Raw genomic sequence first — 121896 nt, 5'->3', positions numbered from 1 at the left:
GGAATCAGGCTGTGAGGCCGCAAGGGCCGAAACTGAGCTAAAGCAAACTTTGCCTTCTGGACAATTCTCTGGGAAGCAAGCGAGAAGCACACCTTGCCCCTCACTGCAAGGCTCTCTGCAGGACACACTGACAGGTGTCCGGGTCCCCGGGCCTCCCGCGGATCCGCCGGGCGCGACCCAACCGGGCCAACCCGGGCCGCGGCCCGGTTCTGGGCCCCAGCAGCAGTCCCTCCCCCGGCCCCGCGCCCGCGCCCCCCGGCTGGGGACTGGGCATGCTCAGTCGCCGCCCGCGTCGCGCTCCCAGGGAAGCCTTCGCACGCCCTCCGCGGGCTGCTCTCGGTCGCCTCCCCGCCGCCGGCCGCCCGGGTGCCTCCCGGCTCGCTCCGCTCCCCGCGACCCAGATTCCTGGCCCGCCCCCGCCCCGCCCGCGCCCGCAGCCAGTGCGACAGTCGCGGCCACCCTGTGCAGCCGCGGTGCGGGGGACGGAGGGACCGTGTCCAGCGCCGCCGCCGAACGCGCAGCCCGAGCGCCTGCGGAGGGCGGGCATGGAGACCCGGCCGCCGCGCGCCGGGACCTGCTGAGCTTCCCGCCGCCGCCGGGGTCCGGGTGAGTCGCCGCGCCTGGGAGCGACCCCGGAGGGGCAGAGGCGCGAGGGGCGAATGCCCTTGGAGAGCGGGGAGGTGGTGACGAGGACGCGGCACCGTGCGAGCTGCGTTGCGTCTGGGGCGCAGCGGAGAGGTCAGGGTTGTGGCCAGAGAGGGGCTGGAATGAGAGTGCGCCCTGCCTCGGTGCAGGGGCTTCGGGGGCAACCAGGACCGTCATCCTTTCCTCCTGCGCCCACGCCCCCGCAACTAACACCTACGGGGCCGCGCGGGAGGCCGTTTGCGTCTCGGCCCGGACGCAGGTCACCTAGCGACCGAACCGAACGGGGGCTCTGGAGGAGGCATCCTCGGCAGAGGCCAACATGGGAGGTGGGGACACCACGGGCGGCCTGGCTCTGGCGAGTGGCCCTCCCGGGTCCTGGACCCCCGCCACCTCCCGCGCCGTGGCCTTGGGCCCCAGGGACGCTGCAGGGCTGCGGGGCAAGGGGTCCTCCGCGCTGCGGTCCCCGAGGGGCCGTCTGAGGAGCTCCTGCAACTGCTGGGAAACTCCTCACTCCGAAACCATCTCTTTCCCGGGCAGGTAGACTTGAACAGGCGTGTGGGGAGCGACGGGCGGCCGAGTGTGGTGGTGGGGTGTGTTGTTGTGAGTGCCTTTTTCCCCGGGTGTGGGTGCGTGCTCCTGCTCTGCCTCTCTGCCTCTCAGTGGGAGTCTGGTAACACGCCTTATGAATATTTCAGAAACGACCTCACTGGCTTGCTTGCTTCAGATCAAGTTTAATGAGTGTGTTTGTCAGCCCTGCTGCTCTGCACAGCCAGGTAGCAGCCCCGCGCCTTCAGCTTTCCAAATTTCCTCCCTTTCTCGCACCAACTAGGAAAATGCCGCTACTAACCCTCAGTGAGTTTTGGCATGGTCCCATACGTTGAGTGTGTCCTTTGGAGAGACCAGTTTTGGGCAGGCTTCCAGGCATTGTTCTGCATCTCTGCAGTGTGTGCCTGTTGTGCCGGTAGCTTGACAACCGTCCTTAACTGGAGCTGCCAATATGGTGGAAAGCAGGTACCCTGCTTGTGTTGGGCTAAACGTCTTAATTCATTATCCTCTTGTGACACCCAGTAGTTAGGGCGGACTTCGTCCTTCTCTGCTTAGAAGTTGAAACTGAGATTAGTCCAGCTGAAATTCTGAGGAAGGTACATTCCAGTATTCCTCTCCTTAGGGAGGTATTTCTCTCTCCTTAATGATTTCATGGGAATAAGTAATGAGAAATTACTGTCAAGAACACGGAAAGAAGAATGCATTAATGTGAGAAACTTTCAGGATCGGAACAAGCTGTCCCTTTCACTCCCACTGCACCATCACCTTCGGTACACCAGCCCGCAGCGCGCACAGCAGTTGCACTCTCCCGCGCGTAGTCATTTACAGAAACCTGCTTTTCCTTTCCTTACTGAGACAGGTGTCTTTTAAGGATCTGTGAGGAATTCTGTTGACCACGGTTTCAAGCCTCCACGATTTATAGGAAACTCTAAGAGGCAGCTCTTTTCTGCTTTCCAGCCCATTCACACTGAAGCTGAAGCACTTGGGTTTACAGACGTTTCCCCTTTAGGGATGGCTTCACCAACAAAGACCGGCTGCGGTTACATCACAGGCCCCACCTCCGCCTGCCAGGCTGCCTCCCCCTAGCCTGTGAGTGAGGATAGCACGTCTCATGGTGCCTGATTAATGAAGAAAAGAAATCCCCAAATGAAAGACTTACTTATTTTCAATATTGTGTTTTGTGTTTTGCTGGTTTAATTGAAAATATGAAATTTTCAAAAATTATTATTAACACTTGTAGATAGGACTTGACTCAGGCATAGTAATAACGATGAATATCAGCTTTGTAAGAGATTTTGAGCAATGCTACAGTGTTCTTTCTGCTAAAATTATTAACAGATATTAGAAAGGAGTTCTATAAATTAGCAAAATAAATGGAAATTATGTACAGTAAACAGCATTTCCTAAAGCATGCTACTGAGATGTTCAGAAAGAAATGGAGCAGCAGTAAAAGACATAAAACCTGCCCAAGTGAGAAGTTTGTAGAACTGGGACACAAACCTCCAAGGGCTCTAAAGAAACATCTTTAGAATTTTTAAGGAGTCACTTGTAGAACTGTCAGACTTAGCAAGTAAAAATACAGGCTGTCCAGTTAAATTTGAATTTCATATAAACAATGAATAATTGTTTTTAGTATAAGTATGCCCCATGTACTACTTGTGACATATTTATACTTAAAAAAATATTTGTTTATTTGAAAATCAGTTTTGATGGAGCAGCTTGTATTTTTTTTTTTACTTTTTTTTTAAATTTTTTATTTTTGATAAACATATATTATTATCCCCAGGGGTACAAACCATAAGTGACTCTTAATCTCACAAAACAAACTGAGGGTTGCCGGGAGCAGCTTGTATTTTATCTAGCAACTCTAGTCATTGGAACTTTCTCACTCCTCGTTTTTGGGTCACTTACGGGTTGAAAATAAAGTGGAGCAGGAGTCAGATGTTGTTCTGCAGACAATCTGGGACAAGCTCATTTCTGGTTCAAGCTATTGAAAATAACTCATGCTTAAAAGTTAGTAGTTTCAGTTCAACACGTAATTGTTGAGTACCTCTGCTTGCTAGGCTTAGTGAGAGGTGCCAAAGCTGCGAAGATGAGTAGGGATGGCGTGGGTGTATGAGGGGGAATCCACATCTTGAGACCTGAAACCTGCTATGCCAAGTGTGTGGGGGGAGCCTGGTATCGACACTGAATTCTGCTGGGCAGCTCCAGTCGGGGAGTGAGACGACCAGCACTTTTGACAGATCTGGCCTTGAATAAGAGTGAGATCCTATCCTTATTCTGGGAGGAAAACCACCCCAGGTTTATACCTAGTGAATGGGAGCGGGACGTTGAAGGGTTTTACTTGATGGCCTCAGAGGACAGAGAGGCCTGCTGGGCAAGGAAGTGAGGAGGAGATGCAAAAAGAGACTTTACATAGCTACTGATGGGAGCGAGCCGAGATGGGACAAGTGCAGGGCTTGCTAAATGGTACCTGGGTGAACGCATCTCCCTGCATTTAAAAAAGCATTGGCCTGCCCTCTGACTAATACCTCAAGTCCTGTTTCACTATTCCACTTCCATCCTGCTTTCCTCAGATAAAGTCATCAAGTAACACTGGAGAATAGCATTTTACAGTATTTTGTACAAAAGTAGATATTTAAATGTAATATTGGACCTGCTGATCAATATTCAGTTGCTTCTTGCACAAACTTCTGACATAGGATTAGCAGATGTTTCGGTTTTAGCAAATCTACTGCCTCAAGCAGGAAAAGATACTAACTTGCCATCATTTTCTGATGTTGTCCAGCTATCTTTAAGGAAACAGATTCTGATGGTGTTAAGAATGGAGATTTTACATCGGGCTCCTTGCTCAGCAGGGAGCCTGCTTCTCCCTCTGCCTCTGCCTGCCATTCTGTCTGCCTGTGCTCGCTCTCTCCCCCTCTCTCTCTCTGATAAATAAATAAAATCTTAAAAAAAAAAAAAAGGAATGGAGATTTTACAGAAATAGCACTATGTGAAAATGACCATATGCTTGTAGTACCAGAGAGTACCTACTCAGAATATTCCAAATGCAATTAATTCCAAAAAATAGCACACCACTTATATTTGCGTCTTTGAAAACCCAGTGGGTGCCTTCACTATTAATCAGCACAGGACGTTTCCAGAGAAGCTGAAGATCAAACCAGTACAGTCCATGCAGAGAACTCGAAGATTCCAATCTGTCAGTCTCAAGCAAAGGACACAGAGTACCATTCTAGATAGCACTTCTGTCAACAAATCTAGTTACCTGAGGGACCATCTTCAGAAAAGGCTCATATGTTTGAGTATCCAGATGGTTAAATTTCCATTTCATATTTTATAATAAGTCTTAAAAATCATAAAAAATTACTCTGTGCTAAAATGCATCATGAAGTAGTTAATTCGGGTCTTTCTGATCAAAGGATTATCCTTTAAAAATAGAGCAAAAAATAAAAAGTTCTATTTCAGGTATTTGTACTGTTCCTCTTTGTAGTGTCTGCCAAACATGTCTTGCCTTATAATTCTGATAGTAGATGAGGAAAAAAGAGTGATCGAGGACATACTGAACTTACTAAAATTCCTAGGTAATTAGACCATGGGTTTTATTTTGAGCAAGATTCCCCATGGATATGGCTTATTAAAGGAAGGCTTACTGCAGTGGTCTCCAAAGACGGCTTACATGCACTACCACCCAAGAGAGATTTAACGGAAATCGTGTGCTCTGCTGGCATTCTAAGTCCTCAGTAAATACTGTGAATTGAAAGAATCTGAAGACAGTGTGTTCTTACACAGAAGCAAGCGCAATCACGCTGACCACAAGCAAGTCTTATTTTACATCAGTTTCTATGGTGTAAAAATGAAAGATAGGCACATTTAAAAAGAAAACGATGCCAGCTCCAACCCTCTATGTCTATAAAATAAATGTTAGCTGTTACAACTGTTTTAAGGGACAAATAACTTCATTTTCAGGATAATTAGACAATTTGTATATTGTCTGTGTACCCTCTGGTGTTTTAGACACCACTGAAATAATTCACAATTTGCTCTGTTTCATTTTTTGCTTTTTTGGTACAAAGCGAGATGATTGTGGTAAATGCTTAAGAAGAGCTCATTAAACCCCTTTAAAAAATCAGTCTCAAACAAGCTAATAACTACAGAATTCAAAGGTCTTTACATAGTTTTTAAATGTAGTTTCCATTTTAATTATTGGTATTAGGACTTGGTTAATTAGAATGCTTAGTAGAAGAGCTTATTTCAGCTGCTGTAGCTCTCCCTCTATTTCTCTTGTACAACTAGATGGCAAAAAGCTGCCATGTGTTTAGAAGGTCTCATTCATGGTGAAACTAATAATTTATTTATCCCACAGCTGCTTTTTGGCTTAGCAAATATCAATGACATCATAAACTCGGCTTCCCACCCCCCCTTTTTTTTTACATCACCAGTAGGCATTATAAATATTTTAAGTGTAAATCGATCCCTGCAATGTATTTACTATATTTTTCTTCCTTTTTAGAAGAAGAATAAGAATGTTCCAGGCTTCAGAATTTAGAAGCCAAATTTTCTGAAGATTCTACATTCCAGTAGAACACTTTAATTTTAATTAGATTTTCTTTAGTTTCTTTGGTTTCTTAAGTTAGCAAAAAAATTAAAACAATTGTTTTTATTCAAGAATAAATGAATATATGATTATATACGAATATATTATTTATATTATGATTATCATATATATGATTATATATGAATATATGATTCAAAATCATATATTCTCTTAAAATGGTAATAAGCATTTATCAAAGTTATAATTAAAATGCACATTATGGACATCATTATTTTTAAGGCCTATATTAAAATGCCTTATGTAGAATTTTGACTTTCATATTGACTCATGTACAATGCGTATGTAGCCGAACAGTAAACCCAGCATACGAAAATCAAGACTTACAAAAAGGATTGGGTGTCATAATTTTGCTTCACTGAAGAGTTCTGTGTTGTGTCAGGAATGTCTCCTACTGCTCCTTTGAATTGTAGATAACCTAGAGTATTTAAAATAGAGCCAGACCATCAGATTTTTACATCCTCACAATCATTCTGGAGCACATCTGTAAACGAGGCTCTTGAGTAATGTTTGTGGGTGAGACACAGAAATGAGGTCTAGGATGTGGTCTAATAGCTGGGTTGATCAGCTGTACCCACAGAATGTTCACAGGTGTGGAAGCCAACATAGAAGGTGGCTTGTGTTGGCCTGCCTTGACCCTGACATTTCAAAGTTTTATCAACAACTCAGGCATACTTAGACTATAAGTATGTTAGGTTTGCTAATGATACAAAGCTCAAAGCACTAATGAATTTGAATGACAATCACTACTAAACTTAATATCCCTGAGCCCAGAGCAAGGGCTGAAACTAAGACTATGTTTCAAAAGAATAGATGTTGGTTTCATTTAGGTTCTAAAATCAGCTGCTCAAGGACATGGAATGGAACTCCTAGTTTAACAGTTTGGGTTGTAAAAAAGTTTTAGGTCACTTGAGTATTAAGCAACAAGACAAAAGAAATTAATGGTATCTTTGGTGAGATTCCTAGACGAATAGAGTCCATATCAGAAACAAACACCACAATACACTATACTCAAAACGATGCACTGCGGACCACCTGTCAGGGATATAACAAGGGGGACTGCCTTTGTTGGGTTGGACGCTGGCTCACATGACCTTAAAAGCACCTCCTAAATCTGATTATGCAGTTTAAATTGAGCTTTCACACACCTATATGTCGTGAGTCTGCCAATGTCTCATTTAGCCTAATTCGGTAATATTTATGTAATGTGTAACCATTACATATCCTTTTGTGGACTTAGGAGTATCTATCCTTATCCTTTTTTCTTAATGATTATTCCCTAGATAATTAATCAGTCATCACTTTAAAGAAGTGCATGTATTCTGTGACCACACTGGGTTAAATTTAAAAGGCCATTTCCAAGTATTCTTTCATTATCTAAGATCATAAGTAAAATTCCTAATGCAAAATGATATGTATTTTGAATAGCCATAAAATAGGCATGGGTCCAGGTTTTAATATAAAATTGCACAGTGCACCTAATCAACTTAGACAAAGATGGAAGGCAAACATGCTCACTCCGTGTACTTGGTGTGTACTCCTCTGCATTGTGTTTTGGCTTTTGAAAGTATTTCTTTAGAGTCTAGTGGACACTTGTTTCTTTTGAACACTGTCATCTGAACCCCTTTCCCATGTTGCAGGCTCTCCCATGTTCTGAGGCAGAGCCCACTCCCCACCATAGGAGCTACAATGCTAGCTACATAATGTTTGCATCCAGGGCCCATGACCCAGACTCTGCCCCAGTGGCAGGTGCTCCAGACAACAACATCCCTTGCCCCGTGCTGGGAGATCAGCAGGGCCTGCTCTGGAGTCTGGACCTGGTGGCAGCAGAAGAGGTGTCTTTACTGGACCAGCTCCATGCCATCATTTTAAGGGTTATTTTTGGCTACATAACCTCTAAACCTAGTTCTCTGGCCCTCGCAGAGAGTCTGTGGATTACCTTCAGAACAAATTCCTTTTTGGCTAAAATAGGCAGAGCTAGTTTCTGGTCCTTGTGATAAGAAACCCTTACTGTTAGAGGGTACACGTCTGTGCTCATGCTGGCATATTAGTCACTAGGGCCTACTGAAAAGCACAAAAGGAAATGTTTATTCATTTTCTGGGTATTTCTGGAATAAGGCACCTTGAAGAGGCACACGAAGCTGGTGTTTTCAAATTAGTGCTATGGGGACAAGTAGGAGGAGGTTGTCAAACAAGATGGAGACAGATATCATTTTGTGGGTTTACTGATTCTGAAGATTGATTTAGCATGGGGATAAAGAGTCGGAATAAGAAAGAATGCTCTTTGGGAAAATACTATATTTCATCAATTCCAAGACACCTTTTTTTTTTCATTGTAACGTTCATGAAATTAGGAAACATTGCTAGAGTGTGTCATATTTTAATTGCCACTTTTTTCTCCTAAACCCATCTACCATATTTCACCAAATATAAGACATCACTGATATAAACCATTAAATATTTTAACCACTAAGAAACAAACTCCATAAATATTTTAATTTTTTTTTTTTTTTGAGAGAGAGAGAGAGAATGTGGAAGGAGAAGGGGCAGAGCGAGAGGGAGAGAATCTCAAGCAGGCACCATGCTTAGGGCAGAGCCCAATGTGGGGCTCCATCTCATGACCCCGAGATCATGACCTGAGCTGAAATCAAGAGTCAGATGCTTAAGCAACTGAGCCACCCAGTATCAGTAAATATTTTAATGGCGACACCTAACACCATATGGAGGCTCTAGAAGATTTAAAGTTCCTAAGAGAACCAAGTCAGTCATGGAAGTAGTGTGGGTTAGATACCAAATTCCTGTTCATTTTTGCTGTAGTCTCCCAAAGCTGTTAAAGAGCAATAAATTTACCTCTAACTTCTGTTCTGAACAAAGTCAGGTGCTAAACATCATTGCTTGGCTATAAAACATGCCTCTATGGTTACAGTGATTCTCAATTTTGTTAAAGTCTTCTTTTTTTGTAAGTTTTTTTTAATTTAAAGGATTTTATTTTATTTTATTTATTTGACAGAGAGAGAGAGAGATCACAAGTAGGCAGAGAGGCAGGCAGAGAGATCGGGGAAAGCAGGCTCCCCACCAAGCAGAGAGCCTGATGTGGGGCTCAATCCCAGGACCCCTGAGATCCTGACCTGAGCCGAAGGCAGAGGCTTCACCCACTGAGCCACCCAGGCGCCCTATCTTTGGAGTTTTTAAAAAAGAAAACCAAATTAGGTTCACTTCCATGTCCACGGATTTCTTTTGAAGAAATTAATATGATGCTGGTAGTATATTACAGCTTTGGAGTAGTACTGATCTTTATTTTCCATTCTATAGGTTTCTCATGAATGTGTTTTCCAGATGAGAATTATTACAAATATACTGCTATTCTTGCCATTTCCAAAGCAGTCTTCAGAAAATTCATATCTATCCTCTTATTATTTTCATTCCCAAAAGGAGGATTCATAGTTACTATATCAAATGACTTGGGCATTCTATTAGATAATGGGCACAGCCACACTGAACCATGTCATCATGTGTTGACCCAAACTCTATGACCATCCTGTTGATGATTTCCAGTGGCTCTTCATCTATGTCCCCTCTAGCCCTCAACCTGCAGCTTATGGCCTAGTCGGATACTGTTCTAGAAGTAAGGTGAGCTTTTTGAATCCACCCACTTGTTGCAGGCAGTGCTCTGGTTCCTTAAGCCTTAGTTTATCTTTCACTTTTTCTCTCTTTTCTGTCTTTCTGTAAGGGTTCACAGAGTTTAGGACACTGGACCTCCAGAGGCTGGAAGCACCATCCTCTGTGTGTCATCTTTAAAGTGTTTGTTGTTATCAGAGTAATACCTGTCACTTAAAACGGTACATAATTATCTGTCAAGTAAAGTATCAGTTCATTTTTTTCATGAAGATATCCTTTGTTAAGCCCCTGCTCACTAACATCCTGATAATTTAACCTTTCTCAAATATGGGATCTTCTGATTCCTGGGTCCAAGGTCTTCTCATTCTCTACCTTCATTTTGGTGGAATGCTTCTTTGGGAAACTCCTAAAAAAAAGACATGCTTGGAAGGTACATGAAAGGCTTGTCTGTCCAAAATGGTCTTCATGCTCACCTCATACTTAATATTTTGGCTGGGTATAAAACTCTAAATGGGAAAGAATTCTTTTTTTAGGATTTTATTTATTTATTTGACAGTCAGAGATCACAAGTAGGCAGAGAGGCAGGCAGAGAGACAGGAAGAAGCAGGCTCCCCGCTGAGCAGAGAGCCCAACACAGGGCTTGATCCCAGGACCCTGGGATCATGACCTGAGTTGAAGGCAGAGGCCCTAACCCACTGAGCCATCCAGGCGCACCTAAGTGGGAAAGAATTTTTTCTCATAATTTTTATTCTTCTGTGTTCCTACTGAAAAACTGGATGCTCTGATTCTTAGTCCTTTGTATATGAACTGTTTTTATTCCCCCACCAGAAACATTTATGTTGTGAAATTTCATCAGGATGTGCTTTGGTGAGGGTTTTTGTTGTTTAAGGAGCTGGGTATCCTGTGGGCCCTTTTGATCTTGGAGGCTTGAGTTCCTCAGTTCTTGGAATTTCTTGTTTTATTTCTTCAATAATTTTTTCACATACTTTTTCACTTTTCTTTTTCTCGGGAATATCTGTTGTTTGAATGCTGAATCTTTTCCTCCCATTTTTCATCTTTTTCTCAATTTCTTCTCAGCAGGTTTCCTCAAATCTGGGTCATTTTTTCCACTTCCATTTCTATCATTAAAAAAATTTTCTAAGAATATTTTCTTATACTGTGGATTTTTATTGTTTCTTACAAATCTCTTTCATGAGCATAATATTTTTTATAATATCTGTGAAAACTAATTATGATGTATTATTTTCTTCTCTTTGCATTGCTTCTGATTCTTCCACATTCCCCCTTTCCTCAACTTTGAGTGTCTGTAATTCAGTCAAGTTAGAAACTTTTCTCAATTCTCTGATAATCCCTGGCTGTCTATTCATATTTAAGACTGAGGCACTAAAACACTGACTGGAAGCTTTGTGTGCATCAGTGGAGCTCATGACCAGTAAGGGGCTGGTGCTTCACTGGGGGAAATCCACATTCATGTCAGGTAATTTCCTAAGGGATAAATCCCCCACTGGCCTGAGGAGCACATTATGGCTGCCTCTGTTCTGGGAGCTGAGTAGAAGCAGCAGCCTGGACAAATCTCACATTTACCATGTAGACTTCCACTTAAGCTTCTTATATGCAGTATAAACAAAAGTTTGCAAAAGTTCAGAGCCTCTCTAGATTAACTTCTGCAAGAGTAATCTCACCTCTTCTGAAAGGACAGAGAGCGGTTATATTTGCTTCCAAAGAATGGGGAAAGAGATCTAACTATTCCTTATGGGAAATGTCAACCAAACCTCCTGTGTTGACTTTATCCTACACTACCCTTTTGGAGGAATGGGGCATTGCTAAGTCCTGAATATAACCAAGATTCTGTATTCTAAATTGTATTGCCTTTGGGTCACTTCCCTCACTGCAGGCTTCATCAGTTAGGCTAAGTAAATTACCACATGTCTATCCTTTTCAAACTCTAGAAATCTGCTGATATCTCATATCAGAGTAATACCTGCTGCCCTCAGCCTTATGGATTTATGCCTTTTTTTATTTCTTTACTCTGTCAGTGGGATTTCATGCATTTTATTTGCCATGTTTAAATGGAAGTGACATGACACAAGTTTTAAAGGCACATTCAAAAGGAATTAAAAGTGTAAAATACTATTAAATACACCAGCAATAACTATAGTGAGAGAATCACTACATAGTAAGGATCTCATATTGCTTATGTAGACCCACACAATTGCCATGCTTGTTTTGCTTACTTATCTCCTAACCCACAGTAACAATTAATACTCTCTTAACCTACTCATACAATCTTCTTAGCAAAATAGTCTACATAATACATACTATTGTAAATAATATGTACTCCCCCCTAAAAAGAGAGAGAGAGAATTTCACATAATCACTGATCAGAATCTTGTCACACATCCTTGAAGAGTCCCTAATACTGACAGACTAGTTAGTAAGCCTTGCCTAAGAGGATAGTCTGGTTTAGTCTGACATGGCTGAAATATATTTTCATTTGAAGCAGCTCAGAACTTCTGTACTGACTTCAGAAAGGCCCTAGACTCCATGTGTGAGATCTACTAGATTTCCCACTCCTGGAGGGCAAAGTCTGTATCCTGTTTGTTTTGTGTCTCTACTGCCTTGAAAGAACTGAGCATAATAAGTGAGCATGTTTACTGACTAGAAATAAGAGCTGAGGTCTTTTCCTACCAGCTGGTTGTCTGGCCTTGGACAAGTCATTTGTTGGATCTGATTGAGACCCCAAAAGAGAAGGTCACTTAGAAGAGGTGAAGGGGAAGAAAAGGGTCAAGAGTGGAACATTTGGGAACACTTAGGTTTAAAAGGAAGGAAGAAGAAGAATGTGAAAGAGATGGAACCAGGAGAACAGGGATCACAGAGACCAAAAACAGGCCCTTCAAGAAGCAGCACCACATGAAATCATATCAGCTACAGTAAGGACAGGAAAATGGAGCTTGGACTAGAAAATGCTCTATCTTCAACCAAGCATTTCCATACTCATTCATTCTTTGTGTAGATAAGGCATGTTCATCACTCCTGAGATGTTTATGATGAGAGCATAAGATGATAGCATAAGAAAGTTGTGCTGAACCTGATGTATGTGTGAGAACATTTATGTGTGATTTGTGCATGCTGTGCGTATACTGGAGAAACTATGTTCGGGAAGGGAACCAGAACCCAGAGACTATGCAGTAAGGGGTTGGGAGGATCTCCAGTGAGTTAAGGACATGTGTTGCTCATATGTAATCAACCTATAACATATCATGGAAGTACTCAGCCTGGTGTAACCTGAATAGAAATGTTTGAGTTGCGGAATAAGAATCCCCTAGTATGATTTTCTGCAGGCCCTTAGTCCTCTTTATCATTAACCAATGGATTCTTCAGCAGAAACACCATAGCCTGGAATTTGGAAATAAGTGGTAGGCTTCAATGTCTTACTCTATTTCACTGATAATAAGATTTGTTCCCCCACCACTGAAATTAGGTTGTATCACAGTTTAATTAGCAGCATTTTATTCTCCCTTAAGGACACATGACACATGATGCATTTTACCCTTGATGGCCTTAAGGAAATACCACTGGAGAGAATAAAATAATATTCACTCAGCAAACACTTATCAAGTCATGTGTATCAAGTCATAGCTCTAAAGTGAGTTTAAAACTTTTTTAAAATTTGTTTCACAGTATGAATTTTTGCAGAAGCCTAACCTAAAAGATCTACTTGTCCTCAGTGAATGCTATTATCTCATCTGTGTGATGCAGGTCAGCAACTGCCATATAGAGGCAGGGTACCGTTTGCCACCAGGCCCCTGGAAATGCTCCAATTCACTTCCCTGTCCAACGTTTATAGCAGATGCCTTCACTATATTTTCATTATATGCAAGAGAAAATTTTACAAAAAGCATCAATTTGGATTGGCAAAATCATATCCATTTAATTTTTATGTAGACATAAATGTATCATTCTTTTATTATGGTTTTATTTAGGAATTTAACTTTTAAAACTCAAATATATAATTGAGAATGAATAAAATCTACATTGAGTATTTTTGTGTTAAAATGGATTAATACCTCGATTTTGAAATTTCCTTACTCTTTTAAAGATGAAAGACAAATCTGATCAATTCTGCTTTTCTCACCTTTTACTCCCTCCACGAGAACAGTACAGACATGTAGGCAACCACAGTGAAAGCCAGAAAATCACTGTACCTTTAAAGCAGATCATAAATACATTTGCAGGCAGCCCTGAATTTTGTGGCTGGCATGGGCCTCTCTTGCTATAAATCACAAAAATAAACCCTGGAAGAGTGTTTGATTCCCGAAGAAAGAGGGAAAAATCCTTCCTAGTTGTCATTTTAGTGAGTGTCAGCAGAGCATTTTTCAAGCTAATCGCCAGAGGAGGAAAGTTCTGGAATGTGGCCTCAGGGAGAATGTTATACATGAACATTGTATCTCCAACGCAGCGTGCTGGCCAGCATGTGTGAAATGTAAATGCATAATCTGAAAGAGTTTTCATTTCTCCAGGATGGTGAATTTTCACGTTGCCTGCTCTCTCCCTCATCTGCATACCTGTAATAAAGTCAAAAGTGGCATCGTATACAGATTTCAAATGCTCAAAAATAGCCTTAGAAATGTTTCTTTCCCTTCTCTTTCCTTCCCTAGCCTGCCCTCCCCTCCTTTCTTATCTCACATGGTGAGTGACTGTGCTACATCCTTTGAAGACTGAGTCCCTCATCCATCTGGGGTTCCCTGACACAGTGCTTCTCAGGACATGAGAAACTAGGAAGCATGATGCAAGCTTAGCCATTCCCTAAACTTGCTAATTGGGACCTATTTGTTCACCTGATTTGAGTCTGATGCTTGCTTGGCCCACCAGATTTAAAAAGAATGACCTCTGCCTTCTTGTGTTGTTTGTGGGTGGGCTCAGCCAGAGCCCAGCCCCTCACATGGCAGGTGGCTTACCGGCCACTCCTCAGCCACCGCCATCTGTCCTCTTGCTGGTGTTCCCACAGACACATGCTCATTTGGGAGCAATTCTCAAGTAATGATGTCCTAAAATGACCTTAGTGTCAAACATCTGTAAGGTTTGGCCTTTATCAGAATAGCTACCTTCTCTCTGTTTTACCTACCCCTTCCCCCCAGACATAGAGCTGGCGCTGAAGAAAGGGTAGAAAAACACGAGCAAGAATCCCAAGTCTCAGGGCCCCTGGGTGGCTCAGTGGTTTAAGCCTCTGCCTCCAGCTCAGGTCATGATCTCAGTCCTGGGATCGAGGCCCACATCCGGCTTTCTGCTCAGCGGGGAGCCTGCTTCCCCCCCTTCTCTCTCTGCCTGCCTCTGTGCCTACTTGTGATCTCTATCAAAAAAATTTTAAAAATCTAAAAAAAAAAAAAAAAAAAAAAAATCCCAAATCTCTCCTTGACTGATCGAGGGAGAGATGTCATCACTGTGACTTCACTGGATGCTCACGTCCTCACTAGGAACACAGACAGACTCTTCCAGAGGGAAAATGCCTCATTTGCCCCATAGGTGAAGGTAATTTACTTGGGTTTATTATTGTCTCAAATACTTTTAGGAAATGTTTAAAGTGACATTGTAAATAAAGACAGAGTATAAATGCAATTGAACCAAATCAGCCATAGGCTTTCTTTTGATACCAAAAGCAGCTTTTGACTGAATGTGTTTTTAAGGGAGAAAGCTATATAAGTTATTATTTCTGGACCTTATGGTTCAACTTGTCATTGTTTTCTTCTTTTTTTTTTTTTTCAAGATTTTATTTACTTTATTTACTGGGGCACCTGGGTGGCTCAGTGGGTTAAAGATTTTATTTATTTATTTGACAGAGAGAGAGAGAGAGAGATCACAAGTGGGCAGAGAGGCAGCCAGAGAGAGAGGGGGAAAGAGCCTCCTTCCCCCCCGGGCTCGATCCCAGGACCCTGAGATCATGACCTGAGCCAAAGGCAGAAGCTTAACCCACTGAGCCACCCAGGCACCTGTTTTTTTCTTTCAAGTGAAATGAGAAGGAAGGCTCAAACTGAGGAAATTAAGTCACGGCAAATAATTTCACTACTGCTGACCTCAACTTTACTGTATGCAGAGTGAAGTTGTTGGTGTGCACCCCCCAACTGCTAAGCGGACTTTTTCTCACTACTGCTAATAACTGTTGTCCAAACTTTGTCTTTTGAATTCAGGAGGGGGAATGGAGTGTGTTTTTATCTCCAGACTATAATTACACATTTTGACACTAACCTGTTTGATTTTTTTCTCCTTACTTGTGCTGTACCGTGAAAAGAAAACAACAGAAGCAGTTAGGGAAATCTAAAGGAGAATGGAACTTATTTTGCTTTTCAGTGTTTTCAAGAAAACTCATTCAAGTTAATATATATCTTCTAGGTAGATGTGCAATATCTTACCAGCCATTAGGTATATTTTATGTATAGTAAAAAAAAAAAAAAGTAAGTATTTTCATTTGCAAAAAAAGAAGGTGTAAATTATTATGAAAACTAGAACACACAGAGGTGGACTGAAAGCAAACCCAGAGAAGACCCTGCTACACTGATCAATGACTCAAAAAATAATTTGGGGAGAATGAAATCACCACACAAACACCACTGTGTACCTGGAGCTTGGATTTCATTGGATTTTCCCCCAAGGGAAAATTTACACTGAGGGGAAGGGAACTTTTACTATTAGTTATTTCAGAATTATACTACCAAGGACTCATATGTCCTTGGAACTGTGGCCTCAAGAGAGGATATAAAACCCACCCACTGGGGCTCTGTTGTGTAACTTCCCATAAAACGTTCTCTTTGGGAAACTCAGATCTGCAGTGTGTTTGCTTCGGGAAAGGAAAAAGGTTAATTTTTAGTGGAATGGTAACCCTTATTATGTAAGAGTCCCCTAGTTAGCTCCCAGAGGAACCCTTAGTTTTCAAGTGCAGATGTACATCCAGGCTTTGATTATCCCCAGCTCTGCAGTTTGGGTTTGATCGGAGTACACTATTCATTTCTTTTACTCTTACGTCACTCCAGAATTTTACTTCAGTGGCTTCCAGAGGCAGCACAGGGAAGTAATTAATAGCAATGCCTCAGGAGCCAGGCTGCAAGGCTTTGAATCGCAGCTCTGCCAGTAGCAGCTGTGTGACTGTGGAAGGTTGCTTAACCTCTCTGTGTCTCAATTTCCCCAACTGTAAAATGGAGATAATAATTATAATTCACTTCATAGGATGACTGTTAAGTTACTATAAACAAAGCTCATAGAATATTGCCTGGCATATGAGAAAGCACTTCATAAATATTAGGTATTATTCACAAAACTTTAGGCTGAGACTAAATACATAAATTAAATTTTACTTTTTAAATGTGTTCCATAGAACTTAAAAAAAAAAAAAACTAGGATAATCCCAAATTAGGCAAACTATGAGAGCAGAACACTGTTCGCTTTGTAGATTGTCTTTTAATTGCATATAAACATTTTGCGTCCACAAGCATTTTGGTTGTTATAGAGAATTTAGTCAGAATTTGAAAAGCTACATACAACATCGATTTTTTAGTCTCACTGGGGATTATGATTTTATGGAAAGGACTTTCTTTCCCTCTAGTTGAGTGTCTAATTCATTCCCTGGGATGCTCAATAGATAGATTGGTTTTTAAGAGGTAGGGTTACCCTGGGAGACTCTACAAAGAGCCTTAGGGGGCTTCTCACTCAAAGGAGGCAGGGCAGGTTCCCTGATACCAGGTGAGAGGATGAGTTCTCAAACGAAGACACACGCCTGCTTCCCCTTTCCTCCCAGCTGGAAAAAAAAAGTACAAAGGGGACATAACCCCACACACAGCACTGAAGTGTCAACTGATCTCAGAGGTGTCTGATGCATCAAACACAGTCATTTGATCCTTCCCTTTGGAACAGGTCTGGGTAGCAGACTCATAGACGTGGAGAGGAATCACTGCAGATAAACTAGCAGGATCAGGAAACCCACGTTATGATCATATTTTTTATTTTGGTTTAAAAAAATCTGCAGGGTTTTCTTTTTCTTCCAGTGGGGAGATTTTTCATTTGTTTTATTGGTGCTACTATGGAAGAGTGCTATTAAAGAATGGCATTGCTCTAAAAGAGTGCAGAGTTCGTTCCAACAAATCCCTTCTGAGTCCCCAATGTGCCTGGCATTGTATCGGGCCCTGGGACTTCCCCAGTGCCCTAAAGGAGCATGGAGTCCAGAGGGGAAAGAAACAGGAAGCACATCACTTCAGAACAAAAGGAGAGATTTAAAATGGGGAATTTGATGTCCACCTGGTTAAAAGCCCCTCTAGAGAGGAAGTTTGAGGGAAGAGAAGACCCAAGAGCAGTTCCCACATTGTCCCTGTATGCAGCGAAGCAGGTGGCATTAGAGTTCATGTCTGACCAGAAAAGGGTGAACTTTATATAAATAATACCTGAATAAATCTGAATTAAACAAATAGTTAATAATTAAACAAATCTGAATTAAACAAATAGTTGAACTCTCACTTCAAGTAGTGAGACAGATACAAACAAGGCCAAGTGACTTAGCTGAGTTAAGGTCAACAGACTGGTGTGTAAAATACTTGAAAATCTATCCGGCCTACCATTTTGTTAAAATGCTGTGCAGACCAGAAGCAGCTGCAAATTCTCCCTGAACTCTGGCCCTGCCCAGCACTTGAAAAATGTTGCTTTGGCCACAAAGGGATAGATTAACTCAGCGCCACTTAGGGGGAAGGCGACTTTTTTTTTTTTTTAAATCACAGTTGCTCGGAGTGTCATATTTTGCACACTATTTGTTCATGTTCCTACCTTAACTAGATTGTCTAGTTAACAGCAACTAGGACATTGACAAATTTGTGCCTCCTTTAAAACAAAGCCAGATTTTAAAAACTTAGTAAGCAGTAATTTTTTTTTAAGGAAACATTTAAAGAAGCTACTGAATGAATATCCACTAAGCACTGAGTTAAACGGCATTCATACAGGCTTTCCACCCAAAGCCATTTTTGGTGTCTCCTCTTTGGGGGACAGATAATTAGAACTAATTGCTGTCTTTGTTTCCTGTTTGGGGGACAGATAATTGGAACTAATTGTTATTTTCCATTCCTTCACTTTTCCCATCCAACCAGTAAGTCCAGATGATGCTACCTTCTGAACATGTTCCACTTCTGTTCACTTCTCTCCACCACCACTGTCAGTGTCCCGGTTTAGGTCACAACTTATCAGCATTTATCTAAATAGTCTCTTCAGTGATTCTTCCCTTGACAAAATGACCTTTTATTTTAGAAGAGTCTTTAGTAAGAAGGATAAAATACTGATACTAACAACTAGTACCAACTCATTTAGTGCGTATTGTACACCTGTCACTATGCTAAGCACCTTACAAGCTTTGGTTCATTCAATCCTTAGTACAACCCTACAAGGTAGTTATAATTTCTCTCTCCATCCACCAGGGAGAAAACTAAATCCTAGAGAGGTTAAACAACTTGTCTAAAGCCAGTTGGTAAGTGGTAGATCCCAGATATGAACTCTTTGTCTCTAAAACTTATGCTCTTAACTACCATGCACACTCTGCCATATTTGCTGAAATTCCCCTTAAATAGTAAAACTCCCTTGCAGTATTAAACTATGTTATACCACCCAGCACAATGCTAGCATATAAGAATTCAAAAAGGTTCTGTTTTGTTTTGTTTGAATGGATAGATTCAGGAATACTCAGGTAGATAACAGGAATCTGAAGTATTCCTTCACTTATCCCACATCATTATGAAATTTTTTTTAGATAAACCAGTTTTCTAGATAACAAATTAAACCATTTAAGAATATAATTATTTTTATCTTGATAAAACATTTCTTAAATGTATTTCATTCTTTATTGCCTTAGTAGTAAAGTTCTACTTTATTAACCTAATGACAAAGAAAAATTGTTATGAGCAAGAAATATTGTATACACTATTTATTTAGTATTTCCTTCTGGATTGTGGTTTTAATTACCATCTATATGCTGAGGAAGTCCAGATCTTTGTCTCCACCCAGAATTTCTCTCCTGACTTTCAGATCCATGGATATCCACACCACCACTTGACCCTGCAAGTTCAGAATACCTCAAACACCTCCAAATACACCTAGACCCTTAGATCTGCATCTCCAGAATTCCATATCTTAATGGAAGATTCTACTATCTAGCCATAGGGACAGGCATAATGTCTGATGACTCCTTTTCCTTCAATGTTCCCTAACCAGCAAATTAACAAAAATTTTACATTCTAAATGTCTCTCAAATACACCACACTTCTGTGTCCGTCGCCTTCTTTGGGCACTAAGTATCTCCACCTGGATTGTTGTAACAACACTCTAAATGGTGCCCTTACCTACAATTCTAACACAATCTCACTCATTATCCACACTACAATCAGAATAGATTTTTTAAAACTAGAAGTCTGGTCATGTCACATCTCAGTCTGAAAACTTTCAGTAGTTTCCCAGGCTCATGGGATCGAGGTTCAAAAGTTTTTAATATTGCTTACGAAGCCTTCTGAGACTTTCTTGCCTTTCCATATGTTGCCATCCCTTTTTACCGGTCCCGCTCACCGAACACAGCTACGTCATAGAGAACATTTCCCCTCTGCTTCTAGGACCTTGCATGTGCTGTCTGCCCCGACCCTACATGGGAGGCACGCAGCTCCCATGCTCGTGAGCACAGCAGCTCTTCCCACTTGTAATACTGTGGTTAAACACCGATTTGTTTCTTTCATCTTCTCTTTTCTCTCCCTCAAGGAGATGGATGGAACCCATGCCCACTGTATCCTGTTCACCCTATATCCCTAGTACCTAACTCTTGTGTCTAGAGCAGAGTAGGTACTAACATTTCTTTTAAATTTTAGTATAGTTTTAGATTTAGAGAAAAGTTACAACACAAAGAGTTCCCTTGCACTGGCACCCAGTTTTCCCTACTGTCAACATCTTAATTAATGTGATACATTTGTCACAATAGAGCAACGTTAATACCTAATTATTAACTAAAGCCATGCTATTCAGATTTCCATAGTTTTTTTTTTTTAACATTTACTTATTTTTTAGTAATCTCTACACCCAGTGTGGGCTTTGAACTCATCATCTCCAAGATCAAGTGTCACATGCTTCTCCAAATTAGCCAGCCAGGTGCTCCCAGATTTCCTTAGTTTTTAACCAAAATGTCCTTTTTCTGTTTCAGTATCCCATCCAGGAACCACATTCCATTTAGTACCCATTTCTCCCTAGGTACCTCTTGGCCTTGAACAGTTTCTGAGACTTCCCTTCTTTTCGGTGATCTCGAGAATTATGAGGGATACTGACTGGATATTTTGCGGAATATCCCTCAGTAAGAACTTATCTGATGTTTTCCTCATGATTAGACCAGGTTATGAGTTTGGAGGAGGAAGACCACAGAGGTAAAGTGCCATTTCTATCACCTCATATCAAGGGTACAGAGCGTCAGTATGACTTGCCGCTGTGATGTTAACCTTGATCTCCTCCTAGCTGAGGTAGTATCTGCCAGGTTTCTTTAGTACAGGGTTACTCATTTCCCCCCTTTCCATTTTGTAGTCAGGAGGTCACTACACTATGTCCAGCCTACATTCAAGGGGTTAGGAGTTAGGCTCCACCTCCTTGAAGCCAGAGTGTCCACATAAATTATTTGGAATTCATTTGTATTAGAGACATATATATTCCTTATTTATTTCAGTATGCAATCGTAGATATTTATTTTCTACTTTGGGCAATCATCCAATACTACTTTATTTTTTTGTACTTAAATAGTTCCAGCTTTGTCCATCAAGAACTTTTTCAGTTAGCTCCTGGGTTTATTTGACACATCGCTGATTGTCTTTCAAGCACTCCCTCTTTCTGGCACAAGACACTTCAGGCCCACCTTGTGTATTCCCAGGCCGAGACCTAGAATCAGCCATTTCTTCAAGGGGTCCGATTCCCTTCATTGTAAACTATTTCAAAACCACAGTCTGGGCTCTGGGTAGGTACCAACACTTTTTTAATACAAAACATGATTCATTTTTAAAAACCACAAAAGCACAAAGACTAATATATCTTCCCACCACCCAAAATAAGCAGATGTTTTTTCCCTTTGTTTTGCTTCAGATATATGTAAAAAGTAAAACATGAAGTCGAAGGCCAATTTTCCCCAAAGGCCTTTTCCCCAGTCCTGACCCCTTCCTTGCCTCCCAGAAGCAACCACAATCTTGAGGTATAGATACTCTTTTTCAAGCATTCGTGGAACAGTTACAGAAGCATATTTATTAAAGGAAAAACCTGGCCTTTATGTGGGCTGAGCTGCCCCCCTCGTGGGCTGTGCTGGTTGGTAGTGGTGTCTGTACCCCGAGCCATGTGTGCACCCTCAGCTCCTCGCATCACTCCTACATACTGGGGTTCCATCTCTCAGTCACCTCCAGTCACTCTCTTTTCTCTAGTTTGTAGCTTTCCATCTTGTCCCAACCTGCTGATTGTAGGCAGCTTCTGGCAACCTCCGTGTCAGGAGGAAGAAGACCAATAGCCCATAGACTTTGCAAAAGCCAACTATAAACTGGAAAGTGCTAGGCAAATAGAAAATGTTACTGTTTTGTTCAAAGTGCCAAAAGGGGAGGAGGGTGGGGACATATCATTCATACATTTGGAGTACTTGGCTCTTTCACATCTAATTTTTTTTTTTAAGATTTTATTTATTTATTTGTCAGAGAGAGAGAGAGAGAGCAAGCGAGCACAGGCAGACAGAGTGGCAGAGGGAGAAACAGGGTCCCTACAGAACAAGGAGCCCGATGTGGGACTCGATCCCAGGACGCTGGGATCATGACCTGAGCCGAAGGCAGCCGCTCAATGAACTGAGCCACCCAGGCGTCCCTCACATCTAATTTTTAGCTTAAAGACATTACCAGTTGCTTTTAGTTATTTTTGAGTTGTACTTCTGGAAAGTTGAGGCTGCCAGATTTAAGACCACCAGATATCTAGAAATTAGGATAGTTAATTTCATGATTCTTCATTACTATTTTTCTTAAAAATACTATTCTTCAAAATATAGGAATAATAAGCAAAACAGAGAAAACCCTTACTACTAAAGAGATTGCTTATGAAATGAATTCTTTCTCCAGCAAGGGACTGACAATGAGAGACTAATTATGCAATGATAAAGTGAAAGCCTTTGGCTGTAATCTCCATCCACTGGACTGCAGTGCTATGTGAGCAGTCCAGCTGATCATGTTCTGGGTGCAGAGCATGTTATCTGCTTACTAAGGTAAGCAGTCATCTTGGGTTTGGGATGCCTAGCCCTATTAATAGTAAATATATTAAATTTCTTTCCACAGCTTACACTTACTCTGACAAAGGCAAATTTGGAAGCAATTACTTGAGGATAGTTTGGACAACACCTAGATAATCAAAACAGGCACAATGAAGCACTTCCTGAGGTAAGTACTTATGGTTCCCTGGTTGAGCCCTCTAAAATGGAGAAACTTCCTTCTGAGTTAGAAAAATAGTTCTGTTCACTATTTGTAATCCTATAACCAGATCTCTTAGAATTGCATAAAATAGCACTGTATTTTGGCTAGGAATAATTTGGTCATAAGTTTCCTCTGCTGCCCTATCTGAATACTGATGTTAAGAGAGCACTTACAGTAGGAGATTACCAGAGATCATAAAGAGCACAGGCACGAAAGCATGGGGTAGGTGTACTTTGGACAACCTGGATGCCATGTGTCTTCTAAAGCCTTAAGGTCAAGGTTTAAGGAATCAGTGAAGTAGTCAAGGAATCAGTATAATTTGTGTGGAATCATTTTCCTGGAAAAAGTAATTTTAAATATTCTTTAATTTAGATTTTGGTTGGCTGGCCATTCATTTGGGCATTTTCAAACATTCCTTTTTGGTAAAAAAAAATGTATATATTTTATGCATTTATGGTAAAAATGTATATATTTCACACACACACACATATTCATATTCTAAGCTTTTGCTCTTCCTGCCTCCTTGATGCCTCTGAAGTCTGCATAAATTGTTGGTTCCCTCAAGATTGTGCTGTGTAGGGCACCTGGGTGGCTCAGTAGGTTAAAGCCTCTGCCTTCAGCTCAGGTCATGATTCCAGGGTCCTGGGATAGAGGCCCGCATTGGGCTCTCTGCTCAGCAGGGAGCCTGCTTCCTCCTCTCTCTCTGCCTGCCTCTCTGCCTACTTGTGATCTCTGTCTGTCAAATAAATAAATAAATAAATAGATAGATAAAAGATTGTGCTGTGTAGAGTAACATATATGCTGGTGTATTCTATGGTGATATTGTATTATTCTGAAAGCCATCTGACTGGAATTATAATTATAATTATTTTTAAGGGTATTTGATGGCCATCCACAATCTATTAATGAAATTCCCAGAGAAATTTTACATATTAAAATATTATAAAAGAGAGTTATTCTGGTCCCAAAAGTTAGAAAATAATAACATACTTTCCAGAATATTGAGTTTCTTTTTCTCAGGATAGCCTACCTTTATTACATATTCTTGCCCCTTGCTGTGGCTGTTTTCTCTAAGCAAATAATTAGTCAGCTCACTTCTTTTAGGAAGTGATTTCATTCTTTTAGTGGCGGCCATTTAAGATTTTCTATTCCTCACTGATGTTGGTTGCATCACTGTGTGTGGAACACCTAGATCAGTTTGTGGGGGAATCACTGTGTTTTGGTGGGGCTACTGGTTTTAGAATTACAGAAAGTTCTTAGGAGGTCACTGTTAAACCATTTTCAGGAATTAGCTTTTTTTATTGTACAGAATATTTCTCAGCCTGTTTGTCTTAGCTGTGTAAAAGGACAATATTTGAAAAATCACTAGGACATCTGCCAGCAAAATACTGATCTGACACGATTGTGGTTGCCATGGTAATTAACCCATCGATTTACTCACACGTTCATGAAAAATTGGTATTTTTTAATCCCTCCTGAATGTAAACATGGTGTCTTTTAGTTGCAGAAGGTTTTAGTGTTAGGTGAAACTTAGAGGTCAGGGTCTCCTTTCGAAAAGGGGGAGATGCTAGTGGTAAAGTCTGGGGCAAGATTCTTATTACTGGGTTTCCTCTTCAAAGTCTTCATTTAGAAAAACTTGAGCAGCCTCACAACCAGCCATTTTAGGAGAAATAGTAGCATTTGTTTCTGTTAGTCTTCTACTAAGCCAAATAGCTACAACACTATGTCTAGTAGGGATGAGAAGATTTTTGTAATTAATTTGTACTTGAGACTAAGAGCCAATCTGGTAAAAACCTGCTGTGACTTCCCAAATGCCAGCACCAAGAACAGAACTAGCACATCCCAGTCAGTTCCATGTTCTGATACAAATCCTTCTCTTCCAATTCAAGACATATATTTTATAAATATTATTTGACATCAATCATTTAAATATGAAACAGAAGATAGGGTAACAGATTACATATCAAGAAAGAAAATGAGGATTTTCATTGACCACTGGTTTTGAAATAATAAAAGGAAACCCAATCACTGTCCCAAGTTGACTATTGCTTTGGCCCTAGTTTGTGTTTTTAATGCTTTTTTATTAAATTATAATGTATGTATAGTCATTATATGTTGGTGTTTTTAATGCTTTTTATTATATATACATTATGTGCTTTTTATATATACATTATGAGTATATATTCAGTATACGTTGGTGTTTATGGAATCGGAAGGATAAGAGGGCAAGGAGAATTACCCTGAATTACAAGCTCTATCGGGTCATTTAAATTGCCTTTTTTTCCCCCTGTAGTCCCTTTGAACAGATGTGGGACAATTTCAGCAATCTTTTCATTTGAACCAAAGAGGAGGTTATGTAAACACAGCCTGAAAAAATTAGGTATTTATTCCTGAGCTCAGCAAATACATTATGCAGAATAAGGAGTTGATTCTGAGAAGAATTCAGTATTATTTAAAAGCCCACAGAGTCATTAATCTATCAGCCTCTGAGTTGCTCTAGAATGAAATGCTTCATTTACAGCTCCAGAAGAAATGAGGTTAATCTTAAACCAGGTTGGGGGAAAGAATGGATTTTAATCCCTAGTTAAGTGACAGGATACCCACACTCTGCTCTTTCTAGCTCACTTCTGCCATCAGTGTAACTGACATGAGTGTATTAATGGCATAGCTGTTCAGAGCATAGCAGAGTGGAGAAAATATTTGATTAAAAAATTACATGAAATATTAGAAATAAATGTCACAGGATTAATACACCAAGCTGAAGGGTATTTTTGCAATTAAGAGTAGATACAGGATACTGTATAAGTAGCCTGTAGTCATCTAGTGACTTTAGCCATGGTCTGCATGAAGGGAATACAAAGATAAAATGCAGAAGAAAGTGTATTTATATACATGACCAGAAAAGGAGAGAGCACTTCTTGAGCCCCACATAGAACTGAGGCTTAGGGTTTAGTTTATATATCTCATTAATTTTAATTAAGTTGATGTATATAATAGGGATGGCTTAAAACTTGTACCAAGATCTTTTCCCATGCTAGGATTTTTTTTTTATTGAAATTATATTTTTTACAGTTATCAGAATATTATGAAATTTTCTAACAAAAGGAATCTTCTAAGTCACTCCCATGTAAACAATTGCTTCCAACTATGCCAGCCTCAGGATCTCACTTTCTTGGCCATAGACTTCACTGCGTACCTTCCTCCTCAGGCAGAAGAAAGTGAAGGAAAGCATCTGTCAGTCACACTCACACCTCCATGGGAGCAATTTTGAGAAATAGAACAAAGTTATAACCAGTTCCTGGCTATAAGGCAATGAAAGGGGGGAGAGTATTTTACTGTTATCATTAGGTAAATAAAGGCTTCCAATTAGCAAAAATATCTGTAAAGTGTTTTTTTAAGTCATTCAACTCAATATCTCAGTCCACCGTTTTCATTTAGTAGGCACTTATCGCTAATAATTCCAGAAGTATCCACATTTTAAATTTTTATTTTCTCTTTATAACAATTGTAACAAAGTAGGGGTTACTATCCCTTTGTGCAGAGCAAGGCAAGAGGACTTAGCAAAGTTACATAACTCATCAGGGGCGCAGATATTTGAAGGCAGGCCTGTCTGACCTCCAGAGCTTTCTCTCATCGTTTCTGCACCAGGTTACGTCCTCACTCTGTGCCTGCTGTGAGGTGCTGGGTGACACAAAAGCGAATATGAGGGGACCTCTGCTGCAAACCTACTACTTGCTCCAGAGGTGAGGCCCACACATAGAAAACTCTGGCGTAAGCGGCAATGTGCTCACGACATGCCATTGGTATTTTGTGGCAGGAGTTTTCAGGGAAGGCTTCGCTGAGGTGGGACTGAGGCGAGGGAGGACTCAAGTCAGAGGCTGGGGGAGTGGAGAAGCCGCTGGGAAGGAACACAGCCTGGGAAAGCATGACCAGCTGCCATAAGCAGCAGCTGGTCCAGGTTTATTGGCTGTAGACCTTTTTTAGGGTGAGTGAAAGAGAAGTGGCAAAGATAAACTCGGGGCAGTTCTCAGAGATCTTTGCAGGACCAGCCTAACACAGCCCAGGAGCATGGTAACCTTTTCAGCCAGACCTACAGTGGGACCTGAAGAGAAGGGAGAGTCTGATGAAAACTCATTTTGCCTTCCTTGTGTCTAGTTTTCTCTTAGAGCCAGAAAGCTAGTCCATTCCCTTCACCTGACGGATGAGAGGGCAAAGACCCAGAGAAGCAAAGTAGCTTGTCCAAAGTCACACAGCTCATGGTGGCAAATGGCCAGAATGGAAGTCAGGCTTCCAGACACTTCCCTATTTAATCAGGCAGTATTTCTACTCAGCACCAACCAACGTCCACTGCTTTTAAAGATTTTTTTTTTTTTTAATTTATTTGAGAGAGAGAGCATGAGAGGAGAGAGGTCAGCGAAAGAAGCAGACTCCCTGCTGAGCAGGGAGCCCAATGCAGGACTCAATCCCGGGACTCCAGGATTACGACCCAAGCCGAAGGCAGTTGCCCAACCTACTGAGCCACCCAGGCGCCCCATTCACTGCTTTAAAAGGGCAGATGATGTGTAGAGTCATGCATGTAGTTGTTCCAGAATTTGCTTAACATTGCTTGAGAGATGATGACTGAGCTTAGGAGATAGAGAAGCAGAATCCTGAAAGGAGAAAGGTTTAGGGCCTGAGCATCCAAATACCTCTCTCCCCAGAGACCGGTACTTTTACCAGAGTTTTCTCTTTCTTAGGATACACACACACATGCATGCATGTAGATCACATGTGTACTTATATACATGCACGTGCACCCATGAACACCTGTGTATATCTACACATACATATATTTTAAATTATTTTGTTCCCTGCGTTAAAAGAAAACAACAACAACAAACTGTTTCCGTATCCTTGTTGAAATATGTTAACCTGAGAAGTTTCCTGGACACTTTCCTGTGGTTGGCCTCACCATCTAGCTCTGTTAGAGCTCCACTGTCGGCAGCTGGCCTCCCGCCCCTTTGCTTTCCCTCAGCTTTTCAAGGCCGACTTTCCAGCCACTTCACTGTTCAGGAAGCTCTTCCTCCAGAGCATCAGCAGGATAAATGAAAGCCAGGGACCCTCAATAAGTATTGGTTTGAATTTCATTCACTGAACTATTGTATGAAGGGAGGAAGGCATGCTGATTTTCCATGTTGTTTCTGTCTCCTTGTTAAGAGAATCAGGTGGCAGAGGCTGGCTTTCCTGTCCAATCTCAGAGGAAGGTACTTTCTCTCCTCTGTCTCTCTAACACTCTGGGCCATTTCTTTTATAGAATTACCACACTGTTTTTGTTTTTACCGTCATTTTTTTTTTTTACTAGACTGTAAGTTCTTTGTGGACAAGGGTGGCATGGGATTTGCAGTGACACTAAGTTTTTGGCTCTGATCTACCTCTTCCCTCTGTCATAACCCCCCACCCCATTCTGTACTACACAACTTCTCATTTTGTACTCATTCAGTTTAGTGAAGGAATAAGTAAATTACATGTCAATGATCACTTTTCATTTTTCTCCCCAATTCATTTCAAATCTCCTTCCTTCAGCTACTCCAGGTCTTTTACTCAACAGAAATTAAAATATTCATAATACTGAGAACATTCTCCATGAAATGAATCTCTAACAGTAACAGGCCCACTCCTTATATGCCTTCTAGAAGATTTTGAGGCCCACTCTGGATTATGACTTTATTTATAGATTTGGTTAATTTGGGTTCTTTTAAAAATATTTTTATTTACAATAAAACTTTATATTTGAGATTATGTTTAAATACTTTTTTGTTTCTTTTTAAAAAATACTTTTCAAATGTCAAAGTAAAATGTGCTTGCTGATTCCCTTATAAATAAGTCAATGAAAGTATTCTCCAACTAGTAAAACAAAAAATCTGAATTTTAAAAATAAATCTTATAAAATGTATGTATTTAAGCATCATCTTTTAGTAGAGTAGGGAATCATCAATAAATCAAAATAAGCCTGTGCCTCCTTTCTTTGAAATGAAAAGGATAAACCATAAATTTATTTATTGTTTTAGTTATCCCTCTGTCAGCTACTGCTCTCTAAGTCCTCAGATAAAATTTCCCTAGAATGTAAAAACAGTGCCTTTTGTTCCAGCAATAGAATGTGGAATGGTGTCAATCCATGATAAATTTATATCACTACTTTTCAAAGGCAGTGCGATCTTCATGCCCAGGGCACAGGGCAGGGCCTCACCGTGGCTCGGTGGGGGAAACACTCTTGTCCTTCCAGAGGCCCACAAATGGTTCTTTGTGATATCATAGTATCAGTTCATGCATCAGGTCCTGTCCAGTCTATCTTAGTAGTAGCTAGCTCATTCTACACAGGGGCCCATTTACAAGGCCAAACCCCTAATGAAGTTAATTCCCAACCGATTTCCAGTGCCCCTAATTAGGAACTCCCAATAGAACAACTAAATTTTTTTAAATATCATTTCAGAAAATGCATGAAATGCTGGAAACCACAAATATTAAAATATTTGTTCTTTATGGCCACTTAGATGGAAAATGATTCATTTAGGAAACTGTAGTTTGAACCAAGAACTGTGATTATTTTGTATGTATCCTTCCTCACCAGTAGTGTACTTCTTATTTATTACAGGCTTTCTTCAAGCAAGAATTAAGTTTCATTAGCAAACTCACTGAAACTGTTCAAAATAAGCCACTTTTCTCTTATTATTCCAAACGAAGACATCAGTAACAAATTTAAGATGCTGGAGTAGTGTTGCACTACAGGTACCCCACCCCCACCCCGCAGGCAGGGGGCTGCATGGTTCTGGGTGATTCTCCCATTTCAGAGGCCCCATCCCTGCTGTGTGGATTCTTCTAACAAAGCACCACAAGACAGGAGCTCGCTTTTATTTGGTGTTAGAGATATGATCCATTTTGAATAATTAACACTGGATGGCTATTCTGGTTCAAGCCAGAGAATGAATGTTAAATAATAGAAGTGATCATAACTGCCTTGTGGAAAAACACTGCTATGAACTCTACCATAAACCTTACTCGGCAGCATATTAATAAACAGTTGTAACAGAAAATGCTGGAAATAAAACATGCATAAGTAGTTCTAATTATTAAATCAGTTTCTCTCAGTGCTTGTGCAAGGCATTGTGTTAGGAAGCCACAATAAGTCCTTCTGGAACACTACCAAAATACTGTGATTACAAAAAAGAAAGAGAAACAAACAAAAATTGCTGTCTATGCATGGGATTATTAAACATGGGATACTGATCAGTATTTTCTCCTAGTACTCTTGAGAATGTTACTGTTGTTCCTACCAAATGTAGATCTTTTCAGTAATGAGTTGAGAATCTTCCATCAGAACTAAGAAAATAAGTCTAATGTTATAAAGGAAAAAAGCAAAAGATTCCCCTAATTAAAAGTAAGCCTCTTGTTTTGGTAATTTATACCAGGAAGACAGACCAAGCAGAATTATAAAACCCCTTAATAGAATTCAGGGGGTAAAGAGGGTGTGGCTATAATTCTTACTCTAAGAAGAGGACCTTCCTTCCTTCCTCCCAAACCAACCACTAATCAACTTAAGAACATTTCATGGTCCATTTTCTTCATTTCTTCCTTTTCAGGGTAAACATGACAAAATATTCTCCCAAATTTCTCCCAAGACATTTAATCATGTTTATTCTCCTCTGGACCTTCAACTTTTTTCATAAACTTTACAACTTAGGGACTTAAACACACTCAAAAACTTAAAAAGTTAGCCTCTGGCAACACTTTATGGTAAAGAACAGCCATCCTGAGCCGCTCATAGGGAGGCTTTGCTGATCTGGCCCTTTCATGAGAAAGCAAGTTGGATATTGTCACGGTCATCAAAACAAGGTTTCCAAAGTAAAGGGCAACACTGGTGTTTCCACCTCTGACCATGCCTTAGTTTTATGATCTAAATGCAAAAATAAATTATATCTGTCAAAACATTTTTTTCAAGCTCTGGCTTGAAAAAAACACACAAAGTACCCAGCAAAGCAAGAAAACATAGTGCCTAGCATAGCGAGCTGGCATTTTAGTGAAAGATTTGTGGGTATTTTGGCCCATTAGGAAAAATAATAAAATAACATTCTTAATAATTAATATTATCAGGACAACTGACCCAGAAATTACAGAATAAAGAAGCAGTATATAAATGTCACTCTGCAAGTGAATGGGCATTTCCTGGGCACAGTTTGTGGCAGTGTTTCTGTGACAGTGTGAGAGGGATGCCGTACACTTCAGAGATGAGCCCAGAGGGATGATGCAGCATCTCGAACCCCTCACTGTACATTTCCACTAGGTCTCTCTATCTTTGACAACAGGAACATCCTCAGGGAAGTGGAAAAAAAGAAAAGAGAAAAGCAAACAGAACTTGATGTCTTTTCTCTCCTTTTATGTAAGGCTGTCTTAATGTAAAACAGCTCCCCAGGCATTTTCTTCTCATGTGCAAAGAGGCCAGTGGGAGAAATTATAGATGGGCTAGAAGCCACGGTACACCTGGACATCTCCTGGCCCTAGGAGGACACTTCTAGGCCTTAAGCCACATCTTTGTATGGATCTATCTGATGGAGAAGCTGCATGAGGGGAAAGTTTCTAGTTTAATTTAAGCTGTAAAATGGTCTGATGGTTTGTACTTAAGTAGAGTAAATACAAAGATACTCCTTAAACAATAATCAGAACCCTTCAGTCTAGGAAGATTTGGTACTACAAGAACCTGATTGTCCTGAGAGTCCTGAAACATGAACTGAAGAGGCTTCATCTGCAGAGGTGGCCCCTGTGCTAAGCAAACGACACAGGCACCATAAGGACAGATCATGGAAAGCTTTTACCCTCAACTTAGTAACAGGCATAAAGCTAACCTGTAATATCATTCCCACTTGGCTGGTGACCAGTTAACAAAGATATTGCTCAATCTTTTCTTCTGGCACAGTTATCTACTAGATGGAAAAACAAAATTTTTTCCAAGAGAGAAAGTTGAAGTTTAGTAAAATTTCTCACTCATCTAATTAAAATGTTCTTCTGGGGCCCCTGGGTGGCTCAGCTGCTTAAGAGTCTGCCCTCAACTGAGGTCATGAACCCAGGGTTCTGGGATCAAGTCCTCCTGGGATCAAGTCCCACATTGGACTCCTTGCTCAGCGGGTGACTGCTTCTCCCTCTGCCCCTCTCCCTACCTGTGCACACATTCTCTCTCTCAAATAAATAAATAAAATCTTTTTTTTTTTAAAGTGTTCCTCCAAATTTATTTTTAGGTTACCTTTTTTTGGGGGGGAAGGAACCTGATAACCACCTAATACATTTTAGGATGTATTTGACTAAAATAGTTGAATATCAGACTTTATGAGATAGTAAATCCATTTTTTGTCTTTCAGCAGAATCTGACTTCACATAGATATTTTATATGCACTTTTGTAATGGCTTTTGGTGATCATTTTATACATTTTAATTGTTATAACCTTTTTTCTTAAATAAAATAAAATGTACTTATTATACAAAAAGGAAAATACACTTAGCCAAAAATGAAAATTAAAATTGCTCATAATTCTTCTACCTAGAAATACCACTATTAACATTTTTGTTGCATATCCTGCATCTTTTTCTCCTTGTTCATACCTCACAATTTTTTTTTCTTTCGAGAGAGAGGTGGGGAGGGACAGAGGGAGAGGGAGAGAGAATCTTAAGCAGACCCCATGTCCAGCACGGAGCCTGGCACAGGGCTCATTCTCAAGACCCTGAGATTATGACCGGAGCTGAATTCAAGAGTCAGATATTAAACCAACTGAGCCACCCAGGTGCCCTGCCATTAGATTTTTTTTTTTTTTTAAGAAAAAAGAGATCATTTCATATGTGTTTCTTTCTAATTTTTTTATATTTGTTAAGCATATTATGACATTTTCTCATATTATTAGATCTTCTAGAACATAATTTTGTTGCCTACAAAGGATTCCATTCTGTTATCTTAGTGTAGCAGTTTGGTTACTGACTGTTTCCTCCATTCCCTTTGCATTTATATGATATAGATCCCATGCCCTTGTACAAATAAGCCTATTAGAATTTTTATTTTTAACACAGGCTGTCCAAGATATTAGGGCCAGAGCAATTAAGCAAAGGAACACAATCCAAGTGTTGGTTCATATTCATAGATGGATCACATGATTAAGGCTATTAGTTAACTACTCTCATTAATCTGAGTGACCCTGGATCACCTTATGTTAGAGTTGGAGGGAATTAGTGAATATTGGTGAAAAAGAAACCTCTTTTAGAAATGACACCAATAAGAAGTTATATAAAGAATTCTGCCTCTTAGGAATCCATAGTAGGAATAGAAGATGGGTTGAATATAAGTTCCTAGATGAGAAGTCCTCTTTACTGGTGTAGCCTGAGTCATTCTGAGACTCTAAGCAGTACTGTGAAGTAGAAGACACTCACATATTAAAAATAAAAGTCAGTGCCAAAGATGTTGTAAGTACATGACTGGCGACTATGCATTTCATAGTTTGTTGAATTACTGGAGTGAGATAGAGGGTGCTACAAAAAAAACTTTGTTAGCAGGAGCCAAGAACAAACTTGTCAAGAGGTGCAGTTTGGGGAAGGTTAAATCAGGGAATGTTGGAAAACTAAAGGTCAATCCATTTGTTCAATGAACTGATGAGGAGGTCTTCTGGCAAGTCCAAGAAGTGGAGGGACTGGGCATCAGAGAAGACTGCTACACAAGCAAGTCCTCTAGGGGGACAACAGTGCCTAAAGGAAGGCAGAGAGAAGGAGGGAAAGAATGAGAGCAAGGGAAGAATAAAAATAGTGCCCCCACTCCCCTGCAAAGCACTAAGGAGGGCCTGGAAATGGACCAAGGCTAGCTGAGAGGCTGTCTACAGAGGCAGAAGACGAGAGCGGCCACAGCACGTTCTTCCCCAAGACTAAGGGGAAGGCAACTTCTAAAATACAAGGATACTGTCTTCAAGGTACTAATTTATTTTTAAAATGTTTTTAGGCAAAAGTACGAAAAGAAAGGATTCTTGGCTGAGCCTCACATGACCTCAGTTTTTGGAATATCAAATATACCAGAACAGAGCATTCCGGAGTTGCTGGCAGCGGTGGTGCACCTTCACAGACCTTGGGCTTCCCTCCCAATAATGGGTTTTATAGATTCACCAAATAAAATAACATGGGATTAGAAAAATGAAATATGCTTGTAAATCCAGAAGTCTAATGGTTGATTTTCTTTTGGGCTTTTCCTGCTGGTGGTGGCTGCTTTCTGTTCTCTTCCAGACTTCTAGTGGAAGGGTGCTGTCTTTTGTCTTTGACAGAATGTTGTTCCAGGTGTGCCTGTATTTTTACTGTAAATTTTTGTGGCGCTGCCTAAAATTTGTAATGAGGAAGCTGACTGGAAGATGTGAATTGCAACGGATCTGTTACAATACCAAGCCTGGGGCTTCCAGAACCATGAAAATCGGTAAGCATGAAAACAAAGAAGTAAGCAAAATTTAAGTTTGGTGGGATTGTTGGCATAGTGTGTTCTATCTGTATATAATAATTTTAAACCACTTGTAGAGGAAAATTTTTGAATGACTTTTTTAAATTGTTCTTAATTTTACAGAAACATCACTGAGGGATTCAAAAAGTAAAGTAAGTAAAATTATTTCTGTATTTTACAGCAACTTTTCACTTGGAGGCTTATCTCCAATGTCAAAAAATGAACATTTTAAGGAAGAAAAATATACCAATGGCTGTGCAAGCTGAGAAGAAAGAGTGGTTTGCCCATCGCAATTCACTCTACTTTTGACATGAGAGCAGCTACTGTATGTGAATTTCTAGGCAGATTTATGATGCACTTATGACTTTGTTGTTGAATTAATCCTTTTTAATATACTTTCCAAATCACAGAATGAATAGTCCTTGAAACTAAGAGCAATGTTAACTCTCTGGCATTTCTTTAATATCCAAATCATTGAACTTTATACTCAAGATCTCCCAAGAAAATCAGAGAAGCTACTGCACTAGCTCGTTTAACAGTTAAGCATCCATATGAGAGAGAGAAAATCTGGGGTCTTTTTTCAAGATTCTTGAATATTATAATTTTGGCAACCTTAAGACTATATCCTCCATGTACTTCACTTAGTCATAGGCATACTGCCCATTAACAAAGAAACCATGTATATCGGATAAGAAAAATAAAATAATATTTCAATATAAATAGCTTGAAAAAGATGAAAACAGTTAAAAAAAAACAAACTCATGTATTTCTGTTTTACGTTAATTACCTTAATCAGGAAAACTGCACTACCTCCCCTATTGTGAAAATGTCTAATTTACTAGAATTCAAATATGAAACCAATTTTTGTTTTTAGTTTAGTTCTAATTTAGTCTCATTTAGAAGCTCTAAGCGAATACTCGAAGCCCCATCTAAGACCCCACTCAAGCCACTGATGCTCTTGACAAGGGAACTGACTGAAACGTGTCTTCCAGCTGCTGCAGACTTCAGTGAGTGTTCACCCTGACGCCATTGAGAAAACTATAGAGGACATCATGGAGCTGAAAAAAATTAACCCCGACATAAATCCACAGTAAGAATGCATTTATGCTGTTGTAAACATAGAACACACGGCATGCACTTAGTGTGTCTATAATGCCGAGCTCACTAGCGTGCTCTCCCTCTCTCCCTGTCACAGTCATCTGCAATGTATTTGGTTTTCAGGTAAAGATTAAAAAAAAAAAGGTGCCTTTTTCATATTTGTAAAGAGCAGCAACTCTCTAGTTGTTATCATTTATGTTTATGCTTCTGAGCTGCTGTAAGAAATCTGATGGATGCCCTGATATCAGAAGATGAAGTCGAGGGAGCCCATTTATCCACAGTTGCTCCATGTGATGTCTGTTTTACACGAACAGTAAATGTTCACGTTGTAAATGTGCCTAAGCTGATTCTGCTCCTTCCAAAATATCCCTTCAGTTTATGACAGGCAGATAATCTTGGAGACTGTTCCTACTTGCTTGTCAAGAAGACTGGCATGTGTGGGAGGGAGAGATGGTTTTTATTTGAAGACTTCAGAACTTTGTTATTTAGTCATCTCATCTTGGAAATATTAAAATTCATTTGGCAATGTACATGACGTTTAAAATTAGCTTTATATTTTCCATTGGGTGCAGGAGTTTTTCAGTAAAATTTTGGGCTAAGGATTTTGGGTAGAATAAATCCCGTAGGCAGATATATTTAGAGACAGTTTAGGTAGGTAACAATCAAACTGTCTTTTAAATGTGCATAGGCGAGAACTTCAAGTTATCTCTGAAAAAGGCTTTTAATTGCCAAAGACAGGGAGCTGTAGTTGAAGGGCCCTTCAGAGTTCACTTTGTATAGGTCTGTCTCTTGGAGGAATTCTGGGTACTAGCTAATTGGGGCTCATCACAAAACTCCATTTCTGCATGGTCTCTATAGCATTCTTCTGCAGACACTTCAGCTAATTAGCTGTCTTTTCCTTATTCAGTCATTAAGGGTGATTTAATTATACAGTAAATGTCTTTTTGAAACCTCTGACATATACTTTATTTCTTTGGGAAGATATAAGGCAATTCATTTTAAATTAAGTTGAGCCAAAGATTTAAGACTGCAGTTGGGCATGAGGGATATATTAGACTCACAATTTTATTTGGAGATTGGATTAGATTTAATAGTAAATCTTTTTTGTCTCTTCTATGAAAGTTTTATGTTTCATTCAGAAGCATTTCCTTGCCATCTATTCTTTTGATTTCCTTTAGGGCAGAAAAAACCCTTATAGGGAGTAGACTGTGTTTTTACATCTCAATATGGATGTCAGTGTTTTCTAGACTGACATGACAAAATGTAATTTTTTAAAATTAAATAATTTTCTGGAAAAAAATCAGGAAAATAATTTTCTGGGAAAAAAATCAGGAAAAAGAGAAGGCTAGGGGAAATATTTTATAATTGATCAACCCATTACTACCGTTAACCAGCATAGTTACCATACAATGTTATACTAGTTTCGGATGCACCATATACTGACTCAACACTTCCTCACATTCCCTGGTGCCCATCACAGCACGGGCCCTCCTTCATCCCCATAACCTGTGTCCCCCATCCCCCTACTCACTTCCCTTCTGGTGACCAGTAGTGTTTTCTCTGTAGTTGAAAGTCTGTGTCTTGGTTTGTTTCTTTTTTTTCCCCCTTTGTTTTTGTTTGTTTTGTTTCTTAGAGTCCACATGTGAGTGAAATCATATGGTATCTGTCTTTCTCTGACTGACTTACTTCACTTAGCATAATACTCTCTAGATTCGTCCACATTGTTATAAAAAACAAGATTTCATTCTTTTTTTATGACTAAAATTCCATTGTATGTGTGTGTATATATGTGTATATATCTATATACATCTATACAGACATACATAGATATCACATCTTTATCCATTCACCAATAGGTGACACTTGGGCTGCTGCCATAATTTTAACCACATTTTGTTTTAATTACATTTTTTAAGTGCTGCTTATGCACTTGAAAAATTACTACAGTAAAAATGGGGGGGAAATGGAATTGGTCCCTCTTGTTGCGTCTTGTTTTATTTCTCTTGCTCTCTTCCTCAATATCAACTCTCTTCTCAGTCATACAGTGATTCCCTGGGTAACCAGAGCCACTCTATTCTTTTCCTAAATTTAAGTATCTCATTTGGTTTTTTGGTGCTATGGTAACAGATAATTATCACTGCCATTTAATTGAATATTCAGTTTAAGTTTAGCATTTGGGCTATCTGACCCTGTGCTCAATATGTGGAGTAGGTATACAGTCCTAAAATGTGTAATTCTCTATTACTCCCAGCATTAGACTTAACCTCTAAACATCTTATTTTCTCCTCAAAAAAAAAAAAAAAAAAAAAAAGATGGTCATGATTATAATAACCACCACAACAAAAATCTTCAAATTTAGTGTGAATTGGGAGTAGGACCATATTGGACAGTAACTCTGGGTGGAATCATATGAAATTGCCAACATTTAAGTATCTTTAAGCCACAAAAGTGAATGGCTGTAGAGAAACAACAGGAACACATAAATGTGAAATAGTACCTTCAGATGCCATCATACAAGTACAGGAGAATATTTACATGACAGAAGCTTGTATGAAAAAAGGATTTTGGTGATTATTTAGTCACCTGCTTGATAAAGTTGTTATGTGAGTGATTGAAAAGACCCTATTTTATCTGCTATGTTGTAGGGGAGAAAAACAAACTGAGGTCACAGGAAGTAGTGATCCTCTGTGTATCACACTTGCCAGACTGTTTCTGTTCTGATTACCCGTTTTAAGGGGACTGTTATCCAAACAGAACACATTCAGAGAAGACTGAGCGAGAGAGTAAAACATGAGAAACCCATGTCCTATGAGAGGGAACTGAAAGAATCCAGGATTTTTTTTTTTTAAGCCTGAAGATCAGACTAGAAGAAAGAATCACTATCTTAAAATAAGTAGTCATGGCAGAGGAAGTTGGAAATAAATTTGCTCAGAGAACAAAATTTGAACTATTTGGTAATAGGGAAAGCAAATTTTGTTTCAACATAGGAAAAAGTATTCAGACAAATAGAGCATTCAGAATGTGATGAGAAATTTTATGAAGTAGTGAGTTCTTTCTCTTGGCATTGCCTCATGTGTCAGGGATGCTCCCAAGCATAGGTTTTCTTGTATTTGTTTCGATATTGTTGTTCTGAAATTTTCCTTCCACTGTGCCCCTGAGAGCGGTCTCTCTTTCACACACACATTATCACCTATATTTTCTACATCTTACTTAAGTTACTGGCATTAAAGAGAGCCCTTGTTTTTTAAGCCATATTGTTACAACTTGGTTTAAGAAAAGGCCAGAACAAAAGGCAAATTTTAGCCAAGTTCTACAACTGCCCATTTGAAGCTTCAGTAAGAAACTATGCCTCCTCCACTCAAGTAAGAAGTAGTTGTGAGACCAATGCAGGAAAAGTAGCATTCTTTATTTTTCTGAGTAAACTAAATATGGATCTATGTCCACAAAAAGAAAAGAGAAACTGGGCTTTGATTAAATACATCACGTATGAGCAATTTCCTCAATATTATATAAATATGGAAAAGTCCTATTGTGCACCCATCAAGTGAACTAATGCCAAAATGTATGTTTTGTTTTTCCTCATGTGTGTTTCTTCTGTTTTTAAACACCTTAGGTTGGGAATCTCTCTTCAGGCTTGCCTTCTGCAAATAGTTGGCTACAGAAATCTTATCGCAGACGTGGAAAAACTGCGCAGAGAACCCTATGATTCTGATAACCCCCAACACGAAGAAATGCTTTTGAAGGTTAGACCTTGAACACATTTCTGTGCTTTTCTTAGGTCAGCTAAGCATTGCCAAGCACCAGCTAAGTGCTAGACACTGTTATAAGAGGGAGAGTACAAAGATGAATAAGATATGGGTGTGGAACTGGTTGGCAAAGCCTACTTTGCTTGCTGGTTCAGATGTAGGAGGTAAATTCTTCATTAGAAAATTCATGTGGGAAGCTAAATGTAAAGCCTTTTTTTTTTTTTTTTAAATCTGAGAGAATATCAGAGGTGATTTCTGTGAATGCTCATATTCTGGCTTAGGTTTAGGCTATTTAACTGTATTGAAAGCCAGTAGGAGGAAGAGCATTTGTCAAAGAGTGACCTGGGATTTCCATTTATGACTTTTAATAGACATCAAAGAAGATGAAGTTGGTTTCTGCTTCAGCAATAGCCCTCTAGGGAAATTACCTAAGATCTTATTGCTGATTATTTATTCATGTAACTTGGAGAGTATCAGAAGAGGAGGTTAAGGTTTATATCTGGTTTATTAAAACTGTTAGAAGAACAATATGCACTTGTAAATACTTCTGGCTGTCAAAGCAAAAACTTAAATATCTTTTTTTTAAATTTTTTTATTTTTTATATCTTAATCTCACAAAAACTTAAATATCTTATATGATCTGATGTGCATCATTAAACACCAATAAAACTTGACCCCAAAACACTGAATTTGGAGTTTAAGAAATTAGGACCCAACCTTTAGAACTATTCATCTGAAATATTTTCTAAATTCACTCCTGAAAATAGATGCTTCTTAGGATGGAATGCTTCCTTGTCCTTTGCTAGAATACAAAAAGACACTAACAAAATTGCAAGAAAACATTTGTTTAGCTGCCTTAACTTTATTTCATTGAAAAAATGTCAATAGGAGCTGTAATTTTGTGTGAAAGAGTGCTGTATTTTTGTGTGAAGGAGTCCGTGCTTTTGTGTATGTAAATACTTACACAAATGACTTGTCTCTGCTAATTAGTGCTATATCTGATATGAATCCCTGAAATTTAAAGAAGTCTCATTCTTAGAAGTAGTTTTTCTTCTTCCCTTTCTGCTCTGCTTAAATTTAGCTAACCTACTGGCTGAGCTTCATTTCCCGTTATTGCCTTTTTTATCGTGTTTTCTGATAGAAGTAGTCAAGTTCAATTAAAATGACCTCAAGGTGAGAAATAAGAGGTGAATGAAAGAGAAAAGTGGTAGAAAACTTAACAGAGTGGCCACAGGCAACTGAAGAATGCCTCAGAATGGCCATGATGCCTTCAGAATCAGTGACATCCTGGTGCCTGCTGTGCACCGTCTTGAGTTGATCTGTTGTACGAATGCCGCACATTGTGGGTTTTCAACAAATATGAGTGAATGCATGAATTACTGTGGTTCATTAGATACTAAAAGTCAAGAACTTTTATGACATACCTTTTATCTGTGGTCATGATTTGAGTTTGTATGTGTTATTTTTTACTGGCACAACCATAAGAGTTAAGCAAAGTGATGGTTGGTATCTACAGCTGAGCAAACTACAAGCATTTCAGTCCAGGTTCTGATCCACACAGCTAGTAAGTTATAAAGCCAGGGCTCTCCATTGCTGCCTTAAGCACTCTGAGGAAAGGTATCTTTTCTACCCTCAAGTATCTTGCAATCTAATTGGGGAGATACTATGCATCTACAAAATCACTAAACCTTAACCACAGAGCTCCCTCAAAATAGCTTTTGAATGTTTCCTATGTCCACCAACTTATTCTAACATTATCTCCAACTTGGGCTATTATAATAGCCTTATAATTCTGCCACTAAGTATTAGCTTCCTACATTCCATCTTCTAAAACACTGCTGGAGGGATTATCTAGTCACATTATCCCTTAGGTTAAAAACTTAAGAGGCGCCTGGGTGACTTAGTGGGGTAAGCCTCTGCCTTCAGCTCAGGTCATTATCTCAGGGTCCTGGGATCGAGCCCCACATCAGTCCTTCTGCCCAGCAGGGAGCCTATTTCCCCCTCTCTCTCTTCCGGCTGCTCTGCCTACTTATGATCTCTCTCTCTCTCTGACAAATAAATAAATAAATAAATAAATCTTAAAAAAAAAAAAAAACAACTTCAGATTCCCTCTATCTGACAGAAGAAATCCCATGGATCTTAACATGGCATTTAGGACCCCTTCTATCACTGCAAGCTGTATCTCCTGTATCCACCATGCTCTGTCATTCACCTTGACCACAACAGGCTGTGTATCCCATATGTCCAGATATTTGCCCATGTTATTCCCTCTATTACCTATTATTCTCACAGCAAAAGTCAGCTCTTTTTAAAATCCTTACTCGTTCGATTTTGAAATCTTCTCTAGTCTCCCCAAGAATGCTTAGGAATGGGATCTTTATTCTCTTCTTTAGTCAATTCAAATCCCAATTCTGATAATAAAATCAATAATAATAAAACATTGAGAATTTAGCACACATTAATCATCACAGTAAATGTTTTGCAGCATTATTTCACTTAATGGTCACAATAACCTTGTGGTGAGATACTGATATTATCCCCATCTTCAGGTGAGGAAAATGAGGCCGGGCAGTGAAGTGTTAGAAAGAGCTCCTCGCTGCTGTACTACACTACCTCCCAGGGGAGAAACCATGTCTTGTTCCCGTTTGTATTTCAAAAGGCTAGCCTGTGGTTTATGTTTATTTTTTTTAAAGATTTTATTTATTTATTTGACAGACAGAGATCACAAGTAGGCAGAGAGGCAGGCAGAGAAAAAGGAAGGGAAGCAGGCTCCCTGCTTCACAGAGAGCCCAATGCGGGACTTGATCCCAGGACCCTGGGATCATGACGTGAGCTGAAGACCCTGGGTGGCTCAGTGGGTGAGCCACCCAGGTGCCCCCATGGTTTGTGTTTAAGGCCTGATCTTAGGCTGCTTCATTTTTAGAATGGGTAATAATACCCTTGTTACCTAGTTCATAAACTGTTTAGAGCAAGAGTCAGCAAACTAAAGCCTGTGGGCCAAATCTTGCCTCCCACCCATTTTTGTAAGCGAAGTTTTATTGGAATATGTCCATTCATTGATGTGTGTACTACCTGTGGCTGCTTTTGTACTACAATGTCAAATTTAAGTAACTGCAACAGTGACCATTTGGCAACCAAAGCCTAAAATATTTACTATCTGGCCCTTTACAGACAAAATTTGCCAACCCTTGATTTAGAGACTTTGGTAATATATTGCCATATTGTTTAAGTGCTTTGATTTATAAACACAGGAGACCATTATCAGTGCTTTTAGTCTTAAAGTATAAAAAGATTTTATGGATTTTATAATCATTCAAATATAGGGTGAGATGAAACTGAATAACATTACTTTATGTTCATATAGCACTGTTCATGTAAGTTATTCACATGGACATTTTTATTAAACATTTTCTAACCACATTAATAATAAAGTGAAAATTTAAGATGGAGTCACATACTTAATAGAAAATAATAGGGGTTCCTGGCTGTCGGTCACTTGAGCAGCTAACTCTTGATTTCAGCTCAGGTCATGATCTCAGGGTCATTGGATTGAGCCGCACATTAGACTCTGCACCGAGCGTGGAACCTGCTTAAGATTCTCTCTCTCGAGTGTCTGGGGTGCTCGGGGGGTTAAGCCTCTGCCTTCAGCTCAAGTCATGACCTCAGGGTCCTGGGATTGAGCCCCACATGGGGCTCTCTGCTCAGCGGGGAGCCTGCTTCATCCTCTCTCTCTGCCTGCCTCTCTGCCTACTTGTGATCTCTCTGTCAAATAAATAAATAAAATCTTAAAAAAAAAAAAGAACAATTTTTAGCTATTGGTCTAGTCTGTCATGATACATGAAATTATTAAAATGGAATTTCTTTTTTAAGCATTATTCAAACTTTTTATTCCCCTAAAGTATTCATCTAATGAATGAGATTGATAACCTACCAATAGAAATCAAATGTTTGCTTTTGCCATTTCATTCCACTATGTTGGGCCCTGAGGTTACTTCAAATTATTGGCTAAATGTGTGTGATGAGCTTTACCAACTGTTTCCTTTGATTCTGGTTTTTTTCATTGTGGCAATAATCAAATCAGTTTCTAAATAATTTTTAAAAAGAGGACTTTTCGCTCATATTTTTAGTGCTCCTCTGTTGAACCCAAAAATTTTCTGTCCTGATGAATGCAGAACACTGGCAAATTCTCATATGCATAATATAAAAAGAAATTTCTTATATGCACGTTTGCTATTTTGCTTTTAAGCATGATAGATTTACTTTCTTCCCTGATCTTTTTCTCTCACCCTTTAGACTGCATTTACCTGTTAAGCCATTAGTATATTATATCCTTTGAATTGTATTTTTTTGGTTAGTGTTTCCTATCACTGAATATTATGTTCTATATTGTGTCAGATGTGAGAATTCACTATAAAGCATGCTGTTTCTATATTACTCATATCTGTAAGATTTAAAATTCATACATCATAGAATAAATAATATAGAAGTTGAATTATGTCCAAATAGTAATAAGAAAATTTTTACATTTGCATTTGTCTCTGTTTATAATAAAGACAAATAATTAATAGTCTAAAAGGTAAATCTGCTTATGTGCCCATCTCTATTTATTAGAAAGAAGAGTTTGAACATTATATTTATGCAGCTGTGGGTCTCACTCTTTCCAAGTAATAGTATATGTTGAATCTATCTTTCCATAGAAAACTCAGGAAAACAGAACCAGCTCCTTAGACAGTAAATAGCATAGTGTTTGCAATTTGTATTTGCCATTTAATATATGCTAATTGGAATTAAAATTCTTTTGGGTAACTCTTAAAAATGATAACATACTTTGAGGTCTATTTATTCATTAACACTAGTGACCCTCCTATATCGAGTTATATGATGGTTATTTATTCTCACCTCTGCTACAGGTGAGAAATGAAACTCAAGTCAGTCCACTTTTCTTTTTGTTAATAATGCTGTAAAAATAATACATGGCCTCAAATTTTTCCCTATTTGCCCCTTACCTTCACTCTCTTACATATTTTGAGGACCTTTTGTGGGAGATTATGCAGTTATATATATATATGTATATATATACATATATAAGTATACATATATAAGTAAATATATATATACATATATAAGTAAATAAAATCTTTAAAAAAATATATATATATAGGCGCCCCAATGCAGATATATTTTTTATCAGAAATTAAAACAAGGGTGCCTGAGTGGCTCAGTGGGTTGAGCCTCTGCCTTTGGCTCGGGTCATGATCTCAGGGTCCTGGGATTGGGCCCCTCGTCGGGCTTTCTGCTCAGTGGAGAGCCTGCTTCCCCCTGTCTCTCTGCCTAATTATGATCTCTCTCTGTCAAATAAATAAATAAAATCTTTTAAAATAAAAATAAAAAAGAAATTAAAACAGAAAGAGGTAAAACACTAAAATATACAAGTACACATTTCATAGCCTCCAGAGTAATGACACTGTCACATGTAATGCAGCCTCTGGAAAATTCCACTATATACTCATGAGAAGATGAGACAGAAACGGCGAATAAACTTCCTAGTTTCATTATGAAATTGTCTTTACCTCCCAGACCCTCTGAAAAGGTCTTGGAGTCCCTTCAGGGAGTCTTCAGAACATGATGAGAGAACTGCTATCAAAGATCGTTGAAATATGATCAAATCTATATTCAGCTTTGTACAGCTCCTCTTAATAACACAGTTTACAAAATCTGCCATAGGAAAGAGTGATTGTGTTTACATCAACAGGCTAACTTTCTGTCTTATCTGCCAGTTATGGAAATTCCTGAAGCCCAATACTCCATTGGAATCTCGGATTTCTAAGCAGTGGTGTGAAATTGGTTTCCAAGGTGATGATCCTAAAACAGATTTTCGAGGAATGGGACTTCTGGGCCTATACAATTTGCAGTAAGTAAAATGGAGAAAGTTCGACTATTAAAAAGTGATGTCCTGGTCATGTGGAAATGACAAAGCTGAGTGAGTTATCAGTTCCAAAAGCCACTTTATAGACAACTCCAAGAAAATACTGAAGTCTTCTGATAACTCAGGTTCCTAAAACTTAAAAAGGTACACCTCTTCCTTTTCTTTGGCAAACTTCATTGTATTTTAGAAGTGGATCTCAAATGTTTTTATTTTTAATTTTGTATTATGAAAAAATTTAAGTAGATACAAAAACAAATGGACAACTGTAAAGAACCCCCTTATACTGCCCAGGTTCAGTGATTATCAAAATTTTTAAACACCTGCAATGCTTATTTTTTTTTTGGCAGAAGTGTTAATGAAATCCTATACTGTCATTTTGCCTTCACATTTCAATTTGGAGCACTAATAAAATCATTATTACCTTATACGAACCACAGTGCCATTATCACATCTAACAAAATTAACAGTGATTCCTTGCTGTCATCTATATCCAGTTCATACAAAAATTTCCCAGCTCTCTCAAAAATGTCTTCTTAGGCTGATTTCTTCCAATCCAGTTCTATATGACTGTCTACACATTGCATTTAGTTATTATGTCTCTCCCTGTCTACCTTCTCCTTTTGACCCCTCCCCAATGTCATAAACTTGTGCAAGACCCCAAATCAGCTGTCCTCAAAATGTCCCACGGTCTGGATTTTTCTGAAAATTGGAGGTATTCGGAAAGGCCTGAGGAAATTCAGACTGACATACGAGGGCAGCCCCCATTGTCCCCTGCTCAGTCCTACACTGAGAGGGATGAGAGGCATCAGGCTTGATGGCTGCTTTGTAAAGTCCCCCACCAGCCCTTTATCTAACCATTTCATCCTTCAGTGATCTTCGCTGGATCAGTTAATTGCACAAAAAGTGCTTTTCTAATTCCGTGATGCCTCCCACAATTGTTGGCTGGAATTCTGTAAAAACTTGGTTTCCCTCATCAACTATGTTATTTACTTTCTCTAACATATAGGCAGGACAGATGCTCAATTTTTCTGTTTAGTTGCCAGTTATCAGAGAGAGGAGTTGGTGCCCTCGTTCTCTCATAGTGACCAAAAAATTTTTTTCTTATTCTTTAAATACCATTCTTTTGTTTTTAATCTTTGTTTATTTGTTATTTGACACAGAGAGAGTGATCACAAGTAGGCAGAAAGGCAGGCGGGGTTGGGGGGGGCACCTCTCTGCTGAGCAGAGAGCCCCATGTGGAGCTCAATTCCAGGACCCTGAGACCATGACCCAAGCCAAAGGCAGAGGCTTAACCCACTGAGCCACCCAGGCGCCCCTTTAAATACCATTCTTAAATCATGGTTCTTATATGTTCATCATGATTCAAATAATTGTGCTCATCCTTTTTTTTTCATGTTTGAATTAATTCATATGGAGCCACTATTTTTCAAGCCAAAGAGAGTCTTTTCAGTGGTTCTTTGTGTTTATTAGTTAGGATTCTATTAGTTAGGATACCTATGTATTTTTGTATTATTAATTATTTTTATTAACATATAATGTATTATTTGCCCCAGACACATGGGGTTTGTGATATGGTGAGTGCTGTGAAGTGGAAACCTATGTATTTTTAAAAGAAACAAAGCCTGGGACACCTGGGTGCCTCAGTCAGTTAAACGTCTGCTTTCAGCTCAGGTCATGATCCCGGGGTCCTGGAATCAAGCCCTGCACTGGGCTCCCTGCTCAGTGGGGAGCCTGCTTCTTCCTCTGGCTGCAGCTCTCCTTGCTTGTGCTCTCTGACAAATAAATAAAATTTTAAAAAAACCAAAAACAAAAACAGAAGAAACTAAGCCTTAGTCATTTTTCATGCTCCCTATTTTCTCTCTAGATCTTTGCTTTTATTTAAAAATTGGGATGTTTGATAATCACCTATTCTTTTATGAAATGTTGTAAATACCACATTATTATATAAAATGAAATACTTTGGTTAAATTCTGAGAGAAAATTCTAAAGCTTGTTTTATGCTTCAGATTGTTGTGGGAAATATATACAAGTCAAATTAAATAACAGATGCTAATATTTTATTTTGCTACTGTCTTTATGAAATACTTTTTATGATGTATTTTATAAGGTATGTAACTGTATTTTTAAGAAATTTCATTGCCCTTTTTCCCCGGGGTAGAATTTTGCTTTTAGCACCATATTTTCCATCCATCCATAATTCTTTTTTTTTTTATTTTTTATAAACACATATTTTTATCCCCAGGGGTACAGGTCTGTGAATCGCCAGGTTTACACACTTCAGAGCACTCACCAAAGCACATACCCTCCCCAATGTCCATAATCCCACCTCCTTCTCCCAACCCCCTCCCCCCAGCAACCCTCAGTTTGTTTTGTGAGATTAAGAGTCACTTATGGTTTGTCTCCCTCCCAATCCCATCTTGTTTCATTGATTCTTCTCCTACCCACTTAAGCCCCCATGTTGCATCACCACTTCCTCATATCAGGAAGATCTTATGATAGTTGTCTTTCTCTGCTTGACATCCAGAATTCTTATACCCGTGAATATTCTCTAAGACAAATGTACTTGAAGTGCATCGTCTCTCACCTCCTCTACTCTCTTCCTCTCTCTCCCTTGGCTGCTGCCACAGCCCCTCAGCATGTCCCTTTGTCCACGCTGCTTCTGCCTTCTGACGGACCTCATCCTGCCCCTTCATCTAAACCCCTGTAACTACAAATATCTTAGCCCCCTGGGGAATGGCAAAGTTCATAATTAAAATTTCAAACCTGTGGTGCCTGGCTGGCTCAGTTAAGAATCTGCCTTTGGCTCAAGTCATGATCCTGGGGCCCTGGGATTGAGTCCTGGATTAGGCTCTTTGCTCTGCGGGGAGCCTGCCTCTCCCTCTCCCTCTGCTCCTCCTCCTATTTGTGCTGTCTTGCTCACGCGCTCTCTCTCTCTGCCAAATAAATAAATAAATATCTTTAAAAATAAAAAGATAAAATAAAATTTCAGATGCAGTCAATACATTCCTAAATCTGTGTGGGTTTTACAACTACCCTATTATACTGTCATTACATCTGGAAAATTCTATTATGAAAAGCCGTCTGTTCCTTGGAAGAGCTGAAACAAGTAGAAATCTTCTGCTGGTGTCTACCTCTGAAAGCAAAATGGCCTGAAACTGGATTAAAATGAATGCATCCAACAGGTATGGTTTTCTTTCCCCCCAACCACAGGTATTTTGCAGAAAGAGACGCTGCAGCAGCTCAGCAGGTCCTCTCTGACTCTCTTCATCCAAAATGCAGGTAATTGCTGAAAATAAAAGATGGATTAGGCTTATGGCTTCAGTAGGAAGAACTTCTCCTCTACAGATATGTCAGTGAGATTCTCAGGAGCACCAAGCCACCAGAAGTGGGGCTTAAAGCTCTTTCAAATGAGCCCTTTGGACAAATACTGAATAGGAGGGTTGAAACTTCAGGTACTTATTACAAGATTCAGGATGTTAAGTGGCACCGTTCAAGTGAGATGAGTATTTAAAGGGACTGATAACATCGCTGGTGTCCAGAGGATTAAGGAGGTAGGCATGGAAGGAGAAAGCAGAGTCTAAAAGAAAGATTTCAGAGACAAAGGAGCACAATGGGGGAACAGAGGGGAGAATGGTGGCCATGAAGTCAAGGGCCAATTGAGAAAATCCAGAATGCTGAGGCTTTTTTATTTTCCTTGGTAAAAAATCCAGATTCTAAATACTCTGCATTTCATTCACTTTTCTATATTCTTTTTTCCTTAACTGATTACATGAAGGGATATCACTAAAGAGGAAATAAGGTATTTTTTGTTTGCTTTTGTGTTTTGTTGCTTTTATTTAATTTTAGAATGAGTATGGGTAAGAATTTACAGAAATATAAATTCATGAAAATTTTTCAAAAAATAAACATTTTGCAACTTTTTAACTATTATACTTCATTATATTTAGGTTGTGTTTTAGTGAAGGAAAACCAGCTTAGACCAACCTAACAGAAAATATCAAAGGGCCTTTCTACATTCATGGCTGTACCTGATCGGAGACCCATGTTCAGCAGTTCACCTAATAGCTGAACATTTCACCACACATGCTCTGACCTCATCTACTGCCCAGAGAGGGACATTTTATTTGGAAGTTTTGTTGCATAGAGCAATTTTGTTCTTCTACTGATATTTCTGATTTCATTATTCAAAATAGTAGTTATTGCATATGAGGAGTTCTACCATTTTGCAGTCACACTTTTGTATCACTTTTGTCTCCTCAGCATACAAAGATCCTTGTTAGTGTTCATATTCAATAAATTAACACAAAATTTTATCATACCATTCTCAAAATCCAGAAACAGGCTAACTTTGCTCCCACCACCTTATTAGTATACTTATTCAAGCTTCATTTGGCTAGGTTCATTAAATTACACTAGGCTTTGTAAATTTGTATTTATAATCTTTTATTTATAAGATTACATTTTCATTTTCTTTACCTTTATTTGATTAAAACAGTAAAATCACTTAGCTCTTTCTTGATATAGATATTACCTGGTTAAAATCAAGCTATTTTAATTTTTTTAACTGCATTTTCTGAATTGCATATTTCTGTAATATAGAGATTCTGAACGTCCTCCAGTTAAAACTCTCTGGGGAGTCTGTGTCTAGACTCAGGTATTCCTGGAAGAGCATCAGAAAAACACATGAACCCTCAATGGCCATTGGGAAATGACAATAAGCTTAAAATATTTTTTTTGATTAATCATTATAGGATGATAAATTTTAGCTGCGAGTCATTCTCAAAGCTACGCTTTGTAGTTTTATTTCTTATGTCAACCATCAGAGAGGATATATTTGAGAGTTTATGTGTGAATACTCTTACTTAAGAAGAGACTACCCTGTGTGTGTGTGTGTGTGTGCAGGCATATAGGTAAAGCCACCATGCTTTTCTCCTCAACCCACCATAAAATTGAGTAGATGAACTTCAAATATTAATCACTTCATATTGATGGCAACTGTCAGTAAACAAAAAATCCAAATGTTTTTAAATGCTACTATCCTTCGTCAAGGTCTAAAATAAGTATATATTGACCACTTGTGATAGCAACATAGGTTCTGTCAGGCTCTGAATACTTCAGATGTTGAGCAGCAACATATATACTAAGGAAACTCCTGTCTACCAAACAGCAAGCATTATACACATCACTGTTATTGCCCTTGTAAACCTCCATCTGTTAAGTCCTGAAGAAGCTTGAGGGATATAAGTACATTCAATTTTAAGAGGAGAATTCTGCCTGCTGGATTGTTTGTTGTTGTTGCTGTTGTGTGTTTCTTAAAGAAAGGGATTCATTCCATTTAGTCCAGAATATCCTATAAGTGCTTGTGTGGAGGTCATTTGGCCTTTTATTTCCAATGCAGAAAGAGACTTTGTTTAACAAATACAGAGACACTATGTATTTATAAAGCTTTGTTAAGAGAAAATAGGTGCTTATAAATTTGTTTATTTAAAGTTTCTTAAATTTCACCCCTAACTCAGTTTAGTTCAGATATGAATCTTTTAAGTAAAAATCTAATTCCTTTTTGGCTGGTTGGTTGTCTGGTTTGTAGGCAGTTACACTTTCAAAAGACACGGCATATTTTAACATGAATGAAAGGCAGTTACTTTGAATTACCACCAGTCATTTACAGAGTAGAAAGTATATATAGTTAAATATCAATTTTGCATCATGCTTTTGTGGTCTTGTGCTGTGTGTATCACATGGGTGTGTAGTGGTTGCAGCTTACTATAGAGAAACCTACTTAGATGGAAGCTTAATGTTCATAACTCTAGTTCTGAAATGTTATTTAGTTCAAATGCTAACCACATTTTTTTCTGTAAAATGAGGATTACATTACCCATAAAGAGGAGTGGAACATTGTTCCTCTTTACAAAGCATTGATGGTATGGAGTGGGGGAGAATGGGAAGGACTTGTGAGTCCACAAAGTAAAGAATGCAAAGCAGTATTTTCAGAATACTTCTGTGATAGACCCCTTTCTACAATGACTATCCAGAATCTCAAATTACAAAATGGACTAAAATGGAACTGCTATGGTTTAGACAGAGGAAATGCCATAACACTTGTCAAAACAGAGTTTTTAAAACGTATATATCTTTCCTTCCTCTCTCCCTGCCTTCCTTCCTTTCACTAGTTCACTACTTTATTCATCAATGAACATTTCTTTGGCATCTAAAGTGAGCCAGACATCACAAATAAGAATGAATAGGATAAATGTCATGAAATAAAACCAGAAGAAATGCAAGCGGGAATTATGAAAGAGCAAGGGAGCAGCGTCTGGTTAGGAGAGACATACCAGGCAAAGGTTCATAGAGAAAGTATTGTTTGATAATCAATGACCTCATAAAAAAGTACTTTAGTGTTTCACCTTAAGGACTGTCTCCCATCGCTGCACTAAAGGAAATAGGGGATAAGTAGCAGGGCTTTAAATAATCCCATTTCTGAGCGCCACATAAATTTTACTGTAGATTTTTAATTGCTAAAATTTAAATTGGTTAGTGTTTGAGAACTGAGTTATAGACATCTCTGCATCTAGTCAACAGTTTTAATATAAACCTTAAAAGAGAAATTACCAATTAGAGATTAAATCCTTTTTTTTTTATTCATTCATTTAGCAAATTCAGCAAAGCAGAGTGGGAGAAGAAAAGGATGGATAAAGCAATTGGGTGAGTGTGGGATTTCATATATAAAGATTGTCAGTCAGAACCTGAACCAGAAAAATAAATGCCCTAAGAATACTGTAAAATATGACAAAATGTCCTGATAAAAATCCAGTTGGACTTTTAAAAGACACTGTTCATATGTTTTTGGATTTATTTGTGGGATTCTATGGTACTACTTTCCCTTTGACCAGCTAACAATCTTTACAGAGCTCTAACTACATGGAAATGATTTTCAGAAATCCTCATTTAGAATTACAATTGGTAGGGGAGGGCTGCTCAGTTGGTTAAGCATCCGACTTTGTTCTCAGCTCTGGTCTTGATCTCAGGGTTATGAGTTCAGGCCCGGCATTGTGCTCCATGCTGGGTGTGGAGCCAACTTAAAAAAAAAAAAGTGTATCTGATAGGGTTTTTTTTAAGGATTTTTATTAAGTATCAAGTTATTAGATTATAAATTTACTTTATTAGTTTTTTTAATGCCCCATTTTATTAAAAAATATTTCTAAATAGAGAACTCCTTTTTTTTTTTTTAAGTGTGCTGGACTTACATTACCCAGAGACTGAAGACATCAATTCCATTTAACTTTTGGTAGCCATGCAGAAGAGGTACTAGGAAATATACTCTGAATGTCAAGATACTTACTTAAATTCGGTCTCATTTTGAAAGTAAAATATGATTATGGAAAATGTAGAAAATATAGGAAAGCAAACCCAAAAAATCACCCCTATATTATTCCTCTAACTTAGCATAGTAACATTTGGTGGCACTTCATTTTCACCCTCTTTTTGTGCACATTTGTAAGCATATAATAAAACATAGCTTGTTTCATACATAATGTTTCCAATTTAAATAGTCTTTAGGAATACAGTACTTATTGGCTGTAATATACGAGATTACCGTAATTTATTTAACCAGTCATCTTTTTTTTTAAAGAATATCTGAATAGTTTCTATGTCTTTGCCATTATAAATACTGCTATAATGACTATCCTTGAGTATAAAGCTCTTCGTTTTAGATTTTGTTCTCTCATATATTTGGAAATGGAATTACCAAATCAAAGCATATGGACTCTTAATTCCCTTGGTTACATTACTGGCATTCTCAAGTTACAAGATTCAGGGTAAAGATTGGGTAGAAAGGGAATGGCACCCTACCACTCTGATAATTCTGCAGTAATTTAAAAATTAGGTGATTTTTAAATGCTTATGTGACACACAGTTGGTTTTGTGGTTTGTGCTTTGCAGGTATTCGTTTGCAATTGTGGGCATCAATATAACTGATCTGGCATATAATCTACTGGTGAGTGGAGCTCTAAAAACTCACTTCTACAACATTGCCCCAGAAGCTCCAACACTGTCTCATTTCCAGCAAACATTTTGTAAGTGTCCTATTGCTGAATTATCAATATAGTTTCTTTTTTTTTTTTTTTTTTTTTTTAAGAGACAGGGTCTCGCTATGTTGCCCGGGAGGTCACCATATCAATATAGTTTCTATGGAACGTTCTCTGCATGGGGCAAAGCTGAGAGATCTTTGTGATTTGGCTGCATGGGGATCTTTAAACTTCCCCTTTGGTTTTGATTTTGTTGTTTTCTCATTCTAATACCTAAAGTAATATTTTCAGGCACTGTGGATTTTTCTCTTTCCCAGCTCTTGCATGATATCCACTGTATCAGCTTCTGGCTTAGGTAGCTCTCTCCCTCTAATGCCGCATAGCATCGCACTTAAAAGAGTTCAGGTTCGGAAGACAGCCCGAGGTGACTCCCAGATCTATGTTTACCAGCCTCTCTAAGCCTCGCTTAAGTCAGGTATAAAGTGAGTCCTCTTCTCATAGAGTTGCTATGAAGATAAAGTGAGATAATGGATAAAAAGTTCTTATTAGCTCACTCCATAGTTAGTGTTCAGTGAACATTAGAAAGAGGAGATGCTGGTTTAGTGGGTGATACTGATGGCAGTGGGGCTGTCAATGGGATTACTTACCCTGCCACCGTGAGTACTGCTACAGAAGGAAGTATTAAGGAGGGGCATCCTTCAGGGTTACAGTTATACTGAGCTTTCAGAAGATAAAAACCGAGACTATATGACAGAGCCCTGGGATGGTATTTTCTATTCTTAGAATCCTAAAACCTGAATGTCACACCCTTATGGGCCACATACAGACTGGTTTGGAGGAACATCTAAAGATGTTCCAAGTCACCAGGCAACCCAGGCAATTTAAAGGAGAAATGTCATTTAAACCATGCTTCTTGCTCTGAGGGCCTTGTACCCAGGCTTTCTTAGAAATTTTCTAAAAAAATTTTAGTTTTTCTTCTCTTTTAAATTTTTCCAGCTCTTCTCTTCTGTTAATTTGCTGAGCAGGTCTGCAGTCTATGGTTAAGACACAGCTGTTCATCCCAAATCCACTGCAGGGGAATACTGGTCCCCACTTCATTTTTACAATGTGACAGAGTAAACGGCAATTTCTTTTCTCTAAACTCCTAACTAATAGTGATTATGTTACCTAGGATTTTGTCTTTTTTAGTGTCTGCTTCATCAGGACTTCTAGCTAGAAAGGGCACAGTCAATGCGTGCGTTATGCTCCTTTAGAAACTTCACTGAAGTTAACATAAAGGCTTTTTCCAAGAAATGATAAACCCACAAGGACAGGAAAAATCAGGAATGAGGCAGGAAAAACCTCATTTTGAAAGGTGGAAAACAGATGAAGTGATAACTGATTTAGCAGTCCAGAGAAAGCAAATCCCAAATAGGTAGTGTGGAAATGTGACCTGATTTATTCCACGGGAGCTCCCAAAAGTTTCAGGAATTGGCAGCATTGGGTGTCTCTGGAAATAGGGGTGAAGGCAGGATCAAAAACAGCAAGACTGCTTGAAAGTGTCTTAAGAAACTCTTAGAGGCCCAAATCCCCTTCCCTAGGACACAGCTTTTGTCCTTCCCTGCCCCACAGGAGAGGCTGGTGGATTATTCTTTAGAGCTAAAGGGTCTCCTCTGATCTAAGGACAATCAGGTACAGGTACTGGTGAACCACACTGGAAGTGATGAAGGGGACTGAGTTGTGCAAGCGGCTTCTCCTTCCCCATTCCTCTAACTTCAGCAGCCAGTCATGAGAATGACAGGGCCTTCTCTGGGTTGCCTGAGCAGCCCAACAGAAAAGAGCTTAAGATGCTGACCTCTGGGTCTCCCCAGTGGAACAGCCCAGCCATATCACTCTACAGTCATGCTCACACCCAAAAAGCCCTCCCACATGCACAGAACTTTTAGTCCCTGACTTTTTATTTAGTAAAAAATATTAAGACAGCCAAGGATTATCAGATGTCTCAGTGTTAAAAACATGTCCTCAAATTCTTTGACAATCCTCCCATTAAGAGGTAGGGTTTGTTCCTCTTATCCCCTGTATCTGGGCTGACCTGTCGGTTGGCCAGTAGAATATAGCAGAAATGACACTATGTGACTTGCAAAACTACATTAGAAAAGGGTTTTGCCTTGTTCTCAGAGACTGAGCTGCTTTTGAAGGCATGAGCCACCATGTAACGAACGAACTGATCTCTACATGTTATAAGGAAGTCTAGGATATATGGAGAAACCATACATAAGTGATCTCACTGACAGCTCCAGATGAGGCCATAGCCAACAGCTAGTGTCCCCACAGACATGTGAGTGAAGATACCTTCAAGTGATTTGTGCCACCAGATATCACCACCACACACTTCAGGCCTTCCCAGTTAGACTTCAGACATTGTGGAACCATCCCTCCTATTCCCTTTCTGAATTCCCAGTCCACTGAATTCATGAGTGTATTAAATGGTTGTTTTAAGCCACTGGATTTTGGAATAATTTCATAAGCAATACTAGATAACAAGAACAGTAATGAAAGCCTCAAGCATGAAAGAGAGTCCAAAACAGCAGAAATAAAGCCACTAGAAGAAAATAGAAACTATGCAGGGAGAGGAAAACTTCAAAACTATGTATCATTAGTACCTGCAAGGAATTAAGAAAAGAAATTGTAATTAGGAAACAAGAACAAGGTGCCAGAGAAAGAACATTCAGAAGATAAAAGAGTGTTCTTAGAAATTAAAAATCAGAGAGCAAAAATGAAAGTGCCAACAGGGATTAGAAGATAAAGCTGAAAACACTCCCAGAAAGTGGAACAAAAAGTATAGATGAAAAATAGAAAATAAAAGTCAAGATATTAAAGGACCATTTTAGAAGTCTTATATATGAATAATGGAATTTCCAGAGAAAGGAACAATGACACTAAAGGGAATCAAAGAAATAAATCAAGAAAAATTTCCAGAACTAAAGGATGAGTTTTCATAATAAAAAAAACCCCAGCATAATAGAGATTAAAATATATTCATACTAAGGTCCCTGTCACTGTGAAATTTTATGACACCAGAGAGAGATGATTCTAAAAATTTCCAAAGCTGCCACATGATGGGTTGGGAATCAAGGTGACACTGGAATTCTCAACAGCAACCTCTTCTGGAATACTCTAGAAGAGAGTGGAATAATGTCTTCAAAAATTTTAGAGAATTTTTTTTAAATCTAAGGGCATATGATTTCAATTTAGATTTCTATACCCAGGCGAACTTCCCAATTAAGTGTGAGAAAACAATAAAGACATATTTTAAATGCAAGGTTTTAAACATTTTATCTCCTTGTACCATTATTAGGAAGATCCTGAAGGATATGTTTTCACAAAGAGAGTAATCCTGAAAGAATAAATGGGGTCCAGAGAGCAGGAAATCTATTACAGGAACGAAGTGTAGAGAATCGTCAAGGATGAAGGTGAAGGGAAAGCCCAAGGTGCTCTCTGTGCAGCAGGATAAGAATAATAAATCTAGATTATAACAGGTCAGAAGGCTCTGGGAGAGACTCTTTGAAGAATATGAAACTGATGGAACATCTACTGTGTGGGAATACACTGCAAAGATGCTAGCATAGGTTAGAGTTCAGTGGGTGGAAACTAAGCAAATATAAACAGAGGGCAGCTGATAATACTACACAAAGAAAATTGTTAGAAAACATGTGATAATGTGGTTGGAATGGGTGAAAGGGAGCTACGTCTTCATCTTACAAAGCTAGTCCAGAATATCAAGCAATGGCAATTGTGTTATATAAAGCTATATATAATCAAATCTAATCAAAAGAATCAGTACAAGAATTGATATGTTCCTTCAGGGAAGCAGTAATTAAGGTAGGAGGTGCTGCTGGTTTTGTGGGTTTTTTTATAAGAAGCCTTGTTAAACTATGAGACTAAACTATGTGCATGAATAACGTAGATAAAAACAAAGCAAATTTAACAATACATATACTTTATAACTTGTTAATAATGGAAAATTAAAGTCCCTGAATTGATAGGCCTTCAAGACAACCGTAGCCCAAATGAGTAGCATGCAATAGGGTTACTATTTCCCACGGCCCTCACCAGGTTTTAGAAAGAGCAGCAATCCCCCTGTGAACTGGGGTATAAGCAGAGGGACTCGTGCCTCTCCAGAGGAAGCAAACTGTGCCCTGAATTTACTGTTCCTCTATCAGACATGATCAGTTCTGCACATTTCCTCTGTAATATTCTTGCAATTACCTGTGTCCTTGCTTATGTCTCTGCTGTCTACTAACTGAATGCAGTGAAGCAAAACCAAGATACATTCAAGCAACAAATACACTGCAGGCTTGGGCTGGAAAGCCAAATTAGTATTCTAAACAGGTATTTCATCTAGGTGAAGAAATAGAAGAAAATAATAGCTCTATCATTCTGACTTTATAGTATTATTCAGTGAAAACTGCACTGCCAAGGCGGTATGCTACAAAAACTGCATTCAATATAAAGCCCCACTGAACATACAGTTCCATTCAGTTCCACTGAAATGAAGTAAGGCTGGGTGTAGTGAGCACAAGGAAAATATAATGATCAGAGGAAGAAGAAAAAGAATCATCTTTCCTTTGACCTTCAGAAGAAGGGGCTATTCAGTAAGAATAAGATCCAGAGAAAGAGAATACACTAGGAAAGGCAGTAGGTAAAGTGGTGAGAAGGAGCTGATTTCTAGTTCTCCCTTCCAGCTTCCGGCTATATTGTGTAACTGTATACACTATTCAGATATTTTTTTCTAAGCCCAATGTTCTCGTCTGTTAAATGAAGATATATGTGCACTACCCACTCTACAAAGCTGTTGTAAGAATTAAGCGACTGTAAGCAACAGCCTGGCCTCACATTTCTCTCTCTACTTTCCATGCCATTTTGTTAGCTTTCTTAGGCTACTACATCATTAGCTGAAATTGTCTCCCTGGGTGTCCCTCCTCAGAGACAGAGAACTGGGGAGCACAGGAACTGTACCTTTTTTCTTGTATCTGCACTTTTGTTAACTGGCAGGTAAGCCAGCTGATCAATCAACCAAGTGGATAAGTGAACACTCTGTAATGTTATAAAAATGAGTGGAGATTTATAATTATAATATGTACCCTGGAAACCAAGCCACCATTTCTGCATTTTGATTAAAATCACATTATACAATCTCTATTTTCCCAGTGTGATAGCGAGAATCAGCAAGCTTGTACTTCACTTTTGTACCCTGAGATCCTGAGAAAGGATCCTGAGAATAGTGTCAAATTTTTAACCACCCCATTTCTAGTCTTATCCTTGCCTGCCTTTTGTTTTTTTCTTGCTTTTTAAGCCTTTCTAAATGTTTTTCTGTAATTGCATGTAAGGTAGAAAAATGGAGACACCAAATGGATCTGCATTCTTCTAACACTGTACCACAGTAGATCACCTTTAGAATGAGTTGCCAATGCACAAGCATACTGTGGAAGAGTGACCATTTATATATAAGATGCAAAATTAAATTCCTCATTAAAAGATAATTTTCACAGTGCCTGTTCATTATGGGTAAAGACCTTAATCACTCATGAGATAATAATGGGATTCTAATTCACCATGTGTGATTTTAATTCATAGTATTAGAAGCCCGACTCTATATACAAAACATTTCAAGTGTGTTTATTTGAGCTTAGAGGCCAAGTCAGGAAAATTATGTATTTTATGTAGCTCTGGAAGGAGAAATTGTAAGTGGTCATAGATTTTACTTAAAACCATAAAAAATGTAATATTTAGGAAAAAGCCAAGGGAACTTAAAAAGAGGGCATCTTTTAGAACAATGGATCTTAAATTTTAGTGGCCTGAGATTCATTTTACTGCACTGCAGCTGAATCTGGGTTGGGAGGTCTGGACACTCAGAAAGTACGCCACAGGATTTGTGGGATACTTTAGAAGTTTGCACAGTCACTGAAATGGACAGATGACTGAATTGTTTTGGTTGAATAAGGTGCTGAGATTAGAGGAAACTACTTCCTCTTGGTGTGCACTAAACCCCAAATAACAGTAAGTAGACTCCCAGTCACGGCACATGAGAAATGGTGAGGAGAAACAGGGATGCTTAAACTGGAAAAGGTAGAAGCTCAGGGCATAAGAGATATTTCAGTTACCTGAGTTGGAAAAGGACTGAATTTGTTCCAAGAAATACAGGATAAAAGATTTTGGCCCAGTGTGAGGAAAAACCCTTGAAGAATCAGGTTCTTCACATCCATGGCACAGGCTAATGTCAGTATTATCACCAGAAGAGCTCAAGGCTGGATGCTGCCTCCGGGACTCCCAACACCAGACAGAGCAGAGATGGACTGGACAGCCCCTGGGATTGCTGATACCTGTGGGGCTTCCTTGAAGTTCCCTGACGTTTCCCTGATGGTACCCATAACAGTAGCAATGGGCCCTGGGGTGTGGCCCAGAGGCATGTGAGTGAGGGTTGCTGTAAGTCCCCATCAAGAGATATTAAAAACAGACACATCAGTTAATATGCTTAGAGGGCCCAAAGATAATCCAATCCTTAAAAAAATGCAATGGTCACATACTGCATGGAGCACTGGGTATGGTGCATAAACAATGAATTCTGTTATGCTGAAATAAAATTAATTTTAAAAAATGCAATGGTCAAACCCCCATAAAAGTAAAATAAGTTTTCTCTCTCCTTACTACCTTTCTTTCTATAGTTATAGAGACCATATACTTAAACATGTAAAGCATATTTAACAGTGTATTTAACCAGGTATGTTTGTGGAAGTAGATCAGTATCTGGAAGTGTGTTGGGGGTGGGAAGGAATTTCACTTCTAATTCTGTATTACAGTGAGACATGGTAAGGATTTTTTTAAACATGTTTATGGACCTATGTTAAAAGCTTTCTCATGAGTAGCTAATTAATAGAAAAACAAATGGGGTTTTTCTGTTTTTTTGGTGTTTTTACTATTAGAATTGAGAATGTTTGCTCCCAAATTCTCTCCCCATACCCCTTATCATTTCTGCTGCTCACTCCTTCCTGTGGAGGTGGAAGAGCTAGGATTCAAACCAGGTTTCCAGCTTCAGAATCCATCTCCTATATTCTGCTCCTTCTAACGCTAAAACCAAGAAAAGCTTCTGTAATGTTCGGTTTTTTAAACTAAGATTATTTCCTTAAATGTTTTGTTCTAACATATAATGAGACACCTGAACTTGTAATAGGTTTAGTACATACAAATATCTATTACTGTGTTTTTTAAAACCTAGTCACATTTCAATTCTGAATGTGTGGGGGGGAGGGTATAGAGTGGGGAAACAGAACACAGTGAAAAAATTCAAATACTTAACATTTATTCCAAAAATGTTTCCAATCCAGATCATTCATTGATAACACTTTTGAGACACAGAAGTATTTGAATATGACATTATGCTTCAGAGCAAGAAGGTCTTATTAACAATTTCATGTAGTTTATTGACCAGTCTGTGTTGTTCAGAGTTGATTTACAATTTGTATTGTCTCATAATAAACTGTCAGAATGCATTTGTTTGATTTGTCAGAGTAACTTAAAACTTTACTTAAATCAAATATCAAGAAGGAAAAAAAGCTGAGTGGAGTAATTTTGAAAAATCAGACCATTATGTTAATTTAATCAGGAGGGGAAGGATGAAGTAGTCACTGTTGGCCTTTCAGATTATGTTCCAGATGTGATCCATATTCAAAAGATGGCGGGACTGATTTGTCTTCCTGGGAAGAGTGACAATAATTCCAAGACCAGTTGCAAAAATCTACACATTGGTAGCGTCTACTGCACTAGTTTTAAAGAATAAACTTTAACAGTAGTATTTGATGCATTTTGATCTCTTCTTTGAGCTCCGTGGTTGCTGTCATTTGGTCTGACATCTCTTTCAGCATTCAGTGATTTTGAATGTGATTAAGGACTTCTTTTTCCTCCTGCATTCTTCCTGCATTCTTACCACTGTCTTATCTCTACCAGGCTATTTGATGCATGAGTTTCATAAGTTTTGGATTGAAGAGGACCCCATGGACATAATGGAATTCAATCGTGTGCGGGAGAAATTCCGCAAGAGGATCATAAGACAGCTGCAGAACCCAGACATGGCACTGTGCCCACACTTTGCTGCCTCAGAAGGTTTAATCAACATGTAGTCACCCACGCTGGTTTTAACAGATACCCCGGAACACTGCCTCATTGTCGTGTTAGATCCCTGCTTAGGTCCCAGCTCACACACTGAATGCACAGTGATTGTATGCATGCCTTTTGGTACAGTATTTTCATCTCTTGGTCATAATTACCAGATCCACAGATACCACTATTTGGAGGATCTGTCATCCAGTGACTGTTCATATTGTGGCATTATGCAGTGTTACATTTGCCTTGACACCCAGGTATGGAGAGAGTTTTCTATTTTTTTAGATCGTTTTCCTCCCCCTCATAATTCAGCATTGAAGAACTGTATTTCTCTAGCTGTATTTTGTATGTAAGAGATTTAGATGAATCTTGTTCTGTGAAAGCCTTTTAATTTATTGTTCTGTTACATGACTACTGCTGCTAGCTCTTCAGGCCAGGTTTACGCTTGGATCTCATTCCACTAAAGTATATGACTTTCAAATAATGAAGACAGACAGACACACGATAAGCCAAACCATTCCTGCAAACACAGCCCCGCTTCATGAAAATGTAACGAGGCTTACACGAAGCAGATTTAGGTAGGTGCTGTTTTTGTTTGAAGAACCACAGAATTACATTGTATCCTTCCCCAGCTGCAACTGTGTCATAGTCATATGGACACCAAATTATTGTATTCCCATATTTTTACTGGCTTGGATGCCTAAATAAGTTTATGATGCTTGGAGCCTCAGAAAAGAAGTATGCATACTTCAAGCTGCAAAAGGTTTTTCACTGCCTGCCTCTTGCTGAACTCAGAGTTATACCCTGGCACTGTTCTGATCCAAGCATCTTTGCTTGGGGAACCCAGTGCTGACTGGCTTGTTTTCAATGTCAAGAGGTTACATCAAAAAACAATTTGCAAGAAAATGTGTTGCAAGAGAGGGACCTAAACTGTGTCCTTCTGTAATATTTCTTGAAAATAATGACCTTGTCTTGTGTCAGTGAAAAAAGTAAATTGCTTGGAAGGGGAAAAACATCAAATCATTCCAGAACTGCTAAAAATCATTTTAAAAACCATGATTTAGTTTGGAATTATGACTGTAGTCTGTTGAATAGTATTTACCATGGCATTTCATACCCATGGTATTTTATACCTTCTGACTATCAATTTTAGTATTATTAGACATTTGTGTAATCAGTTGCTTACTAAAATGAAGTCTGAGTACTGCCTAACTGTCATTATATGAATAAATTACATGTCATCCTACTGTAACGTATAGGGGATTTCATTTTAATATTTTTGTGCTTGTACAGCTTCTGAAAATGCAAATATGTGAGTGGATAGAATGTCAAAGACAGACAACCTAGAGCTGAATATAAATCACGCCATCATTCAGAGTAACCAGGTGTAAATTAGAGTGTGTCATGTCTGAGAGACTTCTTCTATTTAATCTTGAGGCCTGATGGTGCTTTAATGAAAGAATAAGATTCAGCTTCCTCTTTGTAACTTCCTATAAAGCCTGGTTTGTCTGAGAGACAACTGATAAAGGCAAGTCCCTTCTAGCTCCTCCGGGACTGTGCTATACTTTCTCTCTTAGCTGCATACCAGGTAGCAGCGTTTTGCACTGTGTCTAGTACAGCCCTGTGCCCTTCGATAGAATGGAGAAGGGAAGGAGTTGATGAACACGTCATGTGTATCGTGAGGAGTGACAAGAATATAGATTCCTCTCCAGGGTGAGAACGTGTGGACCTGCCAAACGGCCAGTCCTGGGAGCTGTGAGTGTGCCCTGCGCAGTCAGTACAGCCTCTGTCAGCCGTATGCGCACCCTGTCTCCTTCTATCCGCCACGGCCCCGTGTCACTGACGTGGCTTGATAGTATGTGACGTTTACACCAGCTCACGTCTCTTCTGCTCAGGTAGAGACAGTTGATGGTAACAAAGCTGAGAGTTTTCCCTCCCAGCTCCTTGCATCTCTCCCTGTTGTATCCTAACATGGCTGCACAATTTTAGGACGAACAAACTGCCAGCTCCATCTAGTTCTGAGTATTATTAGACTTCGTGTTCACACCTCTTTGTGAAAGATGTGTTCTACCCAGTAACATGAAGTGAGGTGAGAAAAAGAAGAGGAGAAGGTTTCAAAAGCAAAAAAAATGTGTAATGTGTATGTGTTTTCCCCTTGAGCATTCTTAGCTTGCTTATCTTTATTCCACGGAACAAGTGTTGACCACTTAAAATGTAAATTATGTGGTAGGGCTCTTACAAGTTTTCCAAAATACTGCTTGCTATGATAAAAACACAATCCTATATATGCTACGGAAAGAAAACTCTTTGAAGCATCATTTTTGAAAATTATGACTTGCATTTGACTTTCCTTATCACAGTTCTTATTATTGTAACAGAAAAAGGTTTTGTCTGATAACTGACCATCTTTTCCATTTAAAACTTAAATATATACCTATTTCAAAAGGTAGGATGACCTTACAATATATCTTCCGAGGCTCAAGACTTTTAAGAGAAAAAGAGGATACTGTTACTAATTTCTTTAGAACAACAGTGTGAACTGGGACAGTATAAGTAAACTGAAATGTTAGGTGCCTGAGAGAGACCAAGGAACAGACATAAGTAGGCACCGTCTACACACAGCTCGGACTCATGCGACCTGATTTATTCAAATTGAAGCCTCTGGCAGAAGTACATCACAGGGATACAGACACTTTGATATCTAAGATACTACCCAACATCTTAAAGACCCATAAGAGGCACAAGCTTTATCTGAGAAGCTCACATGAATAGACTAGGCTTATTTATAGAAAGTCAGCATCAAGAAACAAAACCCAGCAATCAAACTCCATGGCCCTAAATTATCTTCATCTGTGAACAGATGGGGCCAGAACCAAACTGAAGAAATATCAGGGGCAGACCAGAGTTGGGGAAATGTGGGGATCAGGCATGAGAAACAGAAGGAAAAGGGGACAGGAAAAAAAAGTGTCAGCTAGGCCCATAACCATACCTAGGAAACTTTGAGCCTCAGTGACATACTGTATCAAAGTAATGCCTCTAACTCTTCAGGGAGCTTAAAGTAACTGCTATAATCTGGAAATAAAATGGCAGAAAAGCAGAATCAAGTACAACATCAAGTCCTAGAATGACGCAGGTCCTAGTATGGAGTCCATTTCAAGACTGAACTGTAGTGAGTGCTGATGCTATGTGCCAGGACCATGCTAGCCTTTATTTGCATTAGTTCATCTCCCCAAAAGCATACAAAGTAAAATTGCTTCCTTTGTTTTTCAGACAAACAGGTTTATAGAGTCAAATATATTTTCACACGTCTCAAGAGAGAGAGATATCACCTCACACAGCAAAATCTTGGTGAGGACGTGAAGAAAAGGGAACCTGGGTACACAATGGGTGGGAATGCAAACTCGTGTAGCTACTCTGGAAAACAGTGTGGAGGATCCTCAAAAAATTAAAAATAGAGCTATTCTATGATCCAGCAATTCCATTTCTGGGTATTTATTCAAAGGAAATGAAAGCACTAACTCAAAAAGGTATCTGCAACCCCAACTTTACTACAGCATTACTTAAAATACTTAAAATAGCCAAGACATGAAAACAACTCAACTGTTCATCAAATGATGAAATATATATATATATGCCATGTTTTCTTATTCATATATTTTACATACACAAACATGCATGCATGTGTGTGTGTGCGCGCACACACACACACACACACACAGGAATATTATTCGGCCATAAAAAAGAAGGAAATTCTGGGATGCCTGGGTGGCTCAGTTGGTTAAGCAGCTGCCTTCGGCTCAGGTCATGATCTCAGCGTCCTGGGATCGAGTCCCACATCGGGCTCCTTGCTCAGCAGGGAGCCTGCTTCTCCCTCTGCCTCTGCCTGCCATTCTGTCTGCCTGTGCTTGCTCTCTCCCCCTCTCTCTCTCTGATAAATAAATAAAAAATCTTAAAAAAAAAAAAAAAGAAGAAGGAAATTCTGATATTTGTGACAACATGGATGGAACCTGAGGACATTATGCTAAGTGAAATAAGTCAAAGAAAGGCAAATACCTTATGATCTCACTTACATGCAGAATCTAAAAAAACAAAACAAAACAAAACAACCCTGAACTCACAGATACAGATACAGATACATATTGTGGTTGCCAGAGCAGGTGGTAGAGGCTGGGTGAAATGGGTAAAGGTGGTCAAGAAGTACAAAAAAGAAGTAGTAAATGGCACAGCTAGATCTTGAATCCCTTAAGCCCTGACTTTTAATCATCATGTTGCTCCCTAACTGGAATTGTTCTCTACTGCTCAGGGTGGATTATAAACTTAAGTACATAACCTCTCCTGCAAGTGATGATATATATACAAATAACAGTTCTTGCTCAGGTGTCTTTAGGATGAATTCATACATTGCAGATCACAAATGCTGTCATACTGTCCCTCAGGAATTTCCCCATTTTTGGTTAGAATTTCTTCCTTGATACACAAAGAACAATTTTGATAGGATTGTGAGCTCTCTCTCCTAATCTGTCTCTCCCCCGAGAGTCCTGGAAGTCACCTCCAGTCTCCGCTGTGGGAAGCTTCAGTGAGGTTCCTCCGTGGTCCTGTTGAGCCTGGGCTGCAATATGCTCACATAGATGCTTAGGACAGAGGGCAGGGCAAAGTTACAAAAAATAAAATCCTGACTCAGTGCCTTCCTATTATTTTATGTTACATACCTGGCACTGTGGTTGGATTTGCAAAGGGGCTATAGATGAAAAGTTTATGGTGGGGCGCCTGGCTGGTTCAGCTGGGTAAGCGTCCAGCTCTTGGTTTTGGCTCAGGTCATGATCTCAGGATCATGAGATCAAAACCCACGTCTGGCTCTGCACTCAGCAAGGAGTCTGCCTGAGATTCTCTCTCTTCCTCTGCCACTCCCCCTACTCGTGTAGGCGTGCTCTCTCTATCTCTGTCTCAAATAAATGTTTATAGCAATGAGAAAAGTGTGGCACAGAGAAGAGAAAGCTGAGATATAGCTTGTAAAGCAACAGCTGAACCCTCTCCATCATGCAAGGTGGGTTAAGGGAGGTCCCTTAAGACTGCCACCTACCATAACAATAGTTCAGATGCATTACACAGCATCGCAAGACTTTATTAGGGACATTTCTAAAGAGGAAAGAATATATGAGTATGTTCCATGTCCCAAGGCATACCAAGGCCTGTGTGCTATGCCAGACACACTGTAGGTCTGAGTTCGGGTGAAGAACCCCAGGTTCCTGTTGCCCTTGCTTGCTTTAGGGCAAGCCTGAAAGCAACCATGGGGAGGTGGTGATCTGACAGCATCACTTAGTACCCAGGCAGTCTGGATCTGGCTGCCAGCCGTCCACCCCTGCAGACCATGGGGTGTGTGGGATGTTGCCCCTGGGAAGGAAATCTCTGGTCCTAATGGAAGGAGAGCATAGATACAACCCCTTCCGAAGGGAGAGAAAAGAGCCTTCAGGCACAGATAGTTGGGTCAAGGAGCCCAAAGAGAGCTTTTGAGTTCTTTTTTGACAAATCTCATCACATCACACCCATACACTTACATTTTAAATATATTAGCTCTTCTGCGCCAAGTGTGTAGCAATTAACATGGAAGAGGGACATCAGCAGCCTCTAGGTGTATGATACTAACAGTTACATAATCTGCTTTTGGTTGAGTTTTTACTATTTCTGCAAAGTACAGCAGGAAAAAACTGGCAGTCAGAAGACCCATATTGCAGCATACCTGCTGCTAGCCTTCATTAGGTCAATGACTTGTCCTCTGTGACTTTGCTTTTATCATCCATAACAGAAAAATAATAATGACAGCTCCACTTCAGAGGATTATTGTCAAGAGTAAAAATCAAATAAGCTCTTATTAATTAAAGTGCTAGGGAAACTCCAAAGTACTGGTTAAAGACATGTTTAATTATGGTTAGTATTTATCCATTAGGTTTTTGGCTGTGAGATTACTCTAAAAGAAAATTAAGCTATAAAATATGTCCTTGTAGCCAGTGTCCCCCATTAATTCAATTCAGTAAATATTTATTGAGAACTCACTTTGTGCCAGGCATCTCGCCAAGACTGGGGATAAAATGGGACACAAGACAGTATCCTTGGTCTCACAGACCTCATTGTCTAAATAGCGCCTTGCTTGTCAAATGTGGTCTTTGGGCCAGCAGCATGAGCACTGATAGAAATGAATCATTGCAGCCTCTCTCCAGACCTACTGAACAGGAATCATGTAACACTCTCCTCAGCTGGTTCATGTACACGTTTAAGTTTGACAAGCACTGCTCTAGAGGGTATCGATCCAGTCAGTCTCCACTGAAACCTGACAAAGCCTGAGCCTCAGCTGTTAATGGTTTAGAAATAAATCAAACATTCCCTTTGTTTTCCCACAACTTACTCTGGAAAACAAAGAAGGACTACATGTTCTGTTGTCATCTGCACACAAGTGCAGACAGGAGTCAACATGGAAAAGGAGGAGGACCGTGACGGACAGGATGCCCGTGTCCCCTCAGCACACTGTGTTCCCTTCATACAATGAAAACTTAATCTCCACTGTGATGGTCTTAGGAGGTGAGGCCTTTGGGGGTGATCAGGTCATAAGGATCCCTGGATAGGAGTAATATCCAGGGATATTCTCTTATAAGATTCTCTTATAAGAAGAGACATGAGAATCTCTTTTCTCTTTCTCTCTCTCTCATCCTCTCTCTCCCTGAGCACACGAGAGGATGGCCATCAGCAGACCAAGATGAGTGCCCTCACCAGACAATGGATCTGCTGACAGGTCATGATCTCAGGGTCCTGGGATCGAGCCCCCCATCGGGCTCTCTACTTAGTGGGGAGCCTGCTTCCTCCTCTCTCTCTGCCTGCCTCTCTGCCTGCTTGTCATCTCTCTGTGTCAAATAAATAAATAAAATCTTAAAAAAGAAAAAAATGGTTACCTTTGGATGGGAGAAGCTGTTTTTATTTTATACACATCTATATTTTCCAGATTTTCTTCCAGTATTTGTATGGTATTTATAATCCAAAGGAAGCAATAAATGTTTCCATGTAAATAACAATATAACACTGACAAAGAATAGCTCTGGAAATCTAAACATATGCACATATTCCTTGGCAGGAAAGAGGGGACAGTCTTAAATCACAGGCCCAGGTTGCCGAAGTAGTGAGAGCTAAGCCTAATAAATACTCCCAGTAAAAGCCTTGTCAGATGGCAGACCCCTGGGCTAGTCCTAGCCAGGAAGGACCCCTCCTTTCACAAAGCCATTACCTTGAGAGATTCTTATTATCTCACCGGCTCTGAGACCATTAGTATGTTGGTTTTTCCTCTTTAAAAAAAAATTTTGTCAGTAATAATTTCAGGCACTGAAGCAAAAATTCCAGACAGCACACCCTTTGCCAACACTTCATAAGTCTCTGAATAATGGCACCATGAATATTTATGTCTTGTTATTAGCACAGCTACAAGGAATGACAGTTTCAGCACCAAGTGACCATATTCGTTTTCATCTCACTGTTTGACCCTGAATATGCTTTATTTCTCCCACTCAGCAGCATCATACACCTTGCTACAGACTTGCATATGGCCCTGTTACGTAGGTGGAATGCTCCTAAAAGAAAGACTCAGCTTTCTTTTCCTGTGCAACCAAAGAGCTAGTGAACCATGCACTCATCCATGTATCCATCAGCAGATACTCACTGAGGACCCTGTGCTGGGCTCCGGGACACAAAGCTGACATGCTCCATGCTTGCAGGTCAGGTCAGGAGACAGACAGGTCAACAGCCCATTACACCACAGTGAGGTGAGTGCAATGAATGGTTGGCACTGGATCGTAGGTACAGTGGCAGATAACACTACCGGGGACAACACGAACAAAGGCACCAAACTCAAAAGACCACAGTCTGGGCAGAGCATGACAAGCAGTTCAATGTTGTCAGAGAGCAGGGAGACGGGATAAGAATGGCCTCAAAGGCTGCAAGAAAAAGCTGGGTCTTGAGGGTGAATTTAAGGATCAAAAGTAAAGGGGCAAGACTGATGGGACATTGGGAGTAGTCTAGGAAACAAAATTATGGAACCCCAAACTGGAACTGAGGGGGTGGGTATATGGAAGAGGAAACAGATTCAGAAACTACTAGAAAGATTAAATCAGAAAATATTGGTCCCTGATTAAAGGAGGAATACAGTACGCATTTGGATGAGTTGGAGGAGGAATATCAGGGTACAGGAGAAGGAGAAGGAGCCAAAACATAGAAAAATTTGCAGATTATTTTATGGAAATTTCATCTGTTTAAAACATGGTATCTTCCAATCCAGGTTCTTATTGTCTTTCTTTTCTTTTTTTTTTTTTTTAAAGATTTTATTTATTTATTTGACAGAGAGAAATCACAAGTAGATGGAGAGGGAGGCAGAGAGAGAGAGAGGGAAGCAGGCTCCCTGCTGAGCAGAGAGCCCGATGCGGGACCCAATCCCAGGACCCTGAGATCACGACCCGAGCCAAAGGCATCGGCCCAAACCACTGAGCCACCCAGGCGCCCCTTATTGTCTCTTTTCAATATTCAAATCTTCTTCTAGTCCCTCAATAACATTTCATCATTTTCTTCACTTAGGTCACTTATTTCTTCCTAGATGAATACATATCGATTTTTTATTTCCTTGTTGTTATTGTAAATGGGCTCTCTTTTTCATCATATTTTCTCATTAGTTGCATCAGTTAAGATTCACTTGGTTACAAATGACAGAAAATCCAACTCAAATTGATATAAACAAATAACAGTACACACATTGCGCACTTTTTATTGCTAGATACTGATCCAAGCACTTTGTATGTATGTATTAACCTTCTAACTCAGTTAAATAAAGGGAGAAAATTTAAACGAAAAAAATGAGTCCTGTCTTCAAATACATTTGGACCTAGCAGCTCAAAAACTCTCACGAGGACTCAGTATGTCTCCATCTCTTGGCTCCACAGAGGCAATGAATGAAACAGCTTCCACACTGTCTAATTTGAGGGACAGGCCTGGCAAGGATTTAGGTGGAGGAGCCTGCTCCAGATAAAGACCTCACATTGAGTCTCGTCACTAGCCCAACTTGAGATGTGTGTGCATCACAGCTACTAGAGGGAAGTGGTGCTTTGACTGACTAGATGTGGTCATGTGCCACTCTCCCAAAACTGTACACACTAAGAGTAGGGGAGGAGCCACTCAGTCTTAAACAAATCCTTTGCAAAAAGTAGGGACATGGAAGAAGATGGCAAAAAAATAATAATAATAATAACCAATGGCATTTGTACTCCATTGGTCACTACTCCGATTACTATTATTCCTTTGGATTAAAACTATACACACACATATGCATGCGCCTAAATAGTACATGTGTAATATACACATAACAAGCAACCAGCCTGGATAATTTCAAGGTTACTTTAACTTGGTGTTGTATTAGAATGAATGTCCTAGTAGCCCCAATCTTTATGCTTCCCGGACTCTGATTTCTCTGCTCTCTCCACTGACTCTGGACTCAGCCTGATGCCTCGCTTTTATCAATGGGACAATCTCAAACCTGATACAAACAGTCCTGAAAAAGAAACTTTAGGTTTCTTCCTCCACTCTTTGAACTTGGCCACCACCAGGAAGACAAGCTTGGGCTACCCTGCTAGAAGATCAAAACCCATGTGGAAGAAAGTCAAGATATCCTAGCTAAAGCTATCCTAGACCCAACCAAACCCAGCCGACCTGCCCTCTAAGTGCAGATGCATGAGCAAACCCAGCCAAGATTAGCCAAGTTCAGCCCAGATCAGCAGAACCACCCCACCACAGACTCATGAGAAATAAAAAATGCTTTTTGTTTTAAGCCATAAAGTTGTATAGTGATTTATAATGCAGCAATAGGTATCTGAAACAGATCTTCTCCATTTATGCCTAATAATATGAAAAACCCGACATATTAATGGGCTAGCTCTGCTCAGGAAGATAGCAGGAAAGAGACGGATACATGGCTGCTGCCTCAGTAGGTTGCTACACTGAGCACACTAGCAGCCTGAGATCCCAGACAGCAGGGCCAAGAGTACTGAAAGGCAGAAGTAAGTTGTTAACAAAGGTGGTTTGCAAATCAGACCAAGTAAGTTTCAATTCACGCATTTTTTGATATACTATTAAATGATGTAGATAGAGGTCTAGGCCTTGAGGCAAAGGTAAAGGAGCTGGAACAAGGAGACACCGCTCATGAAATGAGAGCATAATGACCCTTGTGATATGACCAAATGCACGCAGGCGAGGTGTAGCCGACTGATATATAAATTGGAGAAGGAAAACAGCTGGCCCTAAGGTATAGGAAACTTGAAGGAAAGAAACTGCGCCAGATTTTCCCATGAAATGGGAAGAATATAATCCCTGGAAGTTTGGAAGCTTGCATAGTTTACTGATCTAAATCATGCTGCAAACCACAAAAAAAATCTGGAAGAATTTATTTCATTGTTTTTGTGCTAGAATAGAAAAAGCAGAGTTGACATCAGGAGTGAGTTTTGTTTCTGCTTGACCTTGAGCAAGTCACATAATGTCTTTGGGGTTTTTTGGTTTGGGGTTTTTTTTAGGTTTGTTTATTTATTTTTAAGTATCTCTACATCCAACCCGGAGCTCAAGCACAGCCCAAGATCAAGAGTTGCACCCTCCACCAACTGAGCCAGCCAGGCACCCCAGAACATCTTTGGATCTTAGTTTTCTCATACATAAAATAAAGAAATTTAATGATCTCTAACCTTTCCTCTGTGTCTAAAAATTCTCCCCTCCTCACGCTCTCTCTCTTTCTCCTCCCACACTGTTATTCCCTCTCTTCTCTTCTTTCTCTCTACCTCCCGATATATAGCAAAAAATATAATTTCTGTCGTATTTCATCCACCTTACCTTTGGTCCAAGAAGCAGCTCTTCTCCAGAGAGCTGGAAGAGGAGCAAAAAACCAAGCCAACTGTCAGGTCAGAGCTAAGGATGAGGGAGATATACATATCTGTTTCCAAACATATGATGAAAACAATAATTTCTTGGCTACCACCATTTTCCAGAAAATTCTCAAATCTTCCAACAGTAATAAGGACTCTTTTTTGACACCAGGAAAATAATCAAATGTCTTTTTCTCCTTGGAGCACTAACCTGTTTGATGACACAGGAAGTGGCAGCCAAGTATCAACTTTAATTGCTCTCTTAATACATGTAGTAGATAAGGTCATTGTTTAGCTTCCAATATGCATCTCCCTTCTAATAATACCCCAATTTTCTTGTGGAACTAATTTTCCTCCAGTGTGTGTTTTCTTAGAAGAAAATTTTTGGAAACCACTTTCCGTAACAGAAGATGAAGGGCTCAGATCCTCCTCCTGGCCCTGGGAGTAGGGGCCAGGAGTGATGCAAGTAACTAAGACTGACCAATAAGACACATCCTGAGGACTTAGAATTTGAGCCAGCTTCAGCTGAGTTAGGGTTGGGGATTATTTTTTTCAAATGTTGCTCACCACACAGTCCCTTCCCCAAAATACCTACTGAGATTTCCATGGGTTTTTATGGGTTCTACATTTCCAAGCTGTTTGTTCAGCCTCCTGTTGTGTGAGTCCCCTAACAACCTGCCAAAATTTCCCTTTAGCTGAAGTTACTCTGAGTCAGTTTCTAGTATAGGAGACAAGAGAAGCTTGATTAATGATGCAATAACATCCCGCCAAAACCAGTCTTAGGCATAAGTCAATGTTAGGCTCTCTTACTTCCTGTCCTTTTACACACTGTTTCCTGTGCTTCAGGCATTTTTCTTCCTTCAATAATAATAATAATAATTATTATTATTATTTATTTATTTATTTAAAATTCCAGATTAGGTCCTAAATATGAGACCTGAAACCATAAAAATCCTAAAAGAGAGCACAAGCAGGAATTTTTCTGTCACTGCCCATAGCAGTATTTTTCTAGATATGTCTCAGGGAAGGGAAACAAAAAAGAAAAAAGAAAAAAAAAAAAAAACACCTATTAGGACTACATCAAAATAAAAAGCTTTTTCACAGTGAAGGAACCAACAAGAAAACAAAAAGCAACCTACTGGATAGGAGAATATATTCACAAAATATATACCCAATAAGGGGTTAATATCCAAACTATATAAAGAACCTATACAACTCAACACCAAAAAAACAATTTTAAAATGGACGGAGGACCTGAATAGACATTTTTCCAAAGAGGACATATAGATAGCCAACAAACACATAAAAAGATGTTCACTCATCATCAGGGAAATGCAAATCAAAACCACAATGAGTTATCACCTCACACTTGTCAGAATGGCCAAAATAAAAAAGATAAGAAATAACTAGTGTTGGCAAGGAGGTAGAGAAAAAAGAACCCTTGTATACTGCTGATGGGAGTATCAATTTGTACAGCCACCATGGCAAACATTATGGAGGATCCCCCAAAAATTAAAAATATAAATACTGTCTGATACAACAATTCCTCTCCTGAGTATTTATTCAAAGGAAACAAAAATGCTAACTCAAAAAGATATATGCAACTACACCCAAATAAAAAAAATTTCAAGGGCGCCTGGGTGGCTCAGTGGGTTAAGCCGCTGCCTTCGGCTCAGGTCATGATCTCAGGGTCCTGGGATCGAGTCCCACATCGGGCTCTCTGCTCAGCAGGGAGCCTGTTTCCTCCTCTCTCTCTCTCTGCCTGCCTCTCTGCCTACTTGTGATCTCTCTCTGTCAAATAAATAAATAAAATCTTAAAAAAAAAAAAAATTTTCAAGATTTAATTTAAAAAAAAATTCTTTTTTTTTCTTTCTTTTCTCATTTAGCCACATATACTATATAACAAGCTAGCTGTTTAACATCTATGGTCTAGATTTCTTCATATGCAAAATGAGTATAATAGAAACATCTACATCACAGAATTGTTATGAGGATTCAATGAGTTATATTACCTGAGAAATTAAGTAATAATTTAAATGAGAATAATGTCCAGCACCTGGTAAATGCTATATAATTATTTGCTATTGTCATTATGTACTGACTACTATACAAACAATTCTCTATGCCCTTCACAATGTATCAAGTAGGCACAATCATCTTTTTATATATAAGGAAACTGAGACTCAGAGAAGGTAAAAACTTGCCCTGGGTCCCACACTTAGTACCAACGGCAGAGTCAGTTTCATGTCTATATCTAACTTCTACTGTCGGCCTCAACTCAAGTTTACCTCCTCCAGAAAGCCTTGAAAATCCCATGCATTTTCCATGATGACTAGCTATTACTCTCTAAGCAATAAAATTTTATAAAATGGTGACCTTGGAGATAGAGTGGGAACTGAAGACTGACATTAATCAATGAACTTACCTCCATCTTTTCCTCTCCCTGGTCAAATTCCTATAACAAGGCAGTCTCCAAGTTCCCTCTAATCTTTTTGTGACTGTATAAAAAACGAACTTAATCATTTTCTAAGCTTAACAGTACAATTGTCTAACACAAGAGTAACCTCTGTTTAGGCCATTTAGTATTTAGTAATTCCACTGTGGAAAATTTGCCATAATATTTCCAAAACAAGGTGGTGCTTTTGTCATTATGCATCTGGCCTCTGGGATGATTTACACTTTTTTCTGGTATAAGTTTTAATTGAAGTATAATATAGTAATGTATAAAACATGGATTTTTACATATGTATAGCCAATGAAATCATTCATATCAAGAAAGGAATTATCACCAGCTCTCCAGAGAGCTCCTTCATGTTCTATCCAGTCAATAACCCCCATAAACAGAACTACTATTCTGCAGACTTCTATCAACCCAGATTATTAGTTTGCCTGTTTTCAAACTTAATATAAATGGAAATATAGGAAATGGACTCCACTGTATTTGGCCTCTTTAATTAAAGTTTATGTTTGTCAGATTTATACCTGTTGTTTCATACTCCAATACTTTGTTCTGCTTCGGTGCCACATAATAATCCATTGTTTGAATTTTATAATTTACCTATGCTACAATTCATGAACATTTTGATTGTTTTCTATCTTGGTCTATTAGGAAGAGTACTGTAATAAATATTCTTGTGCAAGTCTTTTATTGTACATATACATTCACTGATATAGTGTAGTTATCTAGGAGTGAAACTGCTGGCACATAAAACCAACATATAGCTTTCTGAATTTTCCAAAGTGATCCTATTAATTTCAAAGTAATTACATTAATTTTAAATCATAACAGCAGTATATGAGAATTGTTGTTTTTCTATATCTCACTAACACTAGATATTATTACATTCATTTATTTTCAACTATTTTGGCAGATGCACATATTATTTTTGCTTTAATTTAGATTTCTCTAATAACAAATGATATTAACTATTTTTATATTTGTTTATTGGCCATCTAAATATTTTTGTGAAATTCCTGTTCCATACTTCAACTCACTTAAAAAAAAATACCCTGCCCAATTTCTCCTATTGATTGGCATATCTTTATATATTCTGTGAATCTTATATCAGATGTACATATTGAAAACACCTTTCACTCAGTGGTTTATCTTTTCACTCTCCTAATGGTAACTTTGGAGAAAACATGTTTTACATTGTAATGAGGTCTAATTTATCAACCATTTTTATTTTCACTTGATATTATTTTTTAATTGAGGCATAGTTTATCAAATAATGCTGCATTAGTTTCAGGTGTATAACAGTGATTCAGCATCTCTATACCTTATGCTATGCTCACTACAGTGTAGCTACCATCTGTCACTGTACAATGCTATTACGCTACTATTGACTAGGGGCACCTGGGTGGCTCATTCAGTTAAGTGTCTGCCTTTAGCTCATGTCATGATCCCAGGGTCCTGGGATCAAGTCCTAGGTCAGGCTCCCTGCTCAGCGGGGAGCCTGCTTCTCCCTCTGCCAGCTGCTCCTCTGCTTGTGCTCACTCACTCTCTGTCAAATAAATAAATAAAAATCTTTGAAAAAGAAACAGTACTACTGACTATATCCCCTATGCTGTGCCTTTCATCCCCATGACTTACTATTCATTCCATAACTGGAAGCCTGTATCTCCCACTGCCCTCCACCCATTTTGTCCATCCCCCCCACCCCCCCAACCCCCCGCTCCTTTCCCACTGCAACCATCAGTTTGTTCTCTATTTGCAGACATTCTCCCCAGCTGAGTAGAAGTACCCTCCAGATCATCCCTCGCTTCCCACTCCCAATTCCCATCCCCCACCTCCATCCCCTGTCTAAACTGGGCCTTATGAATTCCTACATGAACTATCTCCACGGGTTCCAAATTGGTTACCTTACTACAATATTCCTCCATCAATCTATTCTACTATTCCTTGTGAAACTCACCTTCCAAGTGGTATCTATGATCACATTACTTCTGGCTTAAAAATCTTCCTTGATCCCTCACAACCTGTATTTCTGTTTTTGTTTTTGTTTTTTTTTTAAATATTTATTTATTTATTTGTTTGACAGAGAGAGAGAGAGAGAGAGAGAGATCACAAGTAGGCAGAGAGGCAGGCAGAGAGAAAGGGAAGCAGGCTCCCCGCTGAGCAGAGACTGATGTGGGGCTTGATCCCAGGACCCTGAGATCATGACCTGGGCCTAAGGCAGAGGCTCAACCCACGGAGCCACCCAGGTGCCCAATTTGTATTTCTTTTATGTAAGAAAATAACTTTTAGACAGTATTTCATCCTCAAGGCATTTGGAACAACCACTGAGAAGGAAATGATGGAAATTTCACATAGACAAGAAAGTCAGAGGTGCCCGAAGTTAATTCATAGGCATACAAATTTAAATTTAAATTCAAACCCTAAAATCTCTATGAAAAATGAATTGGTGGGTACAGAAAGAGAAGAGGTGGTCTTGATCACTAGATGGAGTGAACTAAGGTTGTGGGTTCTGTTTAAACCAAAGCCTACCTCAAAGGCATCTTGCCTTCAATCTCTCCCCCTCCAAACTTTGTATCATACCACTACCAGAGATATCTTTCTAAAACCCAAATCTATGTCATGCCTTTGAGAGCTTCCCATTTTTATAAAATAATGTCCACACTTAGTATTCAGATGGAGATAACCTCTGGTATCTGATCTTACCGCAAGAGATTGAGTGCAAACACATCCACAATTCTTCACCCCTCTCTGTATCCCCATCCCTTGCAATTTGACTTTGTAGCTGCTCCCAACAAGAGGTGGAGTCAACTTCCCCACCCTTTGAATATAGGCTGGCCTGTGACTAACTTTGGCCAATAGAAAGCGGCAGAAATGCCAGAGAACCAATTACAAGCTGAGGTCTCAAGAGGCTTTGCCCACTTCTACTCACCTCAGAACCCTCCCACTGCCAAGTGAATAAACCCAGGCTAGCCTACTAAATGATGACAGGCCCAATCACCTTGATTCACCATCCAACATCCAGCCAACCACCACATGTGTGGTTGCCATGATAGGCAAAGCAGCCCCTAGTCTACCCATTTGGTCACCACAGACTTTTAACCAAGCCCACCTGAATTCAGCCAAGCCCACATGAAATCAGCCAAGTCTGACCAGAACAGCAAAACCCTCCAATTGCCCTGTACCCTCATAAACAATAATTAATACTGATTGCTTAAAATACTACATTTATGGTAATCTGTCACAGAACAAAGCTTACGGTGACTTACTACACAGCACAGTTGAGACACCAACCTACTTTCCAGCTTCTCCTCCCACTCCTTACCTTGTACTCTGATATTCCTTCATCCCAAAGTACTAGTACTTGAAATGCCCTATTTTACAGTCATATCTCACTGCCTTTGTTATGCTGTACCCGCTGCCTAGAAGGCCCTTTCCTCTCTCCTATATTGTGAAAAATCTCATCATTCAAGATCAAGCTCAAACATCATTCTTTCAATCATGAGGTATTTATCGAAGGCTAGGCACTAAAGTTTTAAAACTGAATAAAACATAGTCCACCCACTAAAGCAGCTCACAGTTCAGGAAAGGCTAATGTCACTGTCTTATTTCTTTCACCTCCGACTCCCTTCAGTAGACTTAAGTCTTTCTTATTTCTTCCCAAGCACTCTTATTTCTTAGTTACAGCACAGCTCAGTGTGGTGCCAGCCATAACAACAGTACCTGACTTCTAGAAATCTCATGAATAATAGATGAGACTATGAAGGCAAAACCCTTAGCATGGTGTGTGAAGCATAGTAAGTGGAAAATAAATGTTAGCTGTTGTGATTTTTAGTTAACACATACTCTCATCTCCCCTATTCGGCTGCATGTAAGTTTCTTGAGAGCAGGAACTGAGCCAAATTCATCTTCGTGTCTGAAGTGCCTAAAGTGTATATGTGCCTGGCACATAATAAACACTCACCAGATGTTTGTTGAACAGCTATCACCAGAGCTATAAGAACTGAGCACAAACCCAGTTAACTGCAGAGCTGTTCAGTGGCCCTGGGGCTTTAGTGTTATACTGGGGCGCCCTCTGCTGTGTATGGATTTGTTCACACATCTGGGTATGAACCAAAACTCTTGAGGGAATTCAGGAGTAAAGCTAGAAATTTCCAGAAAGACTTGTTCCAGGCAAAGGATTCATCTCCTTAACAAGGGGGTACTGATTTCCCTCCGCAGTGCTACCCCTGGGGTCATTCATTTTATAGCTGCAATCACCAACATCATCTGATTTTTGAAAAAAAAAAATGTTTTGGCTTGGGTTTAACTTTCTTTTTAAGATTTATTTATTGTGGAGAGAGTGAAAGAGAGAAAGAGAGCACGAGTAGAATGGGCAGAGAGAGAGAGAGAGATTCCCAGACTCTGCACTGAGCATGTAGCTGGATGCGGGCCTCAGTCTCACAACCCCAAGTCACCACCTGAGCTGAAACCAAGAGTCAGACACTGAAATGACTGCACCACCCAGGCATCTCTGACTCAGGTTTTATATCTTGTCTAGATCACAAATTAGCCCTTCATAAGTAATAATGGAATAATAAAAGAAAGAGGGGTGGTGGAATAGATGGAAGGACATCTCACAGTACTCCACACCTTACCATGTTGGAAAATCCTCTAAAAAGAAAGCGAGAAAGCAACCATGTAGATGGGACGTGTCCATCTCTTGGGATTTTAACCAAAGACACTTGGATGTAGAAGTACGTCAACCGAGAGAACAGACAAATTCTGAGCAATGCCCATGTAAAGCACATAAATCATATCATGTGCCATGATTAACCATGTAACTGTAAATAAAATGTTCAAACAGAAGGGATAAAAAAATTAAAATTAATCATGCAGCAAATTAATTAAAATACTGCATTTGTCTGAAAAGAGTATATAATTTATAGATCAGCAGATACTGCTTGGACACTGTGGTAAGAAAGGCAATGGGAGTGGGGAGATGCATTTCCAGTTATGTACCTGTTTTTACTTAAGAGAAACCATATTCAAAGAAAGTTGCTCTGAAATTACTCCATGTGCAGTGCTCCACAGACACTGGCCTCTTCTCATTTGCCTCCATTACGAACAAAGCCCCATGACGTGGCAGTGCTATGCTCTTGCAGCCACGCTTCATGCCCTGGAGACCCAAAGATGAGCCAAGCATAGTACCGTGCCTTTTACAAATACAAAACTCCTTTATTCCTGAATTCTGCTACTGCTGGAGTATCAGTTCCTTTGAACTAATTTTGACTGAAATTGACAATTGACACTCACCGGGATATATATGATGGTTCTGTAACTGCAGCAACAAATTTGAGTAAATTTTAAAACCTTTTCCCTTTTCAGTGTTACCTGAGGCAAGTAAGAGGGCCACCTCTAGGGGAATCCTAAGCCTTTCCAAGGGATAGGAGAAGAAAATTCACAAAATTAAGATGAGGCAGGACAGAAGGGAACAAATCCCCAAACAAAGGTAACATTCTCTGAAGAAAATGTTACCTCTCAAAAAAAGAGGGCACTCAAATAACCTGGGGACTATAGTCCAAATGGGTAAGATGAATTTTTTTTTTTTTTTTAATAAAGTCTGGATTTAGCTCCAGGGGCGCCTGACTGGCTCATCCTGTAGGACACGCGACTGTAGTAGATCCGCGGGTTTCGAGTCTGAGCCCCACTTCGGGTGTAGAGATTATTTAAAAATAAAATCTCAAAATATAGAAGTAAATAAAATTTTAGAAATAAAAATATGGGCCAAGTACAAGTGACTCTAACTAGTCTACTAGTTAGACTGACTCTAATTCGTCTACTCTACTCCAGACAGGCCGTAGTACTGTTTATTCTGGAAAGGTCGCTGAATTTGTAACACTTTTTCTTCCTTTTTTTTTTTTTTTTTTTTCCCTTAAAGATGTTGTCAGAGAAGGAATAAACACACGCAGGGAGAGCGGTGGGCAGAGGGAGGAGCAGGCTCCCCGCTGAGCAAGGAGCCAGTTGTGGGGCTGGATCCCAGGACCCGAGCCCAAAGCAGACACTTCACTGACTGAGCCTCCCACGCATCCCACATTCTTTTCTTCTAAAGGGATTCCCCCACACTCCCATACAGCGAACTCAACCCATTTACTAGAAGGGCGGGCGGTGCGCCCGAAAGTGAGGCCCGGCTGCCCCCAGCTTTCTCAGGGTGTGGACGGCACAGACCCCCAGACGCCCCTTGGTCTGGCCTCCGACCACCCTCCACCCTCCTTCCCAGTCGCGACCTCGAGAAGCCCGTCCGCAGCCTCCCCCGCGGCACCGGCCCACGCGCTCGCTCGTGCCCGCCACGTTCGCACACCCGGATACGTCAGGACTAGTCAGGCCAGGCGGAGCCCGAGTGCACCCCACTCGCGACGCCCACCGGCCGGGTGCCAGCCCACCTGTCTCGGGGCTCCGGTGTCCGCTGCCTCCACGTGGCTCTGCACCGCGCGGCCACTTCAGTCAGAATCACCTGAGGAGAAGCGCAAGGACCCCGGCGTCTCTGGAAGGTGCCAACCCAGCACGGGGCTGCGCCCTCTTCCAGGACCTGCACAAGGCCTCCACCGACGAGTGGGGTGGCCCCCAGGCCGCCCTGGAAGCCACCAGGGTGGCTTTTTTTTTTTTTTTAATAAAACTGGAATAAAATGGGAAAGTGCCATCTTTATTTATCCTAATTGAATTTTAAATGTCCTTTTGACACAAAAAGGTATATACATGACACAGCTACACAACCTTTTTTCAACTGGACAAGTGTCAAAACCCTGTGGATGTATAGGGTAAAACAAGATTGGTCAGGAAAAGAGAATTGTTCCTATCACTGGTAATCTGACACAATGTCCTATTGCCATTAAAAAAAAAAAAAGGTCCAATTTCAGTTTATTCAAGTTTGTTTTCATGGTGTTTTATCCCTCTTGATTAAAAAAAAAAAATTCAGACTTTTGTAATTTGTGTATGCTGATCTTCATCAAAAGGTTCATTCTCTGGATCAGAGTCAGTGGTGTCAGAATATCTATAATGATCAGGTTCATTGTCACTAACATCTGGTGTTAAAGAAGTTGAACTGCTAGCCTCGGGATTTGACGGCTCCTCTACTGTTTTCGTGAAGTACAGCTTCACCTTAAAATTTGGAGAAAAGTATTGGTTGGCCTTGTCTTTGTTTGCTTTGTCGAGATCATTTTTTGTTAGAGTGAGTACTAGATATTCCTTGTCATTATCTGCACGTTCTATACTGCAAATACTAATAATTCCTTGATCACAGAGACTTCCATTTTCTACTTCTTCTGAGGTTTTCTCTGGTCCTGGTATGAAGAATGTGTTTACCCAAAAGTGAAACATTTTGTCCTTTTTTAGCATCTTGTTCTGCTTGTGGAAGAACTCTACTTTGATGTCACCACACACAGGCAAAGGCTGAGGGAACTCAAAGTACATGAACTTGTCTTCCCATCGTGTGGGTCCTGAATTGGAGGAGAAGAACGTGAGGGGAGAAGAATGTGAGGGGCGCCCGCCCAGAGCCAGGGCCCTCAGGCGTGCCCTGCCAGCGCAGGCCCCCATGTCTGTGAGCTCTCGGAGAACCACTTCCGGGGTGAGGAGGTGACCCCATCAGGAAGATGGCGGCCCCCTGACTCAGCTCTCAAGCACAACCAGAGCCTCTGGAGCCCAGCAGGCTTTGAGGGGCCCCTGTAGTGTCCCCTTCATGTCCCCCTGGTGTCGGAGCTTCTGCCTGAGCCTCCCAGTGCAGCCACTAGACAGCTTTTCGGCCCTGCACAAGACCTTTCCCACACCTAGACCAAATGGAAAAATAAATGTTTTCGCAGGGAAAAACAAAGCAAAAAGGCAGCCGCAGCTTGCCAGTCTTCTAAAGGAAGACCAAGTTGTAGATACAGAGAATATTAAAAGCTATTAGAGAATATAAGGGACAACTTTATAACTATATATTTTTTCCTTGACCATGTTAGTAGTTATTTCAAAGTCCGTGTCTGTGGGTCTTCTTTATTGTCTGTTGTTTCTCATTTTTTATTATCTTCTTGTGTATCTTCATGGGCCTTTTTTAATTGAGTGTAGATATTCCATATCAGAAATTATAAAAATAAATGGAGCTCTAGGATTATGAGAGAGTCTCTCCCAAGAGGATTTTCATTTGCTGCACCAGACCACTGCCCCACTTAAGAATCTGTATCATCTTAATCTGGTCAGGGGGTTAGATGGTTCAAATCTAGACTTCAGGCACTTCTACTTTTGCCTAAAATGAATAAACCTCACTCTATATCTTTCTCTAAAATCATCTAACAACTATTAAAATAGTGAGTTTTCTGGTTATTTTTCTGCTCCAGTCTTAATTCAGTTTCTAGGACAAGCCCAAATCCTGGAACTATACAGCATGTGTCAACAGACTAGCTCCCAGAGAAACCTCTCTTTTCTAGTCAGAGGACCAGGTAGGGGATTGTGAATTTGAAGAAAATCTCCCACTTTTTTCTTTTATTTATCTCCTGACCCTGCCCTGTGTAGTCATAAAGCCACAACTCTTGCAACAAAGCAGCTGTGATGAGTTGCAGGCACCTAAAATCTGGAGAAAATCCTTCCTTATTACATGAGAACTGAGAAAAGGAGTCCCTGAGATCGGAAGAGTGTTGAAGGAAACTCTATTGTTTTCTCCCTCTTGTTTCTACTCTTTGTAGAGGCAGACCCAGCTATGGAAAGTATGCAACTGCATGGAAAAACAACAACAACAACAACAAAACCAGTACTCCTGCTTTCTAACTCCAGCTTTCTAAGGACCATGAAAAGGTGCTCTTGAGAGCTAGGGAATATTGGAAAAATCACAGAAGAGTGAGAACCAAAGAAATGAAGGCCCTAATTCTGTGTATGAAGCCACTTCTTGAGCTCTTCATGAACTGCTCTGACTCTGACTCTGGTAGCGAAAGGGTTCTATTCAAAGACCCCTCCCCGGCCAAGCTTACTGACAAAACTCGAGGGTGTCTGTACTTGGCCCTGACTCTTTGTTTTTCCAGGTCATGGAGCCCCTCATCCTCAGAAAACAGACAACTACAAAACATATTCCTCTCCAACCAAACCACAACACACATTCCGGAAGGGCCCTGGGCAGAGGCTTCCCCACCTCCACCCCACCCCCACCCTGGCCCCTGACTCTGAAACTTGTTACTCCTGTTCTACCTGGCCAAGAGTTGACCTTTCTTACAAACCCTCCCCTGTGGGCACAACCGCAACCCACACTGTAAAATCCCTTAAAAGGCCCAGCCTAACAAACATAGGTCCAATATCTCCCTCCATGCCTGGCCTCTCTCCACCCTTGGAGAGTAAATAAACTCTGCCTTGCTTATTGCTCTACTTTTTTGTGCAAATCTTTGCCGCCAGCATTACTGGCCACCCTAACTGGTAGTACGGTGAAAGAGTGATACATTCTGATCAGGTAGGATATATCCCAGGAATGTAAGTAGATTAATTCATTACCAGATCAAATGAGAAAAAAAAGGAATAACATTTGGTAAAGCTAAACCCATACCCTGGTTCTTTTAATTAGCTAATTCAAAATAGAAAAGAAATTTTAAAAAGAAAAGAAATTATCCTTATGAGGTAAAAGTTATCTACCAGAAATTTACATCAAATATCATATCTAATGGGGAAACTACAGAGGTATTCTCAGTAAAGTAAGTAACAAGAAAGGTAAGGAGAAAAGAGAATACTAACACCTTAGTTTTTTTTAAAAAAGGTGAAAATTAGATCTTTCTTGTTTTTTTAAAAAAGGTTTATTTATTTGGGGTGCTTGGGTGGCTCAGTGGGTTAAAGCCTCTGCCTTCGGCTCAGGTCATGATCCCAGGGTCCTGGGATTGAGCCCCGCATCGGGCTCTCTGCTCAGCAGGGAGCTGCTTCCTCCTCTCTCTCTGCCTGCCTCTCTGCCTACTTGTGATCTCTGTCTGTCAAATAAATAAATAAGATTTTTTTAAAAGATTTATTTATTTATTTGGGGGGGTTGGCTGAGAGAGAGGGAGTAAAGCAGACCCTCCCCTCCCACTCAGCGCAGAGCCCATGTGCTCAGTCACACCACCCTGAGATCATAACTTGCACCAAATCAAGAGATGGACCCTTAACTGAGTGAGCCACCCAGGCACCGCAGATCTTATTTCTTATTCTTGCCTTCTCTCATATAAACTCCCACCCCCAACACACACATGCTCTGATTCATGTGTAGGATTTAGTGGGGTAGTAAATCTCACAAGCTTACCTTATAGAGAGATGGTGCTCCGTTCTAGTAATCACACTCAACCTATGTGTCATAGTTATAAGTTATAATATCTAGAATCTACTGTATTAGAGTATTTTATATGTACTATTTCTACTTTTTCACTACCTTTGGAGGTACATAACATTATCTCCATTTTTAGATTGGACATTGCAGCTCTGGGAAATTATTTTGCTTATCATAGGTCACACAGCCTGTAAATGGCTGAGTCAGGATGAATACTTCAGCGGTAGCCAAAGCCAGAGCTTTTTCCACTATGCCCTATTGCCTCTCTTCTGAGGAAGAAGCTGTGGAAAGAATTCCTCTGGCATCACTCAGGGAATAGGATACTATGTCACTAGGAAGATTTTCTAGCCAAGGTCTTGGTGCCCGTGATGATTCATATTTAGATCATGTTCCTTGAGAGTAGCAAATATATCTGAAAGCAGCTGGTTTCAGCATCTGAGTTGTAAAGAAAGTTCTCAGGGAAAGCATCCAGTGATATTGTAGGAAATCTCAGAGGTCACAGGAGCTGTTTGTTCCTCCCTGTGGCTAAAATTTTCCTCCTTCCAGCCATAATAATAAAGGCTAAATACTCTAAAGAAAAATTCCAGGAGAGCCTGCAGTTTTCTAATCCAAACACCTGAGCCCACACTTTTTGGGTAACTGCACTATTAGCTGAATTCTGCGCAGAGGGGCCTGGACATCTAGCCAAGATGAAGTCCCAATGTATTTTCTGGCCTATGGCAAGGCAAACTTGGCCTTGGGGAGCCACATAATCACATATTTCCAGTTGTATACAAACACTGAGATCTACTCTTTGGGCCACAGCCTAAAAGAACTGGATTTTGCCCTTTTCCTTCCTATCTGAGAGCTATGAAGAGAGATTCCATCACAGAAATCCAATTATTTGGTGGTGTCAGTTGGAAAATGGTGGCCTAAACATCAGGATATGTGGCTTCTTGCCACCAAATTGCAACTAACAGATCAAGAGTAGTTGCTTAACTTTTTTAAGCTTGGCTGCCCACCCTAAAATTTCACTGTTGAGACAAGTATCTTTGAAATTCTCTCTAGCTGAAACATTCCAGAAATTTTATCGGTCTGGTAGTGAAGAGAAAGTGACTCCCTATGTTTGAGATTAGCCCCAAATTATTGTGGGGGAACTTCTCCTGCCTCTCCATTGAAGTTGTGCCTACATCACTTGGTCTGGTTTAAGTATCATCATCGGATGCTGCCCAACATGAAGACTTCATTTGAAAGGTTTCTGGTTTTTTCTTTCTTTCTTCCTTTTTAAGAAACTTTGTATTTTTTGTCAACACTATTTCCATGTTGTTTGCCATAGTGCAAGAGTAGCTTAAGAACACTCACTTTACCAAAGAGTTCCAAAAGCCTCAGGGAAACTCCAGCTAAACAAAATTTGAGTAAGTTTCTCTTTCCAGAAAATATAAGACATTATAATGAAGCGTTATAACCGGTTTTAATTAAATAGTATAGTAAGATATATAACTCATATTTCAGGTCTGAATTCTTCACTTGTTATAATGAGCATTGGGTGTTGTATATAAGTGACAAATCACTGAATTGTACTCCTGAAGCCAATATTGCACTGACTGTTAACTAACTATAATTTAAATTTTAAAAATTTTTTTGAAAAGGACTGAGTTCCTTCCCCTCTCTTTCTCGGCACTGCCTGCGGAGTTGACAGCCATCTCTTACTGGTTTTCTGGCCTTGGGGTTGCTGCTGCAGCCCGACCACCTAACAACAGACTGACCGCCATGAGCTTTGAGTCAATGGCATCATGGCTGCCTTCAGACTTCTGGTGAAGTACAAAATCATAAAAAAGAGAACCAAGAGGTTCATCCGGAACTCGTCAGACCAATATGTCCAAATTAAGCACAACTGGTGGAAACCCAGAAGCATTGACAATAGGGTGTACAGAAGATTCAGGAGCCAGATCTTGATGCCCAACATTGGTTACGGAAGCAACAAGACAACAAAGCGCATGTTGCCCAGTGGCTTCCGGAAGTTCCTACTCCACAATGTCAAGGAGCTTGGAGTGCGGTTGATGTACAATAAAGCTGACTGTGCAGAGACTGCTCACAATGTCTCCTCCAAGAACCACAAAGATGTGGACAAAACAGCCCAGCTGGCAACCAGAGTCACCAGTCCCCACGCCGGGCTGTGCAATGAAGAAAATGAATAGACAGTTTGTGTGCATATCACATTTGTGTTAATAAAACCATAAAACTACCACCCAGCATTTATTTCACTCCTGAAAAAAAAAAAAAAAGGCTGAGTTCTCTTTTTGATTGGCACCCAGGTAGAAAAAGACTTCTGTTACCTTTTTTTTTTAAGTCATCATATCTAATATTCAGAAGCACATCTTTGAATTGCAAATAAAGAATAGTACTTACCAAAATACATGCCTTATTATTGGGTACTACTGCATCCTTTTCTCCCATAGGAGATATTCCTTCATCCTCATCTCCATAGAAGAGGGCTCATGTGGTTTATGTAGCTAGGACTAAAGATGGGGCTTGCTTTGACTTTTCGCTGTAAATAGAAAAAAATGTGCTTTTATTTGGGGGATTGATTTACAGATTAAGTATAGCCTCAGCCAATAGTCATATTAATCATTATGGTATAAATATAAGCTTCTGAAAATATCAGAAGAAGATAGAAAAGATGGGAACAAGTACAGACATTTTCAAGGAAAATATATTTCATGATACCTATCATGAAATATGCATTCTCAGGAAGAGAACACATTATGGCTTAGAGGCTAATCATCAATAATAATCAATGTCAATGATATGATCTTTCATAAGTGGTATTCAAAATGAACTGGTCCAGAACCATTGTTAAAGTTAGTGGATTTAAGACAGGTTGCATTGTGAAGACAAATCATCTTAGGACTTGGCAGGACTTGGGAAGGGGGGCTGGGTATCACTTTGCATGTCACTATAGCATGTGTTGAAAATAGACTTTTTTTTTCCTCCGTGGCCTTTTTGAGGCTGTGTCAGAGGACTCTAAAGCGGCTAAGTGGTTGGAAGAGAAGCAATTCACAGGTGGATCTAGGTCAGACAGTATTGTCTGGAGCCTGTGAACATTGCTACCAGACCAGTATCACATCAGGCAGACCCTGGATGAAACAGCTGCTGCTGAGAAAAGTCATTTTCACTTTACCCACACAGGGAGAACATAACAAAGTTCTGCATTTTTTAAAATCTGAGGTCTAATGAGAAGACTGCTTTCTGCTGATGTTCTAGCCTTGGGTGCAGTCTCATTGCCAGGAAGAAGATGAGGTCAAATGGGAACATAATTTGGAAGATCTCTTGAAGTTTATGTTTCTAACGCTTCAAAATTTGAGTGACAGTTCCAATATTTTCTTTGAAAATGTATCCAAATAGAACTCTTGTATACAAGCTAATACATTACACAACCTCAGGTTTAGAAATAGTATTAGTATAGTATTAGTATTAGTATTAGTATTAGTATTAGTATTAGTGGAGGTGTAGAGAGCATCTGAATCTGCAGGTACAAAGAAGCAAATGCTTTTGAGAGAGAATCTATAGATCCAGCATGGGAACGACTAAGAATAGGGTATAGAGGGTGCAAGGAGAGCTTTCCCTGTAAAGACAGGGAGGAACAAGAACATAAATTAGCAGTTCAAGGGGATTGAGTGAGAATTCTGTGATCCCTCTGAGAAAGTGAAAGTGGGAGAATTTGTGAGTCCAGCCAGCACCCAAATCCTTAGTAGTATTAGAGATGCAAATCTTGTGGGTTGGCATGTGTGGATGTTGCAGATACGTGGTTCTCAAGCTTTAGGGAAATAAGAATCATCTAGGCAGCAAGCTTAAAAGATAGCAAGCCAGACCCTACTCCTAGAGATTCCATCAGTAGATTTGGGGTTGGCACAGGAATCCAGGTATCATTCAAATGGTCCTCACATTTTGAGAAAATACTGTACTCTTTTGGAGTAAAGGAATCAGCCATTCTCCTATCCCTTTCCTCTGCTTTAAAAAAAAAAAAAATCAAACTTTACAAAGTGTTTCATTTTCCCTCTTAAAAGAAATAGCATTGAAATCTTAGCAGAATCCCTTACCACCAAGGGTTACAATGTTCCAAACATTGTATACGCTTTATTTATGTTACAATACTAACTATTGTTTAATGAGTATTTGCTCATTTCCAGACACTCTACTTAAACGCAGGATATCTAAATAATGTCTAAACTTCCTACAAAGAAAATATTATTCTCTATTGTTCTGGCTAAGAAAACTGTGGCTCACAAAAGTTCGGTAATTTGTCTGGGGTCACAGGTTAATACACAAAATATAGTCTGTGAATCCAAAAACCGTACTTTTTCCAGTGCTTTATTTTAAAATGATCTAATGAATGGGAGATGAAAACATCTCCATGTGACAAACTCCTACAAGTGTGTATAAGAGGCTAGTGCTGTAGACAGAGCTGTCATTTCTACTTAATCCTAACACTGACCCATTGAAAACAGCTTAAATCACCCTGATGGGTGATTTATTCTTGTCCTTTCTTGTCTACTGCTCAGTTGACTAACAAAGAAAAGATGATTCCAGGACTTTGTATCAAACTCTTAGGAAATAGAGTTATGTATATTACACACCCTGTATGTTTGACCTATAGAGAAATTAAATTATTTGCCTGGAGACCTCTGATATATACTATCCTTTGGCACTTACAGCCCAGATTAAGGGATTGTGCCTTCTGTGCTAGAGTCACTCATCTGATAATGCAAAGGGGCAGCCATGTGATTCAAAAGAGCTCTCTGTGGTCAGAGCTGGAAAGAACTGGATTTGCTTCTCAGCTCCACCTCTCCTTAGCTCTGTTTTAGGACTAATCAACTGTCCTTTCTGAGCCTTTCTGTCCAGGCTTCTCACTCTTAAGGTATGAATGAAAATGGATACTTAACAAGATAAAAGAAATAAGTTTCTCTTATTTACACACAGTAGATAGACTGTAGGTTTTATTTAACTATGGTGTTTATAAATGAAGTTTAACCCTAACTTTATACAACTTAAAAAATGGAAATTTCTTCAGTATCACCCTGTTTGTGTAGATGAACTCAAATATGAGCTCAACACATTGGGCTTTGCTGAGTCATTCCTAAATACTGTCAAACTGTTCATGGTGGTGACAGAGATAGATCAAAAGAAGCAAGCCCCATGAATACTTCATAAAGATGCAAACTGCCTTTGGAAAAGCTGTTTCAACTGTCTAAAGTTTAAAGGAAGTTTGCTTTGTTCATTACTGTGAGAGAGTTTTCAGAGCACAGATTTCATGCTCCCTCTTCTTACACTGTGGTGAGCAGAGATCATGTATCTAATCAAAGAAATAGGTACATGTCTATTCCCAGGATTATTACATCCAGCCAAGCATTTCCTGATGGATTCAATGGATACTTACCTAGTGATGATGGTCCACCAGCTAGGAACTAAAATTTAGCTTTGAAACGAGACCCCCCACCCCCACTCACCCATGGACTAAAAAGAAATGAGAGAGACAACAAACTATGCAATGGGATAAAGGCTAAGAACACATGAGGCATGAAACTCATAAAGAGAATCATCTGGGGATAACCTCCAAGAGGTAATAACACTTAATGGCAATCTTAACAAATGCATTAGCCAGGAAAAGAAAGAGAAGAAAGTTCAGGCAAAGGGAAGAGATGTACAAGGTCACACCACTGTAAGAGAGCGTGGCATGCTTGAAAACTACAAATAGTAAGAGATAGTGGGAAATGAGGGATGGAGTGGGGCACGTGGGACAGGTAAACAGAAGAGAAGTTACAGGTAGACATAAGTCAGCTCAAAAAGGTCTTCCATGCCAAAAATTTTTAAAAGACATTCTAAAAGCAAGAAAATGATAAAACACATCTAGGAGAATGCCAGGTAATGTGTGTGGAGGAAAGAGGCACAGAACCAGTTTAGTTTATTTGATCCCTACCTAATGGGGGTACTCTAGGTATTCAGAACAGTATTCTGGGTAGTGAGGTCTCAAGGAGGTAACACACATACCTTCCTGCTAAGGAAGGCTCTGGGATCCCATACAGGAATGACAGATCTCACGCACCCAAATGGCTGGTGCGCATGTGGAATGGCACAAGAATTGTGTCCTAGAGACGCACACCTGGGGTGCTCAGTCAGTTCGGTGGCTGCCTTCAGCTCAGGTCATGATAGCAGGGTCCTGGGAGGGAGCCCTGCATCAGGATCCCTGTTCAGCAGGGAGTCTGCTTCTCCCTCCCTCTCCACCGCTTGTTCTCTCTTTTTCTTTCTCTCTCCGTGGAACAAGAAACACCTTTTTTTCTGCGAATCTTGCTCTTTTGACTCTAAACAAATAAGAATAGGAAGAAGGTGGAAGAAAATAAAACTGCACATCCAACCTTTACCTTTTCATGTGAGACTGCCTTCTAAAGAAGGATTCTGCAGCAGAAAACCATTTACCATGCTAATGGACATCAAAAGAAAGCTAGGTTGGCAATACTTCTATCAGATAAATTAGATTTTAAACCAAAGACTATAATAAGAGATGAAAAAGGACATTATATCATACTTAAAGGGTCTCTCCAACAAGAAAATCTAACATTTGTAAATATTTACGCCCCTAACATGGGAACAGCCAATTATATAAGCCAATTAATTACAAAATCAAAGAAACACATTGACAATAATACAGTAAAAGTAGGAGACTTTAATACCCCCTCACTGAAATGGACAGATCATCTAAGCAAAAGATCAACAAGGAAATAAAAGCTCTAAATGACACACTGGGCCAGACGAACATCACAGACATATTCAGAACATTCCATCCCAAAGCAACAGAATACACATTCTTCTTTAGAGCACATGGAACATTCTCCAAAACAGATCACATCCTGGATCACAAATCAGGTCTCAACTAGTACCAAAAGATTGGGATCATTCCTACACATTTTCAGACCACAGTGCTTTGAAACTCAAACTTAATCACAAGAGGAAAGTTGGAAAGAACTCAAATACATGGAAGCTAAAGAGCACCCTACTAAAGAAGGAATGGGTCAACCAGGAATAAAGAAGAATTTTTAAAAATTCATGGAAACAAATGAAAATGAAAATATAACTGTTCAGAATCTTTTGCATGCAGCAAAGGTGGTCCTGAGAGGAAAGCATATAGCGATACAAGCCTTTCTCAAGAAACAAGAAAGGTCTCAAGTACACAGCCTAACCCTACACCTAAAGGAGTTGTAGAAAGAATAGGAAAGAAAGCCTAAACCCAGCAGGAGAAAAGAAATAATAAAGACCAGAGCAGAAATCACTGAAACAGAAACCAAAAGAACAGTAGACGAGATCAATGAAACTAGGAGCTGGTTCTTTGAAAGAATTAATAAGATTGATAAACTCCTGGCCAGACTTATCAAAAAGAAAAAAGAAAGGACCCAAATAAATAAAATCATGAGTGAAAGAGGAGAGATCACAACCAACACCAAAGAAATACAAACAATAATAAGAACATATTAGGAGCATCTATACACCAGCAAATTTGACAATCTGGAAGAAATGGATGAATTCCTAGAATGTATAAACTACCAAACATGAACCAGGAAGAAATAGAAAACCTGAACAGACCAAAACCAGCAAGGAAATTGAAGTAGTAATCAAAAGTCTCCCAAAAAACAAGAGCCCAGGCCCAGACGGCTTCCCAGGGGAATTCTACCAAACATTTAAAGAAGAACTAATACCTATTCTCCTGAAACTATTCCAAAAAATGGAAATGGGGGGCACCTGGGTGGCTCAGTGGGTTAAGCCGCTGCCTTTGGCTCAGGTCATGATCTCAGGGTCCTGGGATCGAGCCCCGCATAGGGCTTTCTGCTCAGCAGGGAGTCTGCTTCCTCCTCTCTCTCTCTCTGCCTGCCACTCTGCCTACTTGTGATCTCTTTCTGTCAAATATATAAATAAAATCTTTTTTAAAAAATGGAAATGGAAGGAAAACTTCCAAACTCATTTTAAAATTTATATGGTTGGTTGCCACTGTACTATGAGCAGCTCAGCTTTACGAGGTGCTTGAATGGGCAGTCTGGGGTTCGTGAGGAAAAGAGATCATTACCCAACAGAGAGCTATCCCAAGGTTGAGTTGGTAGTGGGGAGAACTCTCCTCACTGCTGGGGGTACATGTGGCCAGGTGTTCCCAGGCCCAGTGTCAGGTTCCTATGTAAGCCCAGGCATGATTCAGATGATTGCTGGGGGCCGGAGATCCCTTCCAGTGAGTGAGGAGGCATGACAGTGAGGAAAACCAGAGACCGTCCAACTTTGAATATCAGAGGCAGTCAGAACCTTGAGACCCGCCCTCATGGGGTATAACTTCTGTCTGGTTGGAGAGGTCCTTGTGCTTTAGCTGTGGTGATACTTTCAATTTCCTGGAATTGCCAAGCTGTCTGACCTTTGAAATTCTATTCTTGCTGTTCCCTCTGCCTGGAAATTCTTCCAACAACACCCACCCTATCCTCCCATTGAAGAACTTATGCTATTATAACCACACAGTCATATATCTGTCTCCCTCAGTAAATGAAATGCTCCTTGAGCAGGGGGCTTGCCCATCTTATTAGCTATTTTATCATCCCCAGTGGTGGTATAATGCCCAACACATTCTAGTTCCATATAGGTGCTTGTCAAATTGAACGAACTAAAGATCGAACTAAACTAAAGCTAGCGATCGTTCAAGCTCCTGAGCTGGAATAACAAGTAGGATCCAGCCTTCTGGTTGCCGAGAACTAGCATCTTGTTTCAGTGGGTGAGGCCAACACTGAGGGAACTGTGATCATTCAGGTACCTGAGGACTCAGGGAAGGTTGTACATAAAAGGAGACTTAGAGGACTCCTGGATGTCTCCATCAATGAAGTGTCTGCCTTCGGCTCAGGTCATGATCCTGGGGTCCTAGGATTGAACCCACGTTGGGCTCCCTGCTCTGTGGGGAGTCTCCTGCTCCCTCTCCCTTTGCCCCCCCACTCATGTTCTCTTGCTCATTCTTCTCAAATAAATACAGTCTTTAAAAAGGGGAGGGGAGACTTATAAGTCAAACAGGAATTTAGGTATAATGACTAGGACTCCTGAACCTGGAGGAAATCAGATACATTTGCTAATGGCTATTCTATGCCCGCAGAGGCGATTCATATTGTGGTCTGCAAATGGGTCCCATCAGGAGATCCAATCACAGCAAATGAGGAAGAGAAAGGCAAGAGAGCAGAGAAATTACATAGAGAATTACAGCTGTTACCTTTATCTCATTAGCGTGACGTTCTAGAATGCTAAAGAACGTGAAGGTGAAAACTTATAATCAGGGACGCCTGGGTGGCTCAGTGGGTTAAGCCTCTGCCTTCGGCTCAGGTCATGATCTCAGAGTTGATGGGATCGAGCCCCACAGTGGGCTCAGCAGGGAGCCTGCTTCCCCCTCTCTCTCTCTGCCTGCCTCTCTGCCTACTTGTGATCTCTGTCTGTCAAATAAATAAATAAAATCTTTAAAAAAAACCCTTATAATCAAATGGTTTGGAGATCTATAATAAAGCATGATTTGTTTGCAGTCCTGACAGAGACGAGCATGGTGCTTTTGTCACCCTGGCGAGTGAGGTCTGTGGTCCTCAGCTCCCACATCTACTAAATGGGGTAAGACGCGGAAAGTGCCCAGTACAGAACTTCGTATACAGCAGACTCGGTACTTGGCGGGTCTGGTAAGTGTCGGCACCAGCACTGACTGAGGTGATGAGACTTGTCACTCATTTTGTCCACTCCTTGCTCCACCTCCATACACACACCTTCTCAAACGCAGACACAAACAGCCGTAGATTGTCTGAGGTCTTCTTAGCATGAGGGAGAGACTAATAACCCTCTGCCAAGGGCCCCTGAGCCCCTTGTCTAGGAGGAGGCGCACTGCGCACTAAATTAACGACTGCACATCCCTGTGTGTAGTCTGACTCTAACATAGGAAGGGGAGGGCCACCTGGCTCAGGACCGACTCTTGATTTTGGCTCAGGTCACGATCTCAGGGTCCTGAGGATGGAGCCCTGCATCGGTCTCGCCAGACTCGGAGCTCAAGGCTGGGTGGGGCGAGGGAGGTGTCCACTGCTTTCCCTCCCCCTTTCCCTCTGCCCCTCCCCTCCAAAATAAATAAATCAATCTTGAAAGAAATGAAATAAAATGAGGAACAGGACATTGAGGACCATACACTGCTATTTCCTAACTTTTGCTGGGAACCCTTCAAAAAAACAATTTTTCCCTTAATTATATCCGGGTTCGTAATTGGTTGCACAGAAGAATCACCTGGAATCCTTCTGAAAAAGAATGATGTTTGGGTTCACCCCAGACCAATTAGATTGCAAACCCCTGGGAAGGGGGCTCAAGTTTGGATGGTTTTCTGAAGATCCCAGGTGATTCTAACGCATTGATTCATGTGCAGACCCTGGACCACAGCACCAGCCTCACCAAGAAGATTATTTAAAGTGGGATCTCCTTTTGGGGTGCCTGGGTGGCTCAGTCGGTGAGGCGTGTGCCTTTGGCTCAGGTCATGATCCAAGTTCTTGGATCAAGTCCTGCATTGGGCTCCTTGCTCAGAGGGGATCCTGCTTCTCCTTCTTCTGCTCCCTCTGCTTGTGCTCGCTCTGTCAAATAAATAAATTAAATAGTTTTAAAAATAATAATTAAAAAAATAAAATGTAGGGGGTGCCTGGGTGGCTCAGTGGGTTAAAGCCTCTGCCTTCGGCTCAGGTCATGATCTCAGAGTTGATGGGATCGAGCCCCACAGTGGGCTAAGCAGGGAGCCTGCTTCCCCCTCTCTCACTCTGCCTGCCTCTCTGCCTACTTGTGATCTCTCTCTGTCAAATAAATAAATAAAATATTTTTTTAAAAAATAAAAATAAATAAAATGTAGGCTCTCAGGCCCCAGTCCAGACTGAATTAGAATTGAAACAAATCAGAATGCTCGCTTCCAATGATCCATAATCACATGAAGGTTTGAGAAGTGCTAGTGCGACTCTGGCTGCACAACAGAATCATCTAGAGGAATCTGGGAAAATGCAGATGCTTGGGCTCTACCCCCTAAGGCTTCTACCTAATTGGTCCAAAAAGGATCACGAATAAATACTTTAAAAAGTCACCCCTAAGCACATAAGCTGGGCGGCCAGGGCTGAGAACCATGATGTTAGGCAGGCACTGCCCCAGAGATGGACTGAATTCTCAGCTGGGAGCACCTTCCTGAGGGGGCTCGGAAAGAAGAGGTGAATCAACGTTTCTTTTCCCAGAAGTGACAGAAAGAACAAGTATGGTCTCTTTAGTATGGGGCTCCCTAGCAACATGTTTAAGAAATGTCTACTTCATACACACATATGTAAATGTGTATTTTCTGTTTTTCTCCTTGTTATAACTATAGTTTATTAGTGACTAGATCTAGTGCATAATCATGTGTAATAAGCTGAAATATTCGTGTCTTACTTTACTCTTTGGCAATGATTTTAAATATTTACATTAAAACAAACAAGCGGATGTTATAGGATACAATATCCATTTCTTGTGAATTTTAAAGATAAAATGCAAGACTTCAAGGAAATTTTTTTGCTTCAAGGGGACACTTCAGGCTATGCCCCAGACCTCCCACTGAAATTTCGTCTCCCTCCATCCTCAGGACTACTCCAGAGGGAAAGTCTGAGGAACCCTGAGTCAACAGAATTATTTGAAATGTGACAAATCTTAATTGATGTAGTTTCAAATCCCCAGCAGTTGAAGCATCTCAGCTTATCTCAAATGCCAGAAATACTGTAACATTTGTCACTTCAATCCCAGCCAAGGGTCAAATGCAGCACCACAAGTAAAAGCCGAAATAAATCCCAGAAGTCATTTTGCAGTTGACTTCACTTTATTCACATGATAGCTACAGGGGTTGACAATGACTTCCTCTAACATTTCTTTCTTCTGATGGGTTGATGGAGAGTTTGGCGGCAGACAGTGTGGGGAGAAGGGATGTATGGGAAGACAGATCAGGGGTTTGTTACAATTCTACGTCATCACGAATCATTTAATTTTAACCTTGTGGTTTGTCTAACCCATTTGCAGGAAGAGTTGAGGAATAGATCTAATGCTCACTGCAGATACTTGACAGCCCTTGTGGGCGGCATCTTTAGAGGACACACAATCAATCCTAACAGGAGAGGACCTCAGACGGTGTGCTTGTGGGTCAGAGGTGAGTTGGGGTTCTGAGAAAGGCATCCCATGACAGCAGTGGGTGCTCAGGACATCCAGCAGGCAGCTCGAGAGTTGCAGTCAATCCCAGGGCGTGACATGGCTTCTCAGTACTGATAGGACCTCACAAGGAGCCACATAAGAATTACGGTGATCAGGACAATAGTGAAGTTGAGAAACAGCTCTCGGGTGGATATCCCCATTCTCCAAGTTGGCTCGATGAGAACGGACGGTGGACTTTGGAGGGCACACCAAAGACCTCCTGCTGGTCCTCACCTAGTGGGAAGTAATGAAGAAAAATGGGGAGACTTGTGAGGGTGCTGTCCTAGCTGTGGAAGAGCAGAGTGTAATGGGCTGAACGGTGGCCCCAACAAAATTTACATGTTGAAGCCCTAACACCCTGCATCTCAATATATGACTGTATTTGGAGAAAGGGTCTTTCAAGAGGTAAGTAAGTTTGCCTGAGGCCATTAAGTTGTGCCCTGTTCCACAATAGCTGGTGTTCTTATAAGAAAAGTAGACAAGGACACAGACATGTAAGAAGGAAGTCTGTGTGAAGGCAGGGAAGGCAGTCATCTACCAGACAAGGAGGGAAGCCACAGAAGGAATCAACCCTGTCAACATCTGTTTAAATGTCTAGCCTCCGAATTATCTTTGGACTAGGGCAGCAACTCTTCCTGGGTCTCCAGTCTGCTGACCTCCCCTCTAGATTCCGGACTTGTCAGCGTCCACAATCACCTAAGCCAATTTTATCCATATATCTGCCTACATCTGACTTGATATTCACATATACATGTGGGTCTCTCTCTCTCTCTCTCTCTCTCTCACACACACACACACACACACACACCCACCCTACTAGCTCTGTTTGCCTGAAGAACCCTAACTAATAAGAACCTGGGTTTTTTGCCCAATGTCACAAAGACCAACAAAGTCCTAATATTTTTCCTGGGATGAATATATAGATCCTCTGGATAAAACACAAAATATTGTATTTTCTCTCTCCCAGGATGTATGTGCTTGCCTTGCTAATGTGGGGTACCAGCAGGCAAAGTCGCAGAAACAAAATAAAGCCTAAAAGTGGTATGATTTAGTATTTGTTCTTGCTTGGATTTGCATGCAGGAGCAGGGCCCTGTCATCTCTTAAGGGCTGGGCTGCCACAGGTCTCCATCCAAGCCCGCGAGTGCATGAAGGTCTTGCAGCAGCTGCTTGGCCTCTTCTAAGCCCTGCGCCGGCCACGGGCCCACCAGGGTCAACCGAAAGTCCCTCGCATAACAGGCACTCAGTCGACAGAGCAAGTGTTAACCTCATGGGTACTTCTATTTCAAAAAGGGTTTCTGCCAGCTATTTTTAGTCAAGTGCAGGATGTGCCTATATTGTAAACACTTCACAGAGCAGGGATGGTATCCTTAGAGTGCGTGCAGATCGTACATGCAGGAAATCGTACTTCGAGAACATATGCAATGCAATCCACGATATTGTTGCCTTCAGTGATGTGGCATAATGAGTAGTCTGTGTTTGCAAACCGAATGAAAGATTAAAGATAAAATTTTAGATTCTATGCAGTAAAAAAGTTTAGGGGGAAGGTGTGTTTTGTTTATCTGATAAGGGTAGGAGTTCAGGGGATAGGAAGTGTTGTTAGTGTGCTTTCGGCCTGAATGGCGTCTTTTAACCATCTAACAGGACTGAATGATTAATTGTAATTACCATGGTTATTATACTAGTAATGGGTGGAATTATTAGTTGTACACACCAACTAATGATCGTTCTTCATATTATGGGATGGTTGGTGTAATTAACTCATAGGTTCTAAGGACATGGTGTCAACTAGGAGCTTGTCAGAATCTGGCTTTAAAAAATGGCCGATAATGATGATCTCTGTATCATTTTCCTTTGAATGGTTACCCATCCTTCGACCCTCCACATCCAGGATGCAGCAAATTCCAATGAAACTCTTCACAAAGGTTTGCTTGAAGGAGAAAGTAAACAGAAGAAAATAAATGGATAAAAGAAGTAGAGAGAATGTGTTAGAAGAGCGGAATAGGGAGAGAAGAGGGAAGGTGACGAATCCAGGCCAGGAGCCTGGACACAAAGGAATGGGAATCAGACTCTTCCCTCATAATAAAATCTAGTGCTGGTCCAAACACTAATTTATTTGGGTGCATTTTGGAGAAATACAGAGATATGCAAAGAGAGAGAGGCTCTATTTATAATGATCAAAACAACCCAGTTCAGGGAGGGCAAAATCACTATTGCACCCAAACTGCTTTTTAGATTAATCTCTTAAATAAAGGGATCCATGGGGAGGGACCCAACAGGAACATACTCAGAAAATGTTATTGAAAGCCGTCCACAGCTCTATTTGACAGTCACAGTTCTGTGACTTTCACAACTCTGGCAAATATTACCACGATTATTCTCTCTTCCACAACTATAGCTAAGAAGCTGCGAGATGAGGTACCTTGTTTGCATGATGGCACGTAGCAATTTAGAGCAGAACCAGAACTGGCAGACTGGAACTAGGTGTTAGAATTGTGGTTATGATACTGGAGTGATTACAAGAATGAGTTATTACTTCAACTAACTGTCCTGACTACACAAAGCATGTGTAAAATTTCAACACTTTGGGAAAACAATTTCACATTTTTTATTAAGATTGTTAATGCTAACTCTCTATTACCTAGCTATTTCACTTCTGCTCTTAGAAACTCAAGCGTGTGTGCACCAGGATCCATATATAAGAATGTTCACAGCCACATTTCATAATATCCACAAACTGGAAACCACTCAGGTCTTCATCAACATCCATGGGATGGATGATGAATTTTGGTACATTCATATACTTGAATGCTATAGAGCAAAGCAAATATATGAACTACAGCAACACACAACAAGATGGCTGTCACAGGTGCAACTATCTGGCCAAAGAAGAATTTACAAAAGACAAACAGACTGTGATTCCATTTATACAAAACCCAGAATGGGGAACTTAATCATGTTGTTTAGGAATCTTGACCTCGGTGGTAAAATTATAAAGAAGAGAATAAACAAATTTATCTCAGCAATCAAGATGGTGGGGCAGAGGGGAGAGATAATCAAGAATGGACTTCTGGGGTGCCATCAACGATCTCTTTCTTGATGTGGGTGATGGTAGACAGGTGCTGCTTTATAATTATTGTCCAAAATATGTTTTATGATTCTTTGCATTTTTATCCAGTAGTCTCTGAATTGGCAGGCTACCTCATATACATCTTTTTTCCTACAGTTTACTTCTTACTATTACTCGCACTTTGATAGTGAACTTGAATATTTGCTGTGTAATATATGATTTAAATAAATAGAACACAAATAGTGAAGGTGAGAATTTAAAATGAATGCAATTGAATCAACGCTCAGGTTAACAGTAGGAAATGGACTTCACTATCACATACATTTATACCAAGGTTAGGCAGATGTTCAGATCAGCAACCTTCCACTTGTCTGTTGTTACCCCACAAAGACGATTGTGGCCTTGTTGTAAATATTCCCCAGAGTCAAGGTCCCACCATGTGATCCAAAGTGACTGCCAGAGCCAGGAAAGCCCTGAACACATAGACATTGACCTTCTTTGAATGGAGGCTGTGAGAATTAGGAGGGTAGAAATGCATGCCACGAGATGGAAGAAAAAAAACAAATAAGAATAAATAATACTCTTTACATCGTAAAAAATACTGGACACAATAGGTATTGCCTATTTCATAAAGGAATGTAAATACACCTCGTGTTTCTCATTTGTAACTTGTACACACACACACACACACATACACACACACTCCCTCTCTCTCTTTCTCTCTCTGCTAAGTGTAAAAATCCTGCTGTCACCTGAAGAGGATCAAGGACACACCTGGCTGCAGTAGGCTTCTTCTCTCTCTCTCCACCTCAGGCTCCCACTCCTGCTCGTCTCCCAGGCTCTCTGGGCTCCTGGACTCTGGGCAGGGCCTAAAGTAGTCTGAGGGCGGTGGCAGTCACTGTGATGTCACTGATGAAACATCTCAAAGGAACCACCTCCAACGATTTGAGGCTATTTGTGTTTCGGGGGAATATAGACGTCTGTTGACTAAGACTCTAGTCCTTTGGCTGCTTATTTGTACTAACACCACACAGAACCTAACATTTTCCCTTCCCATGGACTGTAGGCACGATTAATGTGGATTATACATTTATCTTACACATCTTCATGAATAGCTCTAACATGTGTTTCAAACGACACAAACCCAAAGCGATAGACTAATACTAACAGATAACACTGAAATGGGCCGTTCACCCAACTCATCACACGAGGGTATAAAAAAATACAACTTCGTTTTCCCACCCGTGTCCTTAACTATCCGAAATGTGCAGCATTCTCTGCCTTGCCCACGCACACCCCAAAGTGCGGGGGCACCTATATTCAACAGACATCTCCAGCTCCTCCAGACTGACCTTCATCCAAGCAGTGAAAGCTATCTCCTCGGTCACCTGCTCTGCATAACATTCCAGCTAAGCCATATTTTGGAAGTTTACACATTAATATACAGTTTCATCCAAGACAGCTGTGGAAGGCATGGTTTATGTCTCTCTGTCAGTAAGCTAATCCTGCAGCAAATTCATACAGCAAAAGTCAGTCCTTCGGAGAGACGTCAGGGGGTAAAAGGAGACATGGTGGACACTAGCACAATCGTGAGTTATGGAGCCTCTCTGCAAGAGACAGAAGTGTGTAACCTTCGGTTATAAACGCGAACTAAAACTAGGCTGCTACAATGAGTTTACAAGCAACGTTCCTGAGGTCTGGAGGTAAATGGAGCCCTGAACTACTTAACAGAACTTGAAAGCACATCAGCAAAACACTTTCCCCAGGACCCCAGCAACTGCTTGCTCAGCAAATCCCTTCCTTACAGATAACAGAGAAAATTCCCCTCTGAATTCCCAAATTCAGGGTCAATCAAAATAATGCATTTCAGAAGGCATAAGCAAGCAAAATTCTCCCTCTCGTTGTGTTCATTGTCAGTCCTCTCCCCACTGGGCCTCATACTGCAGAGACGTTACTAAAAGACTTTCCATCCTTTTCTTCATTTTCAACATAAACCCACTGACAGATAATGTTAAGACAACATTCTGTCACCACACGCCTTGTAAAAAGATAGCTTGGTGAAGTGACAGATAGTATATAATAATTATAGCTCAATCGAACATTGGCACTGATGTGTTGCCATCTGGCAAACCCTCTCGAATGTAGTCAGATTTCTGTCTTTTGCCTCCGAGCCCTTGCCAGATCATTTCAAAAGCTAGGAGTGTTTTCCTAGTCGCCAAGCCACGCCCGTACTTCTTTTAACCACTCAAAATTATGTTGGGGGAAATCAAAAGGTTATATATTTATTAAAGAGCATTTGAAAATAATAAATCATAAAGAAAATTTCTATTAGCTATTAATCTCACCACTCAACGGGGGGGTGGGGTGGATAGGGAATCCTTTCTACTACTTTTTATTCATGCTTGGGCTGTACAGACACAATCTCAAATTCCCAAGATATTTTTGGTAAAGGGATCTGATCCCTGGAAAACCATTATCTTTTTGGAGTCAAGAAGAATCAAATTCATACTATGCCCTGGGACTGGTATTGTGTGTAGGAGACAAGCATTTATTTTGTACATGTTCAAAACAGGATGCGCTGTACAATCTCTAAAACATTATATGTAATGGGGGGATTGTTAACATATTCTAAAACAGCTGGCCAGCATGGTCAGTTTGGTGAAAAGGGGTCAGTATCAACGCAACTGAGAGGGAAAACCCTACTGCCTATTCATGAGTCATTTCCGTTGGCCTGCTTGGTTGTCCCACTGAAGTCTATCCACTTTGTACCAGGGACTACTCTGCCCAGGACATTGTCAAATTCCCGGATAGAGGCTCAGAAGCTTCTGCATAGTAGGGGATTATCCTGTGATGTCATGAGAGAGTGAGATTACATTGAGAATTTAGCTTTTTATCAGTTTGACCTGACCCGCTCCAGAAAAATATGCCACCCGAAGTCACTGGACAACTATTCAAGGCCTATGGGGATAGTTTAGCCCTGAGGATTTGCAGGTCTTTTCCCAATAAATAAATAAATAAATAGATCCACATTACTGTCTCTCCTTTAAGAACCTGAGAATAACAAGATTTCAAACCTCAGTGCCAAAGCAAAAGCATCCCTTTCAATTAACCTTCCTTGAAGTCTGCTGCTACTTTCCTTTCTGTGAACAGTTCCCAAGACTTAACAGCACGCATTCCCTCTCAACTTTCTTTCAAGATGCTGTTGTGCCCGTCAACAAGAAGACTTAATAGAAAATCCTTTGAGGTTATTTCTATGCCTTTTAAAGTAGAATTCAGCCACAGGCCAAAAATGTCAAGTAAAGAGACACCTGGGTGCCTCAGTCAGTTAAGTGTCTGCCTTCTGCTCAGGTCGTGATCCCAGGGTCCTGGAATGGAGCCCCGCATTAGGCTCCCGGCTCAGTGGGGAGCCTGCTTCTCCCCCTCCCTCTGCCGCTCCCACTGCTTATTCTCTCTTTCTCTGCCAAATTAGTAAATAAATACAATCTTTTAAAAAATGTTGGGGCACCCGGGTGGCTCAGTAGGTTAAAGCCTCTGCTTTCAGCTCAGGTCATCATCCCAGGGTCCTGGGATCGAGCCCCGAACCGGGCTCTCTGCTCAGCGGAGAGCCTGCTTCCTCCTCTGTCTCTCTCTGCCTGCCTCTCTGCCTACTTGTGATCTCTGTCTGTCAAATAAATAAATAAAATCTTTTTAAAAAGACTTTTAAAAAATGTCAAGTAAATAATGTTCACACTGACGTGGGTACTGATGATCTGCTTGGCCCTTAGGCACCCATTCTTCGGTATAGTACACGCTTTGAGAATCAATGCTGAGCTCTTGTGCCTGGTTATTCCCCATTTTCATCCACCGTTTTACTTTGCAAAAACTGAACACCTCAAGTCAGTCCATGACTCCTGGGTCAAGTCTATGACATGATGGAAGAAATCAGCAAGGCCTGATGAAAGGTGATAAGCTCTTAGCCCATCGAGGGGGCGAATACGATGATTCATTTCCCCTTTCCCACCTTCGCATCTTGACATCCCGCTGCCTGTGGAGCTGCTCAGAAGGAAAGAAACTGCTTTCTGCTATGCTTTCTCATTAACCCAAACACCAATGCAAGCCCAAAGGAAGAGGAAACCCTATGTCTTGAAGCTCTTTCCGTGTCCTTGAAAGAGCCATGGTCATTACCTGTATTCTCAATCGCTTTTGGTGCACGTGTGATTGTATTTGTCTCACTCACCGGATTGCGTTTCAAAGGCAGGGATGGTTTTTTGTATTTCTTTTGTCCTCGAGCCGTGCATAGAACCAATAGAATATCATAATAGATGCTCTAGAACGTACAGCAAGGGGCTCAGTTTGCTCCTCTTCTCCTGAGAGCCAGATGTGTCTGAGTGTGCCCAGCAAACCTGAGTGGGGGAAGCTGAGGTCGACGTCTCTTCTACTCATCCAAGGATCTAGACACCACCTAGGACAGAAAACTCCTTTGAAGGGAAATGATCAAAAAGATACGTGTGGTTCCGCAGCAGGGAAACTACAGATGTCATTCCACTCCACATAACATACCTGGCTAGCCAGGTCCCATGAGATGTGGGTGCAAAGGGAAAATAAATTAGGGGAAATGCCTGAGAGAGAAAACATGGAGAGAGAGAGCGAGAGACTGAGAGAGCCATTGAACGGCAAGAGAAAGAGACGGGGGACAAGGAAGAGAGGCGGGTAGAAGCATCGCAGACCGCAATTCAGTTCTTTTTTTAAAAAATTTTTTAATTTTTTTTAATATTTTTAAAGTTTTTTTTTAATTTTTATTTGTCAGAGAGAGAGAGGGAGAGAGAGCGAGCATAGGCAGACCGAGAGGCAGGCAGAGACAGAGGGAGAAGCAGGCTCCCCGCCAAGCAAGGAGCCCGATGTGGGACTCGACCCCAGGACGCTGGAATCACAACCCGAGCCGAAGGCAGCTGCTCAACCAACTGAGCCACCCAGGTGCCCCCGCAATTCAGTTCTAAGGGAAGTTTGACAAGGCTGCGAGGAAGCCTCAAGTCACAGTACATGTCAGTGACATCCTGTGTGTCCCAGGGAGGGGCTGGCCTTGGTCTTCCTTCCACGTTCAGCCATTGACCCGTTGAGCCCCCAGGGCACACGGCTTCTGTGTGGCCACGATCATGACTTCAGCTGGGATCCACCTCGACGTCGCTGCTGTCAGTGAGAGGCACCATCTCACGGCCCCTTACCCATACGCTACCCATCCTGCTTCCCTACAGCCTGGGGTCTGGGGCCTAGATAAGGATAAAAACTGTCCGTGGCTCGTAGCAATGAGCGGGAGAGAGAGAGAGACGCTCCCTCGACCTGCGCCATCTCGCGGACCACTTCCTTTCTTCCGTGAAGGGTCACGGAGGCTGAGAAGCTGCCATACGGATCAAGACCAACTTGCACTTCGCATCCAGCTGTGCAGGCCTCAGTAGCAAACACTCGCGGAGAGGAGCTGAAGCGGAAGGTAAAGAAAATGGCAAGCACCGTGCGGTCGCCCGAGGCTCTTGTGCCCCGACTGTGTGAACCACCTCTTCAAGCTGCTGGAAATGGTCAGGAGGAACATGAAAGGGGCAGCCGTCTTGCATAACAGGTGGGAGCAAGAGCCAGAAAAAAAATATGTATTAGTTCTTTTTTTTTTTTTTTTTTAAGATTTTATTTTGACAGAGAGAAATCAAGAAGAGGGAGAGGCGGGCGGAGAGAGAGAGAGAGAGAGAAGCAGGCTCCCCGCTGAGCAGAGAGCCCGATGCGGGACTCGATCCCAGGACCCCGAGATCATGACCTGAGCCGAAGGCAGCGGCCTAACCCACTGAGCCACCCAGGTGCCCCTGTATTAGTTCTTTTTATAATAACCCATTTCACGTCCTGGTTTGGGGACATGACACCTGTTACCATCATTTGACTTGGAACCAATTAAATCCCTCTTCTCTGGAACAAGCGTATTTCTGCTCTATAATAAGATTCTGCAAGCAAACAGCTTTCTTTCAGCGCATTAAACAAAGCAGCCAGGGAGAAAAAAGAAGCAGCCAAAAATGTGTTTACTACTAGGCTAATACCATCTGCCCTCAAAACACTCCCAGATTTCAGCCTGGCTTTGTTATTTTTCCTGATGGGAAATAAGAATTCAGCAGTCTTTCGATGTGCTGTTACTGAGTCGTTCAGGGAGACGGGCCAGGCACGCCTACTGGAAACCTGCTGTTTCCTGGTGAATTTGATCGAGGAGTTCACTGAGTCTCTTTGGAGAATCTGTCAGTCAGAATAACACAATTGCAATTTCGACACGAATTGTAAGGCAAAATGGCTTGTTCTCTGTGAACGAGTACATCGGGCTTTAGCTATGGCTTACGGAAGCCGAGAGAAGAACGTCGTGACGAATCCTGAAAATCTAACTCTGCTCTCCGTGAAGGCAACGGTACGACGCAAGCGCCTCGTTGCAGTAATGTGCGAGGTTAGCTGGGTGCACGCTGCAGGCTAGGTTTCCTTTTGGATGAGGGATGTACTCTCTCCGAGAGCAATTGGGCACTTGCTCTAGACCCTGGGGAGTAACCTAACCTTTTACACTTTTACAGTAAGTAACGTGGAATTGCCGGGGCTCGTGTTCTGGGAATTGGGGCAGCTTATCTGGGAGAGGTGGTTCAGGCCTCCTCTTAGTTTACATTTCGCTGGCTCCTGCCCGCAGGTGCCAGTGTCCAGGAGGAAAGGAGGCCCCCACACCTGAGGCCAGTTGTATCTGTGTCCTCATGGGGGTATCCCGTTGGCATTAACACAAACCCAGACAGGAAACTTTTTCTTTGTCTCCTCCCATTCGGTCTCCCCTCTTTTTGCTAGATGCTCGCCAAGCCCTTACCAGCCAGCCAGGCCCACCGGGCACTGACATAAGCAGAGACATTCCTGCCACTTCCACTCTGGCATCTCCCTAGCACCCCTCCCCACCCCGTGGCTTGGCTTGGCTTCTGCCTACAAGACCCCTCTCTTCTGCAGCCTCCTCTCCTGGGTACCACGGATTTTGACCAACATGGTCCTGGAGTTATGCTCACTTCTGGAGCAAGATAAGGGGGCGGTGAGGCAGGGTGCCTTCCGTGTGCTGAGGAATACCGAAGGAAGACCTTGCTCTTGCTCCAGACGTGAGTGCAGGGGGAAGTCCAGCCAGGCCCTACGTAGAAGTCAGGTGCATCTTCTCATCTCAGACTCACTTCTCCCCTCCCGCTAATAGCATCTGGTACTAAACTTTCCTTTTCTTAGGATGAATTGTCTCTCGGCAGGCGGCTAAGTTTCCAGAGCAAACCAACCTCTCCTGGTCTGATGTTGAAATGCAGTCCTACACGCCGCTCCCGCTCCTACTCCCACTCAGGACCCCCCCCACTCCAGCATCCTTGCACAGACCGTGTAGCGCACTGCGCTTGCCACCAAATATCCCTCCATGGAGGACAGAGCACGAATTGGCTTCTCCGCGCTGCAGACAGAAAGCATACTATTTTGTGTGTCAGCGGTTTCCTGTAACTCCTGGGTGAAGTTCCCATTCTTGATGATGAACAATGGGACCAGAATCAAATCCAACATCACATGCCCAGGTCTTTAACGGTGGGATCTATGGAGCCTTACACACTACTAACTCCAGCCTACTCTCAACATGGACCTTCTTGTCCATCTCCCTGACTTAAGAACGAAGATCAGATATCTCCCCCTGTGGATGCAGTGCCGAGTCAGGTACTGTAAAAAATGTAGTGGATGGCCCCATAGAAGTTTGTGGAATAAAAACATGTCTGAATGCAAAAATGATGGGTTGTTCAACTCTGGAGAGTCACGGGCCAATGAATGTTGTAAAAATAAGCCTCTCGTGTGCCTGGGTGGTGCAGTTGGTTAAGCGTGGGACTCTTGGTGCAGTTGGTTAAGCGTGGGTCCTGAGATCAAGTCCCAGCTGGGGCTTCCAGCTCAGTGTGGCTTCTCCTTAAGTAAGACTCTCTCCCTCTCCCTCTGCCCTTCCTCCCGCTCACACACACTCCCTCTCTTCAAAATAAATAAATAAATCTCTTCAAAAAATAATATAATATAATAAATAAATAAATAAAACTCTCTAACCTTTCAACAATTTATGTGATAAAAGATGATGATGTTCACAAGACCTGGAGTAATTTGAACCACTTAGGGTTTCCTGATCTAAAAATAGTACATTCTAGGCTTCTTACCACTGATCAGATCTGACAGCTATTTTTTAGGTTGGTACATAATATGCTGAGCAGCAACGTAATTTGTTATAGATTTTTTAGAAGAAAACTTTTTAATTGAGCAATGTAAAATATAATTCAAATGTGCCTACCACACAAAATTAACAATTCTTAATATCTTTGTCAGATTGTTTCATGTCTTTTTTAAATAAAGGAATTAAAATATGATTGATAAAGCTGAGGTGCCATTGAACCGTCAATGCTATGCTCCTTCCCATCTCCCTCGATAAAACAGCTGCTATGAGTTTGGGGTACAGTCCAAGTTCTATAATTAAACCTTTTAGATTTAGCATCTAGATTATGCTAGTCTGGTAGATAGGTTTCCCTCTTTCTTTCTACTCTGAAACAGTTTGTGTAAAATGGGCCTTACCTTTTTTTTTTTTTCTTTTTTAAGATTTGGAACTACCAGTTCCTAAACTGTATGGGCCTGGTAACCTTTTTGGAGTATAAGAGGAAATTTTTAACTACTGATTTCATGATTTTTCATGGTAATAGGTTTTTTGTTTATTCTTAAGTCAATTCTGGAAATTTACTCTATTACTAGAAAATTATCCATTTAATGTTTTTGTGATTTTTTTTTCCAAGTATCAAATTTTGTTTTCATTTATTTTCTCTCAGTACTTTGAAGCAATAACTGCACTTTTTCCTGGCTTCTGTTGCCAGACAATTTTCTTCTATTTTCTTCTATTTCTCTTCTCTATAATTAACCTCATTTATAATATTCTTACCATCCTAAATTTGTACAGAATCGTAGAAGCTGTGAGTTGAGAGATTATTCTGTCTAATCTCTGTTTTATAGATGAGGAAATCAAGGCCAAGGGAAGCTAAATGATTTGACAAAAAGATTACTCTAATCCCTTTCACCTATGTTACAGGTTAATATTAATTTACTCTGAATAGCTAAAAGGTATGTTCATTCTATTGATCCATTTTGACATTCATCTGGATTCAACATAAGCATTATTCTCAGACATTAAAAGCTTTTCCCAACAGACTGACCCCAAGTAATTCTCCCTGGTTATTCTCCTTCGAAGCATTCTGTTCTTTCCCTTTATAACACTTACCACAAAAAAATTTAAGATTTTATTTATTTATTTGTCAGAGAGAGAGAGAGAGCACGCACAAGCAGGGAGAGTGGCAGGCAGAGGCAGAGAGAGAAGCAGGCTCCCTGCTGAGCAAGGAGCCCAATGTGGGTCTCGATCCAAGAACCCTAGGATCATGACTTGAGCTGAAAGCAGAGGCTTAACCCACTGAGCTACCCAGGCGCCCCAAGGGGCTGCATTATTATCTCTACTATAAAGATTTTAAAAATACTGAGGCTAGGAGAGATTAGGCAAATGTCAAAAGGTCAGAAACCCAGCAAGTGGCAGACATAGGGCTCAATCCCAGGTTTAATCCCAGGGTCTAAGCTTTGAATCCTTGTGCTATCTGGTTGTTAATTTCCTGGCTTCAATAGATGTTCAAGATTCAGTAATAAGAATAGCATTCCTTTACCCTCACTTTAAAAGATTTCCGGGCTTCTGGGTGAAGAAAGCAGATTGAACATATGCATCTGATTTTGCTCCCGCTCCAAACCCCACTAAAATAACAGTAGGAGGATTTTTTTTTAAAGACATAAAGCCATAAGGACAGGAGAATCAAGGAAAACGCAGCAAATAAATTTTAAAAGCTGTAAAGCAAAAGGACGGGTGTAACCAATTTAGCTAAGCTAAGAAAGCTGAATCCTAAACTGGTAGTAGAGAAAGCCAAGAGCCAATCTGATTTAGACTCTACAGATTGGCAGCAGTGGGGATAAAAAATGGGGTGTCTAAAATAAGGAGAATGAGAACCGGTTGAGAGTTTTTCAAGAAATTGTTAGGTGCCAAGATCTCTCCCTTCCCCCAGCTTTGGTACAGCCAACAGTTGCCCTTCCCCCACCCAGACAGAAGGCTGGAGTTTTATTCCCTGGAGAGAGTCTCTGGACTAAGAAACTACAAGCACACTTAAAGAAAGAAGTATCCTATTGACGAGGGGATTTAAATGAATGTACATCTGAATGACGAACCTATCTCCCAACCAACCCCTCTTCTCCTGCTCAGGTTCCAAAAGAGTAGAAGCTAAGCTTCACATGAAGCCCCAGGCAAAGATGAGAAGAAACTTCTCTGAGGAATCTGGGCAACCCCAAAAGAAGGGAAACTGACATTGGAATTCCCCAGTGAAAAGGCCTCAATATCAGTGCAACAGAATAGAAACCCCAGAAATAAACCCATGACTATATGGTCAATTAATTCTTGGCAAAACAAGAAAGAATATCCAATGGCAAAGAGAGAGTATCTTCAACAAATGATGTTGGGAAAGCTGGACAACAACACGCAGAAGAATGAAACTGGACCACTTTCTTACATCATACACAAAAATAAACTCAAAATTATTTAAGTACTTAAATGTGAGATAAAAAAACCACAAAATTCCTAGAATAGGTAGTAACTCCTCTGACTGGTCATAGCAACTTCATACTAGATGTCTTCTGAGGCAAGGGAAACAAAAGCAACAACAAACTATTGGGACTACATGAAGACAAAAAGCTTCTGCACAGCAGAAGAAACAACCAACAAAACTAAAAGGCAACCTACAGAATGGCAGAAGACATTTGCAAGTGATTTATCTGATAAAGAGTTTGTGTCCAAATGTATAAAGAACTTCCAAAACTCAACAACCCAAAACAAATAATCCAGTTAAAAAATGGGCAGAAGACATGGACAGACATTTTTTCAAAGAAGACATACAAACAGCCAACAGACAGATGAGAAGATGTGGGAGGGAAATGCAAATCAAAACTACAGTGGGATATCACCTCACACCTGTCAGAATGGCTAAACTCAAAAACACAAGAAACAACAGGTGTTAGTGAGGATGTGGAGAAAAAGGAACCCTCGTGCACTCTTGGAGGGAATGCAAACTGGTGCAGCCACTGTGGAAAAAAGCATGGAAATTCTTCCAAAATTTAAAAATAGAACTACCCTATGAACTAACAATTTCACTGCTGGGTACTTTGAATACAAAAAAGACTAATTAAAAGGGATTCACACATCCATATATTTGCAGCATTATTCACAATAGCCAAGAAATGGAAGCAGCCCAAGTGTCCATCAGTTGACAAATGGATAAGGAAAATGTGGTCTACCTATATAATGTAATATTACTCAACCATGAAAAGGAATTAAATCTTGCCATTTGCAACAACATGGATGGAGCTAGAGAGTATTATGTTAAGTTAAATAAGTCCGCCAGAGAAAGACTGATTTCAGTCATATGATTTCAATCATATGTGGGGTTTAGGAAACAAAACAAATGAGCAAAGAGAAAAGAAAGAGAGAGAGAAACCAAGAAACAGACTCTTAACTATAGACAACACACTGACAGTGAGCAGAGGAAGGTGGACAGGGGGATGGGGGAAATAGGTGATGGGATGAAAGAGAGCTCTTGTCAAGATGAGCACCAGATGTTGTATATGAGTGTTGAATCACTATATCATACAACAGAAACTAATATAATACTGCATGTTAACAAAAGGGAATTAAAATAAAAACTTAGAAAAAGAAAAGATGAAGAAGAAAAGAAAAGGCCCCAACAGCTCATCTTATAGAGAATTGTACCATTGGAAACCTGACTCGTGTCCTCAAAGAGTCTTCACAGATTTTAGTCCACATGCTTAAATATTAGCAGAAAAAGTGGAAGTTAGAGCCCCAAATAAACAGAAGAAAAGCAACTTGCAGGAGACAGAAATCATACAGGGGAGAAGAAAACATGCAAAGAAGAAATCAGATTGGTGTCCAATTTCTCACCAGCAACATTGGGAGATAGTAGGCAATGGAGAAATTACCTGAAAATTCTGAAGAAAAACTATCTCCAACTGAGAATTTTATCCCCAGTCAACTATCCATCAAGGGAAAGGGCAAATAAAGATATTTTCAGACATGCTTGGCTTCAAATGCCTCACCTCCCATTAGTTCAGCCCCAGATGATGTACTCCACAAAAAAGAAGGGGTTACCCATGAAGAAGGACATGAGATCCAAGAAACCACACTTCTAAGGGGATGCCAAGATAGTTGTGAATGGATGTGGCAAAGTGATGTCTGGGTACCTTGGAATAAAGAGCCATTGGTCTACACTGGAGTAGGTCAGCAGCCATGAGAGACGCCTTCTGGAAAGCACAAACCGCTGGCTTGATATGTCTAAATATCTTGAAAAGAGCTTTAGAGAATGAGAAAAATTTGGAGTTGATGTGGGGCTCGATCCCAGGACCCTGGAATCATGACCCGAGCTGAAGGCAGCTGCTTAACCAACTGAGCCACCCAGGTGCCCCTTTTTTTTTCTTTTTAATTTTTAATAAACATATATTTTTATCCCCAGGGGTACAGGTCTGTGAATCACCAGGTTTACACACTTCACAGCACTCACCAAAGCACATACCGTCCCCAATGTCCATAACCCCACCCCCTTCTCCCAGCCCCCCTCCCCCCAGCAACCCTCAGTAACTGCTTATTTTTAATATTAGAAAAGCAAGCAAACAAACAAAAGATGTCAATTCTTACCAACAGGGAAAAAAATTAAATTTTGTACAGAAAATAAAAAGTAGTCACAGTTTATTACACGACTCAACTATGAATAGCATTTCCACTTCACTAATGTAAAAAATGAATATTGAGCTAGATAATATTAAGGCATAACTCTATTGGGACATGGAGGAGAGACAAGTAAAAGGAAATAAGCTTTTCTACCATAGTAAGAAGTCAATATCATGCTTAATGTTGAAAAATCAAGGAGTAATGCAAACACATTATTAAAAAATATATAAGTAAACGTGAAATGAATCAGCAAAAAGGTGGAGATGTTGGCTTCTGAGGGAGGAGACATGGGGGTAAGCAGAGAACTACTCCGGGGCGTTGTAAAGTCCTCAGTCACCTTACACTAGGACGTGTATAACTTAAAAGATTAAAATGCAGATGTGGTCCCTGGGTAGCTCAGTCAGTTAAGTATCAGACTCTTGATCTCAGCTCAGGTCTCAGTCTCAGAGTTGTGAAATCGAGCCCCGCATGCCGTGCTGTGTGGAATCTGCTTGAGATTCTCTCTCTCTCTCATTCTCTCTCTCTCCCGCCCCCCACTCTGTCCCAATCCCCTGCTTGTGCACGCATGCTCTCTCTCCCTCTGTAAAAAAAAATTAAATTAAAAAATAAAATACAACATAGATCCACGTTTCTGCGTAGCGTCACATGTTTATCCTCCATCTCTCCTCTCTTCTCCCCTTCCTTCCCTCTCTTCTCTCCAGGCTTCCTCTCTCATTACAAGCCTTATGCCACCTCCTCTGGTCCATCAGCTGGAAGGAGGGTTTTAAAGAACAAGTTGACTTACTCTGGTAAATGAGCAGAACTCAATTAGACAATAAAGAAAATCATTTCCTTCCCAGCGCTCTGTATACATGGGCCCCAAACTTGCGGGAAATGGAAATTCTAGTCTTAAGATAAGACAACCTCGTAATGATTGATCTTTCACCTGTTTATAGCTGTCCTTAGTTCTTTCTGATTTTCTCTATGAAAGCCCTGCATCATCACATAGGTTGAGTTTTGAAACTCCTTCCACACTTCGTTCCATTTGTATTTTTTCTTACTTTGTTCTTTCCCTCTAGCAAATGCCTGTGTTAATATCTGACCCATGCCAGGGGCGTTGGGCCAAAGATAGTCCTCAGTCAAACTGTGGCCTGAAACAGATGGTGAGCTGCCCTCGGGGACTCGGGTTACATTTCCAAGGCGTTCTCACGTAACAGCTGTGTACCTTTGATCAAAACACTGAGACACACAAACCCTCACGTCCACATACTTAAAAACCAGCCAGGACCCTGTTCTCTTGGATGAAGGAAAGGCATGCCGACTGCTCCATATGATTCCATATGCAGTAAACACCCACCCTGCAGAAGATCGCGCAGAGAAGCGGACGATATGGGTCAGACAGAGGATGAGGAGGGGAGGGTCTCCCAGATGGGGCGGGTGGGGGGCAGTTTCCCTGTGTTTACTCCCCACCTCCATACCTGCAGCAGTGCTCGGCACTTAGTAGGACTTCAACAAATATTGGTTGAGTAAACTCGGGAATAAATATGTTGCAGCTCTGTCTGGCACACACTTGACTTTTCTCAGATTAACACATTCCTGCTCATCCTTCAAGATTCAGTTCGCCTCCTCTCGTCGTACAGCTTCCTTTGACCCGCTCGACTCCTTTCTCTCTATTTATCTGCATTTTTAACACATTTCTGTAGCTTGTTGTTGCATCACAACCCTGCAGTTACTTGCACCTCTGTCCTCCCTACACTTTTAGTTCTGGGGCACCTGGGTGGCTCAGTGGGTTAAGCATCTGCCTTTGGCTCAGGTCATGATCCCAGGGTCCTGGGATCAAGCCCCGCATCGGGCTCCCAGCTCGGTGAGGGGTCTACTTCTCCTCCTCTCTCCCCACTATCTGCCCTGCTTTGTGCTCTCTCACTCTCTCTGTCAAATAAATAAATAAAATCTTTTAAAAAAAGAAGAAGAAGAAGAAGACTTTTAGTTCCTTGAGAGAGCTAAGGCTTTGCCTTATTTATTTCTGTATCCATGCTGCTGGCATAGTACCTGTATATACATTCATTCATTCATTCATTCATTCATCCAATTCAACCAGATTTCAGTATTTGTTATGTTCCAGGCACTAGAATGGGCTCTGGAGATCCAGCAGTGAACAAGGCATGGCCTCCCACGCTGCCAGGCTTATATTCTCTTTGGGGTTGCAGACAATTAAAGGAAGTGTGGCCCGTGCAATGATAGGGTTGTGAGCACACTAGGGGATCCCATGGGCAGAGCATCGCACGCAGAATCTGAGGAATAAGGAAAAGCCTCCAAACGGGACGCTGCCCAGAAGGACAAAGAACATCTGAAGAAGGAAGAGAAGTGAGCCAGGAAGCGTGGGACTGAGTGTTCCAGGAAGTACAGCCAGTGCAGGGAATGGAAGAAAGGAGAGAGGAAGACGACGAGCGGGTGGACGGACAGGAGGAGGACGGGAAGAATGGAAGAAGCGATGGAGGGAGGAAGAGATGCTAGATGATCTCACTGGCCTCATAAGATTTCTTGTGCCAGAAGGTGGCCTTACCAAGAGTCCTAAATCTCCAGAGGCTGCCTGCTACCCCTCTGATCCCGGGTGGTCTGTTTACATCCCCATCACAGAATCGCAGGCTACTGTGGAGCCACAGAGGGAAAACCTACTTCAGTAACTCTGGTTCTGCAGAGATAAAACCGAAGCCCCCAGAAGTAAGAAATGACAGCATGTGGCTTTTATCTCTCATCTCACAAAGCATTTTCACCCCTATCCAGCCCTGTGAGGCAGCACCGTTTTCCTTCACGTATCAGGACCCTGAGGCTGGAGTGGAATTAGCATGGCAGTAGCGCTGGAAGCCGGGTCTTCCAGAGTCCCATTCGCTGCTCATTCTGCCACACCTCAGCTCCTCTACCAAAGTCACAGCGTTAGGAACAGAGCCAGCAGGGGACTGGACTCCTCATCCAAAGCTCCTTCCAGAAGGCAAGAGCGTCCTGACACCTAATACGGACTGACCGCTGCTAATTATCACAAGATGTCCCATTACGAGAATACTTGTGTCGAACGACTTGTTCACCAGCAGCCTGAAGGACACTGAAATGATTGGGGTTTCCTTGGTCTTGCCTTGATTTGGTGTAAGGTTGTAGGTCAGCCTCCTTACAAATGAAAAGACTGTTAATTTTCACTACATAAAAAAGCAAAATTTCTGTAATAGCAAGACTCTATAAACAAAGTTAAAACACAAGCCAGAGACTGAGGAAAAAATATAAACTGCACCTTCAAGCAAAGAAATAATATCCAGAGTTCAGGAAATTCCTGCAATTCAAGAAGAAAAAGACATAACCCAACAGAAACATGGGCAAAGGATATCAGTAGACACTCCACAACAAACAGGAAAATTTAACGGCCAATTAATGCATGAAAAATGACCACGGTCAATAAAAAATGCACAGTAAAACATGAAGATAACAAGTCTTCTACCTCAGTCAGATTTATAAAAATTTTAAAGTCTAACCATAAGAATTGTGGATGAAGATAGAACCAAGAGTCCCATTCTGGCAAGGCATAAGACAATGTAGAGTAAAGCTGAAAAATGCTCAATGACCCAGCAATTAATTCCATATCTAGATACATAATCAGAGATAGGTGATAGACAGATGAATAGATAGATAATTCAACAAATTCACACACACACACACACACACACACACACACACCCCAAGGTGGTTCACTGAAGTATTGTTTGCCATCAAAGTTTTTAGAAAGCAAATTTCAGAATGCTATATACTGTGTTACCATTTCTATAAATTCTATCATTACATATGAGTGGTGAAAATACAATTATATAATACATACAGGAGCAAAAGTATAAATGCAGGACTGAACATTTACCAAAGTTGTGATAATGGTTTCCTCTGGAAAAGGACAGGAATGGGATTAAGAAGGGAACCCAGGGACTTCAATTTTGTTGGGTTTTCTTTTCTTTTTTTTTTTATTTGAGTAGAGTTGGCACACCATGTTACATTTGTCTCACGTACGACACAGTGATTTAACTTCTCTGTACATGTTATGCTTATGGGCTTATTTTTCCTTAAAAATAATTTTTTAATCCAAACCTAAGACTTAAAAATATTTTCTAATTCTTTGTTCGTTTCTGCACCAAAATTATTTTTCAAAACATTTTAAGCAAGCCTGACATTTCACACACAAGTTTCAAATATTCTCTTCCCATTTCAGTCTTGACACCACCAGTCTGTCCATCTGCTAAAGAAAGAAAAGGTAGATTAGATCACTTCTAAGATTGCTTCCAGTCCTGACACTCGAACCTCCTACAAAATCTCAAAGGCTTTAAAGAGATTGCAAATGAGTGACCTTTTGTTGGAGTCAGTGCTGGAAAGGGGTTAGGAATCTACTGTCAGCTGTTACAAGGGAAGGAAACTGTGGAACATTTTTTTAATTATGAAAGCCTCTTCTTTTCTCAGTAGCCTCACCCCAGAGGCATTCCCCACTCAGTGTCTTATCTATTTATATTCTAGGAACCCTGTCTAAAGGAAGCTTCCACACCAGGTTTAAATGGTGATGGGGTCTGGAAGTTCTGGATTGTTTCTCTCCAGCCCCCACCCCCACCCCTAGCCAAATGCCTTGACATGAAACTCCATTATTACTAATTCTTGTATAGAACACTAAGCTTAAAGTTTTGGTGACCATATATTGAACCCGGAAGTAGAACGTGTGATCTGACACAGCTTTGATGATGGGACAGAATATTTGCCATCAGGAGGATCCCAGCAAGTCTCCAGTCCTGTGGGAGACAAAAGGAACCAGGGAGCAGATTTGATAGGAAACTGGCAGAACCAAGGATTTTATATCCATTTATACCCAGTCAAGATATCCTCCCGGTACGCAGAAACACTTCTGGAGAAACGTACTGGGGATAAGTTTCATCCAACCAAGAGAGAACTAAGAAAACTTCAGCAAGAGGTCTGCTGGTGAGCGTTTGGTGTATTTTACTGCAGAACTAAGAATAAAACAAGGCTTGGAAGACTGGCGTGTGAACAAAACAAAAACAATGCTGTTAACATACCAAGAGGAGAAGAGATAAAAGAGAAAGGAGAAAAAAGATGACTGACTCTGGGGGTAAAAAAAAAAAAAAAAAAGGTGCCCCTTTAAACTAAAAGGGTATAAAACAGGAACGAGGGGTACCAGAAAAGATTTTAGAACAAAGATCGCTATTAGACGCACCCACGTTCTTTGCAGCACTATTACAGTAGCCAAGACATGGAAACCAACAAAGTGCCCATCAGTGGGTGAACACGTATGGAAACTGTGGTGTGTATGTACATATATCCCACGGATTGTTACCCAGCTGTAAAACAGAAGGAAGTCTTGCTAGCTGCAACAACGGGAATGGATGCTGAGAGCCTTAGGCTAAGTGAAATAATAAGTCAGACATTGAGAGGCAAATACCATGTGAGCGCACTCATATGTGGAACCTAAAACAAACGCACAAACAAATAATTCGAACTCCTAGGTCCCGAGAACAGACTGGTGGTGGCCAGAGACAGGGGGTCGGGGGCGGGCAAATGGATGAAGGGGATGTGATCAAAAGGGATAAACCCCCAACCGTAAAATAAATAAGTCATGGCGCTGTAATATACAGCATGGTGACCGTGGATAAATTCTCATCCCAAAGAAAAAAAATTGTAACCGTATGTGGGGATGCATGTTAACAAGACCTACTGTGATCACTTCTCAATATGTGGAAATATTGAATCATTATTTGTACACCTGAAACTAACTAACATCATGTTACATGTCAATTACTTCTCAATTTAAAAAACAAAGATAACTGTTACAACGAATAATACAAACTTTACAACTGCCAAAAGAAATGTTTTTAGGGGCGCCTGGGTGGCTCAGCGGGTTAAGCCGCTGCCTTCGGCTCAGGTCATGATCTCAGGGTCCTGGGATTGAGCCCCGCATCGGGCTCTCTACTCAGCAGGGAGCCTGCTTCCCTCTCTCTCTCTCTGCCTGCCTCTCCGTCTACTTGTGATTTCTCTCTGTCAAATAAATAAATAAAATCTTTAAAAAAAAAAAAAAGAAATGTTTTTAAATAGTAAAGAAGCATAGTCAATATAATTTATATGATAGTTTAATAGTTGTAGCATTAAATAAACGGCAGGGTTGAGGAGTTATTTCCAGGATACCTTCTTAAGTGAAACAAGCACTAAAGAGTATGGAGTAGTGTGGTGTGCTAGCCTTTGTGTTAAAAGAGGGAGACAAGAGCTGTGCCTGTGGCTCAGTCGGTTGAGCATCTGACTCTTGATCTCAGCTCAGGGTCCTGAGTTCGAGTCTCAAATCACTCTCAGAGCTCAGCCCAGAGTCTGCCTGTCCCTCTCCCTCTGCTCCTCCTCCCGCTCTCCCTCAAATAAATAAAATCTTAAAAAAAAAAAAAAAAAAAGAGGAGACATACACGTACCTATTTATTTTTGCAAAAAGAAACACAAGAAGGATAACAAAAAGAATAATAAAATCGATTCCACGCATGGAGTGGGGAGAAATGAGGAAATGAGGAGGGATGGGTTGGAAGGGAGCAGTAGTCCTCTGAGTATACTGTTGACTTTGGGAAGCCTGTTAATACGCTACATAGTCAAACAATGAAATTAAATCAGCAAGAATGGGGATACCTAAAGCTGAGTATAAATGGAAACAAATGAATTCAATTGTACTTCCAATGAATGAATGAGAGAGGGAGGGAACAGGGCAAATAAATCCTGAGCTCCTCTTTCGGTAGATTTGTTTTTCATAATGGTATGGATGGAACTATTCTGAATCCATCCTCTATTGTAGGAGTAAAGGTGATTATGTTTGAGGAAGCCAGCATTCTCAGTATGAAGAAAGGAGGTACAACTATGCAACAGGCAGAAGAAAGGAAGATCCTTGCAGTCTTGAATTGGCATTAGGAGTATAAACAGGAACTCGCGATTTCTGAAACACGCCAGCAGCAATGAGCAACCCCAGGGCCCAGATCTTGGTTTATAGTAGAAGTGACCTCACTAAAGATGAGGCAAAGATGATGTTGAAAAGAGGGGCTCATAACATGGGGAAAAAAATGAATGTGGGTCCACACTTCACACCATTAATCAAGGTAAATCCCCGATATGTTAAATAGTTACATGTGAAAGGTAAATCCACAAGGCAAATAAGAAAGGGAAAAAAAAGTCAGAAAAAATCTTATCAACTTAGAGAAGGATTTCTTAAACAAGGACCCAGTGTTGGTTCACCAGAAGGAGAGAAGTTGATGAGATCTGACTGCATCAAAATTAAGGATTTCTGTTCAACAAAGCACACCATACCAAGGGGTAACATGACAGGTTAGATGATGTTTGCCATATATAAAACCAACAAGGAATTAACATCAAGGTTGTCCCCGGAACACCTGAAGACATCTAAGAAAAAGAAAGGACATTCAATTTTCTAAAAGGTAAAAAATATGAATACATAAATAGGATTCCCAAAATAGAAAAAAAAAAAAAGTGAGTAGGAAACACCTGCCCTCCTCGTCAAGATCTTCCTCTTCTTCCAACACTGGGTATTATTTCTCTGGTCAGCAAATCTCTACACCAGTTCCCATCTCAGTCTGGAGCGCATTCCCCTGAAATTTCCTTCGAATGACTCTGTTTGTCAGATCTCCGTTTATGTGCTATGTCATCAGGAGGTCCTTCCATCCCAGTTCACCTAACAGAGCCGTCCCTCATCATTACGTCTTTATTACATCATGTACACTGATTACTTAGTGACATTCTCCTTTATCTGTGCACTGACTCCCCTCTCTAACCAGATGTCAAGACCCACGGAGGAGGGAGTGTGTCTCGTTCAACTTTGCATGCCTGGTGCTTGGCACAGAGTTGGCATTCAATACATTTTTGTGAATAAATATATTACTGTATGAAAAGAGTCATACCATCGATATTGCTGGCTTAATGAGCTTTCCAGACAAGGATGCTCAATCCTAATTAAATGACTAATTAATGAAATTTTGTTAAGCGGTGTTAAGCATCACATGAAGAACTGGACAGGACAACCATTTAATAGGCTCCTTCTAAAAATATTCTATGAGTCAAAGGAACACAGTTTCCTTGGATACTTTTGTTTTGACCACACTGCCTCGAGCTCATTCTTTAGCCAACTGGATTAAGCCAATTGAAACTCAACCCTCTTTGAGACCACGCACTTTCTAAACACCACCACCCAGAGGGGCCCTGATGTGAATTCCAACAACAGGAGGTGATATTTATGCAGAATATTCCATGAGGCAGAAATATTCTAACCATGAATCTTTGTGACCCAGGGTCACTGACAGTGGCTTCCCACTTTAAATTCTGTGGTGCAACAATCGCCACCTAACAGCGGAAACCCCTACACTCTGCTAAGTAGGTTTTGTGGGAGAAAAGTCAGTGAGGTTTTTTTCAAAAAATAGGTCTCAGAAGGATGGAAAAAGGCGCCGTGCCACACCTGCCATTTTAGTTAAGACACGGAGACCTTGATTTAACAAGTTGTTGAGTTTATTTCAACAAAATACTTACATGCTTGGAAAATCTGTCATACAGCTTCTCAACATGCCATGCGATTTCTAATGATCCATTTCTGTAACCTTCGCTTGCCCAGCGTAACCTGAGCCTCGTCCCTGAGGATTTGCTGGGATGTCTATTTATGAGGTCTGGTTTTGTTTGTTTTGCTTTACCTCAGAAGAAAAGGTATGCAGAATCCT

The 121896-nt window shown here is 40.5% G+C and overlaps 4 protein-coding genes and 1 pseudogene across 5 annotated transcripts; 2 read left to right on the top strand and 3 right to left on the bottom strand.

Annotated features, from left to right (window-relative positions):
* The first annotated feature begins 363 nt into the window (after window positions 1-363).
* ELMOD1 (ELMO domain containing 1) lies at window positions 364-62572 on the top strand. 2 transcript variants are annotated; one of them, XM_059418221.1, is made up of 12 exons: window positions 364-606; window positions 22765-22866; window positions 34218-34363; window positions 34508-34536; window positions 35377-35474; window positions 39096-39225; window positions 45006-45139; window positions 48365-48433; window positions 48930-48953; window positions 51806-51856; window positions 53096-53229; window positions 61165-62572. In XM_059418221.1, exons 2-12 carry the CDS (start codon window positions 22850-22852, stop codon window positions 61335-61337), a joined length of 1005 nt encoding a protein of 334 aa, XP_059274204.1. In that variant the 5' UTR covers window positions 364-606; window positions 22765-22849; the 3' UTR covers window positions 61338-62572. The 2 variants fall into 2 exon arrangements, with proteins under 2 accessions (XP_059274204.1, XP_059274212.1); XM_059418229.1 differs by lacking the exon at window positions 48930-48953.
* On the bottom strand, window positions 9005-9902 carry LOC132021616 (rRNA N6-adenosine-methyltransferase METTL5-like; annotated as a pseudogene).
* Window positions 62573-81367: 18795 nt separating the features above from the next.
* LOC132021573 (phosphatidylinositol 3,4,5-trisphosphate 3-phosphatase and dual-specificity protein phosphatase PTEN-like) lies at window positions 81368-82278 on the bottom strand. Its single transcript, XM_059406172.1, has one exon. It carries the CDS (start codon window positions 82276-82278, stop codon window positions 81658-81660), a length of 621 nt encoding a protein of 206 aa, XP_059262155.1. The 3' UTR covers window positions 81368-81657.
* A 4485-nt stretch (window positions 82279-86763) lies between these two features.
* On the top strand, window positions 86764-87168 carry LOC132013161 (large ribosomal subunit protein eL32-like). Its single transcript, XM_059392896.1, has one exon. The coding sequence runs from the start codon at window positions 86764-86766 to the stop codon at window positions 87166-87168; it is 405 nt and encodes a 134-aa protein (XP_059248879.1).
* Window positions 87169-97088: 9920 nt separating this feature from the next.
* On the bottom strand, window positions 97089-97470 carry SLN (sarcolipin). Its single transcript, XM_059392889.1, has one exon. It carries the CDS (start codon window positions 97402-97404, stop codon window positions 97309-97311), a length of 96 nt encoding a protein of 31 aa, XP_059248872.1. The 5' UTR covers window positions 97405-97470; the 3' UTR covers window positions 97089-97308.
* Window positions 97471-121896: the final 24426 nt, after the last annotated feature.

The sequence above is a fragment of the Mustela nigripes genome, chromosome 1, assembly GCF_022355385.1.
Source record: "Mustela nigripes isolate SB6536 chromosome 1, MUSNIG.SB6536, whole genome shotgun sequence".
Classification (NCBI taxonomy): Eukaryota; Metazoa; Chordata; class Mammalia; order Carnivora; family Mustelidae; genus Mustela; species Mustela nigripes.
This window is presented reverse-complemented; position numbering and strand designations above follow the sequence as displayed.

What these genes read in the sequence shown, in the direction of transcription:
- ELMOD1 (XM_059418221.1), top strand. An exon ending in TGAGGGATTCAAAAAGTAAA is followed by an intron (nt 34,537 to 35,376) that starts GTAAGTAAAATT and finishes CGTGTCTTCCAG; the next exon opens with CTGCTGCAGACTTCAGTGAG. An exon ending in CTGGGCCTATACAATTTGCA is followed by an intron (nt 45,140 to 48,364) that starts GTAAGTAAAATG and finishes CCCCAACCACAG; the next exon opens with GTATTTTGCAGAAAGAGACG.
- LOC132021573 (XM_059406172.1), bottom strand. Translation starts at nt 82,278, where the DNA reads ATGGGGGCCTGCGCTGGCAGGGCACGCCTGAGGGCCCTGGCTCTGGGC.
- LOC132013161 (XM_059392896.1), top strand. Translation starts at nt 86,764, where the DNA reads ATGGCTGCCTTCAGACTTCTGGTGAAGTACAAAATCATAAAAAAGAGA.
- SLN (XM_059392889.1), bottom strand. Translation starts at nt 97,404, where the DNA reads ATGGGGATATCCACCCGAGAGCTGTTTCTCAACTTCACTATTGTCCTG.